The 138,918-nt window shown below is 28.2% G+C and overlaps 8 protein-coding genes and 2 long non-coding RNA genes across 16 annotated transcripts; 6 read left to right on the forward strand and 4 right to left on the reverse strand.

Moving 5' to 3' along the window:
- Positions 1–6,417: 6,417 nt before the first annotated feature.
- Positions 6,418–28,217, forward strand: LOC114126229 (protein white). Its single transcript, XM_050198261.1, has 13 exons — positions 6,418–6,754; positions 17,335–17,509; positions 18,025–18,263; positions 19,924–19,995; positions 20,086–20,184; positions 20,428–20,666; positions 22,904–23,087; positions 24,129–24,290; positions 24,356–24,487; positions 25,534–25,762; positions 26,529–26,634; positions 26,889–27,060; positions 27,248–28,217. Exons 1-13 carry the CDS (start codon positions 6,656–6,658, stop codon positions 27,341–27,343), a joined length of 2,004 nt encoding a protein of 667 aa, XP_050054218.1. The 5' UTR covers positions 6,418–6,655; the 3' UTR covers positions 27,344–28,217.
- On the forward strand, positions 18,285–79,530 carry LOC114126224 (hydroxymethylglutaryl-CoA lyase, mitochondrial). Of its 4 annotated transcripts, none has more exons than XM_027990119.2 (7): positions 18,285–18,295; positions 70,632–70,785; positions 76,163–76,329; positions 76,570–76,693; positions 76,768–76,980; positions 77,726–77,914; positions 78,694–79,530. In XM_027990119.2, the coding sequence occupies exons 2-7, from the start codon at positions 70,717–70,719 to the stop codon at positions 78,973–78,975; spliced, it is 1,044 nt and encodes a 347-aa protein (XP_027845920.2). In that variant the 5' UTR covers positions 18,285–18,295; positions 70,632–70,716; the 3' UTR covers positions 78,976–79,530. The 4 variants fall into 4 exon arrangements, with proteins under 4 accessions (XP_027845920.2, XP_050054226.1, XP_027845921.2 ...); XM_050198269.1 differs by lacking the exon at positions 18,285–18,295 and adding an exon at positions 35,439–35,449; XM_050198270.1 differs by lacking the exon at positions 18,285–18,295 and adding an exon at positions 60,575–60,585.
- Positions 26,666–33,523, reverse strand: LOC114126232 (F-box/LRR-repeat protein 4). The gene is made up of 12 exons (XM_027990128.2): positions 33,010–33,523; positions 31,122–31,215; positions 30,848–31,061; positions 30,558–30,777; positions 30,382–30,492; positions 30,163–30,288; positions 29,973–30,097; positions 29,797–29,906; positions 29,575–29,736; positions 29,331–29,496; positions 28,907–29,258; positions 26,666–27,054 (listed from the first exon to the last, which is right to left on the reverse strand). Exons 1-11 carry the CDS (start codon positions 33,286–33,288, stop codon positions 28,916–28,918), a joined length of 1,950 nt encoding a protein of 649 aa, XP_027845929.2. The 5' UTR covers positions 33,289–33,523; the 3' UTR covers positions 26,666–27,054; positions 28,907–28,915.
- On the reverse strand, positions 35,292–38,425 carry LOC114126230 (translocon-associated protein subunit gamma). Its single transcript, XM_027990125.2, has 5 exons — positions 38,108–38,425; positions 37,878–38,005; positions 37,706–37,797; positions 36,360–36,491; positions 35,292–35,705 (listed from the first exon to the last, which is right to left on the reverse strand). The coding sequence occupies exons 1-5, from the start codon at positions 38,244–38,246 to the stop codon at positions 35,639–35,641; spliced, it is 558 nt and encodes a 185-aa protein (XP_027845926.1). The 5' UTR covers positions 38,247–38,425; the 3' UTR covers positions 35,292–35,638.
- Positions 39,897–40,922, forward strand: LOC114126228 (cofilin/actin-depolymerizing factor homolog). Its single transcript, XM_027990123.2, has one exon. The coding sequence runs from the start codon at positions 40,127–40,129 to the stop codon at positions 40,571–40,573; it is 447 nt and encodes a 148-aa protein (XP_027845924.1). The 5' UTR covers positions 39,897–40,126; the 3' UTR covers positions 40,574–40,922.
- On the reverse strand, positions 69,869–70,206 carry LOC126549364 (uncharacterized). Its single transcript, XR_007603501.1, has 2 exons — positions 70,148–70,206; positions 69,869–70,059 (listed from the first exon to the last, which is right to left on the reverse strand). It is a non-coding gene; the product is annotated as an uncharacterized LOC126549364 (long non-coding RNA).
- Positions 79,531–88,084: 8,554 nt separating the features above from the next.
- Positions 88,085–97,242, forward strand: LOC126549362 (uncharacterized). 2 transcript variants are annotated; one of them, XR_007603499.1, is made up of 4 exons: positions 88,085–88,449; positions 88,506–88,604; positions 96,928–96,997; positions 97,100–97,238. It is a non-coding gene; the product is annotated as an uncharacterized LOC126549362 (long non-coding RNA). The 2 variants fall into 2 exon arrangements; XR_007603498.1 differs by having other exon boundaries at positions 88,095–88,449; positions 96,928–97,242.
- Positions 97,243–100,530: 3,288 nt separating this feature from the next.
- LOC114126221 (myb-like protein AA) lies at positions 100,531–107,243 on the forward strand. Its single transcript, XM_050198260.1, has 3 exons — positions 100,531–100,837; positions 102,504–105,769; positions 106,294–107,243. The coding sequence occupies exons 1-3, from the start codon at positions 100,811–100,813 to the stop codon at positions 106,553–106,555; spliced, it is 3,555 nt and encodes a 1,184-aa protein (XP_050054217.1). The 5' UTR covers positions 100,531–100,810; the 3' UTR covers positions 106,556–107,243.
- Positions 107,244–113,201: 5,958 nt separating this feature from the next.
- Positions 113,202–121,754, forward strand: LOC114121784 (dnaJ homolog dnj-5). Of its 2 annotated transcripts, none has more exons than XM_027984247.2 (10): positions 113,202–113,587; positions 115,068–116,280; positions 116,343–116,477; positions 116,542–116,745; positions 116,812–116,932; positions 118,632–118,853; positions 118,951–119,104; positions 119,190–119,305; positions 119,953–120,321; positions 120,395–121,754. In XM_027984247.2, exons 2-10 carry the CDS (start codon positions 115,071–115,073, stop codon positions 120,528–120,530), a joined length of 2,667 nt encoding a protein of 888 aa, XP_027840048.2. In that variant the 5' UTR covers positions 113,202–113,587; positions 115,068–115,070; the 3' UTR covers positions 120,531–121,754. The 2 variants fall into 2 exon arrangements, with proteins under 2 accessions (XP_027840048.2, XP_027840056.2); XM_027984255.2 differs by lacking the exon at positions 113,202–113,587 and adding an exon at positions 113,928–113,946.
- Positions 121,755–122,296: 542 nt separating this feature from the next.
- On the reverse strand, positions 122,297–129,287 carry LOC114121798 (coronin-2B-like). Of its 2 annotated transcripts, XM_050198267.1 has the most exons (14): positions 129,040–129,256; positions 128,141–128,237; positions 127,862–128,059; positions 127,676–127,792; positions 127,438–127,587; positions 126,942–127,106; positions 126,634–126,855; positions 126,453–126,539; positions 126,238–126,360; positions 125,883–126,000; positions 125,684–125,811; positions 125,499–125,609; positions 125,296–125,367; positions 122,297–124,682 (listed from the first exon to the last, which is right to left on the reverse strand). In XM_050198267.1, exons 2-14 carry the CDS (start codon positions 128,153–128,155, stop codon positions 124,542–124,544), a joined length of 1,647 nt encoding a protein of 548 aa, XP_050054224.1. In that variant the 5' UTR covers positions 128,156–128,237; positions 129,040–129,256; the 3' UTR covers positions 122,297–124,541. The 2 variants fall into 2 exon arrangements, with proteins under 2 accessions (XP_050054224.1, XP_027840070.2); XM_027984269.2 differs by lacking the exon at positions 128,141–128,237 and having other exon boundaries at positions 129,040–129,287.
- Positions 129,288–138,918: the final 9,631 nt, after the last annotated feature.

A 138,918-nucleotide genomic window follows, 5' to 3' on the forward strand; every position in this document is an offset into this window, starting at 1 on the left:
ATAATTGTTGAGCATTGAAAAGGTTTGATTCTAATTTTCCGTACGGTTTTAATAAGTACAATTGCCTCTGCGCTACTATAAATTGCCTAAACTGTTATCCCTTAAAAAATAACCATCTGTGACAGATGAACTTCGAAAATTTTTTTTCGATAAAAAAAATGACCACATTCGTAATGTAAAAAAAAATTCAACATAATTATTAAGATTTTTTCAATTGGTAATATTTTTAAATACTGTAACACATTATTCTGCGTATAGCCTAGATGCTGAATTATCCTTATTTATAAATACATATTAATAATTAATAATGTTGATGCCTTCACAACGTTTATATAGGCAAACTACAATACATAACCGTAAATTTAAATGTATTATCTATTGATCTTATGTTATAATAGATAACAATATGAAAATAATTTAAAAATTTAATCTTATTTGGTAATTTATTTCAATAGTTCTCTATCAATTTAAATAATTGTAAACGATATATTATTAAGCTATTACAAAAGAAATATTAACTGTTCACTACGTAAGCAAATAATTTGATAGTTTAAATGTAATAGTATAATATAGCTATGAATGAATTTATATTCATGACCATTGGTTAAGTTATTACAAAGTATGTTTGTGAATTGTTTTAAATGAGTAATATAATTTATTAAATATTATCATAATTATGACAAAATGTTTAATAATAACTATAAAGTTCTATTCGCAATAACGCTTAAACTAATTAAAAATGATTGATATTTAAAATTAATTAATTTTGATTTACTATTTACAAAAACACCGACAACTCCCGTTCAATTTTTTGAATCAATATTATTCGGGAAGACGCCATGCAGTAGGCTTTTTTCTCAAAATAATCATGAAATTCAATAATCTTTTCAAATCATTTATTAATATAAATTTGTTTTCTTCTAGACTCAGCGTATCAACATTTTAGTACTACGATGAGGTACAAATTTGTTATTAAAATTATTAGTTATTACACATTTGCATTCAGCTTAAAACATTAGAATTATATGTGTTTTTTCTTAATCTAGGTATTCCATATTCTTATTTTTATTTTATTTTACACAATAAACGCCCAACTATTTCAATCGAATTAATCCTCCTAGTGTCAGATGCTGTGTAGCGTGTCAGCACTATGTAAAAACATTTTGGTTTAGTTGCGGTTGTACATAATCATACGAAAATAGTTTTCATCATTAATATTAATTAACTAATACTTTTAACAGTGATAAATAATATATTATATTTTAGACTGTATAATAATAATATTATAAGCGTACAATAAATAATAATAATTATATCTTATTTTAATTTCCAATTCAGTCGGAACCTGGGTGCTTTTGTTTTACCTTTTTTTTTTTTTTGTATAAGTGCTGGAATTTTACTAGACGAATGATTGTATCTTTTTACCTTTTTATAGTACCTTCTTATTTTAAATTTAGAGTATAAAAAAAATATTATCAGCTAGATATTATATAAAAAAAATATCAAAAACCATTGGAATAACTATTTAAAAGACTACAAATATTATATACACGAACTAACTTTTCGGAATTAGGTATATGTATATTTATTTAATTAATTTGAATAATATAACAATTTAATAATTTACTTAAGCCTAACTCTAATACAAAATAAATCACAATATTAGTTTATTTAAATTTATTCATTTTTTATTTTATAATTTATTATCTTTCTCGTTTAAAATGAAATTAGTAATGTACATCTTATACAGACGTGGTATATTCATTGTATTTATTTTTTTTTTTTATGAACCTAATAGTAAAAATTCTTTAAATAAATATAATTTATACAATATTAATAATACAAAATAATATAAAATACTTATAATAACTTGTTATTTTTGTTGGTCATATTATAATTTATAAAATATATTGCATCATTCGGATGTAAAATGTAAATTAATATAATTTTCATTTCTTTTGTAGTTGTCAGTCAATGTGATTTTATATAAACATTAAATAGGCATAATAAACAACCAATAACCATGCAGGTTATACTATTCGGTGTTGAACTTAATATGTTGCGTAAGTCCGTAACGCATCTACGCATCTAAGAATTATCGTTTATCATAAATTTATATAAATAATAATATTAATTGGTTATTTTTCTTATTTATTTCATTTATATAGTTATACCTGACACATGTATAATTGTGTAAATATTATATTATTATAGCTAAGTACCTACCATGTTAGATATTATTATATATTACATATTAAGTCGTAGAATATTAAAACAATATACCTACACTGGTATACGAGTATTTAATCATTTTAATCTATATAATCATAATTTTTACTAATATATAATACTACAGTAGGTACCTATTACATGGTTTGTGCTTACAAGGTGTAACAAAATTGATTTTTATATGTTGCAGGAATAACTAGTAGGTACCTAGGTATTATCTGTCATTGAGATTTGCTCGATATTAGTAATTGGTTTAGATTTTATCGTTATATTTACGATTTACGGATACCTCTTTGTACCTCTATATGGCTTTATAACTATAGTTCTTAGAGTTTCATCAATGGATTTAATTTCAACATTATAGACGTATATACTCTAGCATGTTAGCATGTTCGCTATTATAAACGGCCTGAAGCGTTTTATTAATATTAATAATATTATGTATGATCAAGACTGGGCGTTCTATTTTTTTAGGCGCTTGTACTAATAAAAAAAATACTACAGTACTATCTCGCATACTAATCAATTGCGCAGAAAGTAGGATGGTTTCAAATTTGAAGTTTAACCTTTAGCATATTGTATACTTATGAAAACATAATATATATATTCAAATTATATATGTTTTCTTCGTGTAGTTGTATTTACGAGTATGATGCAAAATATATGTAATATACGTATTATAAGTAGGTACTCAACTTTAAATTACCTACTATGAGTAACTTGTATTTGAATCTACGAAATGGCTGAGTATCGTGGGCGCGATGAACCTCTTTTAAGTCAATATCTATATTTAGCTGGCTTCGTACGTTCTCTGGGCTAGGAGAATGTTTCAAATTTCTTTTTTCAGCCCCCGTACGTTTGAAATAAGGTGGTTTACATATGGATTCCGTTTTAATGGGATGGTAAACTCTCCCGGGTCAATATTATGAGTTTACCTTTAGGAAATATGTAAACTCTCCCGAGTTATTTTAAATGTTATTGCTTAACTATGATTTTTAAACACATTTTTTTCATTTTTAAATGAAACATATATAATATACTATATTAAATTAATTTTATGAATTTTTTATTTTTTATTGTATTTTGACTTTTGAGTATAATATTATAGCTCATAGCAGCTAAAGGCATTAGTTTATATTATTATGATTATTATATGATTGACCATTTTTAAATGAAACTTAAATGTAAATTAGATTTATTTTATGATTTTTATCAAATTAGATTATTAGTACTAACTACTGAAGACCCGAGAAATTTTACATGTTTCTATCAGGTAATACTGGATTAGACCCGGAAGAGTTTACAATCGCCCCCGTCTTACACACGTACGACATACGAAATGTTCATTCACTAGTTTCAATAGTGTGCTGTTAGGTTTTATATTATCTAGAGTGAATTGACCTATAATAAATTTTAAAAGTAAGATTATTATCTAGGGCCACTCTTAGGCTTTTATTAATATTATTATTTTTCAATAAGTTATGACCTTTTTTAAACTGTAGGTACGACGTCCTTTTACAATAAATTAAATATATTGTATTATCTATATAGTTAAGGAATACACTCATTTATAATATTTTATAACTAGATCATAAAATAATTTTATACTTTAATTTAGATTTAATTCTCAATAATACGCACACAATTGTCAATGTTGTTTGACACAACTAATACTCGTTGTCAATGTAGCAACATTATATATAAATATTAAATAGTTTCGTTCATATTTTTATTTATTATTATTTTTTTTTTTTTGGTGGGGGCAAAGTCTACGAAGTACAGACCCACTATAGATTTTTAATGTATTTATTAAACAACACATATCTTAATAATCCATGATTATATACAGACTAACCAGATTGCACAATTTCACCCAACAACAAATCATACCTATTGACAAACGAAAATATCAACCGATATTATTATTTTGTGCCTATAGTGACTACTGGCTAGTACTTATGCCCCCTATAGTATGCGGATAAAATACCTAAAATTCAGAGAAGAGAGCACAGCGTTTGTTCCAATATAAAAACATCATAAAATAGAGTTGTGCACTCGTGTCCAATGTGTTAAATAATATTAAAGTAATACTATGTGAATTAACTAATTAATAACCATTAGCGAGTATGGCCTGAAATGGCTGAAATCCTGAACAGACTTACATCATGGTTCGTAATACGCAGGGAATCAAACTCGTATAAAATTGATCTACTATATTATAATATATAGTAATTAGCACTTAGGTTTTTCTATGTTAGACATTTTATTTCAACTATACAATAAATATCGGGTTATTTTGTACTGGTCCATTGTGCAGATGCAGAGGCGCACAGCGGCCCAGTTCATACCGATTAGTGTCATTTTTATGTTTGTTCATTTTTTCTCGGACAAAATCTGGTTTTACCACTAATATAGTTAGTATATACTACACGAACGTATTATACTAAGTATTTAAACGTATATTATAATAAATAAATATATCAAAGAAAACACCGAACCATTTAGTTTTTTAGCTTTGTATACAAATATTTGATTATCATATTACTTTTGGATTCGAGAAAAATTATTATCCGCTGGCGCACACGTGTTCAACACTTTCTATCTGTGTTCTTATTTTTGTACAACAAGTAAATTAGATCATTTAATAATATTTATAATAGGGCGCTATTATACGGTATAGGAATACAGCATGAAAATGACATGATGAGGTAGGACTACCAGTATTATAAGAAGTCTGCTTATTTTCAGTTATTCGAAAACATTTGTAATTTTTTCTTTTAAATTGTATGTGGTGATGATTTGTCTGTTAACATATTAGACTGATAGAGGAAAATATTTTTTTCATTATTCACTACCTACACACTTGCGTCGCCGCTTAAACAAGATATAAGACTCGACGTGAAGTATAATACATCACCATTAAATACGACAAATAATTTATTCGGTATTATGTACATTCAAACATGCAGTGATCTAATATATATATTTTTTCTATAATACAAGTAGGTAATAACTTAATTATTGTGTAGGTAAGTGGTAGTTATGTTTAAACCTCACAATCATAACATACATTCATCAATGGTAGGTACACATATCGTTCATTCCACATCGGCATAGTTACATTCCCACAGTCCCATTTACGATGTTAAGTATGTTCAAAGTCAATTATGGTTATGAATTTATATAATTATTTTACTGCAACTATATAGTTTACAATGCTTAACAAAACAAATAACTTGTAGAATAATGCATTTTGTGTTATTTAAACTTATTTTATTCGCAAATAGTGGAATTGGAGCTATATTAGTTTTTTGACTTATAAACATTTTGGTAAATAATTTATAACCTTTTTTTTTTTTGCTGTTTGAACCGACGACCGGGAGGGGACTGCTTTTGCATTACTTCCTCCCGGAAAATAATTTATAACCTAATACTCGTTGAAATTACTTTTGAAAATTATAATTAGTTCAAATTTTTAATAATAAAAAAAAAAAAAAATAGCTCTTTTTTAAAATCGTAATTTTTTTTATAAATATCTTTCTAATACTAAAAATAATATTTTGAAACGGATTATTATTTACGTGTAAATAGCTTTGTAAGCTTTGTTATGAGTTGGTAAGATGAAGCCAATGCGAAACGCAAATATGACGTCCTCTTAAGCTCAAAATAAATAACATCAATAAATTACATCATATTATGAATGCCTACTTGATGAAATCTTTATTTCAATAAAAAAGTATATTTATAAAAGCCTTATTAACGTTATTTATTAGAATATTATTGTGGTCGTTAATAATATTTAATGCTTTACATAATAGGCATATTTATTTATGTTTATTAGTATTTACACATTTATGGTATAATCTATAGTTATAGAACACACATAGGTGATAGGTACCTGTATCAACTATGAAATATGTGATGGCAAATTTCCAACGGTTCCCGCACGATAGGAGTCAAGACATACAAGTCGAGATGAGCACGTTATAGCCGATCGTCTGTAGTCTGCGAGTATATGTATACGTATTATATGTATAATACGTACGTATACTATATACCTATACGTCAGTATATCTCTTTTACGTGTTTACGCGTTTTTACCGGCTCGACGTGTTGCGTAACCGCTACACAGCTCGTCTTCCCCTTCCACGCCGATGGCCAAGACGGTGGGTGCCTGACTGACGGTCAGTTCCCGCACCGAGATCAGTTGACGATGAACGATCGGTGATCACTCACATACCTTGTGTCTCTTATTATACTGTTATTATTATTATTATTACACATGTTGATATCACTCGGAATGTGGTGAACGCGACGGACCTGCAAGACGCTCGACGAGCACAGTTGCTGTACGCGCATACGTTAAAGTTTTCACCGAGTTATAAATCCCAAATTGGCGTGCGCTTTCCGTCCGTCCGTCTTCGCCATGGGCCCCCAAAACGAGAAGCAACCGTTGTTGCCCAACAGCAACGGCGACAATTCCCGGCCCGAAAGAGAAAATAATATCAACCGTTACCGGAGTCTGGTGAGTACCTGCAAACTTCACGATATTTAAAATACGATCTTCTTTAATCATGTATATATTTGTATATATATTATGTATAAATTATTATCTCCTAAAAACACAAAATCGCCTACTAAACGGGCGTACGATCAATAATATCTAGATTCTTAGTAGACGCTTTCGATTCAGTAATTCGACAGCGATGTTACTCTACAACTTTATCTCAATCTATTAGATATATATAACACACAAAGTCTCGTCGAAAATGTCGGTAATTTTATTATTTTACTTACGACACCGTTTTGGAGATCTAAAAAGTTGCAATCTCTTTAAATCGTATAATATGCACATTATGCTATACACGTGTATCATAAAGTATGTGATAAAATATATATAATATTTCAGTTGAAAGTTCAAAAATCGAATGTACCTATAGTGTACAGGTTGGAGAATGCTTTCAGTACTGGCAAACACGTGTTTATAGTTTTATACTTTGCATTAGACGTTTTCAGTACAATATTTTTTGTTGCTGGAAAAAATCAAATTTTTACGTAAATTGGTGTAATACTTGTAACTTATTTTCACCGATTGCTTACACTTCATTACACATCACTATAAACCTACACTGCACTATATCTCTATACTAGTATTTTTGTTTAATTTAAGTGAAAAAAATTAACAATACTTATTGAAGATCACTTTACTTGTAAGCGATTACTTACGAGTATTAGAAGACGTTATAGACCATTATATGACATTAGGTATAATAGGTATATAATTATTATATTTAACGAGAAAAGTAGCTCAATATGTAAATTCCTGCAGGAAGAAACTTTAAAATGTATAGAATGAATAAAGAAAGAGAATCTCTACGCAACGTATACATGAGTAATAAGTCTCTATTTAGTCTATACTCAAATGTCTCTCTTATTCAAGTTTTCCCTACAGCGTCAGTGGAACAACACGACGTTTAGTCCGCCGACTATGTCCGAATATGGACCTAACCCTGATTCATAAACAAATATAATATTATCCTTTTTCATTTTGTTTATGTAGTACAATATTATCATATGATCGATTAGTCGATTTTTTTAAAAATAGTCATGAAAATCTTCATACAATTATTAATATTAAAAAAAAACTAATTATATTTATTATTAAAATTTAAATAAATACTCAGATTTACCATACATACTTCATTTATAAAATTTAAAAAAAAATCCTAAACATTCTATATGTCAGTCTTTAAAACATAGGAATTGTATATTTTTTATTTAAATTTAGATAGTAAAATATTATATTCTTTCGAATCGAATTTAAATGACCTATTTATAATCATTTTGTTCACGGTCTATAAAATACAGTGTTTTAAGTTTTACCTAAGTAGCTACCTAATCATTTAGTTGAGAAAACAGATGGGGTTATCTTTGCCAATAACTTCATTACAGAAGAATCTAATTATAGGGTCAAATATAGGAAAGAGTCATGGCTGATAACTGATGATTAATTTTAGTATATTACCATTTTTATATCAGTGAGTAAATCATTAAAACAGTCAGTTTTTATTTAATTCAAATGGACAAGCACGTAAATTACATTACCATTTACCTCCATAGATGTACATAGTACGTTATAATTACATCAGAAAAAAATATTTCGCTGATCAAAAACCTATAACTCAAAATTTGAACTTATTGAAACTATATGCTTAGATTAGCGAAATTGAGAATCCATAATCAGTAATCAGTATAAGTACCACTAAATTGTAAAACACTGAGACCAGGCATGATACATAGGTATTTTGCTATTATTCGATTCGAAGAAAGATAATAGTATAGCGATTATTATTATTGTAAATTTTGTAGTAAATATACGAGTAAATTGCATTCGATATTCGTTTCAAGCAAATGTCAGTTAAAAGTTTAAAACTGCACTTGTTGAGATTCCTTTAATTTTTTTCACATAATAAAACATATTATGTTGACTCTATCGCCGCACGCCGGATAAGTAGCTTAATACCTACATCGTTACTTAACTAACAAAAATGTCCAAGACAATTAAAAATTAGTTTTTTTTAAACTTCAACTGATTTTTCAATTAATATAATATAATGATTTAATAGTCGATTTGAAACCTTTGGAACCGTAATAGCGTTGAACAATACAATATTGTTTGATGATAAAAATTATGTTTTTGTTTTATTTATGTTGCTTATTCATAGTTGAAAAATTATTCTTAAACCTCTATAAATGTAATATAAGTAATATTATATAATATTATTATTATAATTACTAGTTTCGCCTAAAGGTTAATAATCAAAATCAATCATTTCTTTGGAAATCTCATACAATTGTAGCTATTACCCAGTTGCACAACGTAAGGTGCTTAGAGGTGCATATTATGTTCTTGAAATAAAAATTCCAAACGACTAATTTACATATGTGTTATCTTGTTGAGCAATATACCTACTTCTGACTACCCGTTATGTACGTAATTCTAATCGATCAAAATAATATAAATCTACTTACTTTTATCGACTTAGTACTAATAAATGATCAAATAAATAATATATATTAATTGTGCGTATCACGGCATGTACCTTACATGTCTATAATATAATAATATAATTATAAGTTATGATATACGTATAATATTGTGTAGTAACCTATAGAATGATATGATCATTTTGTATGATTCATTTTTTTTTCTCGTTTTTAGTTCATGAATGCGTATATTATAATGCGTATTTATTTATAATATAATTAACACATTTTTCAGTTTTCACAAGTAAACAGATAAGTTCGCTGTTAACTCAATAGGTACCTACTGCAATAGCCTATATGGGTAATCAAATCTTTGATTTATCATCAATCATAATATAAACATAAACAAATGAAAGTACTTTTATATGCAAGTATAAAATAACATTTTAATTCAAAGTACATAAATAAATCTGATCAGTTGTCGATTCTTGCTGTTACGAAACGAATTTTGTACATTCACAGAATTAATATTGTATTATATTAGATTCTACTCGAAACGATGCACGTAGTACCTACCTACCTATTTATTATACAATGTGGGTTTTTTTGTGAACAAAGACTCTTTTTATAGTGAAAAACATATTCTAATCTTTAACTTTAAAGGAGGTTTCTGTTTAAAAATTTAGCTCATGATTGTTTTTGGAGGAGAATCAAAAGTAAGAAGTCTAGTATTTCTTAAAAATAAAATTACAAAAACATTAGAACACAAACTCGATTTTTGAAGAAACTGATTTAGTCTTTTTGTTGTAAGTAAATCAAAAATAAATATAAAATATAAATAAAAAATAAATAATATAAATATCTGTATAGACTTTATTTTATTAAATATTTATTCTTTTATTTTCTTGACAAAGTTACAAACTATTTTTAAAACTTGATCTTAAACAACGATTTTCATAGTAGTTATTGTTGCCCAATTAAAAATATTGTATGTACTTTTTCATAGTATTTAAATTTCGAATTTTGGCAAGATTCATTAAAATCATAACAAACTTGCAAATTGTTTTGTTGTTGAAAATTAATAAAATCAACTCAACTTTGAATATTTTATTCAATCTTCAAGTTATTCTTATAAAAACCTTAACATTTCATACACGAAACATCGTGCACAATTTTTTTTTTTTTGAAAGAAATATAATATAATGAGAAGAATTATTTTACACCTATTTTACAGCAGAGTGACTTTCCTGTTGTTATAAATTTCAAACCTACCGATGTCAGTAATCATAATTTAAAAATAAACGATTTTGAATTTTCTTGAAGTATTTGATGTTTTCCAATATTATCAATATCAGATGCACCTTATTAAGGTAAAGTGCAATGAACTTTGAACAGTTTGAATTGTGCATATTTGGTTGAAAGAAATACGTTAGATAAATGATAATTTTTAAATTACATATTCACATAATAATTAACTAGTACATATTATATTGGTATATTCATTCAAGATTTCACTCTTCAATCGTAGAATATATGATAATGATAGGTATATGCCAATTGATTAAAGAAAATGCGTGCATGGTAATCCAATACGAAGGTGAGCGAGTTATGAATTCCCATCATTTGACATTTCTGATTCGATGATAATTGATACTTTAAAATGAGGAATATCTTAACGAACATTTCCCCTTTGTGGTGGCGATCGTTCGACCAAACCATTATAGTATTGCGATACAGCGTGTATTGGTTTACAAGGGAAGGGCCAATAATACTTGGTATGGTTTCCACGATCACGTAATTTCATATGTTTATTTATCGATCGAAAAATACGGTGAGTAAATTGTTGTAACTTATTTTCTCAAATAACAACGGCGTTCACTCAAAAACGTTATATGGAAAATTGGATGTATAGTTATTACTTTAGGAGTCAGAAGTAAAAATGCTCGATGTTTTTTTTCTTTGATCGTTTAAAAACGTGAATATATACAGAACACCAATTATTGACATCGATTTTGATATTTTGTTGTTATTCAAAAATTAATTACCCAAAATAATTAAAACATTCAATAAATAATAATATTCACTTTTTCAATATTATGTGTTATATTTTTAAAAATATTTGGTTCTTTCTAAAATTGTCGACATTTTTTTTATAAATATTTAGTAACATGTATATAATCTGTCATAATAGCAACTACAAAGTTAAAAAAAAAATCAAATTATATAAAAAATGGTTATTATCACCTACAATAAAATCACTTTATTGTAATTTAAAAATATTAAAAGTGGAAAATTTAAAATTTAAATACTCCACATTATGTTCTATTGATACAGTTTATTTTTTTTTAAATATTAAGACAAATATTAAGAAATTTTCGATTATTTTTTTTATTTGTAATTTTTTTCTAAGCCAAAAATTTTGACAACTAATACAAATGCCTTCATAAATATTTCTTTTATATATACATTTTAAAACACCGAAAATAAACTGGTGGAATTTTCATTATAAGCTCTGAAGTTACGACAAAATTTATCAAAATTATGAGCTGTATAAAAGAGAATCTAAAATATTTTTCAGACAATGTATTATAAGCAGTGTTCAGTAAATATAATGATACAAAATCATCTCCATTTTGTTCTTTACAACAATTATCAAGAGAAGATCGACCGCATTATTCGGTTTTTTCATATGAACTGCTCGACAGCAGCATATTACACATTTATATGTTAATAGCATTTTCTATTCGATAAAAAAAAACCCGTTGGATCTTTCTTGGGTTATTGAACATGAACTTGTTTGATAAACAACTAAAAATTAAATTCCTGACCAATGTTGATTTTGATTTGCTTAGCATTGTAGACTATTGCTTAAATACAATTATATATAATTCATAATCTATCGACGTGATTTCGCTTAAACTGCTTAAATGGTTGAAAATGTGGTTTTTCCTTGTGAAAACAACAAGTCTGGTAATGAACGGAAGCTATTATTTCTAAGAAATCCGTATAGTTATCATAGCTCATTATATGACGCACACCATTTAATTAAAAGATAACTATTAAAATCATTTGGTAAACTGTTGACACCTTTGATAACACGGAACACATTTGAATACGTTGCTCTATAGCCGGAAAACAATATCGCAAGAAAAAAAAAACAATATTCATTTATGAAGTAATATTTCTTCTGGTTGTCGTCTGGCCGTCTTAACTATAAATCAATAAATAATATTTTCTAATCGAAACTTTTTTTCCGTACTCTATTTAACCGACGTCTGCCACTATAAACTTCACATATACATTATGTGATGTACGTTTATATTGTCTATACATAGTACGTATATTATAGTATTATTTTATTATTATCATAAAAACACGGACTGTATATAAAAAGTTCCACTGGCTCCACTAGGTAAAAAATTTATAGTTTATATGCCATGTAATAAACAAAAATACTTATAATTTGTTTAAAGCCATAGATCGGATGAGGTTCAAATTACTCTTAAACATTCCTGGAATGTATAGTAAGAACAATCTCTAAAATCGACGAAATCAGACAAGTAGTTTTTTTGAGACTATAAATAATAACCATAAACATTACACACGTTATCTTTTATAATATATATAAAATCAATTATATAATAATATATTATATAGATAACAATTTGCCTAATAATTGATCCTATGTATTGGTTACATTGTAAATTTATAATACTACCGATTATAACACGTCATAAAAGCCATTTTTAAGAACCATGAATATGTTTATTGTTTAAACTTTACATGTAACTAAATTTAACTACCTATCGAATAAATTCTGTAACGTTCATATAAAATTTACTAAGTATTATGTGGATATTAAATATACTTATGTATAATATTACATAATATTATTATTTTGTTCGAATATTTTTAAGTTTCATAAAAACAAATGCTTTGATGTAATTAAAACATTGAAAACATCCGAATTATTATTTTCACTTTAAATTCGTTGACATAACTTTCCAATCTTTGACGATTTCCAGCCACTATATGCTAGGAACTTAAGACTCTAAAAAGCATACAAATATAAACCAAAATATTACTAAGTGTTATATATTATAAATTAATGTATTGTTAACATTTAATTTAATATTTAATTTTACTACTCATTTTTATCGTTTCGCCTAATTTTATCGCTTCCATATGACCATATAAATTTCAATCCTTTAATAAAACAAAACAATAAGTCATTATGTACCTAATATACATATGTACATTGTACTATCACTATTATCATAGCAGCGATATTATGAACTGTTTTATTAGTCATTTTGATTGTTGAATTACATTTTTACGAAATAAAATTGTATTCTGAATCTGAATCTGAATAGTAGAAGAAAAACCATTGAAAAGCTAGATAATTATTTCTTTAAAAATCAATAGCCCAAACAAGATTTCCAAACTCAACCGTATAATTAACTATATATTAAAAAAAACCTAGAATTCCTTAACTATTAATCCTATAATAATTATTAATGTTTACAATAGCCGCACATCTGTAGAAAAACCACGTGTAAAAAGACCAGCTATTATATTGCACAACCAACTGCAAGAATTCGTACACACATACCAGAATGGTTAATATCTTTCCAAAAAAACAGCCTATATTATCTAGTTTACCCTATAATATTATATAACAGATACAAGAATTATTTTCTTTTGATTAAAACCAAATAACCATAAATACCTTAAAATTGTTCACTAAATATTTATTTTTATAATCATTAACTTTTTTAGTTTTTATACATGATTTAATATTTTTAATATTTGGATCTTTTAACTTTTTGAAATTTTTATTCGAACATGTTGAATATTGCTGATTGAAGACTAGATACAAGGACGTTTTGAACATTTACCTCGAATAAGGAAAATATGTGCAACTATGTAAGCACGAATATTATTATACTAGTCTTAAGTGTTGATCCAAATTAATGGGCGTTTACCTCTACATTCATAATAAAACTAAGAAATAAGAAGTATCTATAGACTATAATCTATAATTATAACACACATAATTATATAAAAGTATGTAAAAACGAGTAATTCTTCGTGAAGCGCGCTGTATAATAATAATTAGTAATTAAAATTATAAAATATATTCTTATCTTTGAAACATATTATTTTATTTTTAATCAATATTAAAATCTGGTTCATTCAATTATTACGTATGGATACCACGTGGAATTAAGGAACACATGTACTTATATAGATATTTCTATGAAAAGACTATAGGTAATATATAATAACGTTTAGCGTTTAAAACGCATTTTTAAATTTTAAACAAATATTTGAAAAAAGTATAATATTTTCCAAGTAAACAGCTATAATATATAGACAATACAATAATAAAAAAATTATATATATATGTATTTATGGAACCAAATAATAGTCTGTTAAAGAGGTGTACAGATCAATGAAATATAACTTTGATAACTGTTAATTATTAGAATTAAATGCACGTGAATTGAAAAAATAAGAAATAAATAGGTACTTCTAATGATATGATAAAATAATAGATATCAAGCTATATTAGTGGTGTTATAAGTTTTTACACGAGCGTGACTGACAGTTGACGAACAACTATATTTTTAACTTAAATCTAGCTATTATAAAAATGATTGGACGTTTTTCAGTACTTAACTACGAAAATTGTATACTCGAAGGTTGTAACATATAATATTATAATATTGTATGTAATATGTATGAGTAGTTAGAACTGGAAATAAATTCTTCTTCAAACCAGTTTTAGTTGTTTTAGATGTGCGTGTGTTGTGTAAGAATTGTTCTAACAGACTTTATTTTTAATTTAATATTATGTTAAGTGTTATATCTCAATGTTAGATGTTATGCTTTCTAAAACAAATACCCACAATATGTCAACGTAGATAGTCTGCAAAACAATATTTTATTATTTAAATATTTCAAACACAGTAAAAAATATTTCACAAAGTTTTTCAATATAATATAATAGATAAACGTTTTAACTTTTTTAAGTAATGATTAATAACCTTAATCTGAGGGCAATAAAAATTTTTCTCTCTTAATAATAATTATTTATTACTGTAGAGCACCGATGTATAAGAGTTTATTTTTAAATATTTAAATTTGAATAGTTATAGTGGAGGCAATAAATTTAAATATTAAAATTTAAAAAAAACTGTTTTTGTATTACCTATTTACTGTATCCCATTAAAAATTCAAGCATATTTTATATATATGAATTAAGTTTTCTTTAGTAATTTCTTCCAATATGTTCAATGTTGTAACTTATAACAATATATATATATATACATAAATATAAAAATCAAACACACTACTAAAAATACATACATACTTATTTTATATACTATGTGCATTGTGCATGGGTTTCTGTGGGAGGGGGGCTAGTAGGATCATTTTCTCCTTCGGACTTTTTTATTAACGGTTATCACTGTTTAATGTTTCAGATAAATGTCCAATATTATATTAAATAGATGATAGTTTAATATTACGATTTACGACACAAACAGCATCCAAACCAATATTAACCTAACCTTTATCAAGCAAAAATTGACCTATGTCAAAATTAGACAAAAAAAAAATTGCTTATTATGTTAGGATTCTTATAGATTTTATATGTTAAATATTCAAGATTGATAACTATTGTATTATAATTATTTATTAAAATTTAATACAGTAGGTACCTACGTAATGGTATGTAGGTCGAGTGAATTACACTACTGCTGCAATTAGTTGTATGAATAATTGGTAGAACTCAATTTCCCTATTTTATTTATATTAGTTTATCACAAAAGACAATATTTTAAATCCAGCTTAATTGCTGGACAATATTTGGTGGAAATATTTCAATAGATTTATGATAATAGATCTTACAAACGAACGTTTTAAGATTTATAAAATATACATTACATATTCAATCGACAATCATAATAATATAATATAAGTTTCGAAATATAAACATTAATCTGAACTTGATAATAAATATCTTTCTAAAGGCATAAATCACCGAGTTAATTTAACAGTATCGTTACGGTAATTATTTTCAGTGATCGCTCAACGGTGTTACGTCATAACCTCATACGTACTATTTATATGTATTAATTATAATTATTAATACTTAACAGTTTTCATAAATGCATGACGTGGATGTTGTACATCTTTATCACATCACAACACATTCAAATCTGAAAGTAACTTAATAAAATATTATAATTATTTTTGGTGTATCACTTCCTTAATAATATGGTCCAAAGAATTTTCCCATCTCCGAATGCCAATACATAGATATTATATATGAGAATTGTGGACAATATATTAATGATTTAATAATTATAGACCAAAGTCTAAGTTGTACGTTTGTAATTGAATTTAAATATAGGTACCTAATTCTAAATTTACACAAATTCTGTTTTTATCGAGAAACGGTACTAACTACTAAATATTTTTTGTATCACGGACTAAAGTTCCTAATGACGGACATGAAAATAAGCGACATTCAAAATGCATGGAATACATATACCAATTCGGATATTCAAATTGTACAGAGATGATAAATGCATTTGATTGGGTTAAAATTATTCCTGTCTTGTAAAAATGAAATCGTAATACTTTACAGTAATTCTATTAATTAGGTACGCAAATGTTTTAGAAATTTATGTTTTTGTTACGAAAAATTTCTTGACAGCCTGATGAAATTGAATTTTTTCTTATACGATTTTACCGCTCTGAAAAATGTGCAACATAATTATTGGCTATTGATCGTTCTGAATTTTGTACAGCATTCATTTTTACGTAAACAAAACTATAAGCGGAATGCACTCCGTATAATAACTCAAGCAAATTGGTAGACATATACATGTCCGGATTTAATTAACACGAGTCTAACTCAAGACACGTGTTTCCTGATACTGTTATTTCAAAAAATAATAACCTGTAAAATTGTGTCCACAACTACTAACTAGTACAACAGCCATATTAGGCTGAAATATTTGAACTACTTTAAAGTTTAAGCAGAGATTAATTTTACACGCGGAAAAAATACAAATAAATTATTACCTATAATATTATGTTTTTCAGGAACATTCCAACGGAACGGGTGCCAAACAAGCTAACCACAGCATCACGTATACGTGGACAAACATGAACGTGTACACGAAAAACGGCAAAAGCCAAAATGTTTACGATACACTTACGTCGTGCTGTTCAGGGAGTCTAAAAAACAAGACTGAAAACAAACAATTATTAAACAACGGTGAGTTATAAGATATGCGCAAAATATTTACCAAAATATTATAATTGGCGTCGGGTAAATGCTAAACATTTATTTTTTTTTGCGATTTCGCTGTATACGTGTTTTTATGATTTATTTTAATATTATAACGAAACAGTAAACGGTCAGTATTAATGTTTTATGATGTTTCTATTTCGTGTTTTACGTCGTGTTAAACGTGCGAGATACCCGGCGGGCCAATACTTACGCGTAATAACTGATTATAATATTCTTCTTCACTGCACCCACCACAAGGATTTAACGACCCCGGTTTTATGGCCGGCCGATATCTACATAATATTATCATGGGAACTTTCTAGTTGAGCGTTTATAATATTATACATAAAAACGGTGTGATTCGATGGAATAGACGTCTCATTATCGTTATTATAATATAGATTCTGCGACCGACAAGTCCATATTATTATTATTATTGTTATCATCTTTATTATTTATTTATTTATGAATTATTATATAATATCTATGTACGGTTGCAGTGAGTGGTTCGGCGAAACCAGGTGAACTATTGGCTCTGATGGGATCCAGTGGCGCCGGCAAAACGACCTTGTTGAACTCGCTGACATTTAGGAGCGATCGCAACGTGATGGAGTCTGGAGTTAGGTCCATCAACGGCGTACCGGTCAACAGTAAATTGTTGACGGCCGTTTCTGCGTACGTCCAACAACACGACCTGTTTATTGGCACGCTCACTGTCCGAGAGCACTTAATATTCCAGGTGAGAAAAACTAGGAATATGTGTTTTAAGTACGACAATCAGAAGTATTGTGCAAGAAAGGCTCGTTCCTGTAGCAGTGTAGTGTCCACACATATAATATTATATACACGGTTAGGACAAGCGTTGTATTTATAAGTATAATCAGAGAGTATATCTAGTTATCAGTTATAACTTCGGTAATAACTTATTACCAAAATGGTTAGGTATTTGCTGTTGTATAAAGATGCAGATCCTCAGCGCTGAAATATAAAATAATAACTTCAAAACTCACGATTATATAATATGATGTATACAATGTCATTTTATTTATGTTAATAACAATAATAAAATAAATAATATTGAACTAACGATTTGGCAGATACCAAATCGATAAAATGGTTTTTTTTATATAACCGGGTCTATAGCAACATCGTCTGTAGTGTTATGTCCTGTGGTGTCGTAGTGTTAAACTCAACTGAAAATTTTCTGGTAGATCGTGAATAGTGAAAACCATTAGTTCAAACGGCCAATAAAAACATAATAAAAGGAACACCACACGATAAACGATGACACGACGTAGCAGTGAATCCGGTTCAAATCGTATCCGCAAGGACATATAACCATAGGCACCAGGCTTTAAAAAACTTAATGGGTGTCTTAGTATCATAAGTATAAATGCACAATTTGGGGCTTAGCCCCTGATCAATACAATGTTCCGTTAAAATTTAAAAAATGCATGGAATTTCCTTTTTAGGAGTTACAATTTAACATCCTTAAATTTTGCCTTTTTTGAATTTTATTTCAATAGTTGTTCGCTAAAATAGTTAAAACTTGGATATAAATACACGTTTTGAGTACCCACTGTTCTAATTGAAGCCCAGCATCCCATAATAATTTCAACGGGTACCTGAGCACCCGTGTACATGCGCTTATGCATATAATCATAATTATAGTAACTACAATATAGTTATAGTAGGTACTTAGTAAGGTAGACTCTTTCACACATTATATACTACGTATAATATATTAAGCGTAGGGACGACCTGTTAATGTGTAATATATCATTACTTACGATAGTGCCTAGTCAAACATTTCCACGTGGTGGTCTTACCGGTCCGGTTTATTTAATCCTCGACGTAACCATGACGGCTAGGTGGAGGTCAGCGACCGCAACTAACCAACGTTTATTCCTGGTTGCTGCAGATTTTGTTGAGTTAGGCTACACATTTCTACGAAAATTCCTAATTCTCTTTTGAACAAAACTGATCTCGGCCTCCCAATAATTGGCTCGCAATCATTAACCGCACAACAAATAAACATTACGAACCATGAACATGTAATAATAATAACAAAATAATATGAGATGAGTGATTATAATATATTCGTCAATAGAAATTTTAAAACCCTTCGTAACTTATCAATATCGTACGATTTATTTGAGCTAATATACGCTAAATTATACAGCAAAAATTTAGTTATTTTATTTATACGAATATAATATGTTTTATTTCGATGACTTTATAATACAACATTATACATAAAATAGTTTTATTATAATGAAATACCTATAAAATATTAAAAAAACGCATAAATACTCTCCACATGATTTACTTACACGAGAATCTGAAGTTTAGCCCTTCAGCGCACTGTGTCTTACGCTAAATTTTTATTGTTATCACAGGCGATGGTGCGAATGGACCGACACATACCGTACGAAAAACGAATGGCTCGAGTCGAGGATGTCATTCAAGAGGTGAGTTATACAATAATTATTATGCTTGTATATAATGTGGTTACACTCATGTAATAATAAAATTATGCTTAATATTTCTCCCCGTTTCAGTTGTCATTGACTAAATGTCAAAATACTATCATCGGTGTGACCGGCAGAATAAAAGGTTTATCCGGTGGAGAAATGAAACGTTTGTCGTTTGCTTCCGAGGTAAGACATCGATTAATTATCAATACATACACGTGTACTTGTGTTCTGAACTTTATCAAAATAATAAATAAATTCAATAAAGTCATAAATTGTATGACTGTTATACGATGATATTTTGTATACTCTTCTTCTGTGAACACGATGTTTTATTTATAATTTTAAATTTGTAAATATATTGATATTATATGACTCAACGATATAACATTTTTTACATAACGTTTGTTTTTTGAATACTTTCCACAGGTGTTAACAGACCCTCCGTTGATGTTCTGCGACGAACCGACTTCGGGACTGGACTCGTATATGGCACAAAATGTAGTCAGCGTGCTCAAGTCGATGGCGTCCAAGGGCAAAACAATAATTTGCACCATTCACCAGCCGTCGTCCGAAGTGTACTCCATGTTCGACAAAATACTATTACTGGCCAGCGGCCGGACAGCTTTCCTGGGCAGTACCAACGATGCCATCGAATTTTTCAAAACGTAATACCCGTCTCTTATAATGTCCAACGCAGTAACACATGATGGGTCTAATATTCAGAATAATTATAAAAAAAATTTTAAATAGTGAATATAGTCACTAACGCTTAATATGTTTAGCCGCCTTTCCATGATCGTGACTTTCAAACATCGAGCCTTATCAAAAGGACCTCTAAGATACTCTGTTGAACTGTAGATAGACTCTTTGGTCCAAATACCCTCTTCCCCAACAATAGATAAGATAAATAATTGTATTATATAATTCCTGACGAAGTAAATCACTACCTAAATTAATGTGTAATTACTGCACTCACTATCATCATATTGGTCTCCCTCATCTTTCGATGATATATTGAACTGTGTAATATGTATATTATAATATTATAAGCGATAAGCCCGAAGGTATTTCACTCGGTGTATTAATTGTTTCCGTCACTTCAATTAATCACCAAAATCATATGAAAAAAATCCAAGGTTAAACTACTAAACGGTAGTTGAAATGATAACTTATTTAAACCTCTAAACTTAATTATAGTTGGTTAATTTTTTAATTAACCAGTGTACCTAAAAACTTTGCTTTTGCCATTAAATAATAAAATTGATTTCGTACTCTGATCACATTATAACATTTACATGTATATTATTATATAATTTCAAATTAATTAAGCCAACAAATAATTCATCAGCGTTTCTTGATAAAACAATTATGATTACATAATAAGTAAAAAACGTAATTATATTAACAGTGACTCCCAAAATATATTTTTATCCTGGCACATTATTATTAGCTACCTACTAAAAGTTGCGTACACTTTCAATATCTAAACATTTTGTACTCTTCAGTGAATTCAATTAAAACTTTCAAATATTTTTAGATCTGGGAAAAAACAAACACCACAAACCAATTTAAATATTATTCACAATAAATTACTGAAATTCATAGGTATTTGTAATTATTTTGTATAATTCTTTCTTACAAAAGTTACATCTCGAGTAATATTTTAGATTTTGAACGAAGTGATGAGAATGTATTGATTTTACAATGATGTGTGTTTTTTTTGTGTATGTGTACAGCATAACTTATCGAAAAAGTTAACTATACAAGGTTAAATGTTCAAAATATTTTGACTTTTTTCGAGATTTATAGACAACTGAAATTTTTGGTTTTTCTGAATATTTTTTTTTCTTTTGGAGTGTCGATAAATTTAGTGCCCAAAAAAACTTTAAAATTTAGTAGGTACAAGGTTTCTCATAAATCGTTCTTATTGTAGTTAAAAAAAAAAAAAATCAAAAACCGTTAATTACAATTCTTTTTATACGCTTTTAAAGTTCAAATTTTTACAAAATATGTCAAAATCGAGAAAATTTACAAGTAGTTCTGTAGTTGAAAATTCGTAAAAATGTTTGTATTTATAAGGTTAAAAAATTCAACACTAAGTTTTAAATAAGTTTTCCTTCAAATAGAATCTGTATTACATTTTCAAGTTTTTGAAAGAGCTTTAATACTTTATCTATATTAAAAAAAAAAAAACTAAAATTATGTATTAATGTTATTATTTTATGTAAAGCTTATGAAAAACTTAATTACATACACACTACACGTCATATACCGCCAAGAGCGGTGCTGAACTATTTCCATCCGATTCAATTGTATTTTAATCCACGAAACAATTTAAGTGGGCGGGTGGTAGGTGTGTAAATATAAGAATAATATTAAGGTATGACGGACTTAATAATACCTATTATGCTATAGTTAGCTTAAAATTAATTTTTTATGTACCGTTGCGATTAGGATGGATTAAAATATAATTTGTTACTATAATCACTATACACTTATACTAATTAATATCGAAAAAAAACACAATTATCATGTGATTAGTAAAAAAAGATTTAAATAACTAGAAAATCAAATCCCAAATTTTAATAATAGGAACCAGTGGTTTATAATAATTAATAACTTATGTTGAACATAAAATACAAATAAAGTATCAAACAAAGCGTTACGGATTAAAATATTTAAAATTATATATTTTAATTGAGTGTAGTAACAGGACTTATTAATGTATTATTTTCCCTCGACTTAAAGACCCGAATGTACTGACGATTAAATTATGAGTTTATAACATTAGTTTTACGTTAGTATGTTGACTTGACTAACTCAAGTTTTGATTGTTTTCATTGTCATTCGCTTACCAGCCTTTGTAAGCAAAATATTAAATGCCATTTTCGATTCCATACAGGCTTGGCGTCAGCTGCCCGAAGAATCACAACCCTGCGGACTTTTTCATTCAACTGTTGGCCATCGTACCGTCCCAAGAAATTTGCTCGTATGAAACCATCGACACTGTATGCGAGGCTTACGAGAGCTCGACCTACAAGAGTGACATGATTGAACACCAAAAACAGTTGTTCGCCGCCAGTAAAGTAAGTGTGCACACGTACATACTCGACTGAACAAGTTTACAATGTATTATGATTTATGACTTAAGAGTAAAGGCCGGATTTATATGCATTTAACATTTTAAAAAAAGCAAGAAAAATATGGAAAACATGTAAAATAAAATTTCAATTTTTATTACATTTTATACTTGATTTTAATTTTGAAGTGATAATTGATTATTTATTTTATTAAAATTTTCATAAACAAAAATTAAAATGTATATATAAAAATGCCTAAGTTTTTAAATTGTAATTTAATTTTTAATCATTGATACGTTGTAAAAAATATTTTATTGAAATTAAATAGTAGATACATTGGTCATATAGGTACTGATAAAAATAAGAAAAAATTACGGAAAATTTAATATAGTATGTTAATTGGAAAAACGATAACCTAATTACCTAACCTATTTTTAGCGTCCGAATATTCTTTGAGACGTAAAATATTTGATATTAATATTATATAAACGTACCTATATTATTCTGTTTTTTTTTCTTGTTTGGATCATTAGGTGTATATTTGTACGGGTTTTTTTATTAAAATATGCAAAAATATGTAGAACATGCACTGAAGTCAGAATATGGAAAAATATACACTATAAAATTTTGATATTTAATCAATTAAGTAATGATTTGTGGACACTCATTGACTGCATATATATGATATAGTAACATGCATTTTATGCAAAATCCGGTCTTTAACTATGAGTATATTATAGAACCAACCGACTACAGTGCCTCACTATGAGTAATCAATTACCAATTTGGTATGGGATCAGTGTTGAAATGATTTATCGTTGATCTTTCATGGAGGATTCTCACTAAAAATTAATGTGGAATTCCTGTGCAACTCTGTGTAAACGAGTTTCATATAAATCATTAGGTACATTTGTATTAGTGGGTAACACCTCTATCCGCCGCAATGCATATTTTTCAATTTTTGTTTCTTATATATTTTACGGTTATCTCGCTCATCGTTCATACTCGAATAAACTATAATAAACATCGGATTTCCGCTTTTTCTAGAGCTCGGTGGACTGTTGGGGCTCGAACGGTCTAGGTCTAGAGAACGTCTCGTCGCCGTACAAAGCAACGTGGACGGAACAGTTTTCGGCAGTATTCTGGCGGTCGTGGCTCAGTATCAAAAAGGAACCGGCCCTCACCAAAATTAGGCTCATCCAAACGATGGTAAACCGATAAAAACACGGCGGTAACCGACCCGATCTAACCCATAACCGTCCTTATCGTTTCAGTTGGTCGCCGCTCTGATAAGTTTCATCTTCTACAACCAGCATCTGGACCAAGACGGCGTGATGAACATCAACGGAGCGCTGTTCATGTGTATATCTAACATGACGTTCCAGAACGTGTTGGCCGTCATTAACGTGAGTATAATATATCGGTATGAGTGATCCCCGTGATCCGGTAGGAAGTAAGGCAGTAGTGCAATTAGGAGGTAATGCGCATTTAGAAAGGTTATAACCTCCCAAGTTGAGTGACAAGACTCTTCAAAAAAAAAAAAAAAATTAAAGAGAACATTTTTTAATTTGTCGTTTTCTTTGTCGACAAAGACTTCTTAATTCAGTAAAAATGCCAAAAAGTTCTAGACTGAAATGTTTACTAAATCCACAGTTTATACAATTATTTGTTGGTATATTTTTTAGTTATAAATAAAATTAAATACAAACACTCATTGCTAACATACTTTTTAACAATAAAATTTAAAAAAAAATGTTTGAGTTAACAGCCTCGAGTATTATATTATATAAAAATAAAAATCGTAATTGCTAGTTTCGAACATTATCAATCGCGTTACTCGTGTTAATTATTTATGTAATTTTTTATACTTATTTTATGTTGAATATTATTAAATTTATAAGTAATCTGATAACGCTTTACTTTTGGAACTTGTTTGATTACAATTATCATTTTTATATTAGGTAATATATAGTTAGGTAATAGCATACTCGAGACGGTAACTCTAAAAAATGTTCACAGTTTTACTACTTACAAATAAATATATACATTTTTTAATCATACTACTATGTTCATCAATCAATAATACTAATTAAACATTAATAAATATACTGATATCGATTACGATTTGCTAATGGTTTTGTAGCCACAAATCATAATGATAATATAACGTAGCTACGTAATTGTATTATTATAATTATTTAATAAGGTATTTGCACCATTGCGTTAACGGTCAAGTACAAAGTTTAGTTTATAATAAAGGTACAGGGAAGAGCCTTTCTGTATATTATTCAAATAAATCATTGAAAAGCGCAAAGCACAAAACTTGCACCAACTGCCGGGCGGCGGCGATGCATAAGACATGAAATAAATATATTACACAAGAGACGACAAACAATGCTGCTGCTATATACTAATATACTAAATTATTAAATTATTATTTTTACTACCGCAGGTATTCTGTTCCGAACTTCCGGTGTTTATGCGCGAACACCACAACGGCATGTACCGGACGGACGTGTATTTCCTGAGCAAAACCCTGGCCGAGGTACCGATATTCTTGGTCATACCCATACTGTTCACGTCAATCATGTACTACATTGTGGGTCTAAATCCAAAGTTCATACACTTCCTCACGGCTATCCTTTTCATAACGCTCGTCAGTCTGGTGGCCGTCTCGTTCGGTAAGTCAATCGCCCGAATACCTACGTGGGTACTACAACATCTCCTAACCGTTCAATTGGTTTCAATACTGACTAACGTCATCATACGACCGCTTTTATTTTAAGGGGTTTTAAACGGGCAATTTTAATCACACTCGAGTATAGGTTTGTCATAATTTAGGTTTTTGAACAATAATAGTATTACGAAATTAGCGTCTGATGGTGCAAACCAACAATATTTTATAAATATTTACAATTTTTTAAAAGAACTACCACATACCAGCTGTAAACACTAAATAACTTAATCTGCGATGTTACGTTTTTTATTTGTTCAGTAACAAGATATATAATTATTATAGAACTTTAAACGGGTCGGCAAAGAACTTTGATTTAAATAAAACATGATTTTTCAGAATTTCTAATAAAAGTCGAAATAACCACATGTTTTTCTGGCATTATTAATTATAGTTAATTCAAAACTAAAACTCTAACTCCACCTGAAGAAAAGTTTTCTACACTCTAAAAAAAAAAATTATTAAAATCTAATTACTCTATTCTCTGCGAGGGTTTAATTACAATAATTCACTGTTCATTTTGCCTGTAATGAGGGTTTCGACAGTTATTTATCCGATTTTTTTTTATATGGCCTCGACGTATCGTAACTATAAAATTGCCCGAATTTGGAATTACACCCACAAGTAAATAGCAGACTCCGGAGCTCTTAAAATTAAATCACGCAATAACACTCGCCTGTTCTAATACAAGATTCGTTTGTTTTTTTTTTCAGGTTACTTAGTATCGTGCGCCAGTGGTTCCATATCAGTGGCACTTTCTGTGGGGCCTACGATCGTCATACCTTTCCTGCTGTTTGGTGGTTACTTCTTGAACGTCGGGTAAGTTGCGGTGTACAAAAAACATGGTACATTTCTATATCACGCACGTATATAATGCAAAATCGTGTATTACAATAATAATATAATAAGTAGATATAAATAAATAATTATTCTGTACAACGCGTTTGTATCGAATAAATATGATAATATATAATATTATGACAGCATTCGTATGATATATAATATATATATAATATAATAAAATAATAGTTAACGCTAAGTATAATAATATATTATAATTATTTGTTTTCAAGATCGATTCCGTACTATTTCCGGTGGCTGAGCCTCTTCTCGTGGTTCAAGTATGCCAACGAAGGGCTGCAAATCAACCAGTGGGCAGACATCGACTACATCCAGTGCAACAGAGCGAACACGACGTGTCCCCGTTCCGGTCACGCCGTCTTGGAGTCGAACAGTTTTCTAGAGGTAAACAGACAACAACGTTGTTAATTATTGTTGGTTATGAATTATTTAGCTAACATAACGATGGCGGTTGTCAGATGATAGTGAATAATTATTATTGTCACTATAGAGATCTTTAGCTGAGACCCTATTTAATTATGTACCGTGTTTTAAATGTAACTAATCTATATTTGTTTCGTTTTTTCCCTAGTCGAACATCACCATGGATATAATTTCATTATTTTTATTAGTCATCGCCTTTCGTTTCATGGCGTTCTTATCACTCCTGGCTAGAACGAGGAAGTAACACAAACGTGATAATATTTATTCAACGATTCTGGAAATTCATCACTGCCACAACACACATGTTTGTAAAAAAACTGGCAAGGCCGATACACTACTTGGAATTAGTAAACCAGATAATAAGGAAATCTAATTACGTTAATATATTTATACAGGATAAGATCACTTAGGGTTGTATATATTATATTATTCTACAAAATATTTTAAAAAGAAAAATAATATAATTTTAATTTAAACAAATAACTACATTTAGTTAAATGCCATGTCATTATCGTGCATTCATCAGTTACAGACATTCTAATCTCTGAAACTTCTATTCTATAGCTTATAAATTGGTACTTAGGTAACCTAATTTTTTACATTTTATTATTTATATTTAAGTATCAAAGTGCCTGAGTACCAAAGCCAGAATAAATGCCTGTGACTGTCCATTCCACTCAAAATCTCATGCTTTTCTAATTAGATAAATACACACAACTACACAAACATGCTAATAAACCTAAATATATATTACTCATTTACCTATAATTTTGTATATTAAAGTTCCCTCCCATTTGAAATTAAACCTCAAATACGTTACTAGTATTTGGTGTACTGAAATAAAGTCAGTTGTATATGGTATTCAATCTGACTTTTTTAATAGTAGTCATAATTATTTTAAGAGTATACATTTTATGTTTGTTTGATGATTTTTTTTTTTTTTTATTATTTTTATTATTATTATTATTATTATTATTATTACTATTATTATTACTACTATTATAATTACAGTATATAATACAAAAACGATTAAATTATTGATTGCACATTGTTGAATTATTATACAAAATTTATAACTAACGTGTATTTGTTAAATTTATTAAATGTTGTTGAGCACATTTTCTATGGTTATTTATATTTTTGCTTTATTATAAATTATAAAATTATATATTTATAAACGTTTTCTGAACTACAGTTAACGGTAAGGTAAATAATATGTATTGGTTATATAATAGATCAAACAAAGTACCCAATTGAACTTACTCAAATCATGAAGCATTTTAATTAAACATAATGATAACTATTAGTGTTATAACCTATTTATAAAGTATCCAATTAATGAAAATCACAAATAAAACATCAAAGAAATAAGTAATTATGAAAAAACTAAAACTGTATTTATAATATTAGTCAATCATATTTATTTCACTTAAGTCTTTTAAAATTTAAAAATATTAACAAACAAATAATAATATAACTTGGAGTTCGAACATAATATCAATTAAACTTTTTTCTATATTATTTTTTCATAGTATATTTAAAAATGATTGCACAATCAATGATTATTCTCACTATTAATATTTATTATACATATAAATTTTACTCTATTAATGGAACAATTGGATTTTAAAAGCATTTAACATTTCAAATTTTAGTTCATAATATTTCTTAACATCGATTATTAAACGTATTTTTTTAATGTTCCACAAAACTGTATTTTGGGGAACTTACAGTTGTTGATTACATACAAATACAATTTATTCAAGGAATTAAAAAACAAATAGAAAAAAATGAAAATATAACTTACTATGATGATCTAGTAATGATATACATTTGAATGATCAGAAGTAGTAAATTGGATGCATACATTGGGATATTTTAATCGCCAAACTTGTACATCTCCTTCTTTGATGTTTTCACAAAAGTTAACATCCATTAACTTAAGGTTTTTACATTTCTGTAGGAACTTGGAGCAGGCGTCAACTGTAATTGCTCTGAGGCCAACCAAATCGATTTGTTCCAGCAAAGGGCAGTAATCAGCAAACGCTAGTAGATCACGGTCAGAAACACCACGTAATGACACAACAATAATTTTTTTCAATTTAGGACAAGATTTGACCAAGTCTAAAAGACTATCACCTGGAATACTTAAACCTAAGCTGAAAACATAAAAATAATATTAATTGAGTCAATATTTGTAGTAATATGTTTTTTTTTAAATATATACTAACCACCATCCGAGATCAATTTCTTCGAGTTGTTTAAGAGCAGTTAAAAAGCGCAATCCAGTTTGAGACAGTGTATAACTTTTCCAAAAGTCTACAGACACTAGTTGCTTGTTTGATGATGACAACGTATATGCAATATGATCCATACAATCGATTCGCTTACACGAACCTTTCGATTGATATAACAAACAAAAATATGAGTACAATCATCACAATGGAATAAAACTATATAAGAGTTACTATTTACCTAAATTTATGTGCTTCAACTTAGGCATACAGGTTATATAAAAATGTAAACAGTCTGTAGTGATATTTGTTCGATAAAAATCTATACGTTCCATTTCTGGGAATTTTTGTGGAGGACATATCAGCTCAAAATCGATGGAAGTGCAACTTCTCAAACTCAATTCTAAATTACCATAAATTGCATATATATTTCAATAAAATATTACAATTAAAATAGCTTTACCTTTAATATATTTGCAAAATAAATTGATTGCAATCAATGTGGTATCATTGACGAATCCACAACAGTCTAGTCGTAAGTGAGTTAAATTAGTGCCACATTTCTTTATAAATCTAAACATTGAATAAATAATTTAAAACAAATAGTTATCATTGTACAATTTAGCATAAACGACGTACAAGTTGAATGCTGTACTCAGTATTCCTTTTGTAATACCACACCAGGATAAATCCAACTTTGTCATTTGGTTACAATATGGCTCTAATGAAATGAGCATTGAATAGGAAAATGAACACCAATACGGCTAAAAAATATACTGTAATAATTTTTTTCTTCTTTAAATATGTTATTTTTAACACTTGTACTCACTTTTAAATTTAATTCTCTATAGAAATACCCATCAGTACAAATGTTATTAAAGCGCTTGCACACCCTCATACAAAGTCGCAATGATTTTAAATCCAAGTATGAAAATATTTGCATCAATGATTCATTCTATAATTACATAATAAATAAAATGTCGAGATAATGATTAGATATAATAATTGAATAGTAATAATTTAATATAATTGAATAAAAAAAGTGTACCGGTAATCGCAATGTGTAATCAACATCGGGTTCCTTACGCCACTCATTTTCAAGTTCTTCTATATTCTTGATAAGTTTTAAAAATGGATCTAGACTAGTTGACATAGGTATCTAGAAATAAAAATATCAAAATAATTAAGATATCAGAAAAAACAAAAATATTGAAAATTACTTACATTTGAAGCCATTGATGGCACTCTAATATCCGACAATATCTCCTGGTCCTGTTCTTCATTATTATCATAAACATATCCTAAGGATGTATGAGTAACCATAGGTATAGAAATAATGTCTAGTTCACCACTTTCTGGATATTTCAAAATACCACCCATAGATACAGCATCTAACTCAGTGTAGTAATCCAATTGAGAATGATTAAATTCTATGCATATTTCTCTGTAAAAAATTGAATAACATTGGTATCATCAATCAAAAAAGTTCATTGTTAAGTAGTATTTTGTCTTACTTGACTAATTCCTTTATGTAATTTAATTTTGGAGCAAACAATCGAGAATGTCTCAAGCCATTACAGTTTTGGGGCAACCCTTCCCATAATAATCTCCATGCCATTGTATCAGGAAGGTCAACAACTTTGCCCGATATTCGTACTACAGACCCGGGAGTAAACGTTTCAAATATGGAGATAACCAGTGGAACAACAGGTATTTCAAATGATAATACTGTAATACACATAATAAAAATGGTTATGTTTAATTTATTTTATTTTTACTTGATCTTACTTATATAATCTTCGCTTCTTATTCTTCCGGCATTTTGTGGCATGATTGGACATTTTCGAGATGGTGCAAGATCTCTCCATGGCCCATAACTCCTCTAAGTAATTAAAAATATAAAATAAATAAGATTGTTAGTAAAAATGAAAGTGTTAATGAAAATAATAATCTTTTGAATAATTGAATTTCAAGAAATTGAAGGGTTGAAAATTATTAAAACATAATAACATACTTAGTAATACTTTTATAATCATCCTATGAATGTTTTCAAAAAACAGATTTATTTATTTAAAAAAAAAAATTAATAATATTAAGTGTTGTCAATTATATAACAATAGCAATAATATTCTTTAGTAATGAAAACATTTTACAATTTTATTTTTATTAAAAATTTCATTCAACTTTCAACTTATTTTTAACTTCAGAAACTTTTGTGGTGAGACAATTAATAATTGAAAACATAGAAAAAAAAATTAAACAAGGTTTGTAGAATATGTATAATATAACTTAATACAATATGTCAGTTAATACTGCAACTCGTACATTTAAAAAAGAACCACACTGTAAAGTAAAGTATATAGTATACATAGTGTACATTAATATGTGTAAGATATAAATCAATTGATTTGAAGATAATATGTAGTTTATAGTGTATAAGTACCTAGTCTAGAGATCTGCACGAGCCAGGCCAGCCCGACCCAGCCCGTATCTAGCCCAAGCCATAATTTAAATATAACGGGTTAGTTATAAGTGGGACCATAATATTATTGATTGGGCTGAGTCGGTCAAAACTTATTATTTATTAATAGTTATACATAAATTGACAGGTTTAAAAATACATTTAATTTAATAAAATTTAATATATTTTTCTTTGTAATATATTTATTGTCTTTATAAAATGATTTTGTCTACTATGTCATTACTGAAAGGAAATTAAGTTGATGTATATTTTTATTTACAAACGAGCATGGTTGGTTTGGACTTCAAAAAAATAATAAAATACGGACAGAGCCGAAAAAAAAACGACGCCCGTACTGATCTCTAGTACCTACCATGTTATTCGTTAAATTTATGACATGTTGACATTTTAAAGAAAAAAATTCCTTTAAAACTTTTTATGGGTTAAGATAAAATTGTTAATAAACTTCTTTCAGTCTCACATCTATCTCTAGAGTTAGGATTTGTCTTATTTTTAAGTGTCTTTGATAATAGTAACAATAGAAATAATCAATTCTAATAAAATTAATAATTAATTATGTTTTGAGAGTTATATGTATGTTCTAAGATATACAAGTAAAAGTTGAATTATATGGGGATGTAATAAAGCAACCATACTCAAATGTCTAGTGACTATTTACACCTCGATTTACACAAATATTAAAAAATCAAAAATACATAAAATTGGAACATGTCATATTATAACACATAGGATAAACAAGAACAAGTTTAAGGTTGGTGAGTGTTAAGAAAATAATTTAACGCTTTAATTTTATGACCAATTGTTTGTTTACAATTTAATTTTAATTTTTTTCCGTGGCTTATTTTTCCTACTGCTTTTTCTTATGACTACTATATAATATAATATGTATTTATGATAAAATGTGAAGAATAATAAACACACAAGAGTATATTAATTACAATTTTTAATTTTTTTAAAGAAAGTAAAATAATCTATTATAGCCTAGTGAAAGTTTAAACTACCAAAATAAACTACAACAAGTTTTAAAAAGTTTCAATAAACAAACATTTAATATGATGGACTGCATAAAACAATTTGGTTGTAAAGAAATTTGTCTTGTAAGTAACTTATAGGCTTGTAGGTCATGGGAGTGATACAATCGATCAGTGTAGTGAATGATAAGCTCACAAAAACATTAGATTACCAAAAACTCACCATAACATAAGACTGTGGAAAGTCTCCGTAGTTTGGAAACTTGCTCGGTCTGCCAGTGACATTGCTGGCCGTGTATGATATGCTAATGTCGCTGCCATATTGAGAGCTAAAGTCCACCACTTCCGACGAGAACTGGAACACGAAATTGTCCAATGTAGAACGCTGCTTGTTGATTCTCCTGACTTGCTTGCGATCCATGTATGTACGCGTGTAGTCAATGTACGACTTGCAAAGCTTTCTCAGATCATCCAAGTTAAAGCCAACTTGTTCGTCGTTCATGACCAATTTCGTCGGCACAAATCCCGATGAAACACGCACCTTTGAATTCCATCGAACACACTAATTCCGATAACCGTACATTGTGAACTTGGGCTTTTGGCAGGTGAGATTTATAGTTGCGGGGTTCGGAATGACTGTAGTAAATAAATTACACTTAAGGGCGATAAATTATAATAATTAAGTATTTACTATTTCGTTGTTTTTGTCGTATTTACACTTTATCACAGTATCACACGTCCTTTGACCGCAGAGATCATTGTTCGGAATCGGTTTGATAATGCGAACCAACGCTACCAACAGTGACGAAACAATAAAAATGTAAGTATCGATTTTGTGCCAACCAGTTTACCCGTTTTGAATACTCGAACGCCCGGGAAATCGTACTACGGTCGCGCTACGCGCACTATTCGTTATTTATCTTCAGCAAAAACCTCTATTTGATTTTGCTATAATTTATTACATTACGATAACAACGTGGTTATTAAACGATGATGTCGCCGACGTCTTGTCAGAATGTGATTTCAAAATTCAAACGTGATAGGCGTAAATAACTGCATACGTGTGCAGCATGATCATAGGTTTACTCGGTGGTTCACTGAACGGCTAAACCTCACGCCGTACAATCGAAGTCGATTGAATCTTCGTTTAACAGACTATAGCTGCTCAACAAAAAATCATAAAGCTTAATACATTTTTGGTTACCCAAAAAGGTTTCCCATTACGTCCCAATCATGATATTATTACTATAGGTACGTATTACCTCTACCTCTTATGAGTAGGTAAATGGCTACCATCATTTTAATTTGCTAGAAAATATTAAAAGCTACATGTATGAGTATTGAGTATGACATCGAAGTATATATTTTTTGAAAAATAAATTAATTTTAAATAATAAAAATGTTTTTCTAAGATAGGTAAATGCTACAATTATAATATGTTTGAAGCAATATTATTGTGCCATAAGAAAATATGTTAATAAAAGTTGTATAAAAGTATATAACCGATTAATATAATAATATGTTTGTGTATAGTATGATAAACTTGATTTTTTTGTTAATGAAATTTTAACATTATTATAATATCTTAACAATTATTATGGACGTATTATTGATAATCATATATATATAGATTAGTAAAGCTCACACTATACTAGGTTTGGAGACTAGATTTAAGTATAAAATTGAGAATATGCAATATGCATAATTATACTTACATTATTAACTGAATTTGTATTGAACCATAAAGACTAAGTCTTGATGTTTCTACCTTAGTAATAGAATTGGCCAGAGTTCCAAAGTTAGTGTTCATATAATTAATTAGGTATAACATTGTCATATTTATTCTTTGTAGGTTAGTGAGAGTGCAATAACAAGGTAGATACATATTTGATTTGATTGTATTTTTATTTTTGTTTAAACTAGAGGGAAATAAATAAAAAAGACTAAAAATTATTTACTTAGATTCGATAGATTCGCATGCTATTGAAACACATTTTCAGCTAAAAAAACATTGCTTTTAGAAGTTGCAAAAAATAAATAAATAAGATGCATCAACTCCGAGTCCTAGTAATTATTATTACTCAATTAGAATTTTGGATAAGTTGGGAGATTTTTCAAAAAACCCAATAAAATTTCAAATTTGACAGATATTAGGAACTTATTTATTATCAATACTATTTTATACATATAAATGTTTAGAACTACTAGCTGTTTTATTGTTTATGTCAAAAATTTAAATTACAAATTCAATTTATTACCATCCATTTTGTTTAGATTGTTTTAAACTTTAAAATACCAAGTGTTTTATGCATACGAATCCAGTACTTCACATCAATTTCACATAATTATCAAAAATTTAAACATGTACGTCACTAGAGAAAAATGTTAACCCAGTCTTTAACAAACATATATTATAATATGATAATTTCTATTTAATTATTCTAATAGCATTGATTACATCTTATAAAACTAACTGTTGACAGATATAAATGAGTAACCAAAATATAATAGAGATATAATAAATTATTAAAGATTTTTTTTTTATTTTAATACATATTTATCTTAAAAAAAAAAAATAAAAATGAACAAATATTATACTTAACAATTATTGTTAGCAAGCAGAGAGTGCAGTGATTCAACTCTTGCAATAGATGTTTTAAGTAAATAACTTTTTTAAACAATAGTAAAAAAAAAATAATACATTTTTTTTTTATACATTAGGATCTAATATATTTTATTTATACAAATTGTATACACAATTTTTTTTAGTCCATATACTTCTTTCTGTATAACATCGTAAGTTCATAGAACTTGGATTCTGCGATGTTAAAGTGGCAGTCCATAAAAAATGTTTACTGAGTTCCGGTTGAAAACAATGCAATTAATCCACTTGCAATTCCAACAGAAAATATGTAATTCCTATGAATATTTGAGTTAAGGTAATCTTATTTTAAATAAATCAAAAACAATGAGTATTAATCAACATTTTGGATGAGTTATACATCCAAGTTTATCCAAGCTATTAATTTATTATGTGCTTTAGTTAATAGGCAAATTAGTTATTTTCTCTCTCAGATTACAAGGTGTAAAAATGTATTAAATAAAGGAATATATAACTTTTAAAGCAAAAACTATTTTCTTAAGGAAGAAAACAAAATAAATTAAATGGATACTACAGTAACATTTTAAATTATTTTGTTCCAAAATAATAAAGCTGTATCTCAAATCTCAAAAAAAAAAAAAAGAAATTTATATTCCTATTTATTTAATAAAAATCCAAGGATATAAACAAAATACCTGTGATAATAATAATTCATGGTATTCAATATGATACCAAAAATTAAACACATTTATGGCAATTGCCATTTCTATAAGTACTTTGCCAAAATGGCATGCAGACAAAACAACTAATATACCACTATTTACCATAAGTTAGGTAATAATAAGATATGGTTGGGAATTTGAATAACCAATCATGAGCTAGCAGCACACACAAAATACCGGTCAAGATCTTAACTCACACAGTACAATTAGTTTTTCAAATATGAGGTATAGTATATTTTAAAAGGATACGCTGTTGTTGAGAATCCCTTCAGAAGGTAGAAACTGAGCAAGACTACAATCACCAAAAATAATGCGTTGTTGTAGAAAATTGAAAATGCTGTTGCTTCATAATCTGCTACATCATTTTTTTGGAATAAAGCTCTAAAATCATACAATAAAATAATATTAATAAAAAAAATTAACATAACATTCATATAATTAATTGAAGGAAACATTGATAACAAACTGATAAATAAAAATGTATTAAAACTTATTTTATATAAATTGCCTGAAAAGCTAATAAAAATATATCACAATTTTTTACATTTAATTTTCTTAAAAACACTTATGAAGTCATTTTCTATATTCAGTTCTAAGCTAAATAAAATTGGAAACAACACAATAAACTATTTATCTTACTTATAATGTTTCAATGCCGCCAATCTATATTCAAAAGATTTAATATTTAATACATTAACCAATAAACCAGTAAAAAGGTATAATCTTTAGTTTATATTTTAAATATAAATTTTACTACTGTAAATTAAGGTAACTCAAGATACTATTAAAAAACAAAAGAATTTACAATATCAAATCAGAATGCATCAAAAGTTAACAAATTTCAACTAAATATTTTAATTACCTACTATACTACTATGGAAAAAACATAAAGCACAAATTTGAAAATAATTTTTAATTAGGTACATGGTTCCTGTATATAAAGGTATGGTTGAAAACCATTTGACCTAATTCTCAGAATTAAAAAATATGTATAAAAATGAATAATTATTATAGAAATGACTCAAATCATAGATATTATGATAACACGACTTACATAATTTCATTTAAAATTACCAAAAAGAGAATATGCATTGGATCATCTCATTTTCAGATGTGATAACTTAAAAGGTACAGTAAGCACTTTCACTACATTCTATCTTATAAATTTAACTAAATATTTGAATTTGGATTAATTTTTATAATAATGTTTCAAGAAATATTTCTTAAATTTAATTTTTTTAGGCCTTACACTACTTTTTTTCTAGTACATATGGGTTGTTACAATGTTTAGTATATTTTAATCTCTAAGTGATCACGCTAGCGGAAATTAAACCACAATTTTTGATAACACTAGTTGCTTTACCTACCATAAGTGATAAGTTAAATGAATCCCATTACTATTCATATAATAAGTATTTAAAAGTTACCAGCAATACATTTTAATTGAATGTAAAATAAATAATACTTTGTTATGAATTAATTATTTTACAAAATTATCCATATAAAATTGGTAGGTACATAATAACTAAAATAATTTTAAGAAAAAATATAGTTTTAATCATTTTAAGGAAATAATAAATTAATAAAATACTTACTTTTCGTCCTTTTCTTTCTTGCTAATTTTTTTGTCATCAGCATATTTTCTAGCGATTTCCCTGGTCACTGCTTCTTCTCTTTTGATTGCGATCTAAACAGTCAGAATGCACAATGTATATTAGCCACTCAACACATACAATATTACATAAAAATGAAAAGTTTAGTACATACCTTATGTTTCAGTATGAATTTAGTATTTTTATAGGCGAAAGAAATAAGGTACGTGCTACCTAAAGTGACAAGAATGAACCAAACAAGGGCTGGCATCATTTCAATCATGTGTATTCTCCAATAGAGCCCTAAGCAAACAAGTAATTGTAATAATTTAAGTACTTATTAGATTTAAATGGACAAATTGGTTTAGTAGTAAATTTACTATAGGTACTTTTAGTAGTACTTACATATTGGCAAAGCAGAGACCATGAAAGCGCTTCCATAGAACAGTGCTAAAGACTTAGTGGTAACATTTCTGCTAAAATCGGACAACAATTGTTCTTCTTCTTTGGTGAACAAAGGTTCAAATTTCTCCTTTTTTACCATTTTTGCAAAAATAACTCAAGACGCAAACGTTTGTAGGTGGATCGAATTTATGTAGTTTTGTACTGTAATTTAAAAAACGTTCATAGGCTATAATAGTTTACTAGTTACTACACAAAATGTGCACAATATGAGAGGTGACTGGTGAGACGTGTACGTCTTTTGGATTACAGTTATGTTTACGTATCAACAATTAGCGCTTAAGTCACCAACCGTGCACAACGTGTTCGTTCTCGCGCAGTGTGTCCACTAGACTGTTCAAAATACTCCCATGATATAATAAACATAATACATAATAAATATAATAATGATATATAATAAAATAATTTATTAGAATATCATGAATATTCCCTTTGGATTTTTTGCATATTATTCGTTTTATATAATAGGTATGATTTTGCCAAAAATATAAAGGTATAAACTGTAAGGTCTATGCCGTAACACCCGTAACCCGTTATTTTCATAATATTATTATTATTATAAAATAATGCAATATTATTGAATTTTTTAATTTTTTTTTGTTTTAAATATTTTATATCTAAAATGTTTAGAAATTAGATTACGACTTATAGATATGAAAGGAAATCCAAAAAAAGTATTATCCGCTGACCTCAAATCTGAATATACCTAGTGATAGTTCAACTTTTGTAATTATTAATATAATTTAGGTATTTTTTTAGTTTTACGCTTTTAAGTATTTTATAGTATGCACTACTATTATACTTAACAAAATATAAATTATAAAAGAAATTTGTCAACAGTCCGAGAATATTTTCAATTCTGTACATCGTAAAATTTAAGAATATTGCGTCGTAAGTAGTCCTGTACTACTTTGTTATACTTTCTAGTACCTATCTACACTCAGCAAAAGTTTAGACTGAAGTTCTGAATAACTTATTATTATCATTAAATAATATTATTAATAAAAAATGTATGTGTTTTAATTAAATTGCCATTTTAAAATCTTACAAAATTTAAACTTTATTTTTCTAAAATTTTTGAATTGCTGCAATTACAGACTACATCTGTATGTTCAAGGTAAAACGGTATCTAATTTATTTCAATTTATTAAAATTATTATGATATTCTCAAAAATATGTAAATTATCTATAAACATTCGAAATAGCTACACGTAATACGTCATGTATTATAATAATAGTGCAGAAAAATCTAAAAGCAATAACAAAACTATTTTTTGATGCATCAAAATAATCCAAATAATAAATAAATAAATTTTTGAATGATCTATTCCAACGTCACTCGTAGAAAATTAAAATAGAGTACTTTAGAGAAACTTCAAACTTAGAAAAATGAAATTCGTGAATCTAACCTAACCTAACTCGTGATACACAAACTTTGAAGTAGGGCTTAATAAATAATAGAAATGAATGCTTGAACGCTCGATGGTTAAAGTTTTCAGCACGGATAAATATATTTATTTAAGTATATTTATCCGTGGTTGTCAGTTTACTAGCCGCGCGCGATATTTTGTATCACCGGCATCTGATTACGAACAGCTGACTCGGGCCCAGTGGTAGCAGTGTCTACACAATACGGTACTGTGCGGTAACGCGTCGTGTAAAATTTCTCTTCCATGATAACGTAACATACATACTCCTTGGGGAGTGCTTAAATCGGAGTCAAGCTGAGTCATATTGTAAGAATCCAATGCCCGTAGTAGTACAACACTGTGCTGTACAGTACAACAAATTGTCGAAGTGTTATTCTGCGGCGGACGTCGGGCGTTGTATTCATATTCTCTCTGATCGTGTGTGTGAGTAATTTACCGCAAAAACCCGGATTCTGTACCGTTTTTCGCCCGTTAAAGCGATAAACGTTTATTACACTCGTGAAATCTAATTGTAATTGTAAATCGGTCCGAAATGGCATCGGGAGTAACCGTAGCGGATGCGTGCAAAAAGGTCTACGAGGAGATCAAAAAGGACAAGAAGCACAGGTACGTGGTGTTTCACATCAAGGACGAGAAGCAGATCGACATCGAAGTCATCGGCGAGCGTAACTCTACTTATGACCTGTTCCTAGAAGACCTACAAAAGGCCGGCCCGCAAGAATGCCGTTACGGTCTATTTGACTTTGAGTACACTCACCAGTGTCAAGGCACGTCCGAGAGCTCAAAGAAGCAAAAGCTCTTCTTGCTTTGCTGGTGCCCAGACACAGCTAAAGTAAAGAAGAAGATGGTGTACTCATCCAGCTACGACGCGCTCAAGAAATCACTGGTTGGCGTACACAAGGCGTTCCAGGCTACTGACCATTCGGAAGCTTCCCAAGAAGTCATCGAGGAGAAGCTCAGGTCCACCGACAGACAGTAAAAATAATTCAACAACTTCTATATACATTAATGCGCATATGATAATATGTATATTTATAAAACAAAGTTTTCGTCTTTACGTTTTGGTATTAAATAAAATAAATAAAAAAAAATTTATATAATATTAGTACTTCCACAACGTAATCTTTTATTACAAAACAAAAAAATTATATTTATAAATTCAAAAACATACTAACATTTCAATAAAAAAAATCTAATAATCATATACATTGTTATAAAGCGATATGTTCCCGTAGGAGCATTTATTTTATACCTATATATTATTTTAAGTATTTTAATGCATGCGTGTTTAATTTCTCATCGATAAATTATACGTATTTCAAACTTGATGCTCTCTATTTTATTTTGTTGGTTTTTTTCTTTAATATTATTTTCAATTCCATTATTTGTTTCTTATCATTTTCCACGGTGCATCTTGAGTGTGTACAATATAATATGAGAATAAAACAAATCTCATCGCATAACATTAATATGCTAAGTTCTTTCCTTTTGTGTATCTAATTTGAACTTTGGAGTGGACGGTTCGATTTCTCAAGTTTATTTTTTTTCTTTCCCCCATTAATTCTTGATCTATTATCAGCGTTTACTCATCCGACCGATGCACACACAGTTGCATACGGTTGGCTAATTTTATTTGGTTTTTTCACTGTTCACGTCTGCTCCGCCGTCTCCTTTTGTTGGTCGGCGGGTGGAATAGAGCTAGAGAAAGAGAGAGAGAGAGTGATTAGAAAGTGTCTGAGCACGAGTGAGAGAAAACTACCGCTGTAGTGAATGATTGTTGGATGGACGCGGCGGCGGAACAGACGCGTAGATAACGCTACTATTAAAACTGATACGGTGACGGATGCTCCGGCAGTGCTACCAACTCTGGCGAGCGTGCCGGTCCGGCGGAGCCTTTAAATGGAACTACGAGAGTACGAGACACCCGTGCCGCCGTCAAAGTCTCAAATTAAACGTTTCTAAAATAAGAGCACTTCCCACACACACACAGCAACGAATGACCACGGTACAAAATACTCTTTAGACGAACGAAAACAACGTCGCGTCGAAGTAACGTATAAAATACGATAAATGTGTACTGTGATGATGACCAATTTAATAATATTTATAGTCGGTGTCGCTACGAAATCGTCGTGTGCCACGAAAAACTTGGTTTTTTATTTTCGCGCGGACAACGATATATATTAATATTATACTCGGACCGGGCCTACTCGGAGAAAATCTCGTTTATAAATATAAATGCATGCGCGTAAAAGGGCCGATAAACCGCGTACGCTCGTAAAGGGGGAGATAGTAATATAAATATCGTGCGCACGAAGGAGGGGACCGCAAAATGAATCATCCTCGGAACATTAATATGATCGTTCTCGGCGACGGGCACTGTCGGGCAGAGTTGTGACTCCGTTCTACGCCGATTCGCCGTTTGTTTTTGTTTTCATCGAAACGTAATGTTATTATTATTTTGGTGATCGCTCGTGGCACCGACGATGAACGTTTTGACAGTAAAAAAAAATGTTTGACAATGTTAATAATGGGAAAAAATAACCCGGTGAAAGCGACTGCGGCGGTTGTCGCCTTGGATGGACCGCCGCAAAATATCGTATTGATTTTTTCCGTTTGCTATGCCTATGCGTCGCGTCCTTCTCTCCCTCTTTTTATGCTCTCCTCGTCTCTCTCTCGTATTTGCTATTATAATCTCGTCCATTTTATTATTGTAGACTCGTTCGCAGGTTTTACACGTCCTATTTCGCTTATTTATACTTTTTAGTGCCTACGTATTTTGACGTGAAAGATTAAAAAAAAAAGTTTAAATATCTAGCGACTAGTATAGTATTTGTTCAACACTAAAATTGAATCAATTTAATAAGTAGGTACACTTGGCTACTTGCTACACACACTTCTAAGATCATAAATTGATTAAAATGTATGTATATAAACAGAAAAAGGAATTTTATGGTGTAATGGATTTATACGTATTGTTGTTGAAACTCGATGGTACCTAAGAACTGTGAGTGTTCGTATGTATGTTTTAACGATAATTCAACTTTTTATCGAGTTTGTGTGTATAAAATAGTGCAGTTAAAAAATACTCATAACTCACTTAAAAAGAAATTACTGTAAATAACTTAAGTATATGCGAATACAGATTAATTATTTATCATTTACCATTATGTTTCATAATTGGTTGATTTATAAATTAATTCTAATATATTAAACTTATTAAAGCTAACAAAGTCAAACGTAAACTGTTGAGCTTAAATTTGCTAGATAATGGTCTCTCTTCAGGGTAAATGAATAGTTGTGCTAATACAAAACAAATCAATAATAATTATAGACTAAAAAACCAAAAATAATTCTAAAAAGGGGATTATAACGCTCTTGCGTCCTCTCACTTATCGTACCACTGATGGTGTTTGGAAAGTTATATTGTTACCCCGTTGAGTAGTGGTCCTCATGACTTACCTAATTGCAGAGACAATAATATTATTGATTATATATTAATTCACATGAAAAGATGGTAAAACAGTAAACGGTTTACTTTTAAATACATTTTTGTAAATGACAAAGGGCGATTGTCTAGTTCATAGAATCGTTAGTTAATTTAAGCAATAATTTTGTTTGGTCATGGATTTTCAAGTGCTGCCTATGGTTCTCATTATTATTCCCAAAATAATAGATATTATTAAAAAATTAAAACAGTCAATTTGATAGAAAGTAACATAGTATCAAGGGCTCCGATTTGAAATCTTCATTTCCAGAATTTGTTATTAAAGTCTTAAAGTCTAAATATTCACTATCGTGTATACATAATACATTTTCCTAGTGTTATTTAAATTAAGTTTAATGACTAAAATGCGACCTGAAAAATTTAAAAAAGTTGTTTCTTTTAAATTAAAAATTGTCAATTTTTAACCCAAAGGCCCAATCAGATATAAATTATTTCTTATCGCACGAAACCGAGTTGGTATTTGAGACAAATAATAATTATAATATGCTGGGCTACTTCATCGAAATTCAATAGATTGCGTTCACGGTGGGTCGAGAATATAATATTACCTTAATGGTTACTTAATTTCTAATCCATTGATGCTTCAATACTTGACATAATATTTGTCCTATAAAATATTTTTTTATATCAGCAATCGAACAAAAATTGAAAAACGTGCTGTCCATTTAAAAAATATTATTTTATATCTACTCGTACCATAATACATATTATACAATTTAGATAATATAAATAATAATAATTGACAATAATATCGGTGGGGATATGCCTCTCAGTCCCTGTGTTCACTCTTACCTGGTGCATTGAATTAATTATTAATATATCATTAATACTGAAATAGTAAATTATAACACTAATATCAATTAAATAAGGTATAACTTAAAAAGTTATAACAATATCAAATATGAATGTAAGTATAAGGTACCTAACCAAGTTTTTGTTGGTACACTGTATAGTGTGTACTGTACTGTATATAGTGTGACTGGGTACAATTTAATTTTTAAATGCACACTTACAATAGTGCAAATCATTTCACTGTAACGGCAGTTGATGAAGTCTATTGAACATAAGTATAACTGTATAAGTATATAGTCGTGAACGTCTTAAAATAACGTGATTAATTTATTCAAAGAGTGTTTGTCATATTATAGCCTTTTCTACCGTATCAAAATGATAAATATACAACTGCGGTGCAGCGGCGCGTGTGGTCAAAATGTCTCTTGCGTCGTTGTTTATTTTAAACAGTATTACTCATTATGACAAAAGCTGTAAGTCACCATCGAAGTCGTACACTAGTATCGATGTGATACGTTGAAGTAATAATTTTAATTTACTTATATTCTTTAATCATAATCATAATTGTGAATTGTTTTAAACGAAACGCTTAATATTTCAATTACTGCAGCCGCGGTCATGCAGCGTAGTCGTCTGAAAACAGACGTATGGTATCCGTATTAAACTAGTAATTAACATTAAAACGCATAATAATATTATGGTGTTTTTTAGGTATATTTGTATATTAAATATTTATAATTTTATAAGCACGTACATATTAAAATATAATTATATTTGTGCATACAATATTGAGGTGGAGCTATTCAACCAGTTAAACTTTTAATCATTTATAACTTAGATTATGATAATTATATCCGACACACTGGACAGCTGTTACTTTTAAATTTACTGCGTTGTTTTTTATTTTTAAAATAAGTACCTACTTTGTTTAAGCACCCATCAAAACATAATTTTGTAGCACATAACCAACATTTAAAAATTTAAAATAATCTATTAGAGCCCGCTAATGTGTAAATATATAGAAAGTATATAGAAACACTTTTTTAAGTACGTAAAAAAATAATAAAAAAATCGCACAAGCGATTCTATAAAAAAAATTCTAGAAATGGGTTTGTAAAGTGGTACTCATTTGGCTATAGCATGATCCTCTGCATAAAATAATAATATTATTATAATATAGTTTTCATATTTGTTATACTTATACATAATATATTTTTATATAGACAATATGCAAATGATAAATAGCTTGCAACTTTATGCACTAAATAATTTCAAGTATTCTCTCAAAGTCTGAAAATATGAACATTACAATTTCTATTTAATTTTTATAGTCACCCTGACAGGAAAAAACTTGTCTACTGTGTGTCTGTGTACAATTAAAACATATTACCTACCTATTGAATATGATTTTTTTTTGTATAGTAATATAGGTATACCTACACACTTATACAAGTTAATATAGTAATTGTAAGTACCTATGCTTATGAATAATGATGATAGATTGGCATTGTATCTATAGATTTTTATATGAAAAATATAGTTATTATAAATTATAAAAGTTACTGTTATAGGATTTTATTATAATTCTTAATTTGTTATAATGTAATTTTTAATTGTTGAAAAAAAGATACGATTTTTGTTATTTGACAATGATATTATTGACAAAAAATGTTTATAGTACAATTATGTTTATAAAATAAACTCACAATTTAAAACTAGTCAAATACGCACATTTGAGTGAAAAAATAGTCAAATATGTATTCGATTTACAAACATTTATAGCTTATATCATATTATTATTCATATTAAATATATAAATATAAAAATATAAATGTATTGATAATATTAAAAATATAAAATATTTAATATTTTTTTTATATAACACAAGTAGGTATATTTATAAACTATAATCAATCATATCTAAACTAAAATCATGATGAGATATTAAGTAAATTTAATAAGTACGTTATACAGTGTGTCCCGTCTTACATGTAGGACGTAGGTACTAGGGTATCGTAATAAATATCTCAGCCCGTCCTGATGGTCTTAGATTGAAAATCGGTTTGCTGAGATATAGATAGGTGGTATTGAAGTGCACGTTTTGGGAAAATTCCAATTTATTAACTCCTTTAGTTCGCGCATGCACAATACAACTTAATTATTTTGAATAGAAACTCATTTTTGACACCAGATATGGGTAGATAATTTTTTTCTAAGATATTTTGATCCATTGACCATAATAGTCCTAAACCTATAAAATTAACCGAGTTAAAGGCCAATACATTTTTGAAAATTGAAAATAATTCAATTTTTAAAAAAACATTGTACACTTGTATTGATTGGATTATTTTCATGAATAGGTACATAAAAATGTACATGAATACATGATGCATACGTAATACGTTACAGAGAAGTAACTCGACGAATGGAAAAATGTTTAGAAAATTACGGGGGCAATTTTTAACATTTTATTAGATAAAAAAATTCACTTAAATAAAAATTAGATTGTACAAAATAATATAGATTTTATTTCATTATTATGTATGAATTATATACTCATATATCTTTTCTTGAAAAAAATCCACTCAATACAAGTATACCGTATTTTAAAAAAAATTGAATTATTTTCAGTTTTCAAAAATCTGTTGGCCTGTAACTCGGTCAATTTTAGGTTTAGGTCATGCATTTACTTATGAAACTTTAAAAATACGGTAAAACATCTACGGGTGCATACATTTTAAGAATCAAAAGAAAAATAGGTATTAACTTTTGAATTGTACTGGGAGAGAATGAGGTGAACACGATCCATGTAGAGTTAAAACAAATTAAATTATTAACAATTTATTAATAAACTACAATTAAATACACTAATAAAAAGAGATAATCTGCAGTGATAAACTTGCTGGTAACTCATATTGCAATCAATGCCAATATTTTGTTTCCGCTTATTTCGTACATAGGTAAATTTATATATCGTTGTATGTTTTATGTGCTAATTTCTACGCTGAATTATGGGATTTATATTTTAAAACTAATATATGGGCTACAAGACGTCCAGACGTCTTCATATTACTATAATTTTGTTTTTGGAGTATTATTAAGTATTTATTACTTATTACAACAGCTTTAACCCATGTCGCCTGATAAACCATGTGGAATCTAGGGCTCAAGAGTAGTATAATGCCATCATCTGTCAATCTACATTATACTAGTAAATACTTAGTTTTTAGTGAATATGTGTCATATTATGTATGACGTAAGTATATGGCATATGCGGTATGACACACATAGACTCTATCTAATCCGTACAGATACTTAAAATAGCTATTGATTTGAAATAAATATTTTTTAAATTTTATCATTTATCATGTACGGTGCTCGTCGGACGTTATTGTATCATCATCGTTCATTTTCTGTTTAATAATCGCCTGGTTAGGAGCTTACAATGAAATTATCTGAGATTGAATAACGGTCAATGATTAATCAGAAAGACTGAAAATCTCTCTCTAAATATAATAAATATTAAATATTCGTAATTAAACCTTGAAAAAGGCGATAACAGAAACGAGAAATAACGTCATTATATTATAATAATATAGGATCTTCAATTTCATCACTCACGGTTTGAAATGTTTGAATAATTTATTTGGAATTGTAATCAGAATTTTAAAATATTTCTTAGGTACCGGAAAGTGGAAACGAATTTGTTAATGCGGCCCAACCATCGTTATTAATAACACTATGAGTTGTAAAATAATATTGTACCATTTGTACCAACCATTTTCATAATCGCTGATATTTAGATATAATATATACTTATACAAAATTGTATCTAAAATTATCAAATTATATGGTTAGTTTATAATATTATTATGTTTGTACGTTTATAATTTATGTATATTATATTATATACCTATCTTAAAGAAGTGCATATTCAGCGATATCCTGTTTACACTCGGACGTGGTTAATAACTGTAAATATTTTATTCATCAAAATTATGATTTGGAATTTCCAAACAATATAGGTACGTATATAATATATTGACAAAATAATCCTATCATACATTAAAACAACTCGCCGCTGCCTTATATAGTTGTATGTTATATGTGGTGTCAGTTCATCGTGTTATTTAATCAAATAATGTTGATAAACAAATAACTTAAATTCGACAAGAAATTTAAGCCAAAAACACGAATTTGACAAAATAACCGAACAGCTTTCTTACTTAATTTTGTAATATATTTTGCGAATAAATATTACTTTTTCATGAATTATATACGTTACGCGTATACATATAGTTCATGGGTATATATATTGTTTAAGTAATATTATTACAAACGGGAAATACATTTATTTTACTTACACCATACTATCAGTTATGTCATGAAGTCGAAGGTCACACACTGCACTTTTATAAATTACTATAAAAGCGATTATTTTCTATAGATATAAGTATTACGGAAATATTATAAATATATATTATATCAACTCAACTTAAATAATAAAATAATTATTAAGTTAATTACCAACGTTAAATCGATTAACAATAAACATTTTAATGATAATATTATAATTTATATAATAGTCCCGGAAAATAGTTTATGTATTAATACAAGACATTTAAGGACAGTTTTTTTACAGATGAAATTATACGAAAGACAATAATTTGGGTTACTTTTATCTTTTAACATTTTTTTTTGCATACAGCATACTGTTCTAACAATTACAATAGATACCCATGAAGTATTATATTATTGTTTATTATATAAACATTTCTTTTCCGGCGTTTTCTCTTTACGTTCGCTGTAAAACGCTCGATCTTCCGGTTGACCGATACATCGCATAATATAATTTTGGACGTATCCCAGTCTTCGTACAGTAAATCGTGCGAGTCGTGTGATATAGTCACAAATTTAAAGTATTTCTGTACCAATTGACCATTGACTATCGAGTGACGTCTATATGGAATTATTTGTTCTTGCAAAGGCAAATAGTAATCGTATATAATATTTATATAACATGATATAGTAACAACTTTCTTAGTTCCGTTATCACTCGATAAGTATGTTTTCTATGCATTTAGACTAAATAATTTAAGTAGATATACGTATGTATTGTTTTATTGTTCAAAATATCAAAAACAATGGCTAAATAGTCATTTGGTAATGATTAAAACATTTTAAATGTTTTTGGTTTTTCATGCCTGTACCGGCTGTACCTACTTATGTTGTAATATTCGTAAAAATAATATCAATAAATTCAACGGTATGGCGTATACTATGCTATGACCTTATTTAATAAAAAATATAATTGTTCGCGCTTTAAACACGCACGATGTATACACTCTTGATATTTAAATATAACGTATGTAATTTGTTCTTTATTTTTCCGCCGTAATAAATAATAATCGTTATAATATAGAATACAGAGCGATTCGCCCAGCATATTACCATGTATTTCTTTAATAATTCATCTATTCAAATTCTGATTTTTGAAACTTTGAAATATACTAAGAGCTATGTTTTCAAATTCCTAATTTTTTTTTATGGTACCTGTAATGGATATACTTACGTAGGTAAACTTAAAAATTCTGAAAATTAAAATTTGAATACATTTTTTTGGAAAATATATTCATAAAGAAAAAAAAGTAGGTAAGCATGTTTGGTGAATCACCTTGTGTCCTTGTATATGTACTTACTAGTTCTGTCCAGTTAACGATCAAATTATCAATGTATGTCAAATGCTTTGTTGTAGCCTTTATAAACTATTATAATATTATATAGTAAACATCTTTGTAAACGTAAATGTAAACGTCTCATATATAGTATCAAATATAACGTTGAATAGAGTGTTGCACCTGTTATGACGTCTCGGACAGAATTCTCACGAGAAAAGTTGACCGCCAAATCGTATTTGTCATTAGTATACCTATAGTATTTTATTAAAAAATTTTTACGCTGAAAAACAGTAAAAAGTAAAAATATTTTTATGCAGACGACCGCGAACAATATACTGTTTGTAAATGCGAAGATATAAGACGGATAGAAGTTTTTCATTATAGGTACATAATACTGTCATAATCACCCAAGTCCACCTGTACAATGTACTACATAATATTATTATTATATTATATAAAAATATGCGCGTACGTGCAGAGGTTCCTATGTTAATAATATCATAATAACGATACGCTCTGATGATTTTCAGTAGTTACTCGCCGTACGGCGCACCCATTACCTAATATTATGACATATTATAATATACTGCAATAGAAATGTCTATAAAAACGACGTATTGGTTTATTTTTGAACACTGCAGAATACTATGTACGCGCACGTCAGTTTTCAGCTGCTGAGTCACGAAAAAAGCCGCGAATCCGCCGCCGCCGCTGACGAGTTCGCGATGATTATTCGCAATTATTCGCGCACACAATATGATAATACAATAATATTCTATAGCACCCATGTTATTATAACGTAATAATAATGACGTGTTCGACAAACAAACGTGATTAATATAATTCGTATTGTTTGCAGTGCATCACCGTACGAAACGCTGCTGTGTTCGTGTCGACTATAAATAAAAGATAAAATGCGATTCTATACTCCGGCGTGTAGTGTTCGTGCGAAAAACGAACTCGAGTCCTCGAGCCCGCGTTTATTTATAACCGGATAAAGTGAACGGAGTTTGTATTTAGTTTTGTCCACGACCGGTGAAAAGCGCTTTTTCCACGACTCCTGGCGCGGCGTTTAGAGACGGAATACCGCGACCGCGTTTGACGAATAGGTACCTTAAAACGGGAGTCTCCTCCCTCACTCAAAAATGTCAATTTTTTAGATGTACAAACTAATTTTGTTGTTCAATCTGATTAAATATAAACTAAGATATATATTGAATAATAATATTATAAAATTAACATTTTAAAAATATTATATATTACATTTATTAATTTTTAGACTTTTTTTTAAAAGGTGATTTGTAATGCTGTTCGGAAAAGTGATATGTTAGTGAAAAACAATTGACAAATATAAAATATGTTCTTAACTTTCATAATAATATTTGTGTTGTTTAGGTACATCTATTTTCTACATATTACTATTTTTTTTTTTTATAACTAAAACTTATTAGCTAACTACTAATTTTTAATTATAACTTATTTCGGGCGCAATTCATGTAAATTAGTTCATTCTACTGAGTAGGTACCGGCTATTTTAAGCGCAGTTAGTGTATATTTAGGTAACAACTACGTGCTACTCGGACACAACTCTTGAGCGCCGAAATCAAGACTCTAATTAAACCTATCCAAACATTCTAAATTAACTCCTCAATCCGTAGACAAAAGTAAAATTAATATCATAAAACATGCGTCATGCGTACCGCGTATACACTTTTAGTATGTTCAATTTAAATAATTGGACGTTACATTTATTACACAAATAAAGGGGGCTTGAATGGGCTTAATCTTAAAATTTTTAATAAGCCTCACCGCTATATAACAATACACGAGCGATATTCTATGTATAGTATATATTTACTGAATGTACCTAATATGGATTTATGTTGACTATATTATTTTTTTACAGGGTTAAACTTTAAACAAAAAATAGGGGACTAAAATCACCTCCCCTCACCAAATAAATTTGTTATATTTACTCCACTGGACGCGTAATAATACGGAATATCGAACAAATCACACACCCGTGACATCCGAACGTTGTACTTACATTTTATGCGACGTACACTGTACTAGCGTTATTTATTATTTTATTTCGTGGAAGCGTATTCATTTTTCATATTTACTTATTTTTTGTACTAGTAAACGACCATAATAAATTATAACAGAGCGTCTATTAAGAATATATTTTATAAGATATTCAATACCAATATTGTAATAATATGACGTATTAAGCGCTATATGTCCGTTAATTGTATTTTAAATTTTATAAAACGACCGATTAGAATGTAAATCGATCATTCGACTGTTATGTTATCGATTACACGTATTTTATCACTTTTAAGTGTCTTTATCGACATTTTTCCTTTCGTGTCGTTGAATCGCGTGAATCGCATATACAATATAGACACTAATTACTTCACTGTACTTGGCGCGTTTGTATAATATTATTGACATCGGCGGATGCCAAAATGGAAATTTCTGAAAGTTTTTGTAGATGGTTTTTTTTTTTTTTGTAGTTTATATACCCATATAGACGCGTCTTCACCCACTCGCGGGATAATCTATAATAATACGTTACTATATCATATGCTTGACTCATGATATTACGTCCATTAGTTTTAAAACGTCGGATTTGCTCCGTTTCCGAATGACCGAATGTGTCGATTTATGATTTTCTTTCGAGTATCTTGTGCAATGTATGACATCGTTGTCCCGAGTATTTTGTCTACGCGTAAAGTGAACGGCGGCAGCGGTGGCGGTTGAAAGAGCTTGACTCTCGTAACTATATATAGTCGATATTTCTTCTTCTCCTTATTCGAACGGAAACGTCGTTGCATTGTAAGTAATTGGAAATAAATCGCGTCCTTGTCACGCGTTCTCGCGTCCAATATACGTCGCGCTGTGTATAAGTCTCGTGTGCATTATTTCTGTCGTCGGACGGCCTTGGGTTTCGCACGCGCGTTAACGGACGTCGGGCGGCTGGACCGGACGTCCATGGGACGCGTCAGAGTTGTCACCGTCCTCTCTTCGTGTGGTGCTCGTCGATCGCAAATGACGTCGAAAAAATTACGTTTTTACGGTGCTAACGGTGCACGTAAAGGATGACTCAGATAGTGGCTAAAATATACCGCCAGTAGTATAATTTCAATGAAAAATTTGGGATCGCCGAGTTCACAAACGGCATTATCTATGAGGGTGTTCAAGTCAAAACCGGAGGCGCTAATCTGTCCAGAGCCAACTCCTCCCCACCGCGTTGCACTTATTATATATGAATACCGCACAAGAACATCACAAGGCTGTAAATACCTGTGGGTATAGTGTTCTTACCAAATGCAGTCATAAACACTCATACTGTAATTTTTGGACGAGTGTCAATAATTATATAATAATATTTATATTATATAATTGGTGAATTAATATAAATATAAAATAACATTTCAACTTTTCTAACTGGTTTGACATTATCTGCACAGTCCGCAGAGTAAGAATTAATTGACCGTATTGTAGAAATCACAGTCTATATATTATGATCTAAATTCGATAATCATGGTTATTTGAGTATTTTTGAGTTGAAAGCTTATTAGGTACTATAGGTACCTATATTTTATGCTATTTATACTGAATGTTTAATGGCGGTGTATATCGACCTTAACCAGAACCACGGAAGACGCCTAGCACCATTATAAGGATGGTTTTGTGTCCAAATTATATCGATGATGTTTTATCGCAACTGTCTTATCATCTTCATATTGTTATAGTATTGAACAATTGTATACTATTTTAAAATGAAATAAAACAATTTAATTAAACATTTTTATTAGTTTGTTTTTAACAAGTAAAAACCACGAGTCAAGATATGCAAGTATAAAAGTATATTTTTTTTTATTTTGTTCGTGACCATAACATTTTAATCTAGCTATGTATTAACAATATTATACACTTATAAAAAATTCGCACTACATTAAACGCATTTCATAATGACTTACTGTACGTCTATATGATTATATTCGAGATAAGAATTTTAACTGTGATTTTAGTCAACACAATTTTTAAATGTTTTAATATCCTTCTTAGCTCATATTATAGTAATTACCTACCTATTAAATTAATTCTACTAAAATTTGAGTCTTTGACACATTCTGTGTTAATTTTATTTGGCCAACAAGGCTGGAATATTACTAATTAATAAAACTAATATTTCGACAAAAATACTAAAACAGGTCGGAGAGCTAATTTTCATATTGTCTGTGTTCAAGTGAACCATTGTTTTCACGGCTCCTGAAAATTGAACGTGAAGTCGACAGTACAGCACATAACGTTGTCTTGGGCGATCCCGCGTTAGGTATTCATAATGGTGTATATAGCAGAGCATTAAAATCTAAGAGAGGCGTAAAAAAGTGAATAGTAATATTGTGTCTCAACCGTTAAGCGCTGCGGTTCATAGATTTGACTATTTGAGCAATTTTAAACGGTGGAATTCAAACCGTGGTTTTGTACTAACTATATTCTATACGTATTATATATTTATATATATAGGTAAATGTATAATACAAATACTACTGTTTAATGATTATAATAGTTCCGATTGACGAATCATATGGACCGATACATAAAAATTGCCGTTTCACGTATGCCCCTTTTATGCGACAAACGTCACATAAATTCGTGACAACGGCGACAATGATTGACTATACTTAAGCAACAATCATGCCCTTATCATAATATATTTCCTCTTACGTTTAGCGTGCCGCATTACGGTTAATGTTCGATGAATTTTGCATTCCCGCGCGATTGTTTGCCTATAGCCAACGGTTCCGGCGATTTTATCCACATCAGAACGTCTAATTATTATTTTGAGTGCTTGATGTCCATATATAGTATACATGAAAACGCCTGTTTATTGTTACACTATTTGCTCGATTTTAGTTCTTATAATGAAAAATACTTTTTAAATAATGACATACCACGATACGTCGATTTGTGAAATATTTAATAACGCTTTGTCCTTTGTGTCCTTATCGTTATAGACAATGACTAAATATGAAACATACCAATTTGCTGGCCGATCTCGTTTACTCAATTGTAGTTATCTGTACGACAGCACCATTTTCAGGTGAGACTTATATTAAATTTACGAACTTTAAATTTACTAGAACTCAAAAGAAAAATTTTAATATTAAAAATACATAGTCGTTAAATTAACCTATAACCGGAATTTATTTGTTTGAATTTCGAACTGCCAAAATCATCCTTTAATTACCTATACAACTTGTTAGTGAATAATGATCTATGTATAGTTATTTGAGTTAGTCATCTAATTGCTATAGCTTTTTATCGAACTGGGGTTTAAGATATATTTAGTAAGCACGTTAGTATTAGGTGTATTAGATGTCGAAGATAAGTTTAAAAACATAAATTATAGTTATATGCATATCAATAAAAACAAAGTAAATATAAGGTTGCTGATTTAGTGACATTTAAAAATGAATACCTATTCATTAATTATTACAAGAGTAATAATTAGGGCTCGGATTTTTATGCAAATGAATATTTTTCTTCAATTGAGCCAAAATAATTGTGATTAAAGATGTCGACATTTTGTGGTCTGTTGACACGTTAATTTTTTTTATGCACATTAATTACATATTTCTATATAATTGCATAAGAGTTGCATTTTTTTAAAAATGTTCTTGAATTTTTTTATAATTGCTAGGCAAGGCGAGTTTGATGCCGAAATAAAAGTTATTTCAAGTACTAATTGGGAAATTACCATCGCTGATTTTTATCGATATAATCAATATCAATTCTGTATATTTGTATTATACTGTTATACCTAACCTTACCTTAGATACACGTAATGCACTGCTTGTATATTTAAATTAGTCAGTGATGGTAATTTGTTGGTGTAATTTATTCACAGCAGTTTTTGTTCGTATAAAAAATGTATTTAAAGACAATTAAATAAAAAAGGAACTTGTTATAACTAATATTAACCAATTTTCAATGCAACACGGAAACCATCTTACAAATAGAAAAATCGAGTGCTAACCTACGAGAAACTATTTTTACTTTAATTTATTTGAGGTAAGTACTGTTTATTATTATGAACATTGTACATAATATATTTGTACAATTAATTTAAAGATTTTTAGTGGAGTTTAAGTAAATAATAATCATTCTCAAATGAATAAATAGACATGATAGTCATTATTTGTATTATGTTTTCATAATAATATGTAACAATAATGGTTAATATTTTCTATTAATTTTGATTACTCAAAACAATATAATTAAACTGCAGAGTCAAGTACTTAAATGAAAAAAAAAATTAAAATAATAATTATAAATATTTGTATAAAGTTTATTACATATATTTGTATAAATAAAGAATTAGTCAATAATCATAAAAATATTTTAATATGATGACGAATAAAATATGTGATTTATACATACCTACGTATGATAACCTATATAAATGTGACTCTTAAGTACTTAATTCTTAATTAAATTTACTTTAAAAGACGTTAAGTGTGGTATGTATTAAATAATTGTAAATATAGATATCAACCAAAATATCAAGTAATATAAAGATCTAAATTTTCCGATAAAAAGTACTTCATCATTTTCATCACTCCCTGCTGTATATGATCAAACGTTCTTTACATACTGTCCTGCACATGACCATGATAAAAGAAGTGAAAAAAGTATATTAAAAAAAAATTCATAACATAACCATTCAAACTCCTTTATAAAATAATCTAACCAGTCATTCACTGATCGGAAATCCTATAAAAAGAAAAGACTCGGGCGCTAGTGATCGAAATATATAAATTAATAATTATACATTTACCTACAATATACATAATATAGATGACACATAAATAATAATATAAATACCTGTCAATTTGGAATCGCTGGAATAGTTTTTTCAAGGAATGTACATGTCGTTTTATTATTCGTTTAGTACTCATACTTATTGTATCATCAACTTATAAAGGCTTGTATGGTTTAAAAGTATTAATGCAGATATTGATATATGTTAATCATTATTTTTAAACGATTTCGCTGCATATTATTACAATAATAAATTTAAAATTAAAATTTAATAAAATATTATACATTGAATGTAATTATTCACATAGCCACATGGCTATTTCAATACGTTTTTATAGTGAAATTATTGACAATAGATAATAATATAGACTGTATTAGTGTAGTGTATGTATAGTTACTTGAGTACTTACTTCAGCAACCAATCTGTGACTTTGTTAAGGATTTTATCAAATATCTTTACTACATAATATTTTTGAAAAAATTATAACAACATGTTAATCCAATTTTTTAATTGAGCAGTGAACAAATTTTAATCTTTTATAGTTATATGCCAAAAAACTTACAATAATTGATGATTAGACATAAATACATAATAAACGTTTGAATTATAATTTGGGCATTTCAAAAATATATGATGTTTAAGAATAGTTCATTTACGACTTAATGAAATATGGTTTATCATGATAATTCATTAGTAATGCGTTTACAATATTTTAATTGAAAATTTTTTTTCTCAAACCATCATCAGAATATAAGTAGATGGCACAGCACGTTGTCGTTTCATACTTTCATATTATTGTCAGAAACACTCGATTAGAAAACAAAATTATGAATTATTTGTTCCTACAAGTTTATGGAAATTACTGCTATTTTAACTTTGACACACATGCTTGTTTTATAGCCAAAATTTAAATTGACCACATTAATTAATGATATTTATCTTAATATAATCTTAATTATTACTATCAAAACTTATTATTTTTTTTCAAATTCAGTAATCGTTATAACTGAATTTTATTTTTGAAATTTGTAATCACTTTAAACTCACATATGTGTGTATTTAGTTTTTAAACTTTGATAAACCTTAATTGTTGAGGAGCGTACAAATTTTTAGTTTGCCATTGTTAGATAAAAATTTCAATTTAGTTCATTTTTGCTGTGTCGTCTTTTATTATAATTATATTTTTTCTTATAAAAACCTATACGAGTGCATATACTACATGTGCTACATGTGATCACGTGGCAATATAATATGATTCGTATTCATGAAATATTTATGTAATTGTTATATATTTTTTATTTTGTATTCCAGTTAATGATCTTAAATAACAATATATATAAATATTTCCTCATTAAATATAGGTCACCGCCAGTATTTAACTTCTTAATAATTATTTGTTCTCCGTATTAAACAATATGTATTATGTATAGTATGTGATTGTGTACATTTATATTTATTGGTTATTATTTATTGCACGTGTCGGAAATTTTTTGATTTTTATAGTACTAACTTGTATTATTATTTTCCATATAATATTAACTGACCTGCATTCGTTTAGTGACGTAGGTATACAACCATATCGCATAAAACGTGTTAGGTCTAGGCCAAATGTTATTATAGTAATAATTATGTAAAAAAAATATTTAAATTTAATTAAACGTAACATATTTGTACGCGTTTTCTATACAAAATAATTAATATAATCAACGATAAAATAATGTTTAGTCGTATAATTATTATCAATATATTTATTTCTCTTACTCTAAACTTTTTTTTTTATTGATAATCAAGGTATTCAATTACGCACAAGTATATTTTTTCAATTAAAAAAAAAAAAAAAAAATTAACATCGATCTATTTATATAAAGACAAAAAATCATTATCATTTAAGTTATTTACATTTGTGTATTATATGTAATACAATAAGATTTATTAAGATTGATGTGAACAATTCATATATGGACACATGGTGCGTTTGAGTAAAAAAAAAGTAAGTCATTTTTAATTATATAAATTTATATCTATTACAAATTGATCGGATTTTTTAGTATAAGTATTATAGTTAAGAGTTTTAAACTCAATTGATCAGTTTCCAATTGATTTGAGAACAATATATTAACTACACGTATTGCGCGCGTTGGCCGTTGAGTATATATTTGTAAAACGGACCCAAACGAAAACAGTTCATATTACATATGGATATGTGATACATATATAATATATATATATATTAGGTAATTATTATAAATATTAAAATATATACGTGGTTCATATATGTTTAGATTGGATAGGTTCTTTAGTATCGGATTTATCGTGAATATATTGTACATGCATTTATATACAATACGACAATAAACAAACTTAACAAACAAACAAAGCCTAAAAATGTTTTATATTTAAGATATTAAATATTATATTACATAATATATTTTGGTTAAAATATAACTTACGGATACACACAATTTATAAATTGTAAGTTTTAAAAAATAAAATCATTTTAGTAAATGCATAAAAAGATGTAATTAAATTTTAATTAACCGTTTTATAAAAAATGTATTAAATAATAATCAATAATAATAACATTTTAAGTAGTTATGTTATCGTGATTTAGCACAAATATTTTCAATATGAGCTTATATTATATACACAAGTATGTACAGTATTTGACGTCATTACTCATCAATTTATACTTTATTAGATATGTAATAGAATAATCGTTATTCGTTCAACACTCAAGTTTAACCTGTAGTAATCTATATTATTAGTATATAGGTTTAAACTGTTTGTAGAATCATATTATGTACGTTATAAGTTTATAATTATAAGTAAATAACCATAATAAATAACAATTTTAAAGTAAAAGTAATATAAATATTTATGACAACTGATATTCCTAACTCAATGAAATATATTTTAACACAATATCATGAATGCTTTTATAATGTAATAAATATAATATGGATATAAGTGCTAAATAGTTTGACATTGTAGATGTATTTTGTAGCATATATTTACATTTAATACATATTATACAGCTAAATACACAACATTTTTCTAGGGTCCACTATTCCATGTTTAAAATCTTAAATATATTTATTTAATAGGTACGGGCTGAATTTTTTTCTTATTTGTTTTAAAAATGACTAGGAATTTACATTTTTATTGATACCGAATGGCGAATACTACCTATAATATTTGGTAACTGATATAATCGTATCATCTATTTAACACTTATCGTATCTATTAAACGAATGCTAATTAAAATAATTATACATTACCTATTTATGAAATTGCATAGGTAATTACTAATTATAATTTGTAGTTATGAATTACTTATTTTAGCAATTATTATGTACTCGTAATTATATTAACTTTTTCAAAGTGATTAATGATTACATTTATATCTAATCAATAAGTTTCTCAATTTCTCATGTACATATATACCCAATAAGAGGTCTATATAGTCAGATGGTCTATACAGAGATGAACATTTTAAATTTCATTAATATACGAGTATATAACCTGTAGTTCCTGAAATTATACATATCAAAAAATATTTCATTTAAAATTTACCTGTTTCGTGTAGGTATTTTTTAATAGTGTTTTATTTATAATAATTTAAAACTATATACCTGTTATGTTCTTGACCTTGGAAATAACATTCTGAATTTTTTTAATCAAATTATCTTCACTGAATTATTATAACTTAATACAAACATAAATTCAAGATATATAGATTTGGTCAGTTTAGGTCCGATTGGTATGTGTCTATGTTGTATTATATAATTTGTGGTAGTACTATTAATGAAATATGATACAGAAAATGATATAATTACACTAAAAAGTCGATTCTGATTTCTAAGTAAAGTTGTGTTCATATTTTAAGAATTTTCTATATGATGGTTACATATTTATAAGTATATATAATATGTATATTTACAATATACATAGAACAGACTACCGAAGTACCTACGTATGTACATTTAAAATAGTGAATAAATATTTTCAAAAATAGTTTTATTGTTAATTTGTGAAATAACTTTTAAAACAATGGTTTATGTCATTTATCATTTTTAAAAATGTTTAAAATTGTAGTTAACTGTATGTTATTGTTACTATTGTTTTGTACTACAGTATGTATAAACTATTTTAATTTGTACTAATAACTGTTTTAAGTATTTTATACTCATAATTTATACATATTATAGATGTGCAATTTTTAAAATATTTCAATATATCCGTCTTTCACTAAATAATACCAAAAGTCAATCTATGCTATTATTTTCGAATGCGATAATAATTTATCATTGATTTTCAATGGACATCTATATCATACTCAAGCTCGTGATTTCTAACCTCTCAGTGTCACCCTTTTTGCATGTTTTTCTCACCTCATAAATAATTTAACACTAAAGTAACATTTGCATTTTGCAGTACAAATGCAAATTATGTAAACCCGATTAAAATAAATTTTCATAAGACGTTACAGGTTCTTCTTTTTACATTAACTCAACTCTAAGCTGCTTCAATTATATAAAATTTTGTTTTTGATAAAATATGATAAATTAAACACTTGTGTTAACTGTTGATATAAACTATTTATACATATTTACATAATAACTTAAACCTGTATATACCTGCTGCAGTAAATTCGTAAAATCAGATATTTATTCAGCGCGTTCTATTTTTATACCGACAATAAATAGTAAATATTATTTGCGAATATTAATACTTCAATCTCAATATAATTGTTAAAAATTTATGTTAAAATGTACAATTTCTTTGTACGCCCTAATGAAATAAAATAGTAATCCTGTTGTACTATTTATAAATATTTATTAGCTTATTAATTTTATCATCGTATACCTTATATTATTGGTGATTTGATTTTTCGATTCACTAACTTTAACCATTATCGACTATACTTACATATAATATATATATACATCAAACAAACTTGAACTACATTTTTGAATATTTTAAATAGTCGTAACAGCTACTTCCTAGGCTTCTTAATACTTTGAATAAATATATCTGATAATATTAATTGAAGTATGAGAACATTACCTACATAATACTTATAAAAATATTACAAGTGTAATTTTGTAATAGGTATATTGCTGAATAATAAATGTTTTGTAAAATATTCTTAAAAACTAATTATTATCAATATCGCATATTCACATGTAATAGTTAAGAAACATTTATGATTTATCATTATTTATCAATTATCTATCTACATTTATATATATATATGTGTATATATAACTAAATAAATTAATATTTCTTTCTTTATGTTCTAAAGTCTATATATTATAGACTCAAAAACTAGACCGTTTTTATTACTTTGTAGCTTCTTTTTTCAACCCATTTAGGTTGTTGTAAAATATGGCTTACACATAAATTTTGTTTCGTCTAACGAAAATGGAATAATTTTTTATTTATATCTTATAGGTATGCAGAGTTTTGTAATTTTAAAATGAACTTATTTTTTACGTAAAAAAGAAAATGTTTTCATCAGCCAACGCTATTAGTTTGTAAAAGTAAAAATAAATGTATTTTACATTATTTTTATAGTATTACGATAAAAATGAATTATGTTTGTCATTTTCAATATTCCAGAAGAAGCTGATGTATAAAACTTACATTTCGGTAGCTATTTCTTTATCGAGTGCCTCTTCCCTAGTAGAAGGACAGTTAAAGAATAAAATTAAAATATTATTCTTATATTATATCAATTATCGTATATTATAATATTTTATATGTCTTCTAAAATAGATGTACCTATCTATTGCATATACACTTTTACTTTATTTTTACTCTTTAAATGAATAAAGCTTTAATCGCATTTACTTATTTACCTGTTAATGCGTTGTACTAAAATGCCATTTTTAGGCACTGCAGGTGGAATGAAAATAATATTTTCTTTTATGACGAAACAATACGTTAGTATATTATACAATACATGATCCATGATCAAATAATAATCCGGTTGACCCCAATACAAACGTATTGGGTTTCTAAGTTTCTTCATCCTTTTAGATTTGCTAACTTTAACTAACTTTACCAGACCATATATGGTGTACCTACATTCAGTGCTAGTCAATCGATAAATATTATCATCAATTGAACTTGTAATCAACCTGAAAAAAAAACGACATAGTGGCATGAGTATCTTTGAAATAGGTTTAAAATGACATTTTTTTTTTATAGTAAAAACTACTTAATATATAAATAATAATGAAAACGATCGAGATATCTATCTAAAGTAGTTTTCTATAATGGAGTTTCATAGATCGCCTAAAGTCTAAGTCTCTTCATAAATATTTATGTATTTTAATTCGTTAATTACAATTGATTATGAAACTTGCAATAAGTATTCATTTGTTAGGTTTTTTATTTTTAACTATTGTCCACGAATTTTTTTATCTGACCGTCTGGTTTATTAATAATTCTAAAAATACGTCAATGTCAAGTAGTTTTAATTACAGTTATTAGATTAATAGTTACATTAAAGAATATACCTAACTTGGCTATCAACTCTGAAGTGTTCAGAATCGAATAGTAGACAAAATTGCCTATGGGCGTAAACTAGGGAGGAGAGGGGGCAACTGCCCCCCTTAAAAATTGAAGGGGGAATGCCCCTTCGATATTATGTAAATTTATTTGAAAAATATTATCAAAGAGGCATTTTAGATTTGTAAGAATTATTTTTTCAAGAAAACTGAAAAATATAATATTTTAAAAAGATTAATGATATAAATAAAAATGAATTGATTAATCAAAATGATATTTATTAGGTATTATTTAGTCTCCAAGTATCTTAAAGTATCTTTAATTATACTGTATATCGAAATAAAACAAAATCGTCTATTATACAAATAGATATATATACATTATAAATTATACAATGTTATGTTTTGTTAATAATGCTTTTCGGTATGCCAACGTTGCATTTAAAGCCGTATGCAATCATTTTTTTTTTGTACCCACTATAAATAATTAATATCGTTATCTAAAGATGGTTTGATATTATTTTTTTTAATTTGTTATCAATTTATCATATACACCACTATAATATGAGTATTATGGCATTTCGAGTTACAAAGTCGACTAGATTTTTTGCATTTATACCGGTTGGTCTTGCATAATGAATTGCTACCCAAATTAGAACATTTTTTTGTCGCTTCTCTCAGAGAAATTTTTGCTGCTGGTACCTTATTGACCTAGATAAACATCTCTTTGCATATCGAGAATTGGTTCGACTGTTCAATAATTGCACATACATTTGTTCCTAAATTAGATATAGGTATCTCGTGAGTTATAGTATCACTAGTATCAAACGATTAAATTATTAAAATAATATGTAGTTATAGTTCATTGTTGCGTATATGAATTTCATTCGATATAAACGTTCTCAGTGCTCTGTATTTAATTTATTTTGCCAATTTGAATTAGGCGGCAGTGTACATTTTAATATATGAAAATGAATCTGTTCTTTTATTTCTAAAATATTATGCAAAATATTGCAAATACATGTGTTAATGAAGTGCTAAAACTAAACATTTATTATTTTAAATATTTTAATGTACTTAGGGATTGGGAGTCGGGAACATGTATGTATGTGTTAATTATTCAGTGTCAAGTAGTTTACCTTGTAAAAATGAATGAAATGAAAAATTATTATATCTAATACTAATTATCTAATTGCACTTAAGAAGTGTAATAACATCATAATAATTAATAACTAATGATGTAATTAATTAATTAATACTGCCAACTTCGACTCGATTTTAGTCGTGTGACGTATGTAGATAATATCTGGGAAATTTTGAAATTTAACATTGTAAATAATGACTTATTCGATAGAGACGTGCTAAAATTTACCTAAGGGCTAAGAGGATGCCATACCCGCACGTGTTGTCTCCGTCTCACAAGTATGTAAAATAGCAAATTTACGCTAAGCAGATCACGTGTAGCTCCGTTAGTTGAAAAATTAGAGTTAATCAACTTTCTGAAACCTAATGAAACTTGATAGTAAGAACAATATCTGTATTCGTATATTGGAATTGGATTTTGCAATTGTTCAATTTTTTAGCAAGTTATATGTTTATAATACAGCGTAAATTAAAAATGTTCATTACTCATTTAAAAACTGAATAATAGTAAAAAAAACCAACATACGAACACAGATAATTTTCTTACTATCAAGTTTCATAATAGATCAATTCACTCTAATTTTCAAACTAACGGAGCTACACGTGATCTGCTGAGCGTAAATTTGGCATTTGCTATGTTACGTACTTGTAAGACGGAGACAACACTTGGGGGTCTAACATTCTATTAAACTTTAATTTTGTACATGATACTATAGGTATTCAAGTCATAATATTTTAATTTTTAAGACTATTTGTGTGTTATGTTGTTTTGTAACTTTTGTTAAAATATAGTAAATATATTTTTAAATTGTAAACTTCAGTTATACAGTGTAATGTCATTGAGGCATATATAGACCACATAATAAAACTATAGTAGGTATATCGGGGTAGTTAAAAATAGTTTTATTTTAAATTTAAAAAACTCGTTTTAAACACATCAGCCCTGACACATGTAGTAAGAACGCTTTCCTGTTAACCGTACATTGAAACATTGTGTATTTTTCATTGACATTCTATAAATTATCATATACAAATATAAATTCGAGGATATCATTATTTATTAACAAATAGTTCATAGTATTAATATTTATCGGTATTATATCGTAGTTATTGTACAAACTTGACAAATTCAATTTAATATTCAATAAACAATTGATTTTATGTAAACGTAGTATAATGGATGATGTCCTAATCTTGTAGTATTATGATAAATAATTATACTTTTATTTTATTTTACATATTCTGTAATATTATATTCGTCCAATACCTATTACACGCTCATGAACTACACAGGTATTCAACAGATCTGATTATTATTTGTAACGTCAATAATAATTGTGTACCTATATACTGTACCTACACTAGTAATTTATTATATAATCTCACGTCATTGTGTATTTTGATTAGGCACTATTAAATCATCAATAAATATTGTTGTAAATAAAATATTTTTAATATAGGTATGTACCTGTTTTTTTAATAATTTTATTGATAAGTACAGTATAATAACATATTTTGTTACATTCAGGATGCGTATTTATACGAATAAATTATGTACTATTATGTTGTTGATTTGTACATAATATTATAATAATATGTATGCTGTCAACAAAACGTTTTACTTAATTATTTCCATCGGTTAATTCTTAATAGAAGACGATCTTGTTGTTGACTTTCACAACAATTCTGATCAACAATAACATATTGATTTTACAGCTTTAGAACTGGGTAAATACATAATTTAAAATAACAACGTACTTCTTAGATACCTAAGACATGTTTGGTAAATATATTAAAATAAGTACTTGAGTTCATATATAGATTACGCGCTAATTTTTCTGTCACAATCTATACGTAAATAAGTACAAGTGGTTGTTTTTTAATTTTTGACTTATAGAGATATCGCGTCAAAACACAACGGATACATTTAGAGTTATGGAATAGGTAATTGTACGGATATTTTAACTAGGTAGGTTTATAGATGAAAAATAAAAGCCGCTAGAAAAAAGGTATAAATGTATAATAATATTATATAAACTAGTGTCACATAATTCGCCGACAATGATAATATTGTATACGCATACGATAATACAAGTGACCTTCATTTGCTGTTATCGCATGTCACCGTTTGCAGGTGAAATTTTAGAACTAGTTAACTGCAATGCATGGAAATTTTATTTCAGTATTAATGTAAAATATAATTTGATCGAAATCATAAATTTTTCATCAATAAAAACGTATGTTAATTCGAAGTATGAATAAGTATAGGGATATGCATAATAGTATATGATTTGCATAGTGTAATATATGTATCAGTGAAATCATTCAACGAGCTGTGTAATTTAACTTAACACTACTTTTTTTTTTTTAAAACCGATTAAGACATAATATTATCATTCATTCTAATAATAATAATATAATCATTAATCTGATATTTATTCAGTTAGTTGAAAAAATATGCAATGCAAGTATGTCATGTAATTACTAAATGGTTAAGTCCCTACATAACCATTTAGTATTTTAGTATGAATGTTATTAACCTAATTATTACCTAGTTATTTACCTATTTAAATGAGGAGTTGAGTAATAGCTTTATTTGCTTCTGTTTTTAATTTTATTCATTCTGACAAGAAAAATTAATTTGATTTTTACCATGTCATAAAGGTCATCAACTCATAACCATAAGTGAATAGTAGGTAGGTACATTATATTTATAAAACATTTATAGTTTTAACGAAAATTCAGTATTATTTATTTTACAATGATTTATTGTTTAATTTAATTTAATATTTTTTTTTCAACATTTTGGATCAGAAAATTCAATTAAATCTTTAATTTTAAATGTGGTTAAGTTCTAAGTAGGTAAAGGTGTGGCTATATAATTACACTCGGGAAGGAAGGGTTAATACGTATCTAAATAAAAAAAAAAAATCCCAGTTATTTTATTTTATATATTTTAGAAAAACTAACAAAAAATAACAAGAAAACGGGAATATTTTGTTATAAAATTTTAATTTAGAAAGGAATAATCGAAAAAACGTGAAAATTTCACAATAATATAATAATATGCGGAACAATAAGTTCCTAGTGAATATACTAAAACAGTGCTTTTTGCCGACATGTGATTAAAAATATATAGAAATCGTGCTTACACGAGAAATTTAATAAACACATATTATTATCTATACGTTGATACGAATGAATTCCATCAATGGTTGAAATATTTTGAGTAAGTATATGAGAGCTATTTATTTTTAAGACCGAGTTGAATATGTGTATAGTATGTACCTATTTTACCTACTTGATATATATAAATGGGGATATGGATTTGTTGGCTGGACTTTAAAATTACCATAGAGGGTATGACATATCCTTTAGAAAAAATATATTTAAAAAAAAAATAAAAACAATTTACTGATGAAACGCAATAGCGTTTATGGTCATGATTAAAACGGCGTATTTTCGATTGTTTTAAAACGACATAATACCACGTAAATTTAGTTTAAGTCGACTACCTCTGTCGCAATGTCGGGAAACTATTTTTCGTCGTCGTGAAAATTACAACCATAGTTTGGACCGCAAAATATTATATAACGCACGTGCAGCCGAACCGAGACACGTCGATCGATCGCTCGGACAGCATGTAGACCTAAATAAATACAATAAATTTTATAGTTTGTCACGTTTGTCCCCGTAGGCTACTACACAGAATTACAGACCGTTGTTAACAATTTTTCTAACACAATATTGTTGAAATACAGTTTTTGGAAAATTATAACTTGTACAATTATTACTATAGAGCTATTATGTGGTTAATCCATAAATATGGGCCCTATAAGTAATAAGTGCATCTTTCAATGATACGAGTTTGCTAATCCTTAAGGATGATTTTTGTTAATACCTTTGTAAAAACTATTTAAAAGTGACCTTTCAATTATTAAGAACCGTGATAATATAATAAATTGTGAATTATTAAATATTAGACATGGGATAAACATATTAATAATTATTATTATGTGCAAGTCGCGAGTGATCGATTAAAAATCATCAGAATTGCAGTTTTTTTTTGAAATTGAGCAATATAACATTATATTATACATAGATATGAGATTATCGGTTACCAATTACTATGATAACCTTCTGTTGATCTAATAAAATATAATATATTGTACAAAAACTACAAGCATTGATTATAACTTATAAGCGATGGTTGTTATATATGTATGGGCACTTATACGATTCAAATTAAATTTATGATTTTCTTCTCTTAAATTATTATACATAATTATATTATTATGTATCTGATGTTCTGATCGATTTGATAATAAGTTTTGCATGCAAGTTTATTGAACTATTTAATCTATGCAAAAATCAACAACAAACTTTGAATTAAAAAATATATAGATGTTTATTATTTAATTATAAACGATTAAAACTAGAGGAATATTTAAAAAAATATATTTATTGTATAAAACAAAGAGTTAAATTATAAAAACAACTTAGAAATTAATATGTGATATACGTTATTATGACACCTGTTTAAAGATACTTCATGGGTACTTAAAATTTTCACTAAATATTTATAGGTATAATCATTTTCAATACATGATAAAATTTTCAAAATATTTCGATTCTTGTAGATATGCAAAAATATTTAAAATACATTGACACAAATTATTTTTATTAATATTTTAAGTTAAGAATTTATAACATTTTCTTACAATTTATATAACATGCAATTTTTATATTTTAAGCTTGAAAAATTTATATAAAATCACTAGCTTATACCTAAGTAGTTCATACTGAAATCAAAAAATATGAAAGAATAATTTTGTTTATTGACATTGTACGTCCAAATTTGGACGAAATTATACATTTAAACTATGAATAACCTAAATTTATTATTTTGTTACTTTAGTTCGAAAACATTTTTCATAGGATTATGAAACATTTACGTATATTATTATATCTTATAAAAAATGAATTAAACTTGTAATATTAATGGTAATTTATCCAATAGCAATATCAAAAAACATAACATGAAAAAGCTAGTAACATCTAATACAAATAGCTTCCATTCAGGATCGTCTTTCGTAGGTAGAATATTCTAGAATATATAATATACTATATTGTATAATATACTATGATATATTTTCATGGAATTTAAACGAAATAATAATAATGACACATTTAACACCTATCGTACAGAAAAGCGACACCCACTTGCTGATATAAAACCTTTTTTTTTTTTTTATTCGAGGTTATAATTGAACAATATTTTTGACACATAAATAAACATTCTCGCTAAGTAAAGTAATCAAATATCCGGTTAACGTAAGCCATAATGATAATAACACGGATTGTCTGAATGAAACAATGTATATTTTATTCCAGTCAAGTAATGTAAGTCTCAATGCAGGTACTCCGTATTTTGTTTTTAATTACTTAATTTAGTCAACAGTTGTTTTAAAAAGTAATAGGAATGTTTTCATTTGAGCAAGTCTATTCAAAGTGTACCAAGTAGATCCAATTTTCAACCAGAAATACCTTCAAATAAGTCGAATTTCAAAGTATTTTTACTGTTCCAAAAGACGACGTCACATAAAAAAAAAAAAAAAAAACACTATCGTTGTAAAATCAATACGTTCATCGCTTAGTTCAGAATCTAAAATATAAATATATCTTATTATTATGTACAGACACGTAGACGGATTTTACAGTCTGGAAAGTAGTTGTTTTTTTTGTTTTTTGCGTTAGACGCGATATTATGATAGGTCACAGCGCAATATAATACAAAACGACGTCTTTGTATTTTATAATAATTATTATATTATTATTGTTATTGTTTATAATATTATACGTATTATTATTCTTGTCCATTCACCGAGATCGGTCGACCTTGTGCACGGTGTTAGCAGCAGCGATCTCTAACAGAGTTCGCGTGTACCGTTCGACGCATCAGGCGACACACCGTACAACAATATCGTCTGAAAACTAACAAAACACTAAAATATAACACATTACAATGATAAAAAACAATATGATATATCTTGAGTTTATCGGTTATTGTACTTGGCTTTACCTACAACACTCGTCTCCGCTTAATTATCGTAAACTGCTCGTCGTCGTCGTCGTGTTTTTATATTGTTATTTACGTTTCCGCGGAACCTCGTCGGCGGCGCCGAGATCCCCTTCCCCGCGATGACGTCGAAGTAACCCCTACCCCCCCGCGGGCACCGCCGACGCACCGGCGCTCGTCGTTATAGACCTAACGGCCGGTCGACCGGCAGCCAGTAACAGTATTCGCTTAGCTGCGGTTCGTAGGGCGCTGCACGTGCACGGCCCCAATTTCGAGTTGCCCATAGCTGTTATTTGTTATTTTGCAACAGTTTAAATCGTTTTATTCCACCGGTGTGTGTGTGCGTGTGTTGTGTTAAGACGTGCGCGCTCGACCGACAGTGTTATAAAAAAATATATTCTAGAACAGTATATTGTATACATAGTAAATAGTAAAATAATATCATAGTATCATAATTGTTTTCGGTGTATAAGGTACACGTTTTAAGTATATTATAATACGTTCGTAAAGTTCGTCGTCGAACTCGACTTTTGCCCACCCGGTGCGAGAAAACGAACGGCGCATACACCGAAATGCATTTCGTCAACGACGTGTCCAAGTTCCTTTACAGCAGTCTCAGGAACGAATCGAGCAGGCTCAGGGTACGTATATCTAGTTCCGTGACCCCGACCTATAACACGAGAGCAATATCCCCATATATTGTTTTTTCGGTGATATTATACTCGCGCGATCTATGAACTATATAGTAGCACACTTTTGACTTTTGTATCTGTTCTTTTCTGTATATATTACTTGTTAAAGCTTGCCCGCCAATATTAGAAAAAAACGCCAATATTTTATTTCCAACTCCGCCGAAGGTTTTAATGGCAGGTGGATACGCGTATATTAGGTTATGAGTGCGAGGTTATTGCAATATACGTTATATTACTGCTGCTATATACCTCACTTGTCCGCCGACTACTGCCACCGGTGTTTACACTGTTTTTCCGTGCGTTTCGCATTTCACCGCTCGCAAACCACAGACCTTAGTTGTGACGATACAACGTCGTTACACACATTCCATCCGTTTGCGAACCGCCCATTGTACTGCACGAAATGTGTGTGCAATCATACGCGCCAGGTTTTGTAAATGTCAATGGGGGCCGAATTTACTAATTATTATATCCATAACTTTTGCCCTTCAAAATAATTTAAATATATGTGGTTAAATAGTAGAGACGAAGGAATAGTAGACTACTTATGTCTATATTTTTAACTGTCTCCTCTTAAATTAAACTCAAATCTCAATTTTTTCAATGGGGGCTACGGCCCCCAAGCACCCATGCAGTCGGCGCCTATATGTCTGCGATACGAATTGCAATGTACGGCTTACGACCGGTAAGGTTAACACGACCGGAAATATATTGTCATTTATTCCATATTAGTTCATATATTTGATTTAAGTTTTAGTAGTAGAAAATCGGTAGGTTATTATATTATAGGTACGCCGCGCTTCCATAATCCTTGGGTTTGACCGACGTAGGTCGTCGTGTGTACCTCAACGCGAGTACGTCTCACTGTACCAAGATCACCCGACTCGTTATCATTCGTTGTATTTGTGACGAATTCGCTGTGTGTGTGTCTCTCTAAATCCTTGGGCAGAGCACAAGGCAGGTAATAATAATATAGGAATAGAAGTAATTACTAATTATACAGGTGTCGTGGCCATCGTGAATACGATTATTCGATTATTAAGAATTTATTCGGACCTTGACTGATCGATATAAAATAACGTATTGTATTTTTGTGTGCGCGTGTGTATTAGTGAAGTTATAGACAAACAGATAATTAGAAAAAAATACCCCGTGTTCATTATTGTTCTTTTAAGTCTATAGCCACACAAAAGCATTATTATTAAAGATATTATTACGTAAATTTCAACTATTATATCATGTATATAGACAGTAGTTTTGCTTACATGCCTATGAACTACGACCTATTCACATCGATCTACATATGTACCTATTTCCTATATTATATAGGTATATTATATACATCAAGCATAATAAATAATAATCATTTGTTGTCTTATGTACTTTTGCCCATTGTTAAAGGTAAATTTGATGGTAAATTGAATCGCCAATAGGATAACAATAGGTAATACCAGATTCTCGGTATAGGTACCTAATCAACAAACTATTTTGACAATTGACATAATAAATAGGTATTATAGTTCATGTCTATATAATTGGTCATTATTTGTACAAGATTGCTTATCAAAGTATGTTCTGCGCAATTCACTGGGGTATTCTTAAATCGTCTGTACCTTTCTGTCTAAAAAAAAATATTACATCCATAAATTTGGAAATGTTTCAATTAGATTTGTCTTTCGTCAAGGTTACCTCATTAAGCAATCTTAAGTTCTTAACTGGTGTAAAATAGTTATTAGGTGAATACTATTAGCCGTAGGTATGCGTCGTCTACGTTTCTTCGTTCGATCTAACATTTCCTCTTCAATAATATTTATTATATTTTACTAATAATACGTAGGTAATTATTGTTAAATAGTTTTGTAATTTATTAAATATTTGCCACAAGTTTATACTGTATATTTTTTGACGATTATTATTTCAAGTAATTTGTATTTACTATTTAATACTAAAAAAATAGGGTTGACGAACGATGATCCAAACACCTGAATCTGCCTATACGAATACCATTATTTTAATCGTACAAATAATTTTATTCTTTATGAATTTGATATAATAATAATTATCTGAGCTTGGTAATAAAATGAAGTACTTAATATTTACAGTTTGTCAAAAAAGTAGAAAAGTTAAGATAGGTTTCAGAAACTATAAATATATATAATGTAGGTACTGTGTATTCTAGTGTTTCCCAATCTTTTTTCTTATGACAAGCTACAAATTTACTTTTGTATGGTAGTCACCTCCCTGCCAAAAAAATAAACGTATCAACTTTGCCATTAATTATAGTTCAGTAATATTAATAAAAATGTTTATTGTAAACAATTTCATCATTTAATTTTAATAATATTATGCAATATTAAACGAGTACTTCTGTAGTTCTGTTAAATATTACGATATTTTTAAATTTAAATTAATTTTAAATTTACTTATAATGTTATTAGATGTTTGATCAATTAAAAAAATATTGTGATTCAATTTTGGGTCGAAATATATGTATTGGGAAACATTGACGTGTAGTCTTCTATAATAGGGACTATAACGATTATAAATTACAATATAATAATTTCAATACCAATAATCGTCAACAAGCAAATAATCAACAGTAAGCATTAAGTTGAATATTTGATTTTTAAACGTTGAATATGATCGTATGAGATCTTTTTCTTTCTATACTTACTAGTTACAATGATTTACACGTTTATAAAGCATATTTTATCTACTATCGAATAATAATTTACAGTGTCAATCCGGTTATTGTGCTGCTTTAACTTATGAATTTGTAATTACTACGAACATTGTGCATAAACATTTTACATACAGCAAAGAAACATACAGCACTTGGTGCTTAGTAGTTTCAGTTAGTAATAACTTACCTACTAAGAATAATAGTGACTGCAATATTAACAAGCTCTATTAACAACTTTATCAAGTGGTTATTTTGGGTATTAAAATTCTCTCATTGTCATATTCTTTGAATAGTTATAAACTCATCAATCCGATTTAGAATAAAACGTCATACGTTTTTTGTATACAATTAATAGTTACTAATATGCTTATAACAAGAACTCTTATGATTATATTTGACGTAATTAACATGTCATCGTGTGTCGATTGACACGTACTAATTTACCTTTGAGGAAATAAGCAATAAAATTCTCATTAGTATTCTCGAAAACTAAATGTACTGCACGAAGAGTTTTTTTTTTAATCTTTAATTGTATTAAAGTAGCAAGTGTTTGAATTGTTGAAGTATCATCTTTACACGTGATTAATACTAATAATAACTTAAGTGGGAGTTTGTAAGTCTAAGTATTATATGCTTTTCAAGATAACCTTTTCGACTTAATAGTAAAAACATTAAAAACAAAACGTTTGTTGAGAATTAAGAATTCTTTGAACTTTGATATTATGATATACATTTTAACGATTAATCCTTTCACTATCATTTTTTCAGAAATCCTGCTTGATTGTGAACGGTTAAATAAACATTTTCAAGAACGTTTACATTTCGTAAAAAAGAATATTAAAAAATTTGACTCATCGTACATATATTTATGTGTATAGTGCATTATTTCCATATTTCTATTATACAAAAGATAAATGACGATTACATATTTTTAGTACCTAAACATATTACGATTTCATATTCTTACTAATAAAATGATTTCAAAATAGCGCGTTGTCAATTGTTATAATATTATGTAGTCGTGTATCAATCGAAAAATAAAATATTAGTTACGGCATATCGGCATTGTCCGTAAAGCGTAAACATAATAATCCACAATATTACATTCATACAGGCATACGGTCTATTAAATAGTGTGTATATAATGTATAAAATCGATTTTCAGACACGCACGATACTGAATTTCTTTCATCTATTATTACTGACGTAAAAAAATAATAAAATATGTGTCCTATTGAGTCCAATCGGTTCGTGTCTTTTGATGTATCTGATGATTACACCTGAAGTTGTATAATGTGCGACTGTCACTGAGTACAACTGTTCGGCAGATGTCAATTCGTAAACCTTGATATTATTTTCAAACGATTGGACTTAAATATACGACATAATTTTATACTTATATTATTAAATATCGTCCACGTAAAGTGATTAGTGAGTAGTGTTATTGAGTAAATATGGTTATGTACTGCTTTTCTATACCTTAAAGTCCTAAAATATCAAATAATCGTAATTCTTATTCTGGATTAAATCACAAAATATACCTATACATCTACGTACCTATATTTTCCATTATCAAACCTCGAAAGACTGTATCTCGTTTACCCTGAATAATACTATAGCTAGATATTTGTTATTTACCTCATACCTTGAAGGTATAAAAAAAATAAAAATCTGAAAGTCAGACTTTTGATCAGTTATTATATTTACGTGCAGTACCTACGCTTTTAATGCACCAAATATATACATTTTTTGAAGGTTTGACTTACTATTATTATTGTCTCTATCCAGTAAATCAAATTCGTTAAGTATATCATGTAATTATACCAAAAAATTATCGATAAAGTACCTCTATATTATAAAAAAAAAAAATAATAAGTACATTTTTGTACCTGTAGGCTACCTAATGGACATATTGTTATTTATATGCGACCATGATGGGAGCGACTGTATTGGTAGTTATATTTTTATTTCACTCTAAACTGCCAATGCCATTGTGCAACGTTCATTGAACGGATACAAGCAGACGAGATATAAAACAGTAAACATAGGTATTATACAGGTATATTTAAATTCTGCATTTAAAATAAATATTTTATACTGTTAATCTTAATACGTAGTTTAGCTATAACAACAAACAAAACCAACAGGTGACCTCTAAAAAATAATCTGGTATGTTTTTCAAGAAGTTTTGTTGACCCTGATCGGGTCCACGACTTTTTCATTTTAACAACACACGCCGATAATATACACCTATATAAATTATTATTTAATACAATATATGAAAATTGTTTGTTCCTCGTGTTTGGAAATTGTATAGGAATGCATGAGAATTGTTATTTTATTTGCGCGTCTTGTAATAATTGTAAGCAATATTATTTTGCAATTGATTTACGTGTCAATGACTCTTAAATTATTCCTTTTGATAATAATATGTTCACTAGCCGTTTATGTAGAAACAGTATTTAATATCAATTACCTACATGGAATTTATAAGTTCTATGAGGTATTAAATTGACCTATGTGTCACATAATAAAATTATATTATATTTATTGATAAAATTCCTTTTTTGCTTTTGCGCACATATTAATATGCACGAGTTCAGAAATATACGTTTAAAATATAATATATTTTTCGTTTTATAGAGCTATGCGGTGAACTGCGCTTACAAATATCCGACGAAAGTTCGAGTAGTCGAAGTAGGACCGAGAGATGGTCTACAGAACGAATCTAAAAACATACCAACGGACGTCAAAGTGGAATTCATCAATAGACTGTCTGCGACAGGACTTCAAAACGTTGAAGCTACAAGGTGAGTGACGAATATTTAATAACATAATGGTTATCGTATAGACTGCAACGTGCATTTTACGTGTAACCTGCAGTTACCACTAATGGCATCGCTATTCAATCATATTATTATAACCTATAATATATGAATATAATATGTACCTAGGTATTATTCATCAGCAATTAGGTTTTATTTTTTTTTATACAAATTATTATACTTATTTTACATAAAAAATATATCCAAGGTTCGTTTTGATTTTAGTTTCGTTTCCCCAAAATGGGTGCCGCAAATGGCCGACCACTCGGACGTGTACAGCAAGATCGACAAAGTGGCCGGTGTGTCGTATCCGGTGCTGGTGCCGAATATGCGAGGTCTACTCACAGCCGTACGTATACTTACAAATTTATTTGACTCAGGCGTTTTGTATGCCCTGATTTAATGTTTCGATATCGTTTTCAGATGCAACACGACGTTAAAGAAATCGCCGTCTTCGGGTCCGCTTCTGAAGGGTTTAGTCAAAAGAACATTGGCTGCAGCATTGCCGAGAGCCTAGAAAGGTTCGAAGATGTAGTGTCCACTGCTTTGGACCACGGTATCAAAGTCCGCGGGTATATCTCTTGCGTGTGCGGGTGTCCGTACGACGGTGCTGTATCGCCCCAAGACGTCGCTAAGGTAGTTGAAATACATAATTCACTCATGTATGAATTATTTTTTTAGACAGAAAAATATTTTAATATTTTATACAGTAATAATAATAATAATAATAATAATATATATTTCATTAAATAATATTTAACAATAAATAAAAGCGTAAAATAAACGCATACATAATACTCCTCCAATAAGAGCGTAGTTTGTTTTAAAGTGAGTGAGTTCAAATAAAGACAAATATTAGAAGTTAAATTAATAAAATAATTTTCTGAAAAGTTATTAAAATAATAATAAAAAAACAGCTTAAGAACATTCTTTCAGAAAATATGCTACACTTGTACTTTTGAGCAAGTTTAGGGGGAGAAAAAGTGTTTACAGAATAAAAAATAAATAATTAATAAACATCATTGTAAAACCAATACATTCCTCACTCCTCTTAGAATCTAAAAAATAACAATAATATATAGGTTAACACCATTAATTATATATTACATTATATACTAATACTAAACTATTGTTAAAGTTAAACTTTTTAACATAATTTGTTAGCATTTTTAATTATTTTCAAATCAATAATTTATTGTTTACAAAGATCTATTCCTACGTGTATTATATTTATATTTCCAAATTGTTTGTTAACTTTTATAATATTTTATTAAATTAATCTGTTTATTACAATACCTATATTAATTGGATATGTGTAATTATTATATTAGTTAATCCAAGTATCTGGTTGTAACAAAATTGTGTTTATGTAAATATTTAGATATCCGACGCGTTGTATAAAATGGGCTGTTACGAGATTTCTCTTGGAGACACGATTGGTATCGGCACACCGGGCTCAATAAGGGCAATGTTACAAGAAGTCATGGAAATTGTGCCTGTCGAAAATTTGGCTCTTCATTGTCATGATACTTATGGACAGGCGTTGTCTAACATACTTACTGCTCTCGAGGTATGCACAATAAACGCTGTTATTCCGAATCCGTGAAAATAACCAAAAGCTTGACTCCAATATCTAGCTAGATTAGACGTATCTTAACATTTCTAGTTTTTGGATACATTTTAATGTTGGATATATATTATTATATTTTATCGCGATGCTCGGACAGGAAAATTATAATTTTTATTGACTTAATTTAAATCTTATTTACCATACATCATGAGTGTTTTTTGAAGAGAGTATATTAATTTGTTCAATTGAAATAATATTGTAATGAGTAATAACACGGTCGAACGAATGAACAAACATTAATATTATATTATATTAATTTTCATTAGGGATGTGAATCTATGAATTTGCACATCAATAAATTTAATTTTAAATTCAAAATAAGTGCGTTATACAAATTTGATATAAATCAATATACCAAATTTTAGTTTGCACGATTTCGTATATTTTGGATTTTTAGTTTATAATACTATACTGTTATATTTTATTTTATGGTTTTTTGTTTCTTTCAATACAAAAATATATTATTCTTACATCAGAGATTAGTCCAGTTGTGCAGAAGACCCCTAACAGGCAAAGAGTAGGTAGACACACAAATCAGGATTACACATATAAGACCTATGTAGGTGACCATTTGGTTGGGTATTTTAACAAAAACAAAAAAAATACTTAACCCCATTAATTAGTAGATAAATACAGTTAGCCACACCACTAAATTTATATAATATTACTCAATACTTAAAATATAATATTATAATGGAACGTTACTTTTCTTGTTCTAGATGGGGATTTCAGTATTCGACTCGTCGGTGGCCGGTCTTGGCGGCTGTCCTTACGCCAGAGGTGCATCTGGCAACGTGGCTACCGAAGATTTGATTTACATGTTAGAAGGGATGGGCATCGAAACTGGTGTTGACATGGACCTGTTACTGAGTGCTGGCAGATATATTTGCGAAGAGCTGGGAAAAAGTACGGAATCGAAAGTGGCCAGAGCGCTGTCTGGAAAAGAAAAACCTATGAAATTCTTGCAATCCTACAGAAATCAACCATCACTCAAGAACTAATGATCTTCTCGACGCCTATAAATTATTCCATTTCACTCATTAGCCACTCGAATTATCTCTATACGCTATCGTTTTGTGTAATTTAGTGACTTTTTAATTATTTATAAAAGACTGAATCTATTATGTTTATCATGAATGTGACTTTGACCGTAATTTTTTTTATATTTTACTATCGTATATGAATAATTTATATAATATTTTATTTTATTACTATATTATTACTTTCGCTATTATACGCATTGCACGTGGACAAATACCCGATCATCTGACATATATAGGCACAATTTGTGAAAGAGGGATGTACTTGGATTGTGGGTGGATTAGCACCTAAATACGCTTCTCTAAATTATTTTATCAAATTGCGTACAATTGTATTACTTAAGCTATACGATTTATATGTATCAACTTATCTGTTAAAAATGATTTGTATGTTTTCCATCCGTGAATGTATTTTTTTAGAATGATATTATTAAGTAGTACCTAATATTATATGATATATTTTTATAAACGATTATTTTTAATATATTTAAAATTAAAATCAATAAGTTTTACATATTTAATGGTTCTATTTCTATGTACGATCAAGTTATTTATTTAAAAACTATGAGTTTTAAATTCTGATCAAAAAATTGAAGAATAAGACCAAGTGTCATAATATTAGCTTTGGCTAATATATGATTTAGTTGGTCATCAGTTACTTATTTAAACAAAAAAAAAAATAATAATAAAAATCATATATTGTGTTACTGATTAATGATTTTCAATTCTTAGAAACAAGTGCAATAATACATTATGAATAGCTTTTTATTATGCAAATAACAAAGTAATCAATTATAATGTAGCAGTATTAAAGTATAAACAAATATGTCTAAATGATTAATTCATTTTGATTTTTGTTGAATACTTTTAACACAGCTATTTATTATCGTTTATATTATAGACATTATTTAATTAATAATGTTTGTAAATAAACAAAAATTGTTCAGTGGCATAAATATACAGAGAAAAGATTTAAAAAAGTGATAGAAACCAAATTCAAATAAATAGATAACATAATATATATTTATGATTACGAATATATGTTTTAGTATTTTTACGTACCACCTCGAAATATGGTAAATCACTATTTTTTAAATAAAGAAAATATTTCATGTATCTAATAATAGTAGTGACAATCAAGACTTATTTTACGCATCTAATATAAGAAATTAAAATAAGAAATATTTATTATGTTAATTTAATGCTGCGAAAGTGTTTTTATTATTTATTTTTTTATAAACTACTTGGCCTCGACGTAAACAAAAATAATGTAATTCTAATAATAACTTGAAACTTTTAAAAATATTTACTACGCTAATTTTACTTTTTAACGTTAAATGAATACGCGACAAATTCGTTTCTTTTAGTTTAGCTATAAACGTTATGAACTGTTTATATTAAAAAGCTTTTGAACACATTTGAAAACATGTAATAAATTATAGTAATAAAAATAAGAAAAAATTTAGATGAAAAAACTATTTTCTTTTAAGAGTTACAATACGAAAATAGGAATAAAAAAAATTTAAGCAAATATTTGTTAAGATAATGTTTTTGTAGTACTTATTATCATTATCAGTACATACAATTTCATAATATTTTCTTTATCGATATTTAAATTCATCAACGAACACTACAGAGCAACTTGAAAAATATGTCAAATTTATCATTGACTTTTACTGGCAAACAAAACTTTAATTTTAATTTTTAAGTGTCCATAAAACTATGAATAAAAATGTTTGAAAAACATGTGTGTACCCACTACTGATGACCTGATAATTTGTAAAACCTGAGATATGTAAATACTTTTTTGTATACACAATACACATTAAAATGCATTATGTAATAACTATACTATACGACTAATAATGTTAAATATATTTGTCCGAACTTAATTATTTCTTCTATCAAATTAATAAAAAAACTACGAGAATGCATTACAAATTCACAGAATTTGCTAAGAATATTATTGCTCAACAGCTCAGCGATTTAAATTAAATTGTTACCTAAATCCAAGAGAAAATACTATTAAAACTAAATGGGAATGTACAATTTATATTATATTATATTATTACTTATTGAAAGTTTTGTTGAAATATAATTAATATTTCATAAAAAAACATTATGTCATATAATATAATATTATTATTCCTAATTAGCAGTATGTAATTATACACAAGTTCATGACGTCAGCCATCGCCATCTGTTTCCGTTCTATTACAAGGTAAATTTATAACGCTTGTTAGTGTTAAAATTAAAAAAAATAGAAATCATTTTAACTTCATGAGAACAATTTTAGTACTTATGTTCCTTGCAGAATCCGCATGTTGTATTATGAGATAAGTCTATACATGGAAAAAAGCATTGACGAAAATATCATAATATTTCCCACCTCCAACCTGTCAAGGTTACATAGGTTAACATAGGTATATGGTAATGACAATATATTTAGTAAGTGCAATAATGTATATCATTTAAAAACGACAACGACCAACTGGTGAGCACATAGCTTGCATTACTTTGGCAATCATTTAATCATTTTTATTTTTTATCAGGCCACCATATTATATTCAGGTACGACGAACTTTTAACATGCAGAATGAATATATATTGTGTTTATTTATCTCTAATTCTTAACGAATTTTAAATTACAACTATCATTCAAACATACGCGATTAGAATATGCGTACAAGGTGAGATTAATAAACTCGAGCAAACTAATCTTTTGTTGGTTTTAATTATAATTGTTATTAAATAATTTGCTGTTTATCGCAAGGTTGAATGCATATAAATAAAACTTTCCGGATTCACATTAAAATTTTATTTTAGATTTCTGTATTATATATATTTGTGAAAATCCCAATACACACAAAACTCATTGTGCATAAATTAATTATCTGTAAGGACTTATTTGGACATACGCGATCCAAAATCGGATGAAACAATCCAAAGTTTGTATTATCTATTACCAGGTAATTATTAGGTATTAATAGGTATTAATTATTTCGTATGTCCTATACACGCGCTTTCTAACCGATCTATTTACACACAATAACCTATAATTTGACTTGGTTTGTCGGTATCCAAATCTACGCTGACTTTAAAATTGATTCAGCTTAACAATTGACTGTATAGTAATCACCAAATGATCAAACAATAATATTATAATAGTTAAACGAATAAACCACGTTGAGTTTTATCATTTTACGGTCTCCTTCCGCACGCTCTTAGTATGTAATCGTCGCGCTTTTTTTACTGTAAATGTACTACATTATAATATATGTATGTTAAAAAATTATCTTATTTGCTTATTGCGCTGAAATACAGACTGTAAATATTATTTTATTGAATAAAAACAAAAATACGTTTACATATTACCAATGTAAACTGTAAAGTTAAATAACAATCAGTTTCGTAAAAAATATATAATTCGAATACTTCTGAAATTCAAAATTGAAAAGGATGCTATAAAATATTATAGAGATCTTTACTGGTCAACAAAGGTAAATATAAAAGGTATCTTATCCGATCAGTTTTATCCTCCTATATTTAAATACAAAAAAATACAAATTTAATCCAGTCAGGTCCGAAAAAAGTATACAAGTTATCTGACTTAAACCAATATGATACCATTGATACCTAAGTTATAAGCGGCGCGTATTAAACCAAACTTTTTGTGATGAACTAAAGAAGTGATTTCTGGTTTTCATCGATATTTTGTGGCGTGACTGCATTTGACGGTGCAGTCGTAATTTGTAATATCAATTATTAATTTATTATTATCTGGGTTATCAACTTATGAGTGTTGTAACTTATAAATTCTGTAATGGACTATGATAGGTAGCTATTACATAAATCTATAATAGTTTAACCTGTACATAACACAAGCACGTTAAAACTAGGTCGGAGGGGTGAACTGGGACTTGGGATGTTAATGGGTTTACGGTTCTTTTCGACTATGTACTCGTAGTATTTAATTTATCCATTGATTTTTCAAATACTTTTTTTTAGATTCTGAACAAAGTGTTGAATGTATTGATTCTATACAATGATGTGTGTTTTTTGTGTCTGTGTAATGTGTATGTTGTAATATTTATCCAAATAATGGTTCAATTTAAAACTTCAGGGGTGGTTTCCGATGGCAATTTGAATATCTTTGATGCATTATAAAAGTCAAGAGTAAAAAATTTACAGCAGTTTCAAAAAAATTGGGAAAACTCTACGAAAAAGTGAAGCATAAACGGAAATTATTAAAAATGAATAATTATAAATTTGTTTATAATATAATATATAAATTATAAATTGGCTTCCGAATAAACATATCATTACAACCCGACTTTAATATTGGGCCCAATCTCAGATCGGACATGGTACTAGAGTATAGATACTAGTCTATAGTCTATGGTATAAAAGTATTAATGCGATTCACCTAAGATAAACAAATCGAGGTAATATATAGGACTTAATCACAATACTATAGCTTGTCGTGCTACATTCATTCGTATAATGAATTGTAGATATTTATATTTTATAAACATAATTAATTATCATAAATCAATGTATCGTGAGTCGTGACATAAAGTAAAGTACTTACAACTGCATATTATAATATGTGACCTATACTAATTTAATAAATTATAATATGGAATTGCAGTTGCATGCATAAGATACAAAATCATTAATGGTATTATTATCAAAGTTGGTATTCGGTATCATTTTCGTACTATCGACAGGAATGTGTTAAAATTTCCGAAACGCATAGATCTCCTTTTTTTTATTACTTATATTATTTAGTTGTGACCGGCGTAAATAACAGTTATTATTTATTTTTTAAGTCTTCAGTTAAGAAAAGGTACATCTTTTAAAACTAAAATTATATAATATAAATGTATAATTCAATTTCGTTACTCAATCAAATATATATAAATGATAATAATTGCGATAATACCTATACTGTAATAAATCACATATAGTTAATTCTTAGTTTTTATTTTCATACATGTTTAGAAAGTTTGTTTCTCAGATTTTAATTTAACATATACAACTTGAATAAAACATTCTGTTTATGAGGTTTAAATTAGTTTTAATTTTTCATTTCAAGACTTTGCTGCATTTTTTTTATTGCTATGAAAGTATTAGTAAATATAATAATCAACCTATACAATTTTTAATTTACTAAAAAAATCTCATCACATATAAACTACCTATTCATTTCATATCGCAATTAGCTGGTTTACTATCTAAAATCAAATTCCTTATATTCACATAGAGAATATTTTATAAGATGTAGTTGTCAGCTAGGCGAGCCGCATAGATTAAAAAATGTAATTATTAATATTGATGGCGAGATGGTGTCATACACATTTATAATATTTTTCTGCACGATGTTCAAATTGTTTTTTTTTATGTGAAACAACTGCTTAGGTACATCCTGATCTTCAATTGCCACTGACTAGTGCAGTTACTACATCCTTACAAACACTAAGAAGCTTCGACACGACAGTATCAAAAACCGAAGCGTATTGCATACAATCCGCCAGCTTATAATTTTAAATTTTGCTGAAAAAAATTATTAATCTCAAAAATCTGAACAGACCGAAATAAGGCGTGTTTTCCTTTTTATTTACACATAAATTTATTCTCGCCATAAAAACAATAGAAATGTTGTTTTCAAGAAAATGATTTTCCGGTGTTAAAATATATTTATTTATCTTTGCCAGATAAATATTTCGTCATTACTATTGTGAACGTTCTACCGTATACCTCTCATCAATATATAGTAAATAGAATATGTCTCAAACCATAGTTGTTAATAGTTTAACACACCCAGATAAAATGTACAGCTCGTGTCAGAATATCGCATTATTGCAGCACGAATTCACTATCGAAAAACCGAGCTCCGTCAGAAAGACCCAATCCTTGCCAAACATGGAATTCGGAAATATTATGAATTCGCAACAAAGTAACCACATTTTTCAATAATAGCGATCGAAGAAGCGTGTGAGCAGGAAGAACTGAAAGTTGAAAGTGATCGTTTAGCCGTTGGAAAGGAAAAATCGAAACGCCGATCACTAAGTAAGCGCGTAAACAGATTTTTCAGGCACATGTTTTGTTGCGGTGCACAGTTTAAAGTTTTCGAGTTGTTAAATATTTAATTTAATTAATTTAATAAACGAACCAATGAAGTACTTTGGAAACCATGTGCGTAGAATACATTATTTTAACAATAATCAGCTAGTATAATTAGTATACTTTTGTTTTGTGCATCAGAGGTGTAAAGTTTATTATTATATAACAGGCAAACAGTCAACAAAAAAAAAAATTGCCTGTTATAATATACTTAATATAACTTTACATCTCTGATGCGCAAAACAAAAATATACTAATTATAGTAGCTGGTTATTGTTAAACTAATGTATTTTATGTACAATGTACATGGTGGCCAAAGTATTTCATTGGTTCATTTATTAAATGTTTAATATTATATAAGTTATATTAAATAAATATTTTCGTTGAGTAATTTAATTGATTTTTATTTGATACAGGTATAATAGTATAAAATTAAAAAACGTTAGTTCTTTTTGTTCAATGGTTCAACTAAAATATTACACTGATTATAGCATAGTGTTATTGACGATATTCTACTTAAAGTTTACGTATTTAACTTAAACGCCATATTTGCTATCAAATGTTTTTGTAACATTTACTTCATTTTTATAATTACTTAAATACCCATTTTAATTTACAATAATTCAACTATAAACATTTTTTTTTTAAATTTATATTTGCATATAGTACCCAAGCTACTATCTTGCTTAAAAAAAAATGAATAGTGAGGAATAGAATATAAAATAATCTATTATAATTTGTGCATGAGTCGTACAAGGCCAAGGCTATATGAATATTTTCAGAAAGTTAATTTTGATAGAAAATAAAATTAATGCGTTGCTATGTTCTAAACTCCTAAACTATTAATATATATATTTTTATAGTTAAATTGTGATGTTCGTAAATATTAAATTCATTTTTGTATAAAAACATAAATTATTTTTCAGAAAAAAGGTTTGATAATAATTTTTTTCTTTTTTCTAATTTTCGAGAAAAGTAGGTAATTGCCTTATTGGAAATTAAAATAAAATACAGAAGAACGAAGATCATATTATAAAACAATTTGATGGCTATTTTATTAGGTACCCATAGCCATAGCCATAGCCATAGGGCCATAGATTTATTATCTATAATATAATATATTACCATGGTATTATATCTTCACCTATTATTTTTATTGTATTTTTTTTTTTTTTATGTTAGGAGAAATTTACTTATCAGAGCAATTATTAATTAACTGTATGTGAATCCCTAAAATAGCTGAACTGCTCAACTAAGTATAAAAATTATATCTAATTCAATTAGTGAAATTGTCAAATTATTAATGATACGGTTAAAAATCGTATATTTATTCAATTATTAATTACCTATAATAGTATTTAGTTAAACATTTTTAACTAGGTCTCAGTGTAAGAGTAAGAGGTATATAATACTAAAAACATTAAAAATTAATGAGGTTTTTATTTAAAAAAAAAAAATCTGAGAACGTCATTGTGATGCTAATAATGTAAAAATGTAAATAGTAAAACCCATTTGGTGTAGATTGAAAAAAATGTATCAAAAATCTGTAATACTGTCAGTAAAATCAAATCATGTGAGTTGAATAATATATTATACCCGTTTTTTTTCTCAATAAAAATTCAAGACATTTTTGACATATTATTATATGTATTATGTCATAACAATCATCGACGAATTTATCAGAAATCGCGTGCATATAATAATATCATATTATTGAATATTTATATGCAATATGCATAATACGTGTATATTGATGCATTTTCTATAGGACCCTTTTAAAGCCAATGCCTATGCAATTTTCTCGTTGAATATGTTTTTTGTGACGTGAACTTTGTAAGTTCCTATATTGATCGTATACTTGTTTCCGATATAGTACAAGATGGGTGAGTGACTTACACGCTGATGAGTGCACGTGTGCGTGTGTAATAGGTACACGGGTAATAGCGGTTGAGTTGCAGTGAAATTTGCGTCGGACGGCAGCTTACGAAAATCGATTGTACAGTGCCAAACGGAAAATTATAATAAGCATTTATTATATATATCGTTATCTGTTTCATTACGTGTTTCTGGAACAATTATTTTAGAACACTCGTAATCAAATCGAATAACATATTCCGTGAGAATCCCATATACTGTTATATTATACAACTATATATTATATGCAAGTAAACAGCGCCTATAGGTACATTGTAACGCAGAGATGTATTGCTTAATATGCAGTATATTATATTATACGTCTTGTGTCTGCGAAAAATATATTTTCTCATGGTTTTTAAGATTTGTTTTAAAACACCGTATCGAGCAGGATGATCTTCCGTTCAAATGTCGACGTCCGAGATCCAAAAACGATCCATTAAATCAGCTATCGTGTACACTGTGAAAAATTTAAAAACAATTAATCTTCGGGAACTCGCACCATCTATATATACGTTGTTATTTCGTAGATCGTGTACACTCGTACGTCGTTTATACCTAACCTTATTGTTAGAGTGATTCGGTGCTGTCGTTATTATATTATTTTCTATGTTCTTATAAAACTACACTGGGAATAATTTTACACGCGGAAAATAACGTGCGTCGGATGGAAATGTTATCGAATATAATATCTAACAACGGTAAATAACAACATCATTTGTTATATTTTTTTTTTCGGGTGATACGAATGTCTTACAATAAATTTCGATAACTATCTCAGGGTGTACCGCACCCAATATGTATATATGTTATATATTTTTTAATGAATTTCAGTTCAACGAGTTAGGATCGGAGCACGTGTACTCATAGGATAGGTATCTATAAAGTTTAGGTATAAATAATAATAACGAAAAATGTCTCCACTTTTTAGAAATTAAGTTCACGTAATGTCCGTGTTTGTACAATCGCCAAAGCATTTTAGCTTTCTAGCTGATCCGTACAGAAAACTAATTATAATGAGAGTTGGAAAGAAACCAAATACGTATTACAGCCTATATATAGGCGTATATATGAAATCGTGTGTAATAGTTCCATTGATAAAACGGTATAATTATTATCTGCTATATTTGAATAACATTTGACACAGACCTCACATAATCGGTGTAAAATATTGTTTTTCGCGTGTGTATTGATAGTTAGGCAATATTCAATACTATTACGAGCTGTATTTTATTATTATATATTGTGTAGGTACAAACTATCAACTCAATAAACAAAAATTTATTTTTAAATTAAAATGGGCTAGGCAGAAAAAAAGAATATTGAACAAAGAAAAAGAATCATGATATAAGAAATAATTGGATTAATGAAAATGGACAGTAATCATTTTAGAAAGTAATATAATTTATATTAAAGTAAGAGATTATTATTGGACATATCGCATTTTCTAGGTACGTGCGTACAACGACAAATATTTCCCAAATAATTGAAGGACAAAATACGTATTTGTAATGAATTTATATAACACAAATGACATTTGCATAACATCAGTAAGTGATAATAACAATAATAATAGGAAAAATTCGGTCACCAAAATAATGCCAATATAAAACTTAATATGTTTTTGAATTTAAAATATTATGCTGAAAAAATTTCTTCATTCCCATTTGGTTATTTTTTATCACTCTACATCCGGTTATTCTTTATAGACCTTAACGATTATAAATTATTATATTGTACAATGTATATGATGTTTTTATATTCAAGTGCATAATATTATATCGAAATAATATCATTAACTATATAGGTATTAATGTATTATGCGTCTATATACTCTATATGCATCTTCGGTGTATTATAGTAAAAGTCAATTCAAAGTCAACGAACGCTAATTGGTAATTAAATAATATTTTATTTGATTAAAAATAAAATCGAATACGTCATAATATTATGTACGTATAATATGAGTACCAAAGTAAATGTAACGTTGAATTTTTTTCTGTGATGCATTTCAATGTAATTAATACTACCTATTACTGCGCAATCGAGTGTAATATATTATAGCTATAACTATTAAATAAAGCTACTATATAATATGATAACCTATTACGATCGAACAATTAGCAAACTGAACATTTACATTTTACCTTTAACCGAAATCTAATTATAAAATATAAAAATATACATAAGATAGGTACTATGTATAGATGATTTCAACACCGGGAATGTATTTACGGAAATTAAAAACGAGAAGAGATAGTTATTTCATTTCAAACTTTCATTTACCTCGAAATTCAAATAATATCTATCAATAATATATTTAATTATATTGCCGAAAAAATAAAAACGTACAAAATATATGATTATCAATTTACAGCCGATATATACAATAATCTCCAATGAATTTTTAATAAACCGTTACTTTATACCCACTCACGTTTTTATTCACAAAATGATGAGCGTATAGATCTGTATGGAACGCATATGGTGGTCATTATAAATGACTCAATATCGTAAAAGAAAACCGTTTTAATTGTAAAGTGCCCGTTATACTATTCGGTATAATAAACTATATAATAATTAATAATATATGCGGCATGAAAACACCTGTTATACTAGAAATGTTCAAGAAAAAATTAAATTACACATTATACGTATAATGTACATACGTTGTTTCCATATAGTTATTATTTAAAAAGTTAGTTAAGGATTTTAAAAATTGGCAATGTTTTTAATAAATTCCGTTTTCGTTTTTATTGTAATGTAAAAGAAATTAAAGTCGTTTGTGAAGCTTGTTATTCGATTAGCGCGGTTCCGGACTCTTCCATGCGTATAAACGAACAATTTTATTTATCATTATTGCGTATAATATTATAATGTGTAAGATTATGATGGCTATGATGGGTATAGGTACGATGCTCCTGAACAATGACGTGTGATGAGAGACAAAAAAAAAGAAAAATAGAACGATCAATAAAACACAATAATATAATAATAATAATAATAATAATAATAGTATATAATTGATCATCTCGACTTTCACTTTAATCAATTTGATTTCCGTTATTTTTGTTTCGTTACGATTGAAACAATAAATACTTCAAATTCATCAGGCGTAATAGTATTATTTTTATTACTATTATTATCATTACCGATCGTATATACTATATAGTATGATGAGCAAGTACTCGGCGGTGACCAGTAACAGTTATTACGAAAATCGTTCTTCTTCATTTGCTCTGTTGCGGTACAGGCTGTAATATAATTACGATTCAGCTAATGATGACCCGGGTCATACCTGCAGTGCAAGTGTAATATAGGCTCACAGATTTCCACCGCCACGGCTATAATAATCGCTGCCCATCATCAACATATAACATAAATTATTATACGCATGTATGCAGCATTTTTAGCGGCTATTTATCCGAATTCCTTTCTCTTCTCAAAGAGTTTCCGATAACCACGTAGGAGATATGTATGCGTTTAAGTCATATCGAACTTTTCGCGCGTCTATAATATATAGGTAGTCTCCGCGAACGCGCCGTTTGGTTTTCACTTCCGCGCTTGACGCGGGCGTAGTGGCCGTCGTTTTGAAAGTGAAAATGATTGTTTTGTAAGAAAGCAAAAATAAAATGTATACATATATATAAAAAAAAAAAAAAAAAATTATGAAAAAATAATAACGCATCATCGTAGTTATATTATCGTTTTCAGGCTCGCGCAGTTATTTCTCTCTTGTTGCCCGCGCGATGTGTGTGCGTGCTCACTGTAAAATATAATATGTACACGTGAATGAATTATTAATTTTCAAACGTTGTTCAACGACACAGCACAACAATAGCTTCGTTCGATATGTCACACTTGTCATCATGAGCACACGCATGTGTCAACGACGGCGGCGACGGTCCGGTCTGTCGCCGTGTAAAAGTGAAAAAAATAAAAATCGTACTTATATATTATTATTATACACATAATAATGACGCACACCCACGTAATTGTTTTCTAGATTGGCCAGTAGACAACAAACAGTGGCTGCAGCTGCAGTCCGGCGGCACTCCTTAACGCCCGGAATTGAGTATATAGGCATATAACTATATATATCTATAACGATTTAAGTCGACCGCAGTGTACTCGATGAAAATCAACCGCAACGAAATTTTCTCACTGAGATTTCATGTATAGGTACATGGTTTCCCGGGCTAGAATAAAATTCGTACTTATTGTCGACCGTCTCTGCAGCTGCAATTGATCACCTATCCAAACAATACATTGTCATCGTGTTTTATTATCAGATGTAAGCTATACAGGGCGCTTCACTGAGAATTATTATGTATAAACTCACCCCCATTTTTTTGTAATATTATACATTTATTTAAACTATTATATTATTTCTGAAATTTTTTAAATATAAATACTTACGAATATTTATGAACCATATTTTTTAATCATCAGATATTTGAATCATTTAAAAGGAATGTCATAGGTACAAAAATTTCTTGATTCAAATGATAACAATGATAATTATCTTAAAAATGTTAATATAAGTATTGAAATTAAAGTTTGAACTAGTAGTTTTGAGTTATTAAGATAGTTATTATAATAGTGAAAAATTGTTCTACACAAATATAAAATACTATTCGATATAGTAATTATTAATCAATACTCGCAAATTTTAAATTTTTTATAGATATTACAATTTTAATATAGATTAATATTTATTAGATAGGTACTAATAGTTTTCAAATATTTTTAGACCTCATATCTTCTAAAGCTAAGACTTAAGAACATTGAGTTAAATAACTCAAAAACTAGTTGTTTAATTTCAATTCAGATAAGTACATAGATAGAGATTAAAAAAAAAAAAAAATTTTAAAATAAAATCTGATAGTTCCTATATGCACTTAAAAATAACAAAAATCATAATTTAAATAAAATGGATATGGGGTTTGAATCACTATTTGAATATGTCATAAGTAGCCCCTCGATGAAATGAAAACTATGTTTTTTTTTTTTTTACTTCTCTGAGAGTTCTTTCATATTTTCCCGTTTTCCTCTAGCAGCGCTCTGAACTCTGCAGTACTCGATAGTGGACATATTACTCGTACTCGGACGATATGCGTCTGCAAAATTAAAATTCATAACGTATAATATATTAAGCGTATTAGCTGTAGTTTACTCATATTCATATATAGTTTTCATTCGATACCTAGTAATTATTATTACAACATCGCTGTGACGATGATCTCAGTGTCGTCAACCTGTTGCCGGCCCGGAGACGACGCAACTCGCGTTTACACACACGATACATAACACGCGTATTATATTTAAATATACATAATAAATGGTATGTATGCGTATGTAGTACGCGTAGTTGTGTAGTAGCCATCGCAACAATATTATGTGCATTCGTATGTGTACGTATACGGCGGCGCTGGACATCGGGACTAATCGATTCGTTTGTATTGTACGTGTAATTTTTACGAGTGAAAGTCAACGTTTTCTTTACATTTTAATATTTCATGTTTTTGCAGCTCGTCATCGCGACTTGCGGGCACGATACATCTTTTATGTACATATTTTATAATTATAACGGAAGCGCCGCATGACCCTTTAAAGTCAGTATTTTTTTTTCCATTTCGTCGCGTCTACCGGTCAACATTTTGCGATAACCTCGCCGACGTCATTACTCTCTTGTGCGGTGGTGTAAAACCGTTTGCAACAGAACTTTTATACAGCATAACACTGAATTCGACTTCTTTGACTACGCGCGGGCCTCCTACCCACCCGCATCCGTTGTAAACGTTATGTTATTATCAGTACAACGGTTACTACTCGTATACCGTGCATTGTGCGCGAAAAACTACAAGGTAGCTACACGACTTACAGCTGGTACCTACATAATATACGACGTGGTGGGCATTATCGGACAACCAGATCGCGGACGTGACGTCGAGTAATACACCAATTTTCCGTAAAATAATACATCATAATAACAGTATATAATAGTAAAATATAACATCGTAACGCGGTCGGCCTGCAAGTCGTTATTTCGTTTTAACGCGTGCAGAATCTCTCGTTTTGCTTGTGTACACATAATAATATTATTATTATATATATATGTATTATATACGGAACTGTGCACACTTTTCTTCTCGTCCTATTCCAAGGTTCCCGTCGGCAGTAGCGGTAGAGACTGTTTGTGTTTACGTATATATCTCTACATATATCTCTATATATGTATAGTAGTACGTACCCACGCCGAACGACCGTACGAAATGCACATATAATATATATTTTTATATATACACTGACGACTGACCCCGACGACCTTAATACTTTCATTTCTCTTCTCGTACATATTATATATACACGACGACCATTTAATCGACTCGCGATGATATTATTAAAAGACACGTACACGCACCGCTCACACACACACACAATCAAACACACGCACACTCGTACACACGGTTTTTTCCCCAGATTCCTGGTGCTCTTCTTTACACTCGCGGCGGGCACGCATTGTGAGTTATGATGTTTTTTTCCCCTTTCACCACTGTTGGCTATAACGTCGTATAGCGTATTATATAGTCATCCGCGACAGCGTCCCGCCGATCGTAAAACGCATTTATCGCCCATATTTACGTCACAGCATCCGCGATCCGTGCACCTAAAAATGTCCGTCGTCTCCGTACACGCAATCGTCCGAACAGCGAGAATAGTCGTCATCGTTTCGTCGATCAATCTGATAATGCCCCGCGACGTTTACTTCGTAACAATATTTTATTTTATTACATACATATAGGTATATAGGTATAATATATTGTATAGTGATGATGAGTGAATGTAGTTATAAAACGTGTAAAGAATTTGTGTAGGTTGTGGATATATAGACAGGGCCGGATAAGAATATAAGATGCTTGGAAAAATCTATCTATAGAGATTCTAGATACAAGATATACAGTATACATTAAATGATATTTTCTAAAAAATTCTATAGAAATATTATAGTCAATAGATATTTCATATTTTTACTTTTATATAGAAACGATTATTTACAAGAAAAATCGATAAAATGTAAAATACTTAAATATTAATTATTTAACTTAATATTAGTTATATAGTTAAACTTACTTCTAACAATATATATATATATATACTCGTATATAAGGTGTAACAAGATTATTTAACAAACTTCCATTACAAATGTTTATTAAATAGTCCTAGTACACACTGTATATATTAGGTCAATACTCAAACAAGACGAGTGATAATAAATCAGAACACCAGTTTGTCAGGATTCTGGATAAGTAATAAAAACAATTACCTATACCTACCGTTTTTAAATTTTATTTTAACCATTATATAAAGTTAGAATTGTTCATACGTGACTTGGTCTCAATGCACCTTACCTAAACAGCGTACACGCATACATCATTATATCTGTGTTTAATAAATAATAATGATTTGATTTTTTTCCGTATTTCAAAGTTTTACCAATAATTTTGAGATTTCAAATTATAAATGTTTTCACTTGTATCAAGTATTTTAATGAGTAAAAAATAAAAAGATGTAAGATAGGTTTATAAAAAAATCAAAAAGTATCTATTAATAGAAATATATTAAAGATAAAAGATTGTAATATGCGTACAAATGTATGTTATAATGTACTTAAGAATTAAGATACTGCTCAATTCCGTGTATTTAAGAGCAAAGAAAATATAAAAACAAATTTGGATCTCTATAACGATTATAAGATGTATTTATTCACTTAACTGCAGCATGAACGAATTCCCTGTTGGCCGTTGAGGTCATCGTCGTATAGTAGTGTTCTATTATTAGAAATACCATCTTCTCCTAAAGAAAAAGAAAAATAATTAAATGTTGGGAAATAGCGGGCGACGAATAAACGGTCCGTAAATGTCAATCATATTATACAAAGGTAACATCCACATCATCACATTATTAATATACAGATATAATTGGTGAGCTACTTTAATTTAATTCCTTTAACTTCGTTTACGTATACGACCTAGTTAATAATTGTCATCAACATTTCATAAGTTTTGTTTTTGATTGTTTATATAATAATTTTATGAACGCATTGTTTTTGTTTTTTGTTTCTAAATAGTCATTATAATATTATGTACTCTCTCTATATATATATTAATAAACTGCACGGCCATCTTCTTGTATAAAATATTAAAATGTATTCCAAACGCGAATCCTGCGAAACGGATAATGATCATCTTTTTAAGCGAAATATTATGAAAACACGTAATGCACGTATACGTAATAATATAATCAGCTGTTATAAATTATAATATATTGGAATACAGGCGGATAAAAAATTAAATAATACTCAATAAGCTTGTCCGGGAAGAAAAAAGATTTTGAAACATCCTGGGTATTGCATTGATGATATAATATAGCTCCTGTGCCTGCAGAAATAATATTATAGTGAGAAAACTAAATAATAATAATAGTTACTAAGTGTGCGCGGCGACGGGTGAATAATTATATACCTCTCGTGTGAATCATAATTTATTTGGTACACATACTATAATAAGTCTTCACAATAATGTACTTAATACCATATAATATATTAGACGTATAATATTGTAGTATGTATAATAATATAGGTATAGCAATATCGTGCGTGGTTTTAAATACGTATATGAATAGCTGCACTGCCTTTATTTGTACATAATAGCAAAGGTATGTAGGCATTAAGAAATTAACTATACATAGTTAATTTTAATCAAAATATTTAACTAAATAATTTTATATTTGAAAATAGATTCAAATTACAATGAAATAGTTAAATAGTAGGAATATGTATATTGTATACGTAACAGATAAAATATATGTAGTTAACTACTCGTATATAAATGTACCAAGATTACTTATATATTATACTTATGTCATACAGTGTATAAATTTAAAATAATAGAAAATAATATTCATTACAATATAATATACTGTTTAAATTAGTAAAAAGTTAGATGGTATAAAAAAATTAAATAAATTTAAATAAAATAAAATAAATGCTTCAAATCGAGAATGTTTTATAACTAATCGTATAATATGATGTTAATTATTAGAGTTTTCAGCAAACATAAAAACATTTACAGGATAATATACCAATTAGTTTGTTTTAATAAATAGAAGAAAAATTATTGATTTATTTCTTCAATTCATTGGTTTATCATACAATTTAAACGTTTAAGTAATTCAGGACAATCGGTAATAATAATTAGTAGGTAATAATTAAAATACAAACTTCACTATAGATTAATAAATTGTCCATTGCAATAATTCAAATTTTTCAATTAGTTTGGCAAATAATAGTTAAATATATCAAGCTATTATCTTCGACATATGTTGAAAGTTAAAATTTTTAAAAAAAAAAATCGTTTAGCCAAGATGTGGACAAAGATTTAAAATTAAACAAACACAATTAATATTTCTTAATTTAATAATTTAATAGACATAAACATATAATTTATCAAAGCCACTATAAAATGTATAATAAGAAAGAATTATAACATACTGCATTTTTAACAAAATGGTTAGTTGTTTAATAAAAAATAAAAATTTTAAGATTAGATACTATTATCTGATCTAGATCTCGATGATAAAAAAAGAATAAATCATTATTTTGGTAACTTTTAACCTAAAACTAAATGTTCATAACGTTAAATTCAATTATTTTTATTATAATTATTATTATAATTGTATCGTGTGCAGCAACGTAATATTAATTGTTGATTATGTAGGCATTCAATTATTTTATATTACGATACTATAAACGACATACGTATACAGATATCTACCTAGTTATAAAGTTACAATATAGTATTTTGATTTTAGATACATATATCATTACACTGTGCTGGTCTGATGCTGCAATGACGCAATGGAATTTGTTTAATAAGGGGAGGTACGATGAATTTTACAATTACATATTTTACTCATATAAACTCGAAAGTTTATTATTATTTTTTTATTTGTATATTAATTACATAAACAAAAATCATGTAAGTACGATAAGGAAATTTTAGCGCCCCGCGCCCGTTGCCCGTAACCTAAACAATGGATAGAATCTGCAACTTAAGTAAATATAATATCGTACCGCTATTTAACAGTCTGTACAAGGTGCAGGTTACTTTATTGAATTATTAATTTTAAATTAGATATTTAAAACATAATATTATATTAAAAGTGAAGTTAATTTTTTTTTTTTTTGATTTAGTTTAATTAAAAAAATTTGTTTTTATATTTTAAAAAGCGCTGATTATCCCAAAACTAAGTATGATAAACGGTTCAAAAATATAGAGATCGTTGTTCAAAATTATCAAGATTTTGTTGAAAGTAATAGTGTATTGTACATTAATGTATAATGTATGTTACATTATGTTTATATGTTTCGAGCGTAATTTTTAAACTATACCTACTAGAAAAAAAATTACATTCCCAAACTCCAAATACAATTTAAAATATGTTCAATTATCTTTTAATATCATTTTACACCACTTTTAAAAACTTTTATTTAAAAAATTATAATATTTTGAAATCAGCAATAAGTTATCTAAAGAATAATGAGTCAAGGAACCGTGAAACCTTTCAAAATAGTTCCATGAATTATAATTAATTAACATACAATATACATATTTTAATTATGCGTTATAATTATTAATATTATATTATAAGTTCATATAGATGCATATTAGGTTGAGTTAAAGTAAGTAATAGTAACAACTACTCGTAATAGTAATAATATTAAGGCCAATGATTTTAGTGATGTACTGGTCAAGATTAGGTAGGTACCTACAGTTTTCGTTCCAGTTCAGTTAATTTATATAAAATATGTATTCAACACATTGTACTATATAAAAACTTAATTTCAATAGAGAAATGGATTTATATGATAGGTATAGCTTAATTTATATTCTATAAAATGTTGACAAAGGCTTATAATTTGTCACATTAGGTATATAAGTACTACATCTTTGTAGATGATCATAATAAAATTTAAAAAAAGTTCAATTAACCATTTTATAGTATGGAATGACAATAATAATTCAATAATATCAATTTTAGTAACATTAAAGGTATTTCTAATAACATTACGCCATTCAAAAATTGTTGGTCTTTAATGAAAAATAAACTATTCGAATAAATCGTATTTTCAATTTTTTTACTTACATATTATTATATAACCGGGTAGGTAACATATATATTTACATACATTATATTTAAATTTTGAATAATGGTTAAAAAAACATAATCTCTATTTAAACATTTTAAACTGTTTTGGGGGTGATGGATAGTCGTGTTGGAATTTTGAATAGCACTCTCGCGAGTCACAATGCTATACCTCGTAAGTCTCGTATTATTCAATATACGTAGTGTAGTATAGTATGAAGTTATTAGCTACGCATAGAATTTAAAACACAATATGCTCAACAAAAAGGGTGTTATATCTCTAAAACTCAACACCACCCTATACATTGCACAACTACATAAATTGTTATATGCCAAGTGAGCTACTTATAATATGTCATATAAATATATATATATATAATAATATATACTAATAGACAAAATAATTGAATAGACCATACGTAATAACTAGATAATAAAAGTCTGATGCCATGATAATAATAATAAAATTATTATAATATAATAGTATATAATGATGTAATTTGGGTGCTCATTTGGTGATAATAATAATTTGACACTAATAGATTGTTTCATAATAACAACAATACTAATAATAAATAATAATATAGGTTTATATTATTCCTTCGGTGTTCAATAAGTAAGTTTTTGACATAGTATGTGTATGTCTGATCACTTTTTATACTTTTCTGTATGTGCCCCGCGTGTATAATACATTATATACGAATATATAGGTGTCTACAAACTATTGCGTGTTTTACGTATTTTAATGCAGACATACATTACATTATACACAGATTACAAATTGTAATATACTATCTGCAGACGACAATTTGAACATTTACAATATTACTTTATTGTGTATTTGTGTTTACTCGCTTTCGACATTTTAGTATTCACTATGCTAGTGCGACATAAGTATCTACATATTATTATTGTAAGCTTACATTCTATAATCACGGTTTTTGTCGGAAAGATTGCGATATTAACTGTACATTTGGCATAATATAATATGCTTTAGTCAGTATATTTGTAATTTGTGGTTTTTTTTTTTTATCGTAAATTTTGAAAATATGGCCAATAATGATTAATGTTTTATATTTAATTTTTTTTTTAAATATAGTGTAATATTATGCTTATATATCGACGTGTTAACTGTAAAGTATGAGTTTTTACAGTTAATCTTGGCGAGTTGGTATAGTATTAACTTTTACCATTAATAATTTAAACAAGCATTTTTTTTTACTGTTTACTCTTGTACTTAAACGTAATAATTGTTACGTAAAACTCCGTACATCAATATTATATAAATATTTTTCATATGATTACGATTTGAAAGTTATCATATTATATCGGTATATACTATACAATTTTGTATTAATTTATTTACTTTTATCGCGGTTTTTCAGCAACACGTTGCAATGACGTAGAACTGCATTCAATACTTCAATAGGGTTTATTTAATCAATCTTTTATTGCAGATATCTACCTATAATACAAAAGAATTCATTAAATAGGCACATATAACTATAGTAAACATTCTAACCAATTGGTTAACACTTAATAATATATTAATATCTATAACAACTATAACAAATAAAATACACATATTATATATTTGTTATTCCGATGGTGATACTATGAAGAAAGTGTACCTTGGTAGTATTTTGATCTATGTTTCTAATTAACTCAAAGCCCATTTAATAGATCCGTCGATACGATCTCGAGTCTTAATAACTTTTTCTATAGTGTATACACGGCTAACATCAGTGAATTCCGTAGACTTATTATTGTGTTCTTCCAAACGATCGCCGACCAAACAATTAATATAATAAATCAACTGAATACCAATCGTTAAGATTTCTTTTAGACAGAAGATAAATGATTGAAAGATTCGAATAGCATTGTCGTTCCAAACAAAAAGTGAAAGACCATTAATGCATCGTTTATGACAACGACGACGACATGATGATGTTCGTGAAACAATCGGGTGTAATAATACAAAGTAATCGGACCCTTCGCCTTTCAAAAAAAGATTCACATGCATGTGTGATTATCTGTCCGTATACCTATTCTCCACCAAACATAACTACCACCACCGCCGCCACCGCGAACGGATAAGACCTGTTGAAGGGGAAAAAGAAGAAGCGAAGAAGGAAAACAATATTGAGGATTAGCCGTGAACATTCCGAACGAAAGTATCCAATACGTGGAAAAAATCAAAATAATGGTGTAGGTCGTTTAGGTAGGGGACCATGGACATCTCTCATGGTAGCGGGTGTGAACATCGCGCCCAAGAAGAAAGTGGCCAGTTTTCGACAGTCGGTTGCACAGGTCAAAACTCCTTCCGTGAACAAATTGTATTACCGGTATTGTTAAATATACGTACCTACGACAGTGTTTTTGTTTTACGTACACACTTTCCAACTATTGCGACAAACTGTTGCGTTCCGTGCGATGCTCTCTTTGCTTTAAACCTTTTAATACATTTTTTTCAAATAATATTTTGTTTTGAAAATTATGCATTTAAGAAATATCTAAAATTGATTTGACAAATCATTGGATACATACCATGGCCGGGCCAAAACAACTCCTACAAGTAAGTACAACTGTTAAATAATTTTAATAACCTTTTAAAATAACACCTAGTTTATTATAATAATAAAAATATGCATTTTTAATGATTTTCAAAATAAAATAATACTATATAAGTAATTTTAGATGTAGTAATTTTTACCTTATAATAGAGGGTCGGTAACCCGCGACCTGTGTAGCGATTTTATGTGACCCGCGACTACAATTTATAATTAGTATAAAAGTATAGAATACCACATTATGTTAGTTAATAAAAAAATGTAAACTTTAAATAAAATAAGGTGTATGGCACGTGAAATTTTATTTTTATTTTTTAGCCCTTGACATCAAAAAGATTGCCGAACCCTATGCCTTATAAGTTATAATATAAAATATGTAAATTAGCATAATTAAAAAAATATATTTAGAAATAAAATAAATAAACTATAATAAAATTAACAAATTAATTATCTACAAATATATAAAAATTAAAAATATGATTATGAATGTGTATAACGTACACAATATACAATTTAAAAATTTCCAAAAATATTATATTATATTTAATAGGTTACTTTACAGATTTTGAAGTTGATGATTTCATAAGATAAAAGTTTTTAATAAAAAGAAACTTCTTTTTAATTAGTGATATTGTTATTATTATTATAAGTAATAAATACAGAGTATCTAATTTTTTACGATAATTTCCATAAATAAAAATTGTATTGCATATATTATATTAAATATTAAAATAAGAAGGAGTAGGGATAGTTAGTAATTATAAATGTTACCTAAGGTCACGGTAAGTTAAATTCATTTAATAACTAAGTCATAACTAATTTTAAAGTTAAAAAAATGTAATTTTGTTTAAATATTTCATTTTAAATAATAGAAAATTATCATGACAGTTTTTGTCAAACAAAATATGTACGTTAAAGAAATTTATGAAATTAATATTCATTTAAATTAAATATTTTATTGTAATGGTATACCGATAACTTAATTATTTTTTTTAAATTTATTTTATGAACTATATTCATTCTATGATAAAAGTATTAAAAACAATTATTATTTTTTTTTTTGTAAGCTTACGGAACGTGACTAATATATTGATTTAAATAAAAGTATTTACATAAATTTCCAATTGCAATTATTCGCTTGACTCATCATTGTAAAGTATAAATTCGTTCACGTTTTTAGTAATTACAGTTAGTTTTATTTAAATATTAAAACGTCTAACAAAATAAATTCTTCACCTATACTTTTACTCTATTGTTTATATTTTTATTTAATGCATTATGTCCAGTTTGAGTAAATGTAACATCATCAAAATTACACCATCATGACAATACGGGAAATACTATTTCAAGTGATGTCAGAGATATTTTCCAGGACTTCAACAATTTGACCATTGTTAATTTGAGTTGTAAAGAATTCGCACGGTTTTCTCTCATTGTCTTTTTGCTCACTTTTTTTTAAAAATTTTTTCATCATTCACACTATAGATCACCTGCATTGTTCGCTGTCTTCCCTTATTATTGTAGCTACTGCACCAGATAATCTTAATCGGTCGTTTAAACGATGGAACGACCGGTAAAATATCTGTTATGTAATTAACGCGTCAGTCTCAAATCGTTTCTCTTGCTTATTGTTTTACATAATAATAATGTAATTATATAATACATTTTTAGGTCTGCTTGGTGATCACGTTCACGGTCAGTGCGCTGGGTTTGAGAAATGTCGACCAAACTAGACTTATAGCAGACAGGCCAAAAAACCAAAAGCCCACATCGTGGGACCAAAATTCTAACTTATGGAAAAACAAACAACAAAGTTCTGTTCCACCATATGCCGTAAAAATGGAGCCCATGGTGCATTACTCGCAACAAGATCCACTCTACTTAAATACAAATCATTCGGCCACATCAAAAATCGACTTTGATAGTCACGCAAGTGGTTCTGAATTTGGTATTTCGTCGAATTACGGTCCACCTAACCCAGTGTATGGTGTACCGTATCAACCAGACTATTACAAGGAACCGGAACCAATTATTGAAATTATTATAAAAGAATCTAACGAGTCACTTCCAGCGCCACCAACACCGCCACCCGTTCCTGTAACAAAACCGCAGAAAGAACCTGTTCAAGTTTTTTACGTAAAATATAAAAAAAATCCGAATTCATATGGTGATAAAGAAGACATTATATACGAACCACCTGTGCCTGCAATAACGCCTAGTACCGAGGCCGTCAGTGAAAGTGAAACAGTAATCTCTACGGAATCGTCTCCTCTTTATAATTACGTTACGGGACCTCCGGCTCCCAGTACTACGTATAGAACAATTATAAAACCAGATTCTGAAATTTACCATGGAACGGGACTTAAAGTAACGTTTGGAAAGACTGAATCAGACTGGAGCCCGTCAATAAATGAAGCACAAAAGAGAGACTCTATTAGTGAAGCAAGTGAAATTCAAAATAAAGTAAAAAAATCGACTGATCAAGAGTTTAAAAGAAGCTTTGTTCAACCCACGTCCGACTATCAACGAAGTAACAATAACTTTGAAACGCCACTTATCACTAATCAACCTCAATTTAATGGATTTAATACTCCAAAGCCAAATATTGACCATACGCAACAGCAGTTACGAAAACCTAGTCAGTCGGTACAAAACTACTTCCGAGAGGATAATCCTAGGCCAAACTTCCAAAGTCAAATACCAATCATAAATCAACAATTTAAACCTCAACAAAATAATTTCGAAGGGATTGTTGAACAAAGACCAATTGAATTCAAAGATAATTTCCGGAATCAACAAAATTACCAACAATCTAATAATCAGCCAAATTTTCAACAGTTAGCAAATCCATCAAATATTCAACAATTTACTAATCAACAAAATCATCAGCAATTAAGTAACTCACCAAATCTTCAACAACCAAATAATCTTCAATATCATCAACAACCAAATAATCCACAACATCATCAACAACCACATAATCCACAACATCATCAACAACCAAATAACCCACAACATCATCAACAACCAAATAATCCACAACATCATCAACAACCAAATAATCCACAGTATCACCAACAATTAAATAATCAACAAATTCAACAAAACCATCAACAATTTAATAATCAACAAAATCGTCCACAATTAATTAATCAACAATTTAATAATCAACAAAATCATCAACAGTTCATAAATCTACCAAGATTACCGTCAGATTTCCAACCAAATCCACCACACAGAAATACAGGTAATTTCCAAGAAAGACCTGTACAAATAAAAACAAATAATGAACGACCATTTATAAATAAGCCTTTTGAAAGTCGTCCACCTTTGAGTAAACCATTTGAAAGCCGACCTTTTGATAGCAAGCCATTTGAAAGTCGTCCTATCCAAGACAGTCATTTTGAAAATCGGCCAATATTTGACAGACCTTTCGAAAATAATCGACCAATTCAGAGCAGACCATTTGATAATAGACAAAATCAAGCTACAGTTAATTACAGACCAAACAAGCCCCCAACACCACATAATATACCCATAAATCCCAATCCATCGTTTGTACCAGTGGATAAACGACCGAACAATCCATTACCACCTCAACCGTCCAATTTTAACACTCATCCAACCGGTACAAAACACTCAGTTGATTTAGCTTTTTCCCCACAACAACAACAGCAACAGCATCAACAATTTCAACAACAACAATTTCAACAACAACAGTTGCAACAACAACAGTTTAGGCCCACCGAGACGCGTCCACTAGTCAACAACAATCCAACGTCGTTCCAACAACAGCCAATAATTAAGCAACAACAATTTTCACCGGAAATAAAACCTCAAATTTCACAATATCAAACAGTTAAGCAACAACAATTTATTCCTGAATTAAAACCATCAGAAATTCCACAGCTTCAAATCACTCCATCGCAAAGTTATGAAATCGAGCCAAAACAACAGCCAGCACAATCTGGCCAATTTGTTGAAACATATAATAGGTATCAACCATCAACACAAACAGAACAAAATTATTTTAGACCCGATAATAGCCCATGGCAAGTATCAAACCAACAACAAAGTTCGTTAAAAGTTCAACATCAAGAGTACAAAGAACAGTTAAGTCCGAGTACGATAAAAAATTCCATAGACACGACAAGTAAATCAATCTTAAAAACAACTGAAAAACCAGCATCATTTGTAACAACACAGTACAAAGAACGTAGTACACCAGTTGTTACAATGCCGACTCCCAAATCAACTACTACTGAAGCTGCTAAAAATGAGACCAAAAAACCAGACTTCAAAAATATCGCAGCGCTTCCGGATGAAGTTCCTGATGAATTGAGGGAACAGTTACTTTCTTCAGGAATTCTTGGTAACGCCGACATTCAAATATTAGACTACGATAAAGTGGGTGATATACCAATTGAAAATTTACCACCTGAAGCTTTAGAAAATTTATACGGTCAAGGCAGCGCTCCGGTACCATCGGTTGTCCTACCTCCGAATAAATCCAATGTTCAAATGAAAGTCGTCAAGTACGACCCTTCGACTGAAGAAGGAAGGAAAATCGAAAGTTCATACATTGACAGACCTAAGTCTCAAACTCTTGACCCGGTCGTCTTAAACGACACTGGATATAATCGTTTTTTACCATTGAACATTAACGGTACTCATTTTCCGATACCAGACTCACCGTTGTTGAAAAACAAATCCATCGGAAGTGTAGTTATATTATCACCAGTTGGCTACGATTTATCAGATGACCAGTCTCGACCATCTAGGAATACCGCGGTTAAAGTGAAAGGAGTTCATTTTGTTGTTGGCGATATTGTGAAAAATCTTGTTAAAGACCCAAATAGAGAAAATTTCAAGACTTGGCTAGAGAAGGAAAAAAATACACCTTCTGATGAGCAGTCGGTCGTCCTATTGGTCACTAAGTGAGTATATAATTACTAATTAGCTAAATATTAATTATTATCATCAGTTTTTAAATTTTAAACATTTATTTTTTAAATTTACAAAAACATTGAAATTATAACAGTATTTTAATAATTTAAATAAGTATTTAAGTATACTTTTATCATAACATTTAATATGGGTATTAAAATAATTATAGCAACTAATTATTATCTCCATATCTTTGTTGAAAATTTGAAACACACAATATATATAAATATATATAGTATGTACAATGTACATTGTGTTTATTACCAAAGATAATATATACCTACTAATATATATAATGCAAAATGTACTATGTACATTATACTCCGATGGTCGACATTATAGTCCGGGGGTGTACATAACATTTGTATTTTTGGTTTACTTTTATTTTAAATCGTTTAAATGCAAATTAGTTATATGCTAACATACTACGTATCGTATTTTTATTAAATGTCGGATATTAGTCGTTATTCGTTATTAAATTATTAATAACAAAATCAATTATCATTTTTTTCAGGCCAAATGGTAAGGAAAACAGAAAGGAAATTTACATGTATGACGTGACACACAATCAGGTCAACAAATTGTCGGGTGAATTGAGTGCAACTTTCGTAGATGTGGCCGAGTCAAACTCACAGAGTCACGATTTGGATAACCTATCGTCCGAAGAGGAGGTGGATGTATCCGGAAATAGCACTACCGATAATACTCCTGTCGTATCCGGTTACAGTAAGAAGAACGACTTCTCGGGCTCAATTGTTGCCAATGCCAATAATTAGACTGATCTGTTAAATGTGTTATTCTTAAAGTTTAATTTAAACTTGCAATTTTTTTATTAATAATTTCCTAAACTATAAAACAACAAAAAACACTACAAATAAATTCGTCTAATTTGTTTAATAAATATTTTTACTGATGAATTATACATTAGGTAATTATTATAGATTGCATAAAATATTATGGATTAAAGTAGGTATTTTTTACTACTTGTATAAATTTTATATTCCAAGTTAAAAATGTATTTAACATGCTCCGAATTCGAAATAAGTGTACATAAAATAGTATATAAAATAAAATAATATTATACTCTAATATAATAATAAAAATAAATTTTTTTTATACATATAAATTATTGATGAATTATAATTATTGGAATGTTTTGTATTAATTGATAAATAATCAGTACACTGTAATTGTATACACATTATAAATCTAAGTAATTTAATTGTATACTGTAGTATACAGTACTCTATATGTGCTCTACAAAAAAAAAAAAATACACATTAATATATATTTGAAAAATGTAACAGATACCTAGGTTCTACGTAGGTACGTTTTTACTAGGTATAGCGTAGATAGTACATACCTATAAATAATGGTATACTTGTAGAAAACTTATTATTCAATGCTAACAATGTAGTAATTAACATATAATATAACATAATATAATAATACGTGTAATTAATATATATTTTACCAATTTATTATTAGTCTATTAAATTGGTATTTTTTTTTTTGATTATTCTCGTAATATTCTCGACTTTTGTCTATCATAGATACAAATGTGATTTTATTATTGTAAATTATATTCAATAGGTAAACGAATACATATTTTAAACCAATAGTTTACGTTTATTTAGTTTTTGATGAATAATAATAATTACAATATAGACCTAAGATATTTAAAAATATTGTAATTGAAAATTGCACTATATTCATTCATTTTTTATAATATCGATTAGGCAGCTTTTTACGTTATCGAGTAATTCAATTCGTGTAAAGATATCATACATATGATTAAATATTTATTACGTTTTATTATTTTATTACACCATAATTCGTAAATGCATGCAAATAAATTTGAAACTAATATATTACAATATAGCAAACTCATATACACACACCGACGGCAGACGCAGTGTAAATATAAAACTTTATAATATTAGTACCATACCTGCTATGAACCATGATCATGTTCATGTAATATTATTGTCTATACGATTTATCCTATAACGCGTTAACATAGACTAAAGATATATGATAACAAGAACATATGAAGTAAATATTATACAATACATAATTAATGTGCGGATAATTTCGTACTTTAACATCAAACATATTTTTATAGGCATGTAAAATATATCGTAAACATACCACTGCTTTAATAATCTTAAACGCACTTAAAAGGTTAAAGGTTCAAAAAGAAAGTCACGATATAAGTAAGTATCTAGATAGGTATGTATTTTTATACTATGTGTTTAATGTATACGATCTGATTGACCTAGAAAGGACAGAATTCTTATGCTTCGTAAGAATAAAAGTGTAGTGGCATAACTCAAAAACAAATAGTGTTCTATTGAGTATTAATTCGAATATGGTATATAGGGGGGTTTCAGTTAAATATAGTATCTATATGTTAGTAGGTATAAGTGTAGATTAACGAAATATATCTCTAAATGTATGATAAGTAAATAACATCATAATATTATAAAACTAACTGTTATAATATTTTTGTAATATTATTTAGCTGTACACAAGTTATTTGGTTTATTCATTTATTGGTTGTATAATATTATACGTAGGTATATATTATAGATATTATTTTTATTGAATAATGGATCAATATTATAAAATACATAGTCATAAAAAAATTGCTTACATATACCTGCTACATACATTGGAAGTGGAAATCACAAGCCATTCAAGAAGTGTTATTGATTAAATATGTACATTTTAATACATATTTATAGTTTCACTTAGATAAAAACGATTTCACTCAAAAAAATTATGCTATTATTTATTTATTGTTACCTTTTAATTTTACATTAAAAGAAATCTGATTATTTATTTCATAATTGTTTATACAAATATGTACCTAATTACATTAATGCGCTTTTAATCTGTATGTCTTAATAATATTATCATGACTTCCACTACTGGTTTCACTCATAATATTATCTCCGTTTCTCGTATTTTATACTTAAAAATTGTCAATATTATTAATATTTCTTCTATCTAATGTATAAAAAAAAAAATTTTACATTCTAATACATAGGTACGAGAAACCTATTCATGTTATTGCATACTAGCATACTACACAAACACTAAAAACGTCTTACGTGAATGAATCTTTTAATCTTTTTAGGTTCATCAGAATAACAGTCCAATCAACATATAAGTACACTTTATCATTTCCAATTATATAAGCACGGGCAATACGTAATTTATTTAAAAGTCACAGTAAATATTTAATATATTATTTGTTTTTATTGACAAATAAATACGCATTGCAATTATAATGGATGATGGCTATATTGATCAAGAGAATCTAGGAAAAAAATCCCCAAAGCTATACATACCTAACTATTAGATACAGCTGTCCAAAATAATAAATAATAATAATAATAAAAATATATGAAATTTGAATAATAACTATTATAATATTATCTTGATCACACAGCTAGATTACGGAAAAATTAAAAATAATTATGACAATAATGAACAATGAGATGTCTAAAATAATAATTAATAATAATAAAAAAGTATAAAATTTGAATAATAACTATTATAATATTATCATAATATATAATAATATCGAATACATATCGAATGCTAAAGCTTTATTTTTGATTTTTATTTGAATTATAGAATATAAATATAAATATATAAATAATTATTATTTTTAATATTGATTAATAAGTACATATTATTATATTATATGAATATATAATATTGGTATATAAATATTTATTTATTTATAAACGGGTAAATGTCATTTAGTAATAATAGTATAGTAATTAAATACTATAATGTTTTAAATTCATTAATTAATTTCATAATCATAAGTAATGATATTATCTATACGAGATATATAAGTAAACTTTGCAAATTCGACAAAGCAAACTTTGGGGATTTTTTATCCGGGGGTTTTGTTTCCGGGATTTTTTTTCGAATACCGATCAAGTTTAGACATTGTCTCAAACACAGTTCATTGCACAATAGCATACACTTACTAAAATAACGTTTAATACCTAATAACCTATTGTTTAACTTTTGGGTTTATTACTCATACCCATATACTCGTATATTTTCCGTATAATCGTTTCAAACTATATTCGATATTTTTAATATTCTAATATTTGACTAATGGCTTATCAATTATATAAGTTTAAAGTTTGTAATGATTTCTTCAAAACTAGTAACTAATATCAAAAAAATAATCTAATAATTTATAAAAAATTAACCCCTTTCTAATATTGAGTCCTTGAAAAATAACTTAGTTTACTTAAATTTGAAATTAATGTCGTACCTACTAAAGTAGCAATTTAAAACGGTTTCTAGTAAAATAACATTTTATTAATACTTTTCAATGGCCTATATTCTTAATACAAACATAGATTGTTATATTATAATATTGTAATATGTAAATGCCAACACTAAATTAATTACTGTTAATTTAAAGTAATTATTTTGTAAAACAAATACTTCTTGACTATGTGTAGTGAGATTTTTCTCAGTATAATTATAATATTATGTTCATTCTCATGTTTAGGTATTAACTCTGCGATACAAAATTAGAACTTTCTAATATTATAATAACTTATGATTACGAACTCTTTACATATTTGTCTTACCTACGTGGCCATGTGCAATATACTAATATTTGAAACAAATGTTACAAACAGTTAGATCAGAATCTATAATAAAATTTATAAATCTATACCTACGTATTTGATATTTATCAATTTATAATAGCAATAATTGTAAAATCTGAAATCCTATCGATATTTGTTTGATATTATATATAGATACCAATAATTTTCGTATAATATAATTCTATTGCTGTGACTTTCTTAGTATCTTAATATAGTAGGTACTTATAGTAGGTACCGAAGTAGGTATTCATCACTACTTATACCATATTTATAATTTTTGATTTTAAAAGTAATATTTGAATATTTCTAAGTATCCTAGACGTATAAACTACTAATGTAATACTTTATACTTTATAAACACAAATCATAACAAATAAGCTTGCAAATAATTTGATTCCTTGCCTTATTAATATTATAATGAAATGTATATCATTAATTTTTTTTTTATATAAAATGTTACGTATTTGACTCTTTTATATTTTTAAAGTATAAATTAAATTATATTATATTATGCTATAATATTATATTTATGTAATTATGTATTTCAACTTTCAAGTCATAACTATATAGTGCCTACATTTAATCATCTTTTTATTAAATTATGTTTATCGTTTTAGTAATATCAGTTTATACTAATTTGATCTAGCAATACCAAAACTAAAATATTATAATTATTAATGGTTATTTTCTAATTTGATATACATTCATAAATTATATTTATAAGAACTAGAAACTTAGCATACTCATAATGTTATTTTTTCATTTGGTTTTTTATAATTTAATATTCTCATAAATCGCTTTACGAATGCAAATTTACATAATATTATGGTTTACAAGATTGTTCGAAAGCGAAGTAAATGTGCGAAAAAGCATAATAGGTATTATCTACCCATGTTATTACAGTAGTAAAGTAGTTGTTCATTTCGCGTCGAAAATAAAATACTGCAGGTACTTATTGATTCCAAATTCCAAAGTACTAACTACTAAGTAGTATAATTATATCAATTTTTAATATCATTTATTTATGTAAGTCACAACAATTCAGTTGACTGATCCGAATTAAAAAAAATAAAATAGGAAACCCGTGGAAATCAAACGCAAATCTCCGTTAACACTATTAACACCATATCCTGACGCATGGCATGTAATTATAATATGGATACAAAATAAAATAAACTATTTACCTTGATAGAAGTATAGTAACGACAAATTTTAAACAATGAATCGTGAAAAATACGACAAGAAATAAATTGAACGAAATTATACGAAATTATTGTACAATCTACATAATAATGTAAAGCGCAAACCAGCAATAACTAAACACAGGAAGTTTCAAGTCTCGCCAGTCTCGGCTTTCCTACTTACAGACATAATTGTGCTATTAAAATAAAATAATAATAATCCACTCGAACATGATCTTTCATCAACATACCTAGTCTAAAACATAACAATATAATACTGCTAACCGTCACAAAATCATACCGGTTTTAAACAAAACTTAAAAATGGCTCAAATTTCATTCTGTCGACTAAGTGCAGTAGTATTATATTATATTATATTATTATAATGTGATTAAATTATTTAGTAGGTTTACTAAGCAAAAAAAAAAAACTATGGAAACGTATTTAGAAACGAACGGAGTAAAGAGAAAATTTACCAAACCGAAAATACCAAAAAAATCAATTCATTCGGATAAACACGTTACACATGCTTTTTATTTTGTCAGTTGTAACTCTCATACACTATAAAGTTATTAATAGCTCATAAGACGTCATAAGATTAGTTACTTACTGTATAGGGGTCTGCTAGAGTTGTTTTCTATTTTCTAACTTATCATTTTATAACTGTCCATGTCAAAACGTTCGCCTGTGTCCAGTCGTGGAAAATTCAGAGAATATATTTTACTCTCGCTTAACATCGATAACTAATATTTTCCGAACAAACGATTAATATTATCAGAAGATGGGCTTTTAAACTGGTCATGTTTCTCCTTAGATCGACCAGATTAGGTAACAGAACATACGTGCTCAGCTGCTGCTGCATGCAACACTCGGTCTCGTCTTACGCGCACAAAACCATAACCTCTAAAAGCGAAAGAACAGGTTACCAGCTACAACGGTAAGGAACCACGACGAGAAATAATAGTAAAAAGTCGACCGACCGGCGGCCAACGTTACGATTTCAACTTCAACGTAGTAAACAAGACGTAACGACTATAACAAGTATATGTATATCGTTGGACCGCGGTTGCGTGGACGTTAAAAGTCGTAAACACGTCAGTTTCACGTTAGAAATCTCGGATCATAATATTAGATTATTATTAGGTACCTATTGTGTGATCTGAGTTAAAAAAACACAAACACGATACGTATGATGTCACGGCAGATTTGTATGACAACACGTCGTTACAACGTAGTGTTATATTTTGGTAAAAAACGATAATGTCATTATCGCGACGGTCGTCAAGACCGACGTTGTCAAGCTAATTGCCGAGCATCCCGTCGTGGAATACGTCGCTTCGTTTATTAATTTTAATAACATTAATATTATCGACGTGAGTATTATTATAATATTATAATATCGTATTGTAAAAAACCGTCGTCGTCGGACGAACGCGACGAGAGGGTACGATAATTATGGTACGCTTCGCGCCCGGTACGGTAATCGCGCACCGACCGGCCGCCGCGCGCGCCGCAGCAGCAGCTGCTGGCCTGGCTCTCCGATCGCGTTCTTCATTATCGCTCGGCGGTGGTGGGGGGATCTCATCGATGACTCGCCGTGCACATGACCCGTGCGAAATCGCAAACATGGCCGACACCATTGTTTTGATTTTACCACACTAATTGCGTGTGTGTACGCGCGCGCTCGTGTGTGTGTGGGTCTGTAAAATTTTTTAACTCTTTTTTTTTTTTTTTTTCATACTCGAATTATTTTTTTACCACCAAATTTTCACTCGGCCCCGACGATGCGCCGGCTGGTCTACTCTTGCGTACCTTCCGTTTCCCGTCGATTTCTGTAACGACACGACGCATAGGTAGTATATACGCTCTCCCGTCTTGTCAGCGTTTCGTCTTCGCCGATAATGTAAATACGCGACGTACGACGACCGGCCAGCTGCAACGTGATACACACCGCCGTAGCCGAAAAACAATCCTAGTGAGTAACGCTTAGTACTTATATATATAGGTACCTGGCCCGCTTGATGGACCGTCACGTCCGATCTTTTTCCGACTCTTATCAGTAACGGAAATGTGTAAAGAATAATGTTATGAAAAAATCCTACCTAGATCGACGGCGATCAGTCCGACGCACATTGTTTTCGTGTCCCGTTCTCGGTTTGATTGTTTTGAATTTCGATTTTCGACTTTTGCCCCTTGCCGCCGAATTTGCTACGCGAGAGGTCTGCTTTCTATTGTGTCTGTTGTGTAATACCGGTCTGTATACATACTCACAGCAGTATCTTAATGCTCAGTTGGACAGTATGACTTGAATTCAACTAGAATTTTTGTAGATAGGTATCTACTTTTAAATATACACCAAGCTTATGTTTTACTTGAAATGTGTTAAGTCAGTGGTAATCATTTGAATTTATTATAATTTTTCTCTATCCTTTACATTTACCTCTGTATTTACCATATGCTGATTTTAACCAATTATATCAGTGGATATATATATTTTAAAATTCTATATATCATTGTATTATAATGGTTCTTCATAGAATGGATTTAGCTTTAAATTGAAAAATGTTTATAGTTTGTTTTTGTCATTTGTTTAGAAAATAACTTTTAAAACAAAACTAAAAAAATATTTGTCTGACTAGTATGTATAGGTATACTCAATTGTTGAAATATAGTATTAGTTATCATATCATTTTTCTTATACCTACTTTAGTTGTTTTCTAGTACAAAAACATCCTTGAGTAGTATTGTGAAATAGATAGGAGTATAGGACACGATAGATATCTATTGGTAACATTATTAAATTAAATGCAAACTTTGAACTATAAATGTTTTTTTTATTATTCAGTAAATAATAATTATTTTTTCTAAACAAATGACCTAATAATTATTTCTATTCCTATTAATTATTTGCTTAAATTTTACTATTTGTTTATTTTTATTTCTAGTTAGATTTTTAAAAAAATAAAATAATATTTTACATTTTCATTTTTATATCTGCAATGAAAAAGATGTTAATGATATTAATGCAATGACATCTGTAGGTACTATTTTTGACTTGGCTCAAACTCTTATACAAATTCTTTAACCATAGTACCTAATCTATTCATTTGTTGATTTTAAATTTCCCATCTTCAATTATTATATTTTAACATAATTAACAAAGTAATAGGTATACATGTAAAAAGCTTGACGTCAGTTACTTATATTTTTTTTTAGATAGACCTGTCAATCATATTTCATGTTTACCTAATAGATATACACGGGTATACATGTTTTATTATCATTAAGTACCATAGGTACTGACTTATTGATTTTATTTTTATTTAGATATAGGTATATTAATCTACTTTGAATAATTATAGTTGTAATAACTTATCAGTGGTTATGATATATTACTAATTTTATTATAAGTTATAGGTACTTATCATTACTTTTTTATTTTTTCATGAATGAAGAATATGGAAAATCAGGGCCATCATCAATCTTCAGTGAAAAAACGTTCCATTGACGATATCATAAATAATATAACATCAGATCTTCAAAGTTATGAAGGTCGTTATATGGTGTTGGGTAATCCGAGACAATCGACTGATATGATGTGGCAGCAAGTGAATAACTATGCAAATCCTCCTCAGCCACAACATAATATTTATAATCAAGAACCAATGAATTTAACAAACAACAACCCATATTTATTAAATACTAATCAGTTCACTCCATATATGCAACCTCAGAATTCAATACCAGGATATGTTAACTATGATCATCCAGTATATCCACAGCAGCATCATCCTCATCATCATCAGCATCAGCATCATCAACAGCAGCAGCAGCAACAACATCAACAACAACAACAGCAGCAACAACAACAACAACACCAACAAACTTCTCAGCAGCAGCAACAAATGAACTATACATACTATCAACAGCCACAATATACTTCTCATCCTATGTCATACCAGGCCCCTACATATGGTCTTTTTGATGGACCGTGTAATGATGCTCTTATTGAAAACCTCGTTCAGAGTTGGAGCCAAACTCAAAGCGGTAGTGGTGGTGGTGGTAGCAATAATAATAGTGTATTTAGCCGTTTTGGAGATCAAGCTTTTCAAACATCAAGAGAAATGATTCCTGACCGAGATATTAATGTTATTAACCATAATACAATGTCTAACCACAAAAATATTACTACACCAGTTAGGAAGGTTAGAATGGTAGCAGAAGTGCGCCCAATGCGACCGAGCTATTCTGATGTTTTAGCTAAATCTCCTGCTGTAGGGCCAGTAAAAAAAGCTGTAGCTAGTACACAAGTTGAAACGTCTTCAGATGTTAAAATTCCATCTAAAGTAAAAACAACTGTTAAAAAGAAAAAGAATTCTGCTAAGGTGAGTCAAGGGGAATCTGGGTTAAGAAGACAAAATTCATCTGCGAGTAGTGAAGAGCGCAACACTCCTACAGTAGAATATAAAGAGGATAAAAAGTCTGAAGTAATAATCAATGGCAATGAAAAAGTGTGGACATCATCAGAAGACTTGAACGGATCAGAATATTTTGAAGCTGATGAAAACGCTTATAGTAATATTATGGTGCCAAAGTCTAAAGAAAATAATAAGAAAGATAAAACAAAAGTTAAACCTAAGGCGACTGTTCCATTGTCAAAAAGCTTAGGTAAAATAAAAATATTTGGTATTACTCATATCACATTTTGTTAAAATTGTTCTTTTTTATAGGTCATACTGTAAAGCCTATGAAAGATGATGTTGAAAAACTCAAGTCCAAAAAAACTGTTCAATCAAATTGTATAAATGGTGTTGCTAAAAAAGAAAAGTTAAATAATGACTCAAAGAAGCATAATGAATCAAATAGTATGTTAATATTGTTTAAAATTGTTTTCAATTATAAAATTATATTTAAAACATTTCCCTATAGATGTTAATACAACAACAAAATTTGATGAAGTTGAAAAACCTTCGACCAAAATGTCTTCTAATGTATCCCAACCACAACAGACTGCAGCAACTAGCAAAAATCAGGGTTCTCGTAGTACTGCCACATTCACAGCACTACCATTCAAAGCAAGATATCAACGTGTAACCAAAAAGCGACCACGTAGCTCTGCCATTAACACAATGAGTATGTAAAATTAGATACAATAATATTTAGCTATATTTTTTAAATTAACCATGTCGATATTTTCAGTAACAAAACATTTAAACTTTTTAAAAGCTCAGTTTGTTCAATATGCTCCATTAATGGTCTTCTGGTTTGTTCATCTATTATGGGATGTTATCACCATGAGCTTACATTTACTTTTACATTTGTGAGTAACTACTTTTGAACATTAAAATAAGGTTCAAAGTCATTTTGTACAGTCTTCTATGAAAGATACAGAACCCAAGTATCTTGTACAGTATAGTAAAAAAAATAGATAACAGAACTATATTTGTTTTGAGCAGTTAGTATTAATTTAATATAATAAGAAAAACATTTAAACAAAATATTAAGCTAAGTCATTAAATAAAATAAAAAATAGTGATTTCAAATAATTTGTTCTTTCATAAATAGTATTTATTATCATGTTTTATTTTACTAAAATTGAGCAATTTTCATGATAAATATATTACCACTCCACAATCTACTGTCAGTCTATTTTTTCTTTATTGGAACTGGATTAAAAAAATGGTCAGCAATCAGCATTCCATGACATGTTTATAAGGAAAAAACTTACTCTATGTTACAAATTGAATTGAGCAATTAAATAAAATCCAGTAATAAATAATAACAAAGATTGTAATGAGTGAAAGACGATTAACACTTGTGTCACCAAAGTAGGAAAATAATTTAATAAAAATGTCATCAGTCAATCAAGTAATGAACTTGAATATTTTGTTATTAAGGGGATTGGTGACGGTGATTTCCTGTCTTTGTCTAACACACGCGCAACATAAGAATTCAGACGTGTTTTTTGTCCAACGTACCGATTGATACAGTAAAGCGATAAGAATTTTGAAAACAGATTTGAATTCGTCGTCAAGTCTACTTGAGAACGGCCAGTCCACATTTTTGATATTATCTGCCAAAATCTTAAAATTATTATATTACAAACGAGTAATAAAAATTGTCATATTTCAATTATTTAAAAAGTTATATTTTAATTTAAAAAATGTGGACTGGCCGTTCTCAAGTAGACTTGACGACGAATTCAAATCTGTTTTCAAAATTCTTATCGCTTTACTGTATCAATCGGTACGTTGGACAAAAAACACGTCTGAATTCTTATGTTGCGCGTGTGTTAGACAAAGACAGGCAATCGCCGTCACCAATCCCCTTAATTAAAAACAATATTTTTCTACTAAAAATGTTTAGTAAAAGGCCATTTACAATATTAACTATTAAAGTTAATTTTCGGGATAGTTAGCCTTACCAAAAAAATTTATTGAGACATGCTTATTTTAAAAATCACGACCTATAGTTACCCTGTTGTATATAGATTAAATAAAAATGAAAAATATGAAACAAAATAGTATTTTATATTGAATGATCATTATTTTTTATAGACTTGTTTTAGTATGTATATATATATATATATTTAATATTTAGTAGAGACTTTTGTGTTTAAATACGTTATAAGTAATTATTTTCAAAAATATAATTGTAAATTTAAATATCTTCAAAAAATAAAACTAAATGGGTAGGACTACATTTTTTTTAAACTTTAATCTACAACTATAAAACTGTTTATTTAAAGCAAAATAAAATTTACTGGTTTCGATTTAAAAATTTTATTTTAAATTTTCAATACAAAATATCAAATAATTAATGTTGCTTAATTCTTATTTTTGATGTTTGGTAATCAGCTCAACTATACAAATTATTATGGAATCTAAATTTTTTATTTGCTAAACAAACTAATTGTTTGCTTTCTGAGTTTAGTAGACAGTTTATAAGTGACTTAAACCTAAAAGTATAATTATCTAATATCTGAAAAACTTTATTGAATATTTTTATTTATTATATAGATCAGCATCAGGTATTACTCAACTTGCTGAATTTACTAAGAATTGTTGGAAGCATTTTTGGATTGGATTGAGCTCGCCGTTTACAGGTGCATCACATTGGGCTCGAGTTAAATGGAAAGATCAGAATTCGGGTAACACTCTGCAAACAAATATTCCACTGCCTACTACTGGTGAAGAAGCACTTAAAAGGCTACTCGCTTGCAAAGGAAAAGATCCGTATAGGTAATTTCAATTTTAAAAATACTATTTATGTATATTTGTGATAATTCAACTTTTATAATAAAAAATAATCTAATTTTAATATAATGTGTATTTTTAGTATTTTGGGTGTGACTGTTGATTCATCAGAAGATGATATCAAGAAGTATTACAAGAGACAAGCTGTTCTTGTTCACCCAGACAAAAACAATCAGTCAGGCGCTGAAGAAGCTTTTAAAATTTTAATTCATGCTTTCAACATGATAGGTGATCCAGTGAGTTGTTTTTATTTTATGACAGCTAAATAAATATTTTTTGTTTTGTGCTCTTATTAATTTTTTTTTATATATATATTTATAGGAGAAACGTAAACTCTATGATAGTGGTATTGAGCACATTAAAGAAAACTATGATGAACTCAACAAATTGTTGAAAAATCTTCATGAAAAAATGGCACAAGTTGCAAATACAATTAGGTATTTACAATAATTATATTAAAAATAAATTTTAGGTACTCTATGGTTCTAGCAAAATAAGATTTATCAGATTTAAATTTTATCATAGTGTGAAAGTACATTTTACTAATTTTCCTCATTACTAGGGCTCGGATTTTAAAGCATATGCTTCTTATTTTTGTATTTTATGTTATAGCAATAAAAAAAAAAAAAAAAAATTAATAAGAAAGGTAAAACCCTGGAATACAGACTAAATGGTTATGTTGGATTATTATTGTTTCATTATCAATTTGATTATTAAATGTATTAAATATATTGATTGTCGACCTACAGGCAGCCTACAAGTATATAGCTTCTGTCGAACAATAGTCAGTTTACCTAGTTCAAATCTAAGAAAATACATATTTAATTTTAATTAATTTTTCATTTAGTTTTATAACTAGTTCATGATAATTTTTAGTCCCTTTTTTTTGCTTTTTTAATCGTGGACAATCGAGTGCTTTTTTGTTATTTATTATTAAGGTCTAAATTTTTATATATTTACATGTTTTTTCTAAACAGTTCAAACAATAGCTATGTCAGAGGTTCTTAACCCTTAGTCATTATTTTATCAAATTATTAGTTATTTACTGTGTACTTATGTTAATGGATTAATTACGTTGTCTCAGGTGTACTAGCTGTGGAAAACGGCACAAAAGGAAGCTGGTGTTATGTCGGCCAATGTACGCTGCACGCTTCTGTGCATTGTGCAATGTGCATCATTCCGCTCGTGACGGTGACATTTGGTCAGAAAGCAGTATGTTTGGTTTGCGCTGGAAGTACTTTGGATGTATGGACGGTGGAGTATATGATATTACTGAATGGGCCACTTGTCAGCACGGCAGTCTGAAGCACATGCGAGCAGATACTCATTCTGTGCAGTATAGGATAATATTTGGTGGCAAACAACAAACTCCCGAGCCGACGGTTTCCCCATCACCGCCCACACAACAACCCAGAACTCAAGCACCGCCACCACCTTCGACGCCCTTATTTGAGTATGTATCACTGGATAACCCGATGGACTGCAGTAGAATTGATGACTAATACTGATTTTTTTTCTGCTCGCAGTTTTCATCAACCTCACCTAGATGAATTCTTGAGTTCGTTTTATCAACATCCAATGCCGGGTTCCGCGACCAATGGTGAATTTGGAACAACAACAGACATTCCTCGGCAACGCACCAAAAACAAAAGAAAAAAATAGAAAATGATCTTCCTCGAATGTGCACTGTTAGATATATGTTTTTCGTTTTCGAAAAATCCAATTTCATAATAAGTATCTTATTTAGACTAATAATTAATAACTCAAACAGATTGCAACATTTTGTTTTAATTTGCGTTTTAAACATCTTATCACTTGTACTTGTATTCATAAGTACATTGGCGATTTACACTGTTTTTCATTATCATTATCATTGTCATCACCATCATGTTTATGTATGAACAAATACGCCCCTCAAATCAAGTGATATATTTTTTTAATACTTATAAGCGTTTTATTAATTTACTACATAACATTAACATCTGTTTATCATAAACTGTTACACAGCTTAATTTTAAATTAACCTTAATATTTACACTCTGTGTTTTTATTTATTGTCTGTTCAAACCTTAAATTAAAAAAAAAAAAAAAAAATTTAAAGAGATTTCTCCTTTTTAAGTTTTAAACCTTTCCCACTTTTAATTGTGTTTTAGACGATTTTTTAGTGTTTAACCCAATCAATTTATTGTGTCAGTACATTATGTATATCTCAAACACAGTAATGTCAATTTTGTGAACTTATTAACGTAATAACAATAAATAAAATTTCTATCAAAAAAATAATTCAGTATTAAAACATTTGTTTCAAATCCTTGTCATTGCCCAGTATTGTAAAGAATACTTTGAAAATGTATTTTATTATTCAAATAAATTTTTCAAAAGTATTGATACTATTTATTTTTATGCACTCCCATAACTGCACTGTGCAGTTGGTATTACCACGGTAAAGGTTCTCAACTAAAAAATGGTTATTCACTAAAATTTTATTTTATTTAATGACAATACTTATGATTTCTTGAATCACAATTTTTATTTATTTCAAAAAGTATTTATCGCCACGATTTCTTTGATTCTTAAATGTTCATCACAAATTAATATGTCATAACAATTAATGACCAGAATTAAATGCTCTAAAAAAAAATGCTAAAATTGATGTTTTATTGTTTTGTTTTTTATTGGCAGAATAAAGATATTTGCATTCGTATGCATTAAAAAATGTGTTGTGAATTAAATAAAATAATTAATTGACATTAATCTGTAACCATAGTATTTATTTTCAATTAAGTTTTACTGCGTATAATATATCACTAATAGTGATGCAATTGTGGACCACTGTAAAAATATTATTGAAATTTAATTATAAAATAATATCTAATTGCTAATTTACTTTTGTTTAGTATTTTTTTCTCCTTATTTGTAATGTTTTGAATGGCAAGTTTTTTTGAAGATGAACCATAAATATAATTAAATTAAAATTTAATAGTGAGTTCTCAACAATGATCGTGTCATGTTCACATCGTACAAATATTTTTTACACACAGATATAGAAAGGTAAAATAACTTGGATGTTTGTTGACTAAGAAGAGGAAGGATTCTTGAATAAATCGTCTGAGACTATTGTCTCTTCTTTAGACAAATAGTTTGCGAGTAAAGGAATATAATTTGTAAACTATAAGATACTTGCATACATTTACGTTTTACACAAATGCAAACATTATATTTATATATATATATATATATATAAGCAAAAATGTAAAATATATATATTAATGTTTCATTTAATATTTTAATATAAATGTAAAAAAAAAAAAAAAAACAAATATTATAGCTTATAGTAGCGAAACATCAAAAATAGATACAAACTATTTATTCATTTCTTCAAAGCGCATATTCTTACATCGATGGGAATGAGAGTACAATATTGAAAATATGTTAACATAATAAAAAAATAAAAAACAAATAATAATGAAAACCTATTAATATAATCCATTTATGTCCTTGGATAAAATTAGTCATGTTGAACGCACATAGCATGTAAAATGGATTATCAATAAAATTAAATGGTACAGAAAAACAAATGAACTGTGTAAACACAACGTTAAAGAACACAATTGAATGCTTCTTTTTGTGTAGGTAAATTATCAAAAAATAAAGCTCAATAATTGTCAAACAATAAAACTTAATAATATAATCATAAAATAATATGCACATCCCAATCTTTATTTTCCATGAAGTTTTAGAAGTACAGTAAAACTTCTATAGAACTTTCATCAAAAGAACCTTAAACAAGAACTAATATTTAAAAGTAATAAATCAACAGAAGAAAAGCATATCGGACAGTTAAGTTAACTACTAGAATTTCAATAATTATTTTTTATAAGAATTTTATCGATTTGTTTATTTATAAACATCTAAAACCACATGAAAAAAAAAACAAAGCACACAATATAAATATTGTATTTAACTCTGAGATACATAATCAATCTACTATACTTAACTCATGTAACAGTTATAATAAATTTCATAAAAATAAATAATGACATGTAAACCAACATTTTAATAGCGTATCAGATGAGATAAAATTTCTTATTTGTAAAAAATACACACAATTATTAAGACTATAAAACTGTATCAATTATCAAGTATGATTTTACGTCATCGCAGAACAGAAGATAATTTTTTTTTATAAATGTGATTAATTTGATACAATGATATACTGTGAAATCCATTGGCAATGATTTTATCTAATCTGATCGTTCATATTATAGCTTTATAGACTTATTACAATTCAAACAACTTGATACAAAATGTAAGTAATATATTATATTAAAAATAGTTGGCCAAAAACACATATCCTAAATTAATCTCTATATAATAAAAATAATTAGTAGTCTTTGTAAAACACAAGCAGTTGAATCTCATTAGGTAAAGTGTTTACAGAACAAGCCTTATTTGTTTTGTAGCATTTAGAGACTAACTTAAAAATAACATTATATCGTTTTATACTACATAGAGAGATTTCTGTATAATAGTAATATTATTGTAATTGGAGCATATGTTTTAAATTTGTTCAGTCCACATTAGATAATCAATTTTTTTGGTCAATGCGATATTAAATAAATCTGTATAATAAAAATCAAAATGAAAATGATTAAGAAGCCATACCCGCATATTTGGTCTCCATTATACTTAAACATGACAGCAAATTTTACACATTCTAACATAATAAATCATTTTACTCTAGTGAATTTAACTTTATTTTTAATTTTATAATTAAAATTACATAGAAAGCTTCCTTGGGTCCTAGATAATATTCAAACCTTGATAGTTTAATGATAATTCAATTCACTTTAATACTAGGAATAACAAGAGTAAAATATAGATTCTCCTGAATAAAATTTGTTGTTATGTGTTAGTGATACAAAACAAGTAGTAGTTAATGTTAAATAAATTATATCTATTCTTAATTTTTCTGGCTTTATAATAAAACAAAAACATATATATGATATAAATGACACAATGATTTGATTATTACTAAGAGACCTCAAAACATTGGGTGATTTCTCTCGAGATGTATGACACGTCTAATAGATCATTAGTTGTCTATAATTGATTCAATTAGTCTTTTAAAATGCTATATAATAAGATTAAATATATAGTACCAACTGAGTTTAATAACTTCAAACATAATCAACCAGATTTCACTTTAACTCTACCAATTTCTTATGCACATTATATTTTTAAGAAATACATTATTTTCTTAATTGATATGACACCTCAATTTATTTTCATCCTAACTTGTAATAAAAAAAATAACTATGTTTAATAACTAGTTAAAACATAAATCGCTTAACATAAATATATAAATGATAACCTAATAAAAAAAAATATATATAGGTTATGCAAATATTGCAAAATTACAAAATTATTATTTGATCACAGAAGTAACAGGGTGCAAAAAATAATTTTTTTCTCCTGACATTTAATATCAACCCTGAATTTTGTTCTTAGTTAAAACATAGTTGCAGCTTAAAGCTTCAAAGCTTATTTTATTGATTATTACTCAAGTAGGTTTCATAATCTTTGGGCAATAGTTTCAGCCAAAAGGCATAAGCTCAAAAGTATTAAAAATAATATGTATGGAGAGAATTACACCTGGTAATAATCAACTGATTACTGTAATCTTTGAACTTTAAGCTGCGATTGAAGTGTGGAAACAAGATCCTCGAGGTCTTGAATGCGCCGATCTCTGTGGGCCAATTGTTTTCTAAGCATGTTTAATTCTTCACATTGACGAGTGAAAGCTTTTTTCATCTGTAACCAACATCCCATGATAAAATATTAAATAATAATTTTATTTATAACGTTAAGCTTTATATAAAAACGAAACAAGGCATAAACGCAAATAAGCTCCCATAAATGTTTATTATCATAGCTATTATACATAGATATTATATTAAAAAATTACAAAATGTATAATAAATCACAGAAAATATAAATTTTGGCTTAGGTTAAAAATGTGAAAATTAAAATTGATTACTTCATATTGTTTATGTACTTGATGGTATTATGAAAAATGTATTTTCTATGAAATTATAACATGCATTTCATGTTTGAAAATTGAAATCTATATAAGATACATAATATAATCATTAATATCCACTTTTATGTCTTTAAGTAGCTCAAAATATGATAAAATAATTAAATATATGTTGTTAGAACTCATAAAATATAAACAAACAATCACTTGTGACTGATATAAGTACTTGCAATCATTGGTAAATAGCAAATATTATCAACTTAGGAAATGATTTAAAAACATAATCAACTTTTTTTCTTTTATGTATGTATACACTTCAAAAAAATTTTTCGGGAACACATTATACAGTATTTATTACCAAAATAGATAATTGATATTAACACTAACCTGATATTCATTTTTCATAATATCATTGGAATTTGAGTTTTCCTTCATATTGCATTCTTCATCTCCATCAGTCTAAAATTAATTAATCAAAATTTAACATTAACTATAAACCAAAATTTTGAAGAGGTTAAACACACTAATTTTGTTCATGAAATATTGAAAAAAACTTTTAAATTAACAAATGTTGATATTTTTAAGCTTACTGTATTAGTGAATTTGCCAACTAATGAATTACTCAATTTCTGTTGTATTTGTTGAAATTTCATGTTTTGATTAACTTGAGTCTTTTGGTTTTTTTCAATCTCTGGCAACATCTTTAAAAGTAAAATAAATAATTACGTTTGATCAATCAGTTGCTAACTAATAATATTGAATTAATTATATTTACATCTAATGGTCGATAATCAGGTACTGTTTCCTTGGAGAGGAAAGCAAATTTCATACGGTAATTGGTGTCATTACGAGTGGCTTCATTAGAAACAAATGCTTGAGGTTTATGTGTTTTTACTGAAACCCCTATTTATATATTTAAAATCAAAACAATTAATTTTTTTGTTTTACACAACAAAGCAATAAGCTAATCTAACCTGTTTTCATTGACATTAAGACGGGTGGTTTACTTATTCCATTAAACCATTCTTGGGCACTCAATGCTGGTACTGGAGCAGCAGTATCAGGATACAAGTCATGTTGATACTGGTCACTCTAAAATAAATGTTAAAAAAAAGTAGTAAAATAATAATTATTTAGATTCTTTTAATTTTATACAATATCATAATTGTTTATCTTAAAAAAAAAAGGTAACCAAACAATAACTACAGTTATATATTTATATTAATTAATAAATGCGTACATAAATATAAATAAAATAATATTGGATACTTCTAATGATTTAGTCTTTTAGAAAAATTTATATTTAGTAAATTTATATTATTATCTTACCTTTCTTGGAACAATCATTGAAATTGGTTCACAAACATTACGAGTAGTGTGTAATTTATAAAACCGCATTATTTCACAACGACTCACATTACAGCCACGTTTAAGCATCATTCCAAATCCTTTCTAAAAATGAAATAATTATACATAACTTTTAATTTTAAAATAAATATAAAATGCTATAGTTAACATTATTTTAAACGAAACAAATAACTAACTTGTGGGCAACCAGATATAAATTGGTTTAAAAAATGTATATATGGTGATTCGTCAACTATTTCATAGTATCTTATATTGCCATCGCCCTAAAAATATCACATATTTTTATAAATAAATTAATATGTTGGGACAAGAAAATAAATAACAATTATACTGAAGTATAACTATGTTTTAACTAACTTTTCCAGCTAAATAAACCATTCTTGTGTCATAGTCATAGTATGGAAATAAAATTCCTGATGATGAATCAATATTGACACGATGCAAAGGTTCCGATAAATCAGTATGGTTCCAAATAGCTATCTGCCTATCTGAATATGTTGAAAAGCCTGTGGTCAATAACCGCTCATTATCCAAATAAATTACCTTACACGAACGTGATCCTTCATGACAAATTCCCTCCTATATAATATGAAAGATACAGATAAAAAATAAAAAAGTATACTTATATAATTTATTTTAAGAATTAAAATAATATAATTACTTACTGAAACCACTAATCCAGATCTAGGATCAATTGATCTGATTTTTTTATCTTTGCAGGTTGTAGCTAATCTGGTACCATCTCTGTTGAATGCTAATGAATGTACAATATCTGGATGACAATCAATTGTATTTAAAATTTGACCTGTGCCCGCATCCCATAACATAACCTATTATATAAATATAAATAGTAAAAATTAAAACCAGGGATCATTTTTATGTTCAATTTCTTTTTTTAAATATATAATAATATAAATAAAATAAACACAAAATATAGTGAAAAATTACAAAATACTAAAATATAGTTGGTAAACAATATTTAACTATATTTATTTACGTTATAAAATTTACTTGAGCATAAATAATATGCTGATATACAATATTATATCCTGATATTTTACATAGTATATTATACTATACTATAGTAGAACTGTACTCATTATATTTTAAATTATAATATAAGTTAATTTATTAAAATAAATATCGTATATTTTTTCTTACCAAATAATCAAATCCAGAGCTAGCTATGACATTTTCTGCAGTTGGGTGCCATTCAATGTAACCTACTCTACGACGATGTCCACGCAACTCTATCAGCCATTCATTCAAGTTGCAACTTAGACCACTATCTGGGATATACCATAGTTTAATCTATAAAATATTAATAAGAAAAAAAAATTAATTTTAAAATTAAAGAATTGAATAAATAAACACAAATTGTATGACACATAAGACTTACAGTACAGTCGTCAGAACAAGAAGCAATTATATTATCATTGAATGGGTTCCATTTTACATCTAAAACTGGACCTCTATGGCCTGTAACTTTGCTGGTATTTAAATCTAAACGACCAGTCTAAAAGCAAGCAGAAATATTACTCATATTATAACATTATTTCGACTAATATTTTATACTAGTTAATACCTTATTGATTGGTAATACTACAAATGCTCCACCACCAGCTACTTCAGTCACAATGGCAACAAATTTTGGGTTGGCAGCACAAAAATTAGAGTCATGAGCATTACGTGTGATTGGTATATTGTCATACAATTCTTCTCGCCTGGACGGGGATCCGTATACATGACGAAACTTTGAACTACGTACTCCACGGAACAATGACTATTAAATATAATATAATAACAATTTGAAAAAAAAAATTATAACATTGTAAATTAGGTAAGAATATTAAATTGTAGGTACCGTATTATTTTTCATGTTGATTGTATGTTGTTAAAATAATATCTGGAATTCATGCATTTCAAAAACAAAACACTAGGAAAAATTTAAGCATATAAAACTGAAAAAAAAAAATAAAATAATAATATTACTTCTATATTCTACAACAAAAAGTTATCTATTTATATAGGTGTTTACACTATTCATAAGAAAAAAATAAAAAACAAAACTAAAACCTTTAAATCAACAGAGAAAAGCTTCTAATCTAAACACTCTTCTGACCTCTTAAATGAATTATTATATGTAATAATATATGAACATTCACTGTAAGATAAAAAATAATGGTAGGCAGGTACTTGACGCATAAAATAATATTCATGAATAATGCAAGAACATAATTGAACACATATCGTCACTGCCCTTTCTCTCTCTAAATAAATTACACGCTACAAAATGCATTTTACAACCAACTACATAAATATTATACAGCTAAATAACGTACCGTCCTTTTGTGGTCTATTACTCTATTGTACAATGTAGACACAGTGTATTATAATGAACTTTGTCGAAATAATATCAAACAGTAGACTCTAAGAATAATGTTTCTTACGTTATTTTGAGCCCATGTAAGCAATTACGACATCAATATTATTGTTATCTGTTTGATCGTACAAAAGCCAGAAACCTGTAACGAGTTGCAGTAGCTAGTGCACGTTACAGTAACGATTAGGTACTACATGGGTAACAAAGGGTTTGGTGGCTATCGCCGTCTTCGTTATGTGCTTAAGTCCGTCACGTAAAAACAATAAAATAACAGCAAACGTAATAAAACTCAGCGAGCAAAACGGCAAATCACTAACCAAACAAGTCTAGTGCCTAATGCCAGTATTTCAGAGTCATATTAGTGAATCGCGATTCATTACCTTGACCACGGGCTTGTTGCATGCCCTGATGTCTACCAGGGCGTTAGACTTGAACACGTCGTCGATTTTATATCCGGTACAGTGTTTATCCAGAGTGCCCATAATGCAATTGATTTTATATGAGCGTCATAAAGAAGGAAAATAATTCGGGAAAAAATGGCGCGCGAAATTTCGTACGAAAAAAAACGCGGAAACAGACGACCGCACAACAGACGCCTCTCGACGACGCTGTGGACTGGGGGCTCGGACGACGGAATCGTCGACGCCAGGTGGCGGCGGCGGCGACGATAGAGTTATGTTATTGTCCCCCGTCCCGCGTCAAGTGCGTGCGTCTGTGCGCATGCGTGGGTGACAGGGCGCGGGGGTGGTTGTGTCGCGTCTAACCGCGGTTACGGTACACCACGGGAAGGGGTCGACAACCTTGCGCCGGGGCAGCGTCGCGTGACCGCGGATAATAATAATAATATTATGTAAACGTAAACATACGACGGCGCTACGACACGTTACGCGGTAACCGATAACGTATCATTATAATATGACTCAGAATTGTTATTGTGGCGCCGTCCAAACAGAGGATACGACAACTGTCTGTCGTCCAGTGTCCGATTATCTTTTCGACGGCGTCAGCTCGGCAATATCGATCAGTTTTCTCCCTCGTCGCCTGTTGGCGACCCCAACGCAGATCGTTCCAAGTCGCACTGAAATTCGGGAACATTTGACATCAAAATAACAAAGAAACAACTATAGCCTCGCCAGCCACTGTGTACAAGCAAACGCACTCATTGCGGTTTTCGACGCTGACAATGGGGCGAGACCGTCGCGTGTCGAGCTTGACCCTTTACATAGCAAAATCGCCTCGTGCTGTCAATCGTCATTTCTATTTATGTGACCTGCGGCGGGTAGATTACGTGTTACCTGTGTATAGACGGATTTTACAAGTGCCGTATGAATTGGGGTTACTATTTGCAGTAATGACCCCTTTTAAAATGTATTATTTTATTCTTTTTAAATCAAAATCATAAATTCTCGCGAATGAACTATCGGCTGATTTTTGAAGACATGAAAAATTATAGAAGAAAAAAAATAAAAACGTTGAGATTGCCATACCAGCCCGCGCGTCATCTCCGACGGCGCGTATAACGTCGCACATTCGTGTCAGCTGCAAGTAGTTCATGTCACATCCTCATTTAGTTCCATTAGTTTTAATCACGATTAAAGATACTATCTTTAATCGTGGTTATAACTTTTAATATTGGTATGAATAACACACTATTGTCAAATGTAATGTTGACAGCGTTATCTGTATTTAAAAAATATATATATTTTTATACTTCAATAACTTATAAAATGATTTCAGTTCTAAAAGGTTAATACAGGCATAATCATAATATATTAATCATAATAATATGCTACCTAATCATAACTACTTATTTAAATTAAAATCGATCAAAATAATTCATAATTCATAGTCCTAAATATATTATCATTCTCAACTTTCGATTGAAGATGCATGCAATACCTACATAGTACTTATGGCCTATGTGTATCATATCATAAATCATTAAATACCTAATAATAAACTGTGTTGATCTTTTCTCCATCAAACCAAATTAAAAAGAAAACAAGTTTTCCTCTCGATAATTTTTTTTTGCCTAAGAAAATAATATAGACATTTTTATATATTTCAAAGATATATACATCAAGATTTTTTGGTGAGATTTTATGAACTTATAAAATTCAATAACATAATATAATTTCCTAATTTTCAAGTTATATCAATGATCCGAATCAGTTGTTTATTTCATAATTGTATGGTTCATCCGCAACTATTTATTAATTTGGATCAATATTTATCTTAATTTTACTGGGTTGGCCGTTGAAAAGTTTAAAAAACAAACAATTTCTTTGTTCACTAATTGTATGAACTTAATACTTGGTAAAAGATTATAAATGTAACTATACATTGAATGTATAGTCGTACACTCGTACAAATAAATTGTCTACAGTTAATCAAATAATAAAAACAGAATTACAAAATGCGTATTTTTTTAAAATAATAATACAATCATTTTATCTACCTATATTAATAGATGTAGATTTTAAACGAAATTCTCTAAGAATTATGTGCACCTATTCCTCAGTTCCTATTCTAATTTTTAAGCACAACTTATAGGTAGATATATTTTCAGGATTTTAATTAGGTACATGAATTTGTTAATGATATGATTCTTGCAAATTAAAAATGTAATCTTTAGATATTATAGTGGTTAGTGACTAGTGAGTAATGAGACATTGAGCTATAACTTAATATGCATATGATTTAAGTGTGCCATTAGCATAATATAGTGAATATGACGTAATATAAATTGTATAATATAATGTATTATAAAAACGCGAATTCGTAAAACTAACAGGACTTATACCAATAATTAAGGTTTGTGGTTAGACTTTAAAGTTAATTGTGAATAATTTACACGCATGCAAACAATAATGTTCAATATGTATCATGTTTAAAACATAAATTTATATAGGTATTATATTACTAGCGTGTGTGGTCATCAGTAGGGGAATACCATTGCAGGGGACCCGCTCCTTTGGACCGTATATAGGAAGTGTTCATATCATCATATTATAATAATGATATTATATTATACTCCGGAAGTAAACAATATAATATAATACTATATACCTATGTCTATACTCTATATTAGGTACCAGTTATAATGTTCATTTTATATTTTTACACAGATCCTCCTAGTTGATAATATATAATATTGTATATATAAATATATTTTAACAATCTATTTTAGTTTATAAATGACTAATAGAATGATATTTTACGAAAAAGAAAACATTTTATTTTAGGTACCTTTATATTATATTAAATCATTGTATTATAATATATTATGAGAAAATTAATAAAATAATTATACACTATACAGACATACTGCAGTTGTATTATAATAGCTTATTATATTATTATTGTTCAAATAATGTGACGTAACATGTCGTACATCGCATATACGACACAAATTATGTTTATTATTATTCATAGAATTATAATAATTTAATTGGATTGTTAAATGGGCGTTGCACTTTCATCCAGCTATTGGTTCCTAAATACTATTATAGTTAAAAATGATTTTGACCAGTGTTTAATATACTTTATTGTTAATAAGAATTATTCATAATCACATTATAAGGGATTGAAAAAAATAAAATTAACCTATAGACACAGCCGATAAACAGGATATTATATTGGTATCATCGTCAATTCACCACGATTTGTAAATTGACTATCTAATAAGATTTGTCGATTAACCGTTTTATCAATATAAATCATAGTACAAGTATATTGAATTTTTCTTAAAGTCATAATTAACCATGTATGTACTATGCAATATGTAGTATAAACTATAAGTATAATATAAATTATTATAACTAATTGTACTGTAGAAACCGTTTTTATAATAACTAGGTATAACTGATTGATACTTCATTTTTTTTTTTTTTTTTGGTGTACCTATATTGAACAGTTGAAAATTCAACTTTATAGGCTGATACAAATTATATTAGGTATATATTACTAAATCTTAAGTTACGGTGTTTTTAGTGTATATTTTAGCACATACAAACTGTATTCTATCACGTACACACATATGTTCAAATATTTTTTAAAAATATACTTACATATTATATTATGGAGTTACTTTAAAACATTATCAGAGGAGTGGTAAGCATATTTCAAACTGTAGGCAAGGTATTTAAACTATGACCCACCCACTACCTCTTACAACATAACACATAATTTAAAGCTGTATTCTAATTTAGAATTTTTGTTATGGCATATAGGTCATCAACAATTTAGTTATAATAATAATAAAAAAATACTCTGATAATTAATTATACAATCATCCACACAAATATTAATTTTTAAATTCAAGATAAATTTCTAGGGTTATAGGCGATTGCTAAATTATTATTTTAAATGTTTCGTTTTCGACGTTTTAGATTTTTTCATGTACTTACATTATTTATATAAACATATAATAATATATTTAATATTTATATTTCTTAAGCTAATATGTATGAAATGAATAATTAAGCGACTAAATAATGACCAAACATCGACTGAACTGTAGTAACTTATTGAGTTTTTACTGTAGTGTATTATTCACTATAGGTACCTATGTATTGTATTTTACGTCAATGAAATATGAATTACAAAATACATCAATAACTTGTTAATATAACTATTATATAAACAATATCTATGTATAATGCTGATAAAGTATTTATTAAGAGTTGGTAAACTTACTAACCTAGTTTTTGTTAACACAGTATAGTAAAGTAGTAGCATGAATTCTTTAATTTTTAATGGCTTTTAATTTATTTTTATTTTTGAAATAGTTTATAATATTTGTATTTTATCTTTTTGTTAGTTTTAATAATTCAAAGAATGTTGTAATTATATGTATATATATTTATAATAACTTGCAGCAATGGTATTTTTGTGTAGAAATATACTTAAATTTTTTTACATGAATAAGTTCCACGTATATATTATACATTTATACTTAAATATATAATAAATACAATCAGGCATCCAGTATTTCAGTGTACCTATATAAAATATAAACGTACTATATTTGCTTTAATTATTACAATTAAATGCATTCCTTATTAATTATTAGTTATTATACATATTATTACATATCCATAGATAGTATTAAATGAATATAATGTTTTTCAATGGATAAACTTGTTTATTTCGGATTTTAAAATAATAAACACTATGATTATTATACATTATTTTGTACTAGCTGCAATTATTAATTAATAAATATTATTTATCAATATAAATTGGTAAAAATACAGGAGATTTTTTTTATAATTGAAATATATATGATTAATAATCAATGTCATGGTTAATTTTTAGGACTTGCTGAGCTTACAACCGCTGTGTACAAGATAACACCAAAACAAACATTCAACATGTAATTGAATATTCCTTTATTATTTAATTTTTTCAATAAAATTTAAAGATTTGTTTTAATAATATTTTAACATTAATATGAAAAGAGTAAATCAGAGCGGGGTCTAAATTTAGAAATAATTTGGAAGTAAAAGAACAACAAAATATAATAATAGTGGCATAGAGCAGTTTTGTGAAAAAATATAAATTTTAATAAAATACGTATATAATTATTATATAACCCGAAAAATGAAAAAATCTGACTTGACCATCTTCTCACAAAAACCGTCCATATAACCGACCCCTGATTATTATTAATAATGCAAATAAACTTGCACATAAGAAATCAACAAATTTCGAATTTGACCAATTGGCAATTACTGAAGTTGTAAAAGTATAAAACTATGGGTTGATCCATTTTAATATGTAAAAATTAATACTCTTATTAGGTCTAGTTTGTTTGATTTTTACATTTCATTTATCCGGATCTCTTAACGTGACTTTTATTTGTACTGTTTTTATTTATAAAATTCAGTAATCAATACTTAAAAGTTTGCAGTACTGATTAATTTGGATTTAGTCAAGGACATCTTAAATATTATTACATCAGTAAATATATTTTTGTGTCTTATGAATCATATTTTAACCCAGTTGATACAATCATTTTTATAATTGTTCAATGGTCATTTAAGCGAGTTTATTTAGCTATTTTTTCCGGCCAGGGTAATTGTTTTATTTCATTTATCATTGTCTATGAGATTTTATTTTATTATCTTAGAAGTTCAGATTGAGCTCACTCACTCCATAAGTAGAATTATGAGTTTATGACTCATTTGCTCTCTTTATCTCTCTCTCTCTCTTACACATACACAATACACATATGCCACATATAAATTCACTACATTAATTGTATTATGTCTTAATTTAATAATATATTATTGTAATACTGTACATTTATATCGTTGTTACTAATTGTTTTTCTGCATAAGAACTTAACCGGAGGATTTTAAAGTTTATAACGGTTATGCGTCGCATAGTAATAATACACTATAAAATAATGTAATATTATATAATTTATACATAAAATGTAATATGTTTATGATACAAAAGGATGTTATATTAAAAGTCTTGGTTATACATAGATAATAAATTAAGTATATTATTAAACGTGACCTTTTCTTGTATATATAGGTCATCAATGTCATTAAAGAGTCATGGTAGAAAGTAGAAGGGGCGTATTATACCCTATCTGTACAAAAAAAAAAATAAAAATAAATTTTATATAAAAGCACAATATAATACAGTCGATTGTGTTAAAATCGAAAAGCGATAATTCATCATTTTTTATATTTTTTTTCATCGTTAAAAGTATTAAAAAAAAGGTAAAAAACACATATTACTACACGACGTTCTATTCTTTATTATTTCGTTAAAAATACGAAATTATTACCCAAAACTGACAGTAAGAACTATACAATTACAAACTAGATGGAAGAACAAATTTAATTTCTAAGTTTATTATTTTTTTAAGTGTTTACAAGCCATTAAGGCTTTTTGCCGCGTCTCCAAGTTCTCCCCTAATTTATTCCCCAATCATCGATATCTTCAATTCCTGTCGTTCCTAAGTATTCCAAATTTTTATTAACTTTATCAAATCAACGTTGGTCGGGTCTACCCTTTGGTTTTTTTCGTTGGGTTTATTAATTAATTCCTTATATCTGGGGTTGGCATCCTTTTTAGTGTCAAGAGCCAAAAAATTAAAAAAAAATGTTCACGGGCCATACACCTTATTTATTTACATTTTACAGTTTATCAACTAACATAAATACATAATATGGTATTCCATATTTTTATACTAATTATAAATTGTAATCGCTTTAAATCGCTTCACGGGCCACGGGTTGCTGACTCCTGCCCTATACGCATAAGTTTGTCTTTTGCCTGCTCACTTTAGCCTTCACTTTTAGCTTTCAGACATTTTTGTAAATATATATTTGGTCTGCTGAAAATTCTTTCATTCATCTCTTCATTATTTTAGATTCTGAAAGAAGTGATAAATGCATTAATTTTAGAATGATGTGTGTTATTTTTTTTGTGCCTGTGTACAGCATAACTTGTCGAAATAAAGCTTCAAATATAAACTTCGGGGGTGGTTTCCGATAGAAAATTGAATATCCTTGGTACATTATAAAGGTTAAAAATAAGAACTATCACAGTTCTCAAAGAAATCGAGAAAACAAAAAAAAAAACGATAATTTTTACACAAAACCAGTCGATTTTTTATATGGTTATAACTTTAAAACTAATCACAGTAAATACTTGAAATTTTCACCAAATGTTTATATTAGTGTTATCTATATACAGTTAAATTTTCTTTGACTTTTTTTTAGTTATATATACACATTTGAAGTTTTCGATTTTTCTGAGATTTAATCGATAAATTGAATAAGACATTTTGGATGATCAAAAAACCTTGAAAAATTAATACAAGGTTCATAACATTTTTTGTGTTAGGTATATCTAAGGTCAAAAAATTCAACACTATGTTTTCCATAAGTTTTCCTTCAAATAGCTATAGTGAAAACTCGAAGCATCATTATATCCAGATAGTCTATAGGAAAAATTTTAAGTGCGTTTGTATTTTACATTTTTATGGAATTGCATAACGATAACGATTTATCCTCAAACGATTTTCAATATTTGTTATTATTCAAAAAGTATAAGTTGTAGGTACCTACTTAAAAATTTCGCCAGTTATTTAGAATTGCTTTTTTTTTACAAAATTTAATTTTCAAATGACCTGTTGTATAATTAATTGTACACATTAATAAACGTATTTTGAAAATGTGTACACCTCTCCTCCCTAAACGGAGGTAAAACACTTTTTATTTAGGATGCCAGGAGCCAGCGTAACGTTACTCCAGCATCCTAATTTATAATTTTTATCGTAGATACATACAACCAGTATCAAATTATAGTATTTAAGTTCTATAATTTGTACAAATTTGTAATCGTGTTCCCGAAATTTTTACACCCATTCAAACGAATAAACCAATAATATTCGTGCATTCGGGTACAACTGAAAATTCAACAAATACTCGGAAAATTAGTGTGTAATTATTGTATTATACAATTTATATATTCTTACATAGTATAAGCTATACATTTTTAAGCAGTGTACCCCAGGGCCCAGACCTCATGTCTAATAGGGTTATTTAGTTAGGGTTAGTTTTTAGTTTTTCTCCATTGAGTGAGTGACATCCAAGGACGTTTTTACCCGATTCAAAGAGTCGTTACGTATAGATATAGGTAATAATAAAAGATACAACATAATATGGGAAATTGAGTGAATTCGATTAAGCCAATAATAATAACACGAAATATATCGTATTTTAGCAAATATGAGTAAATAAACATATAATATGTATAATAAATATAAAATATCATACCGAGAACGTCTATTATTTTTTTTTCCTGTCAAGTGTCAATGTGTGTATTGAACCAAACAGACTTAAAATAAGTCGAATGATGTATGTTTTTAACAATTTTTATAATAATATATTATATTATAATAGCTCGACCTTAAGGTATATCTATTTTCTACATTGTACGCAGTAAAACGACGTGTACGCGTACACTGTATTACGCCGTCTAAGGTATATCTTATCCCCATTCCGATCATTATATTAATGTTTATATACGTTATGAAATTATGTACAATACGATCGTCTACACTATTGATAGTAACGTATAGATACGAACGTATTGATCGCCCCATTTTTCCAATAGATATACATAAACATGTCAAAGTATAATATTATGAACGTGTTTTTAATCCGGTATATTTAATTATATTATATAGGTTAGGAGATATATTAAATAATATACATATTGATTAATATTCGTATTTAAAATATAATATTATGTATGTCATATTAATATGAGGCTAATGGAGTATTGGTCCTCCGAACACTGTACAGACAACGACGCGACGTAATTAATTGTGTAACACTGCGTCTTTAATATTATAATAGTAAAAAAATTATGTTATATTGTTCTGTTTTTGATATCTTTTCATAATATACGTATGTATTATATGACAGGTTTATACAATTTTTAATTGCGTAACAAAGTGGCGGCCGTGTGTGCTTTTTTTGTCACCAATGACAGACATTTTTTTTTATACTTATCGATTTGATTTTTTTTATCACCGTTTATGTTATATTATTATAGAGCATATAAAATACAAAACATATATTATAACAATTCATAAAAAGAAATACCTACTTACATTATAAATACACTTAAAAATTATCATAAGCTCTCATAAAACGTACGATGTAGGTGTTTTGGTTTTACTTACAGAATCATGTGATCTGGTTTTTTTTTTTAGTTAAACACTTTTTTGAAGCGATAAAAAATCTTCAAAAGTGGTAATATGCAGTTTTAGCAATTTTAATGACTGAAAAGTGAAAATACAGCTAAATAAAAACCATTATAAATCGACGAGTTTTAAAAAATTGTTTTCAACCATAAATATTTGAGGTTAACAGTTATTTTCAGTTTTATATCGTAAAAAATGTCATAAATTCTTAATTTCCTTTACATTAAGTAATAATTAATAAAATACACATATTAAGACATCATTGTAGATTTAATAAATTCAACGAATCCTGAATTTAATGTTAATACCTGTTCATTTTATTTTATTTTAGCACTCAGCAACCGTTATTATTAATTAATACAAAACATAAAACAGTGATCCAAACATCTTGTATTTTCTGATAAAGATAATATAATCAGCAATTTTCAGTATTAAAATACGTTTATTGTCTGATACACTTCTCGATAAATATGATATTGTACAATACGAATTTTTTATAATTACATCCTACATCAGGAAT

Source organism: Aphis gossypii, chromosome 1, assembly GCF_020184175.1.
Source record: "Aphis gossypii isolate Hap1 chromosome 1, ASM2018417v2, whole genome shotgun sequence".
Taxonomy (NCBI): domain Eukaryota; kingdom Metazoa; phylum Arthropoda; class Insecta; order Hemiptera; family Aphididae; genus Aphis; species Aphis gossypii.

Bases quoted from the DNA above. Each gene is read 5' to 3' on its own strand.
- LOC114126229 (XM_050198261.1), top strand. From the start codon at position 6,656: ATGGGCCCCCAAAACGAGAAGCAACCGTTGTTGCCCAACAGCAACGGC. The intron at 17,510-18,024 runs GTGAGTTATAAG...GTACGGTTGCAG, and splicing joins CAAACAATTATTAAACAACG to TGAGTGGTTCGGCGAAACCA. The intron at 23,088-24,128 runs GTAAGTGTGCAC...CGCTTTTTCTAG, and splicing joins AGTTGTTCGCCGCCAGTAAA to AGCTCGGTGGACTGTTGGGG.
- LOC114126232 (XM_027990128.2), bottom strand. From the start codon at position 33,288: ATGAACGACGAACAAGTTGGCTTTAACTTGGATGATCTGAGAAAGCTT. The intron at 31,216-33,009 runs GTGAGTTTTTGG...TTAATTACTTAG, and splicing joins TTCCACAGTCTTATGTTATG to AGGAGTTATGGGCCATGGAG. The intron at 29,497-29,574 runs GTAAATAGTAAC...ATCAATCGAAAG, and splicing joins GTTGAAGCACATAAATTTAG to GTTCGTGTAAGCGAATCGAT.
- LOC114126230 (XM_027990125.2), bottom strand. From the start codon at position 38,246: ATGGTAAAAAAGGAGAAATTTGAACCTTTGTTCACCAAAGAAGAAGAA. The intron at 37,798-37,877 runs GTATGTACTAAA...CTGACTGTTTAG, and splicing joins AATTCATACTGAAACATAAG to ATCGCAATCAAAAGAGAAGA. The intron at 36,492-37,705 runs GTAAGTATTTTA...GTATGATTTTAG, and splicing joins AAGAAAGAAAAGGACGAAAA to AGCTTTATTCCAAAAAAATG.
- LOC114126228 (XM_027990123.2), top strand. From the start codon at position 40,127: ATGGCATCGGGAGTAACCGTAGCGGATGCGTGCAAAAAGGTCTACGAG.
- LOC114126224 (XM_027990119.2), top strand. From the start codon at position 70,717: ATGCATTTCGTCAACGACGTGTCCAAGTTCCTTTACAGCAGTCTCAGG. The intron at 70,786-76,162 runs GTACGTATATCT...TTCGTTTTATAG, and splicing joins ACGAATCGAGCAGGCTCAGG to AGCTATGCGGTGAACTGCGC. The intron at 76,694-76,767 runs GTACGTATACTT...TATCGTTTTCAG, and splicing joins TGCGAGGTCTACTCACAGCC to ATGCAACACGACGTTAAAGA.
- LOC114126221 (XM_050198260.1), top strand. From the start codon at position 100,811: ATGGCCGGGCCAAAACAACTCCTACAA. The intron at 100,838-102,503 runs GTAAGTACAACT...ATACATTTTTAG, and splicing joins GGCCAAAACAACTCCTACAA to GTCTGCTTGGTGATCACGTT. The intron at 105,770-106,293 runs GTGAGTATATAA...CATTTTTTTCAG, and splicing joins GTCGTCCTATTGGTCACTAA to GCCAAATGGTAAGGAAAACA.
- LOC114121784 (XM_027984247.2), top strand. From the start codon at position 115,071: ATGGAAAATCAGGGCCATCATCAATCTTCAGTGAAAAAACGTTCCATT. The intron at 116,746-116,811 runs GTATGTAAAATT...CGATATTTTCAG, and splicing joins CTCTGCCATTAACACAATGA to TAACAAAACATTTAAACTTT. The intron at 118,854-118,950 runs GTAATTTCAATT...GTGTATTTTTAG, and splicing joins AAAGGAAAAGATCCGTATAG to TATTTTGGGTGTGACTGTTG.
- LOC114121798 (XM_027984269.2), bottom strand. From the start codon at position 129,141: ATGGGCACTCTGGATAAACACTGTACCGGATATAAAATCGACGACGTG. The intron at 127,107-127,437 runs GTAAGAAAAAAT...TTTATATAATAG, and splicing joins GCTCTGGATTTGATTATTTG to GTTATGTTATGGGATGCGGG. The intron at 125,610-125,683 runs GTAAATATAATT...TTACTTTTAAAG, and splicing joins CTGATTATCGACCATTAGAT to ATGTTGCCAGAGATTGAAAA.